The sequence below is a fragment of the Equus quagga genome, chromosome 18 (genome assembly GCF_021613505.1).
Source record: "Equus quagga isolate Etosha38 chromosome 18, UCLA_HA_Equagga_1.0, whole genome shotgun sequence".
NCBI lineage: Eukaryota > Metazoa > Chordata > Mammalia > Perissodactyla > Equidae > Equus > Equus quagga.
Genome location: NC_060284.1, coordinates 19,584,984 through 19,729,162, shown reverse-complemented (window position 1 = coordinate 19,729,162; position 144,179 = coordinate 19,584,984).

Below are 144,179 nucleotides of genomic sequence, written 5' to 3'. Positions count from 1 at the left end.
ATTGGTGGAACCTAGCATGGTGCCAGCTGACAAATGGGAAATGTAATTTTTGGATCCCAGCTCCAGTTTTACACAAGCAGAGTTATAAAAAGATAGGATTTGGAGCTTAGTAACTGACCAAGGAAGGGGCTGACAATGAGAAGAGCAGCCTTGGGGAAACCTGCCTTTGGAGGGTGAGGTGACAAAGTCGCCTTGCAGACCCCAGGTGAGGTCTGTGTATCGGGTGAATCACGTGACATGTATGACTGTGGGGGGACAACCACCTGTTTCTATCCCATCCCTTCCCGCATTGGAGTCCTGGTTCTGATAAGCAAGGGTGGAATTGGGAGCATCTGTCCCCTGACTGTGGTTCTTCACGGAGCTAGACGGTGATGGCCGAGGAAGAGTTCCGAGGATCATAGTCGGAAAACGGGCCATCAAGGCACGGCATCAGCCTCTGAGCCTGGCACAGCAGCCCGGCAGCATGTCAGCAGAGGGGACTGAGCAGTCTCCTAAAGGGGCCAGCATGGATGTGGATGTCAGGACTTCAGAGACGACCTCCGTGGGAGTGAGGAAGAGGCCGCCTGGAGGAGGACTGGAAGGCTCTTTGGGGTTAAATATGGTGGGAGGAGACAGAATAAGGGAGGGAGGTGGACCAAAATTTGATCTGGTCCTATTTCTTTCCCGTTTCCTGAAGGGGCCCCATCTGAAGCAGAAAGATAACTCCTCTTTCTCTTTTTCTTTCTTTCCTCCTTTCATTCGTTCTTTTGTTCTTTCTCTCTCTCTTTCCATTTTTTGGTGAAGAAAGTCAAACTAGGAAAAGAATACAGAAAACCTGAGGTAAGTGCTAGAATCTGAAAAGGCTCTGAGGGACCCTAGACCCTAGAATCCCACAGAAAATAAACAGCCTGGGTCACAGGAGCCCTTTTCCCGAGCTAATTGCTACTGCTTCGGCCTGCGGTACTCACAGAGGACCCAAGGGTTTTCGGGCATATTAGGCATACAACTTTAGAGTCAGTTTATTTAAAAAAAGAAAAAAAGAAAAAGAAAAAAGAATAAGAGAGAGAAGTACTGACTTTGCTCAACAGGATGAATCTTTCATTCTATAAAATGAACACCCCTGTTGCAGGCAAGGAAATAAACACTGAAATGAATGTTTTCCTTCATTTAGTCAACCAGCGTTTACAGAGTGACTACTACTTGCCAGGTACAGGGCAGGTTGCTTCTCTCTTCTCTACTGTGTGCATACCAGGCAGCTATTCTGCTGATATAAAGCCAACAATAGCAGCTACCATTTATTGAGAATATGCTATGTGCCAGTTACAATGCTAAGTGCTTTTCATAGATTGTCTCATTTAATCCTCAGAATAATTCATGAGGATAGGTATATTTCCCACCCTTTTAAATTTGAGTAAACTGAGTCTCAGAGAGTTTAGTCTACTTGCTCAAAGTCACAGAGAAATTAAATATCAGATCTAGAATTCAAAATAGCCAGTGTAATTCCAAAGTCCGTGTTCTTGTGTCAATTCTTTTTCTTCCTACCAAGGATTTCCTGGGCAGTGGGCCCCATGGATTCTCAAGGTAATAACTACTAAATCTGAACACCATACTTACACATGAACTAAGGATGGTAAAGAATAGTCCATACGAAAACTGCTAGATGTAGGCTGCAAACAAATACAAAAACGTTCTAAAGAACACATTTTCTGGGCATGGGGTAGGGTCAATAAAGGGAAGAAGAGCAGGAGGGAGGGACTACAAAAGGTTAGGAAGAAATGTTTAGCAGTGACAGATATGTCCCTTATCTTGATGTGGTGATGATTTCATGAGTGTATTCATATGTCAAAACTTAACAGTTGTATACTTTAAATATGTGCAGTTCATTGTCCCTCAATAAAACTTTTTTTAAAAAAGGATAATATATGTAATAGTCAGCTATTGCTGCCTAAGAAACCATCCCAAAACTCAGTGGCTTAAACAACAATCATTTGTTATAGCTCATTGTCACTTCCACCAACATGTCATTTGTCAATATAAATCCTATGACTGGACCCAAAGTCAGAGGTGGGGAAACACTCTTCCCCCAATGAGGCCGAGGCAGACTCAGGAAGGGGTAAAGAACTGGGCCAATCATTCAATCTACCACAAAATATAAGAAACTAATAGCCTCTGGGGCTTGAAGAGATGGGGATCTCATAATCCAGAGACAATAATCTGCTTTTCTTTTCTTTTTATTTAAATATTGGCACCTGAGCTAACATCTGTTGCCAATCTTTTTTTTTTTTCCTTCTTCTTCTCCCCAAAGCCTCCCAGTACACAGTTGTATAGTCTAGCTGCAGGTCCTTCTAGTTGTGCAATGTGGGATGCCGCCTCTGAATGGCCTGCTGAGTGGTACCATATCCTCACCCAGGATCTGAACCAGCAAAACCCCCTGGCCGCCAAAGTGGAGGGTGCAAACTTAACCACTAGGCAATGGGGCTGGCCCAATAATCTGCTTTTCCGCGTCAGTGTATGAAGACATCTCTGGCCTCAAAGAAACAAGACCCAGAAATATCAAAAGAATATGAGTCAGCTCATATTAGGTTTTCTGGAAAAGAGTTTTCTCAGAAAAGTGTCTGAGTCCCCTGAGAGTTGGGACATGATCCGGGAACAAATGTAGGGGCCGAACACAAGGCCATTTGGGGACAGAGCATCAAAGTGTGATGGTTTTGGAAATGTGAAGAGTGAAATGCATTACCAAAAGGAGTTAAACAACATGAAGGAACCAGCCTCCCTTGGTCAATTTATTCCAAGCAAAGAAAAAATCTCAGAACTAAATTTTGGATTGGAGCCTTTTAAAGTCAGTTTGCCTTGCTTGAACTGGAGCTAATTGGAATAGTTTGGACTGTCCTGTAAGTTCTCTTTGTCATCAGTGACTTAAAAATGCTGCTGCCGGGCAAAAGAAATCAATGATCTCTACCTCGCAGGCTGAGTAATTACATAGCCATGATTTGCATTAATGAAAAGACAAGTTGGTCCAGACCCAGATGTGCCAGTGACCACAACTCCCTGCGACGTCGAAGCAGAATGCTGAGGTTGGAGAAATTTCAGCATCAGTCCTGAGACAAAAATGACTGGTTAAAAAGTCTTTCCTAATCAACATCACTTAATAGCTCTTTAATGACTGACTCATCATTTTTCTCCAAGTAAAAGTAAATTTAAATTTCAAAATAAAGCAAATTTTACCTATATCTGTGGCACAGAGGCAGATGTTTGCCTGACATGTGCACACAAGCTGTTGACTGTGACCTTGCAGGAGAAAGCAGTTTTGAAAATTACCTTTTGTCTCCCAATCTGGGGAAAACAATGCTGCGGTGAAGATTTAATGAAAAGTCATAGCTTCTCACAGAAGCTTATTTCAGCAAAGTAAACTATTAATTAAAATAATAAATGTCAGCTCTTTCTGAGGCTGACAGTTAACACAAGGCAGCCTTGCTTACCTTCACATAGAGTATGCATGGGGCCCTGGAAGGGTCCCTAACTCACTCGACGTACGGTTCTCTCATGCCCTAACATAGTGATAACAGAGTGATAAATTAGCTCCCGGTCAGCAGTTTCGTTAGTCAAAGTACTTGGGGACCTGGGGAGAACCCACCTAGAGAGGGCCTCTTGGCAGCCTGGAGGAATACACACTCAACAGCTTGAGTGAAAGTTTCCTGGAATTCCTGGAAAACTTGAGTACCAAGAAAAACAGGTGGGGAAAATGTAAAACTAGGTGAGAGAAAGAGTAAGAGAGACAGTGTGCCAGAGCAGTGCATTACATTCTGCTTTTGGCCACAGTGGGGAAAAAATGAATAAGTAGAGGAAAGACTGTATCACCCCCAAGAGACCGGGAGAAAGGGAGGGTAGGGAAAAAAGAGAGGGTCAGATTTCAGAGATGCGGGAAGGGGCGGGGATTGGGAGGCAGGGAAGGAAGGGCAGTTGACAAACATCCTCCCCCATCTCTGAAGTCAACAATTTAAAAAAGGTTTTGGGGCAAATGAAATGGAAGTACAACATGTGGGGAAATTGATTCTAAGCTGTTTCCAAATACGATTCTGTAGGTGAGAATAGTAAATGTAAAAGCTACATCGACTCTATGGGGCATATTGGTGGTGGGGGGGGGTGGTCTGTTTTAGGGCTTTTTAATTCAACAGCTCAGTAATACATCTATGACAAAACTGAAGAGGGGAGAAGCCCTTTTAGTGAGGGCACCCTGTAAAGATGTGTATCAAAGGCTGAAGAAGGGAGAAGTGGAAACAGCAAGGTGACCTGGAGGAAATGACAGGGCAAAGCAGATTTGCGGGACGGTGGGGTTTGCAGGAGGAAATGCAGTTTTCTACCCAGATAGGTGCACTTAGGGAAATGCAAACTCTTTCAGGTACAAATAGTTCTGCTACCTCCCTCAGTGATACAGAAGGCAGAACAAAAGCGTGTATCCCATCATTCAGGGATGCCACACTTCTTTTTAAAAGAAAAGAAAGGAAAAAATAATACTCAACAGGAATTAGGAGCTGGCTGCATGAGTTAACAGTTATTTGTCTTCTCTTTTACAAAACCATGATGGTCCAATGAGAGTTTTTTTGGTTTTTTTCCATTTCTGGGACTGTTTTAATATGTTGTTACAGTCGGGGGCATCTGCATCTTAAAACTCGCTGATTATCATTTCTCCTGGAATCAAAACTTAGTGCATCATTAAGCATGATCCAGTTCACTGACCCCAAATGAACCAATAACAATCAGAGCCTGGAGCAACCCTTGTGCATCATTGCTGTTCTTCATTTTTCTCTTTCCTCAATGGCTTGGGGACTTCAGCTAGGGAATGGGTTGTAGACGAAAGGTATTTGGCATTCGTAAAAGCGAAGAACAAGTCTTTTGGTCATGGATGTGGGCTTCAATCAAGCTAAAAGCTGGCCCAAAATTAATGACTCAAATCAATATGCAAGGCAGAAAGGAGGGTGAGCCAATCTTATCTGACCCTTTATTAAAAATACAAAGCAAGCAGAATCTTTTCAAATGATCCAAGTGAGTCAGTAACCTTCAGCCCAGATATTTCTTGTTTGAGGCCAGAATCCTTAGGTACTGGGTAATGCTGTCTTTGTAAATATGATAGAGCTGGGCCTTCAGTGGAAGCAGCGAATCACTTGCTCCCTCGGAGCAGACCTTCTCCAGGAACCAATCACGTGCAGGGTGTGCAGGGCCACCTGCTAGCGGTGGGTCCCCCAAGCAATGAGATCAACTTTTGCATCCATTGTGAATCGGTGCGGGCTTTGTGCGTATATTCAAAAGGATCCTATCAACTCTTACCCCAACGTCAGAAACCCCTTCACTGCACAGCCCTCCTTTTCTCGCTTTCATATTGCTAAGACACTGTGGGAGTGTTAAGGCAAGTTGAGTCTGGACAGTGTTATTACAAACTCCCTGAGCACCAGAGAGAATCCGCATTCCCACGTGAATCTGCTGAAAGCAACCTAAATCAAGGGCAGCCAGTATTGGATGATTTCTGCTTTCTCCTTTTTTTTTTTTTCCTGCAAATGCTCCTGCAACACTAAGTCGTCCCATTTGATGGGCAATTTGCTGCTGTGCTGTGCCGCCATTAGCACTTGTCTCCAACTTGCTTCTTCTCCCTCAAGGGGCTTTTCCACCAGAGTTCAAATCTATGGCAAGGCACTGCCTGCAACTCTAAATTTAATGCTCCTGTAAGATATGCAAAAAGAAAAAAAAAGTTGGAATGCCATTGAAAAACTAGGACATGGCTATCTTTGAATTGAGTTTATTTAGGGAGGAAAATGGAATTCTGTCACTGCTGCAGTTTGTGAATGCTCTACCTCTGTGTAATCGCTGAGGAATTAATGTGATTTAATAGCCACAACAATAAATATAGCCTTGACAAGGTGATTATCCCATAAGACTAAAATCATGAGATAGCATAAATCAATACCAGCCCTAAGTATGTCTCCGAAAGGGGTATATATTTCTACATTCACTGCTAGATGTTGAACTAATTTTGGAATTAGAAGCTGTATGAAATGCAAAAGCTATTTTTCTAAGTGAAAAATTATAGAATATGTATGAAGATCACTCAGAATATATATTGCTCATAAAATGAGTAGAAGGAAAGGAACAAGTGAGAGTAGCGAAACTTTTAAAGCTGGTTCAAGTACAAATCTCTGCTCCTTAGGGCACTCTCCACTCCAAACTGACCCAGCTCACTAAGATCCCCTGACTGTCCTCTTTCTGCCCCATCTGGGGACATCAGCCCATCAGAAAGACTCTTCTTGCAGGGGCCAAGTCTGTGCTACTAAAGCAAGTCAATTGATCTGCCTGCTGGAGAGAGCTCTGCCTAATGCAAAGGCCTCTTGGAGTCTCTGTGGCTGGAGTTGAGTCATATAGAAACGGAAATGGAGGGTATTGATCAGGAGCAAGCTGGCTTAGCTCCTCTGGAGGTTTCCCCAGGGACACAGGCACCTCTTGATTTTGAAGGTCAATATTAGCGACTCTCTTAGCTGTCCTCTGTAGGGGAGGAAGACATTTCCTCTCCCCAAATGGGGGTTCGTCTGGCTGGAGAACGAATTAAATTCACATGAGACAGAATAGCAAGAGAAAATTTAACAAAGCTTTATGAGGAACCATGGCCCAGGGCCTTTCTTCCCGAAGGAAGAAAGGGCACCGAAGAAGTGGGGTGCACATAGTGGTTATATACCCCCAAACAGGGTGTTTCACATGTGATTGAAATGTCCCTCCCGCAATAGTCACAAGATCACCCTGTCGGCACAGCGCTTGATGGACACAGCAGGTCCTGGGTCTGCTATCTTGGTGGGCGTAGCAGGAGGCAAGTCTATTGTCTGGAGCTGGGCGGTCACAGGTGAGCGCAGCAATCAGTTCCTAGCCTAAGGAAAGGTGTGTAATCCTTAAGAAATGCCAACGTTGGGAGGGGGAGGGAAGTCAGTTTCAGGAGGTTACCAGAGTAGCACAATAAAATGCAGATTTAAGTCCTTGCCTTTGGTATTGATGAAGAGTTTCTAGAGAGGTCATCTCCTTTCTTCTTCCTGGTACAGAGAGGGAGGCACCTTTTACAGATAGAGATTTACCTTACAAATGTAAACGTGTCCTAACAAAGGGAGAGTTCCATTCCTCAGAGCCTCCTTCCCTGTCCCAGTTTATCAAAAGCAATCAGCCTCAAATAATCCTCATCCAAAGAGACATATCCTGGGGTGGCCAATTCCAGGTCCCCACACCTCTAATTAAGGTAACCCCATTTGAGCTGGCTTTTCTGGAAGCCTGGTTCTGGGCATTTCAAACCGCCCCCTGTTCCTCCAGGAAATCAGGTGGGAACGTATTTGGAGACGAACTGCTCCTCTGCCCTAACTGCAAATCCTATTTAGACACATGGAGACCCACCCAGCCTGTCTGCCACCCACGCCGCTGCCTCTGCCCGGCTGAGTAACGCTGGTGGGTACCAGACCCCTGCCAACCTCAGGAGCAGCTCTTGCTTGGTGAAGAGGGCCCTAAAAAAACTATTTAAAGCCTTCATATATGAAGTGGCTTCTTTCAGAGCTGAGTTTCCCACTGCCAGATAAGTGCCTCCTTAACGACATTTTTGTGAAGTAGCTACAGTGGCACTCGATAGCTGATTATGTTAATCCTTTAGGGATATTCAAGAAACTATCTGCAGATTCTTCCTATAGAGGAGTAATCAAGATTTGATTCAGGTATCAACCACCCGACAGGCCTTCTAACTTATATGTTCTCAGTGTGCCACATATTGTATTTCTACTTTTCAATATTGTACATTTTTCCTTTTTGCTACCCCCTCCCGCAGTGCACACAAAGATTCCCTTAGTCACAAAGGATTAAATAATTCACCTATGAAGAATCCATTTAAAGCATCAGTGCCTGTCTTGAAAATTGCTTCCCCTCCTTGCTTTTTTTTTTTTTTAAACAGAACAAAGAAAAGTGTTAATCTTTTGATAATTGACTCTATTTTTACTGGAATTTCTCTGGTGATTATTTAATACATCTCCAGTCAATTTCAAACAGTATCTGTTTTCAGCACACATCTCTAACCAGAGACAAGTTGTCCAAGCAGGAGGGCTGGGGAGGGCTGTTTTGGCGGAAACAAAACCCTAACACAATAATGAATGCAGCCCAAGCATACTGTTTGAAAATGAAATTGGCATTACTTATTTAGACAGAGAGACAAATGTACTTGTGGCTTCATTTACCACACAGAGCTCTTACAGAGAGTCTGTCTGCAGAGGGACAGAGAACTTCCTACTCTGATGGGCACATCAGTGGGGATTTTATTTGTGTCTTCCTGTAAATGCAGGAGAGCTCAGCTATTGATGGCTTTAATTCTACAGGCACCAGCGGTTTGTATTTAGCCTGAGAAATAACATTAAGCGAGCTTATCTGATGGGACCCAAAGGTTCAGCCGCGCTTCGGGTGGACCGGGGTGCAATGTGACCACATGCTCATTCTGGAAACTCTTCCCCTTCTCAACCCTCCCCACCCCCCACCTCTTGTCACAAATGCGGAGAATTCAACAGATGTACACTACTTCCTTCATTATGTAGGCTAACGCTGAGCTATCGATTCCGTCGGTGCTGTCGAGGTTGTGGAAATCTGTATTAACACATGGGTTAAACGGAAAAATATTGAATGCTTTTGTTTACTCTTCCTTCTGCTCCTGACCCGGGGAAACACGCGGCGACAGGAGAGGCCCCACCCGGGCTCTGTCTGGCTCCTTCCTGGGTTAATCACATTTCACACGTCCCCATTCCTGGCAGATGCAGCACCTGACCTCCCCTTTGTCCCTCTCTGGATGAAAGTGTGAGGCTCCGTAATTTCCCTCAGGCGCAAGAGCGGTTTGCTTTCCTGCTGGAGGTGAAACTGCCTCCCCGAGAAGGCACAGCTGGGGCTTTTATCTCCCCCTCAGCGGCTGAGCTCTTTCACTTTGCATGAAAATAAGGCTGAGGTTGGAGCTGGGGCTTTGGCTCTTCACGAAGTTGGGGGCAGGGGTGGGGGTGCAAAGAGCCGTGGGGGCTTGGTTCACAGTGTAGGAATTAGGCTGGGAGTCAAGTGGCTCCCTGGGAAGGAGACGGCAAGTACTCTCGACAGGGGCCGCTGTGCCGCCCAAGCCACTGCAGCAAATGAAACGTGCTTTGCAGGAGTGAAAGTGTTGGCACAGCTGTGAGAACTGCAGGAACTGCCTTAAGGGCAGGAGGTGGAAGGGACAGGTCTGTGACAGGAGCTTGCAGAGCACGGACGATCAGGAGCTCACTTACAAGGGCACTGCTCACCCTGGACAGCTCGGTGATTTATCGGAGAGGCGTTTCTCGCTCTTCTTCCTTCCCGCTGTTTTATACACTCCGGAGCTGGCTGACCCTTGCTCTCCACGAGTTGGCCCGCTGCGAAGTCAGTAGCTGTTCTCTGTGGGACTGAAGTCAGCAGATCCATTAGGTTGACTAATGGTGATGGAAGGATCTGTGGCCATTGGGTTAGGGTGACATTTATATTTGGACACCCTATTATTACTGGCAGGCCCCTGGGTTGCTTGGGAAATGTTCTGGGAGCTGGGGCTATGGAGTACCTCCCTGGGAGGGTGACAGGAGTGAGAGGCGAACTACGAGAGGGAAAGAGCCCAAGTGGCAGTGTCACATTGGAGACTGTGCCGAGTGGCAGACGCTTGCAGGCGCCTGGCAGCGGAAGGCCATGTCCTAAGGTGTTCTGCCGACATCCACCAGAGCAGCTGGCGCCTGGTGGAAGGCAGATGGTGTTGGATCCCCCAAGTGTTGCTGTCTAGCAAGATGCCATGTCCACTGATTAAAAATAATTAAACATTTCTTCCTCCAGTGAAGGAGAATGGCACACACGCCAGGCAGAGAGGTTGACAATGGCATTACGCAGCAAGACATGGCAGCAGCATGAGCGCCTGGGGTAGCAGGTGCGCCTGGCTTGGAGAAGGTGGAGTGGGAGTGAAGCGCCCGGTTTAGCAGTGACAGCAGGAAGAGTTTAGTGAGGATGCATATGCATGAGGGATGCACGAATGGGATCATATTGGATGACTTTCTACAGCTCAGCCATAGTTTATGGAGAACGTTTTCCAGTTTCTGAATGGAAATAACAAATTTTATGTTCATGAGCTAATCAATATGCACTGATCACCTGGTCATGTCTCTAGGCTAGGTGCTGTGGACAGAATATGTTAATAGATGGTAGTGTCCATGTCCTCATTGTCCTTACTTTAGTTGAATTTTCCCACTTTGTTTCTTCATAGGTATGTGTTTTCTTCTGCAATAAGAGAGTCCTGGAAAGTTTGGCAAAAGGATTGAACATACTGATATTCCTCAGTCATATTGTCTTGTTCAATGATTCTTTTGTATTGTCATGAATGAAATCATTTTCCAAATCTACCAGAATTGTAAACATTCCTGTCCTGCTGCCTTCCCCACATTTCACTCTCATCCCCATACAGGCCCCTTCCTTTTCACAGACAAATTCCTAAATGTTGTCAGGAAACTTCTGAAAAGGCAGATCAGTTACTGCGTATTGGTGAATTATTTCAAATTTTTAAAAGGCTAACTTGTTACCCCAAGTTTCTAAGACATAGCAAAGATTGCAATTTGGACTGAATAAATTTGATTTCAGGCCAATGAAATGTTCTAATTTCCTGTTAGCTCTAAAAGGAAAATTTTCCTTCCTCTTGCTTACTTGTATTTGAAATTATCAGTATTTATTTGATAAATATCTATTGTATGAGTACTATTTGTCACTCCTTTGGGAAAGTGAGGTTGCAAGAACAATGCAACACGTATATGAAAGAAAGAGTAAATTCTTGTAAATCCAATATCTCTCACCAAGAGGGAAGATGGAGGAGTGATCACAATATGCTAGTATTACTTATGGAAGTCAGGTATACGCTGGCTCTTGAAATCTGGGGTTGCACACATATTTGTAGTGTAGAATACGAGAGTTTCCCAAGAATGCAAGAAAGATTTCAGCAAAGGCATGAAGAGAGGAATGAGTGAACCAGAAGTTTGACTTGGCTAGTGGAGAGAGACCGTGTTTGTTAGAAGGAGCCCAGCAAAAGAGTACGTCCCTCAATGTTACCTAAATAAGGGTGACGATTACCCAATAAGGCATTTGTACAGTGCTCTCTAAAAACTGAATGAAAGACACTGGAATGCGGAAATCGCAGAATTCCCTTGTGGTGGACTCTGTATTTTGGCTCTTTCAGCACTCATTCTGAACAGTTGCCTCACTTGATTCTTAAATCACAGAGGCTTGGAAAGCTAAAACTTTCCATTCCCCACATCCTTTGTAGCTCAGGTTTTATAGGTGATATAACTACTGCTGAATAGATACCCTCTTGTGAGGCTTGGAAGTGGAGATGAGCTCCATGAGGCAGCGGGCTCCAGAGGTGAGACCTGATCACCAGGTAAGCCCAACGACAGAGGCATCTGCTCCTTTAGAAATGCTGGGGTAGGATTTCTAGTTAGTACCAAGTGGTCTAGGTGCCAATCAACTGGTTTGGCAGCAGTCGTGTCTCTCTAGAACAGTCCTCAGCAATTGAATGTTTTCCAAGCTGCTCAGTTCCTGATGGTAAACCATCCAAGCCGGGTTTTCTGGTTCTGCTTGAGCTTTTGTATGCTACCTAATTTCTTTTAATAAAACATTTCTTTTTTTTTTTTACCTTAAATTAGGTAGATCTTTTTGTCCACAAATAGGAACACTGATTATTTTATTTCTCTCATGACTGTTCCTTCTATACGGTTCCGGCTAAGAAATCTTAAGGTACACCCAAGCGTCAATGTGACAGCCCACCCCACCATGGACATAATTGATTAGATCTGGGGAGGGCACCTGACCCAAAGGGCAAATTGATTGGTTGACTAGTAGCCTAAGGGCTGGCCTCAAAAGACACATTTGCCAAATAGGGCCAATAATTACAAACTGGACCAACCAGATCCTCTTTATCAAGAATTTGAGCTATAAATATAGAAAAAGTTAGTTGACAGACAAGGAAAAAATATGAAAAACTTACAAAAAATGATGTAGCCGTGTGTAATAAGAAACTGAAAGCATGCATAGAATATAGTGCTCTTTGATTAATAGTAGTAGGGTTCATAAAAGAATGTTAATGGTTTTAAGTGTATGTCAAACATGGTGCCTACTACACCCAACTTCCCCTTCTAGATGACTCTACCTCATCCATGGCTCCCTGCTTCAGGAAGCAGGGCTAGTCTATTCTTTGTTCAGAGAGAGCCACAAAATTGGCCAGGGAGCCCATCTGCAGGCTAGCCAGTAATTCATGAAATCACCGGTTTGAAGGTCTCTGCCCAATAATCAATAGTAATATTAGCCAAACCAATCAGAACAGTTTATTTTGGGTTGGGTTGGCAAGTCAGGAATGAGAGGAGACTAGAAAGACATGAAGAAAATGCAGAGATTCATGAGAAAGAGAGAGAGAATGAGTGGAGCTTATTCCTGAGCAGCCTCCGTATGGCATAGCTTTTCCATCCCGGTCCACATACATCTCTAGGATGGACAGTCCCCTCCGTGCCCCTTTGTTGATGGTGCTAGGAGGGAGCCTGTTCTTCTCGCCCAAGGAGGTTTCCAAGCACGTGGCTGCAGCCAGAATGAGCCCCAAAGAGATGACCTGATTTGCATAGTGGCACTGGATCCTGAGTAACGGCCCAGTCCCCAAACATGCCTGGCTCAGCAAAGCCTGCTCCATTATGCTTTGTCTTCTGGTAACCTGCTTGTTCAGCTTTCTGTGGGGTTCTTTTGAGACCAGGCTACCCAACTGAGATTCTTGCCCTCTTATCACGAAAATCCCTGAGCTTCTGTTCCCACCTCCCCCACAGCACTTAAGATACCTTTAGTGAACGTTTGTGGCCTGCATCCTAATGAGCTCGGGTGACACAGTACATTCAAGTTTAAAAAAAAGATAGACCATCATTCTTCTGCCTCACTTTCTTGGAAATTTCAGAAGTGGAAAGAAGAACGAAAGGAAACATCCTTGCCTAGGATTTAGGAAAATCAGAAACGACTTGATTTTAGTTCTTTAGCATTTAAATACAGGTGAGTAACCCTTGGAAACAGAATGTTGCTCAACTGATATGTGGGCCACTATTTAAGTCACCCTTTAAATGTAGTATTTGATTACCACATCTATTGAATAAGAGCTCACAGCTAACATTATCATCAATAGAAGCTACATGAGCAGATCTCGACATGAGAGTGGTAATATACCCTTAAATTAAACTATTTTGGCCTCTTTGAAAGTCAAACCATTTTAGTGAGTGCTTTCTGAAGCCTCATTATTATTATGACTACTACTAATTTATATACATATAATGCATTCTGCCTTATTGTACTCTGAAAATTATATTTCAGAATCATTTTACCCACCTGGAGAGCAGCATAAGAGTTATTCCATAGCACTTAGCAACGTCTCGGGCCTGGCACTGAGTCCGGGAAATGGCTGTACGCCAGTTAGGACAGGGAGGTGGAACATTCTTTCAAAAAGGAGTTTGCCTTTGACAGGGGGGTTAGCTATTCAGGAGGATTGTATTTCTTTGTCCCCACCTGTAATTCATCCTGGCCTAGCTGGGTGCATAGAAACACCCATCAGTGATTTTCAACTTTGGCTGAACATTAGAATCTCCTGGGGGAATTTTAAAAAATATCTATGCTCAGGTCTCACTCACCAACTGGAACTATCTCTGCAAGTGTGGCCTGGGCTTCGTATTTGAGCACTTCACAGACGACTCCGATGGACAACTAAATTTGAGAACCGCTGACCTACAACGCTGATTTTCAAATCAATGTTGGTTTCCATCATAACCACTGGGGAAGATCCCAGCCATCCCTACTGAGTCGGGTGATTTGGATGCACAATAAAGTTTGCCAACCACAGATTTATGCAGGAAGAATTTGGTTCCTTATGCCCAAGTCTTCTCCTCCCCTATCACCACTAACATCCTGCTCTGGTGCTGGCAGTAGCTAACATTATCTGTCCTGGTTAAAATGCAATAATGATAATTGGAGTGATAACATATCAACGTAATCAGTCATCATAAGAATGTTTTTAGCAGACAGCAGGACCCTGAAGGAATGGACAAAGGATGGGTAAATTTTGCAGATGATAAGAGAATTCTAACACTCCTTGCTCCTGTCTTCGTCAGATTCATAATGCATCCAGTGATCACTGTCCACCACATCAAACGCTGAGTCATGGCTCTTTTTGCCTGGCAAAAATAGAAAAATATTTACTATTTATTAAGGGCCGTCTCCAATACTGGAACACTGCTGGTGTCATCTCATTCTACTATTACCATAAACTCACGAGGTGTGTATAATTACTTTTGGTACCCAGATGAGAATCTGAATTTCAGAGAAAGTAAGCATTTGTCTGAGGGCCTATAACTGGTGAATGGCTTATTGAAGATCAGACCTTAAGACCATAGACCAAGGCTGCTCTCTCAACTTCCATATTACCTTATGTCTGGCAGGTACTATAAACAGACAAGAAATCTGGGTTCACATCTTTGAAGAATTGCCTTGCAGAGGAACCAGACCTAGTCTGCGTTGCTACAGAGAGTAGAACATGGCTCAGTAGATAGAAGTTCAAGGGAGGCATTTTTAACCTTACTCTACTATAATTATTAATTAGAATCCTAATGATGCTATTTCTTGAACACTTTGTGTTCAGCACTGAACTTTGAGTGCTTAAATTAATACGAGTCATCTGATCATCACAACAACCCTGTGGTGAATCAGGTACTATATTAACACTATCTGTAGGTCAGGAAACTGAGTCTTAGAGAAATTAATGATCTTATCAAAGGTCATAGGACCCACACTGGTGGCTGTAGTGTTGGAATCAGATACAATGTGAAAGAGAAATAGGGCCCAATCTAAGCTCTTCAGATTGCTCAGAACGTGAGCTCAGACTTACCTCCAAAGCCCTCATTCCTGACCACTAAGCTAGAAATTTCTTTTTTGTTTTTAAAGATTGGCACCTGAGCTAACAACTGTTGCCAATCTTCCTTTTTTTTTCTGCTTTTTCTCCCTGAATCCTCCCAGTACATAGTTGTATATTTTAGTTGTGGGTCCTTCTAGTTGTGGCCTGATGAGCGGTGCCATATCTGCACCCAGGATCCGACCAGTGAAACCCCGGGCCGCCGAAGCAGAGCCCACTAATTTAACCACTTGACGATGGAGCTGGCCCCCTAAGCTAGAAATTTCTAAAAAGAGAATTCCAGATAATGGGCTGAACTACTTTATGAAATCGTGAGCTTCCTGTCAGTCACTGGAAATACTTGAGAGAAGATGAATGACCATTAGCCGTTCTGGCTTCACTTCCTTGCTGCCTTCCTCACGTCCTGACCTCCTACACATAGAAGATTAGACGGAGAGAGGCTATCTTCTCCAGGAATTCGGAATTCATATGGAGTGTGAGTTAATCTCTCTGAAATGTATGAATTTGGTTGCTTTGGGTGCTTTCTTCCAATTACCATATAGGCTGAGTGTTGCTGTAATAGATTCTCCCTTTTTAAATCTAGCTTAAAGGGATTTCTGTTTGAACCAGTCCATAGGAGTGTGGATATCATGAAATGCAAAACTTGAAACTAAATACAAACATAGTAGAGCTTTCTCATATGCTCATAATAGTGATCTGCCAGCTCACGATAGAATCAGTGTTATCTGCTTTTCTGGTAACAAGCCCCTAAATGTTGAGATCAATCATAGTAATTTAACCTTCCTGACCTTGGTGATCAGCCCAAGAAGTGGGTATGTCGCCTAGGCTGAGCAATCTTTTACCGAGAATTTTTAAATAGCGCTCTTGGCTAAGGTTGAGACACTGACAGATGATAATTCCAGGCTTGTTTCCCACCATATTCTCTACCACGTGGAGAAAGTCTGTCCACAGTAAGCTGCACAAATAGGGAAGCAGAGGTGAGAGATGGCTGGAGATGGATGGAGGGTGAGAGAGGAAGAGACAGGGAGAGGAGTAAGGAGCTGAGAACACTGACTCCATTGGGAGGGGTGACCGCCCAGATGGAAAGGTCCCAGCAGAAGTGGCCACTGTGTTCTGGTGGCTGCTGGTTCTTCTGGATTCCCTGCCCAGTTTTCGACCTGACACCTGTTCTCTGGTGTCTTCTCCCCAGGCTGCTGAGTCCTTTTCACACCATATTCCTGGGTTTTGATTTTAACATTTTCACAAATAAAGATTTTCTTTATGATTCAGGTTCCCCATTGTACTGGGCAAAGAAAGCTCTGTTGTTTCATTAGTAACTGAACATTGTGGCCTGATAGAGTTATCGTATTCATAGAGAGACCAGCAAGTGGAACATTCTAGAAAGGGTTTCCTCCATTTGTGTTCACACAGGGACAGAAAGTATCATCCTGTGAACTGAGAGGATCAGGCAGAGCAGGAAACTTCCTGATGGGATGTAAGGGGCGTAGAATCTTTACCTGTCCTCCTCTCCCATCTTGAAGCTTGTCGCTAATATCTTGCCACAGACGCTTCCAATCTGTTCACTCAGGGCTTCCCAAACTTTCTGAGAGAACACCTAAAAGTACAGGAGAATGAGTGACCCCCAATGGCTGCCTCAGGTCAGAATTTTCCCAAAATCCAGTGTTTCATTTCAAAAATTGTTAAGAATTTTCTCCTAACATATCTACATTTGCCTTATTATGAAAACAATGTTCTTTTCTGTTAGTTTTGAGTGAAATTAATGGATCGACGTCTATGTTATGTTTACTTTGTAATCCGTGTGCCCCTGACAGACCAAAGCTTAACCTAGAGACAGCACGGCTACTGTTTAAGATCCCAGGTCTTGCTGAATACCTGTTAAGATGCTAACTTTCTGGAGGAGATGCCATAGTAAACCCTTAACACCTTAGCCTAAATCTGCTTTTATTTTCTAAAGGAATTTTTGTATTTTTCAAGATATTTCATACATATCATTGAAAATATCAAATACTAAGAAAATTCCAAGCCCCTCTTGCCATGGGTTTTCCCAGGACAGTCCTGTTGATTCTACTGAATAAAGAGCTCTTGAAAATATTCCTCTTTAAGTAGGGTGGCTGCACATTCTGGACAGTCCTGATTTATGTCTTATCCCTAGAAAATTATTATTATCATTTCACTCCAGGTGTCTTGATTGGGATGTCAAACTTCATGGTCACTGTGCCTACCTAGCAGCTGCCACTCGTGAAGCTTTCTGTATTGGTTTTTTAGCAATAACCTCCAGGTCTTTAAATTTATGGTTATGCCCTTTTTTCTTGATTCAGTATCCTGTTTAGACTTTTCCCGTGTACTTCCTGCATCATGATTAAAGATTTAGCTCACACGTATTCCCATCTCTTTCCCTCACATCCTCTGAATAAATACATTGCTCTTTAGTTCCTCTGTTGATTACCTTTGTAACTCTATTTCTTGGCCATTAATTACAGATAATTTCTCTTGACTCTCTAGTTTATAAAATAAAGGTATTCACATCTCCATACCTTTCTTTACCTGTCCTCCCCCGTTCACCCAAATCCTGCACTTTACATTGTCAAAGTCGATAACATTTACATTCTGTCTTATAACCAAAATTAATCCCATGTTCAGTTTATAGGATGACTCTGAATGTTGAAGATCAATTGGTCGCAATTATGCTATTATACCCATGTATTTACTCACTTCCAAAGAATACAGCAGTGTGCTATGATTAATTCATTTAGCCCTAATAGCAACACTGAACTAGGGGGCTATTGTGATGTCCCCTTTACAGCAAAGAAAATTGAGGTACAGAAAGTGTCAATCACTTGCCCAGGGCCACACAGTTATTCATAGCAGTCAACTTTAAACGTAGCAGCTGGTTGCAGAGTCAGTGCTCCTTTTGTCACCGTTCTGGGCTGCTGCTCAATGGCTAAAATGTATTCACTCTTTGCTTTTCCTCTGAGTCCAGCATTGCTGATGAAAAGTTGATGCCAGCCTGATTGTTGTTCCTTTATCAATGTACTTCTCTCCTCCAATCTCCACTCCTACCCTATGAGTTGCTTTTGGGCTATTCTCTCTATGGTTAGTATTCTGAAATTTTAAAATAAGTTGTCTAAGTATGAGTCTCTTGTTTATTCACCCTGGTCATTATTCACTAAATCTTTTGAATTGAAAAATTCATATCCCTCTTCAACTCTGGGAAATTCTTTTTATGCTTTTCATTGAAAATTTCTTGTCCTTCACTTTCTCTTGCATCTCTTCCTAGAATTCTTATTAATCGCTTATTGAATATACCATGACTCTTAACATCTCTTATCTCTTATCATATTATCTCCTTTTTTTTCACTTTTTTTTTGAGGAAGATTAGACCTGAGCTAACTACTGCCAATCCTCCTCTTTTTGCTGAGGAAGACTGGCCCTGAGCTAACATCCACGTCCATCTTACTCTACTTTATACATGGGACGTTTACCACAGTATGGCTTTTGCCAAGCGGTGCCATGTCCACACCCAGGATCCGAACCGGCGAACCCTGGGCCGCCAAGAAGTGGGATGTGCGAACTTAACCGCCATGCCACTGGGCTGGCCCTGACTTATTTTAATTCCAGAAATCCTTATTGAGCACTTTACATTTTAGTGAGAGACACAGAAAATAGAGAAGTAAACAAATAATCTGATTTCTATATAAAGAGAATGAAGCACAGTGTTTGGGGCACTTGTATATTTGTTTTCTTAACAGTGAGATTTCCTATACCTTATTATTACTCTATGGAATGTTTCATTTTGATAATCATAGTTTATCCTTCTTGTATTTTTTCCAAAGATATATATTTTTATTTTCTAAGTATAATGCATTCTTGAATATGATGTCAAATCTCTGAGGATAAAAATTAAGGTGTTATAAAAACTCTTTTTAATTTCTCAGTTATCTCTGTTTACTCTGTTTTTCTTCCTATTTTCCTTATCTTGGTATTTTTTGTTCATATTTCTAGCTTTTCTCAAATGTCTTGGCTTTCCATTTATATTTAAGAATGAGGCTGCCTGGGAGCTCTGTATATGTGGTCAGAGATTATCAACCAACAGGCCATACTATAGAGTAACCATGTGTGCCAGATGCCCAAGAATTGTATCTGGGACCCTGGGACTCTCATCAGCCACCTTAAGTCTTTTTAGATTATTTGTTTAATTTATTTAGAGAATGTCCTTCCAGTTTCATTATGACTGGGATGGAATTGTGTGGCTTTGAATCGTTTTGTGTGCATAGGTGAGGAAGTGAGGTCAGAGGTGGTTCCATTCCAAATTAACCCCCTGTTGTATATTTCTCCTCTAACTCCTGCCCTCTCCTGGAATGGCCACCTCTGCATGGCAAGCCTCATAAGGATTCTGATGGGCAATTCGACTGCTTTTTTGCTGTACTCCTTGCTGCAGTTTCCTCCACTCTGTTCCAAAGTTTCCAGCTTTCAGAACGTTTGAAATATCTCTTATCTTCTTGGGGCCTCTCACTTTTGTTATTTTTTTCCTCGACAGTAAGCCTATTGAGATTTCAGGAGCAATATGATAAAACTGTTTCTGCTCAGCTTACCATTAAATTGTCACAAATATTTTTAGAAGATAGTATTCCAAGGGTGGGCTTTATGAGTAGAGGAACAGGAGGGAGTATCCTGGGAGAGGATCCCTGATGAAAAAAGGACAGAAAGTCGGACCTGAAGAAAGACTGTCCTTGGGAAGGGTGAGCGGGTTTTAAGGGGCTTCATGGTTCTCAAGGAGCCAACTGCTATGGACTGAATTGTGTCCCCTTCACGATCCATATGTTGCAGCCCTAACCCTCAGTGTGATTGCCTCTGGAGATAGGGTCTTTAGGAGGTAACTAAGGTTAAATGAGGTCATAAGAGGAGGACTTTAATCTGATAGGACTGGGGACTTTACAAGAAGCAGAGAGAAATAGAGGCTCTCTCTCTCACTCCACCAGGCAAAGATACAGCAAGAAGGGGGCCACCTGCAAGGCAGGAAGAGAGCCCTTACCAGAGACCAAGTAGGCTGGCACCTTGATCTGGGACTTGCCAGCCTTCAGAACCATAAGAAAATAAATCTCTGTTGTTTAAGACAGCCAGTCTATGCTATTTTGTTATGGCAGCCTGAGCTGACAAGTATAGTAATAATTAGCATGAAGTTCCAGGGAGAAGGCAAACAAGAAGCTGCTGACATGTTTGCTGAGCGTCAGAGTCCTCTTAATGAAAGCATTGAATGGGAGCCGGGAGACTTGCTGTACACCGTTCTGGCTCTGCTATTAGCCTGAGTGACTTTGGGCAATCACTGAACCCACTAGGCCACAATTTTCTCTTCTATGGAGTGGAGCTAATAATTCCCATCCCCTGAGTCTTGGTGTGAGTATTAAACCCATTATATTTTACCATAATCATTTATCTTACGTAGTTATTTATTCACAATTGGTTTCCTTGACTGATCTATAACCTTGACAGTTGCATCTGTGAACTAGAAAAGACAAACACGTGTTAACTGACGTGGCCAGGGTGGTGCTTGGCAGTCCGTAGGTGCTCACTAAATTCCGATGTATAGTGTATGTGTAACTAGGTGGTTATAAAAATCCATGGCTGCCTGGTTGGGCTATCACACTAGGGAGGCTCAAGGAGGTCTTGGAAGCAGCCATTCTTTGGAAAGCTTCGAGTTCCTGCTGTGGTTTTGCCCTTGCCAGTCTGAGACAGCACCCCTGGCCTCACCACTGCTAAGTGTCCTAAGTCAGCCTTCTGTGTTGCTAGGAACCCCTACCTCTATCTAATATTTAGCAGTTTTAAACAAAATGATCTGACTAATATTTATGTCTTCTTTTCCAGACTGAGATCTTCTCAAGAGCATAGACTTTATCTGAATTATTTTTATTCCCAGTGTTTAGCCCATTGCCTGTCAAACTGTAGGCACTCAACATACATTTGTTTCACTGGGAGTCTTATCTGGGAGACATCAGGACTCTGCCTTCCCTCAGCTTGCCCTTTAGAACTGTTTGAGGTCCTCCTGTTCTCATCCACCTTTCTGCATATGTCTAGGTCAATGCATCACATTTCTAGTTGCAGTGACTTAAATGAGATCAGACTGTGTGACTCTAGGGCCATGTTGCTGCCATTTTCAACTTTATATTTAATGTGAATTATGGCACACGGCGGGGTGTCTGATGAGACTGTTGAAGAAACTATATGTGTCATGTGTGGCAGCGTCCAGTCCCATTGCCGTACACCACGCTGAACACAACTTCTATGTGATTGACCTTTAATCTGAGTCTGGAGATGAAAGCCGTGTTGACACTATGCTTTGTCAGCCATTCTCCCAAAGGACATCCTGGCCTATTGATATAACTTTCTACTTTGAATGTAACATATAATCTGTCATTGTTCTCTCAAGGAAGTGAGAGCGGTAGCAATCTCCATTCTCTATTTCTAAGAGCGATACTGTATTTCTTTAGTGCTAAGCAGTACATAATGTTAGTTTCTTAGATAATTAGTCCATGGCACTTTACAGAGTTTGCAAGTTGGTTTAAAATTTACCAGTTTCTCTGTGGTGTCTATGGTTTCAGAGCATTGCAGATAAGCGTAACAAACTAAAGTCTTTCTCATTTGGATTCCTTTATTCATCAAACATTTATCAAGAACCTTCTCTGTCAGGTAAAGTATGAGCCTCTTTTTTTTGAACTAACCTTATCTTCAGTAACTGAGAGGTGTTCAGGATATGCATGACATTTCCACACAACTAAAATAGGTCTCAGAGTAGATAAGTAAATCGCCCAAGGGTGAAACACCGGTAAGTGGCAGAGCTGGGCTAGGTTGATTATTAAAATGGTTTTCTTTTTACTTGAGGCCTTTGCCCTCAAGGAGTTTGTGGTTGAGATGTTAAGACACGCATGCACACACTGCTTGGCAGTGTGTAACTATGTGCCTTGTAAAATAGATGCAACGTTTTCAGATACAAGGCTGAACACCACTGGCTGGAATAGTTGAAGAGCTTCATGGAGAAGTGGTTGATCTTGAAGAAGAGATAGTCGGGGTGAGGAAATAAAATTGGATAAATCTAGTGAGAAGAGAAAGTGCACAATCTTGAATATCAAGCTGAGAACTGTGGAGCTTTATTCTGTAATTAGCAGCAATATGTTAAAGGTATTGGAGTAGATAAGCGGCTTGTCACAATAAGTGGTTTCTCTGTGACAATTTGTAGAAAGGATTAGAGTGAGAAGATTCTGGAGATTTTGAGTTTTATTGTATGGGAGAGTAGTGGCAATACTGTGCTGACTAGTTCCTAACATTTTCTACCCTCCCTTTCTCCCCACTTGGGGCCATCTGGGGCCTGCTCTGACTGCTGAGCTCTGCTTGCCTCCAGTGCAAGGCCGTGTCTGGGTCTCCACCTTTTGAGTGTATCCATTCCTGGGCAGTGAACCCGAGCAAGCCTGTCTCTGCCTGAAATACGACTGTGCCACGGACTTTGTCTATAAATGCCAAGGCAGCATCAAGTCTCCGAGTCTGGATGAGCTGCTCTGAGCATCCAGGCTAATTTACTAGCTGATAGATTCTAAGTCTATCAGTACTGACAAATATGACAAGTACACAAGCTTGAAGACATTTTTGGTAGGTCTTGATTATAATGAATCCTAGCAGGATCTTTTTAAAACTTAATAGTGCAGATTTTCCCCAATATTACTTCAGTCAGCTTAATTTTCTTTTTTCTTCTTAAAGATAACAATCTAATATTCTTGAACACTGAGGGCATTTGTGTTGCACTCATTTGCTGAAGAACAATCTGAGCATGTATATGTAAGGAATCCCTCAGTTTTTCTTGTAAACCTCAGTCAGCAGAGATCATTTGTGTCACATGGAGATGTGGCGGAAGGGATACTCACGGAAACAATTACAATGTTACACTCCTGGGTGATGGGTGTTGAATTTGACTCATGTAGGGCCTGTTTAGGGGCTTTAGAAAAAAGAGTGATGTTTAGTTTACCTGGGGAAGCGTACTGTAACCTGTGGAGGTGATGGAGGACCACTGACAGGTGCTTCATGGAGCAACGGTGGTATCAGATTGGATTTTAAAAATCTCTCTGGGTTGTGTGGATGATGGAGGAGATAGGAGGAATGGGGATGTGGGCCTGGAGACAGCAGACCAGTTAAGGGCTATATCAGTCAGGGTTCTCCAGAGAAACAGAACCAACAGGATGTGTGTGTGTGTGTGGTGTGTGTGCGTGCAAGGTAGGCTGGCAGGATGGAGACCTAGGTAGGAGTTGATGTTGCATCTCAAGTTCAAAGACAGTCTGGAGGCAGAATTCCTTCTTCCTTGGTGGACCTCAGCCTTTTCTCTTAAGGCCTTCAACTGATTGGATCAGGTCCACCTGCATTACGGAGGTTAATCTGCTTAATCAAAGCGTACTGATACAAATGTTAATTTTATCTAAAAAATACCTTCACAGCAACATCCAGACTAGTGCTCAACCAAACAACTGGGTACCACAGCCAGGCCACATTGACATAAAAAATTAATCATCACAGGAGCCAGTGAAATTTTATCCTCCAGGGGGAAGAAGAAGAAGAATTATACCAGAATTTAATTGGGTAGATCCGTTGAGCAATTGGATGGAAATTGTGAGAGAGCACAGTCTGAACATCTGGACATGGATCCCTAAAACAGACATTTTCCTGACAATTTATCCAAAGAGTTGATCTAGCATCCCTTCCCTCTTCCTCCTTAGTTCACTTACTCTCTCTGTTTATCAGCAGCAATGTGCCGGCACTCTGCGAGGAGCTGGGGACACAAAGGTGGGTGGAACACATTGTTTACCTTAGAGGGTCTCACAGTCTACTCACAGCTCTGAATTGCAGCTTTGTGGATGAGACTAAGAGCGACTTCACACGTTTAGTCCATTCTTCACATCTCTCAGGCCTTTCCTGGAAATGAGGGCAAGTATGCTTGGCAAAACAACTAAGCCAATGAAGTTTCTCAACCACGTTTACACTGCTTCCAGTACCTTTCCATATTTCTGGTGAGGGTAGTGCCAGTTTTGCTCTACTCTTAGCAAATTGGTCACAAACTCCTTAGTCCTGCAGAGAAGCCTAGGGTGGAGTGTGTCCCAACTTTGCCTCTCCACTCTTGATGAACAAACAGCCTTGCTGTCCTGAACAAGGGTCATGATGCAGGATTCTATGCATTTCCTGTAAAAATAGAGTCTCCATAAACTCTTTTGTCTTGGTCCCTAAGAGGCTTGCAGAAGTTGCAATCAGAATGACAACAATAGGAGCTAGAAAAAAAGAAGCTTCTTTGGGGAAAGATAAACTTTCAAACACTTAGTATAACGTTATATGGGAATCCACATCTGGTTTTTCCACATTTATCATGCCAATAAAACATGCACCTGTTAGTTTTTCATCACAAGCCATATTTCTCATCTGTCTACTTTGACCTTGTCACAGACATTTCCCTTTTAGCACTCACATAGATTTTTGTACTGAGTGGAAGTTGGAAGTGATTGCAAAGGAAGCCTATTTCTTTTGACATCTTGGGTATGATCCGTTTATCTCCTTATGGGAATATAGGGAAGTATAGAGGGGGAGCACTAGAGGATAAGAAACATTTCTACAAATGTGCAGGACTCTGGTTTCATCTTGAGTCTGTCTTAGTGATTTTTTAAAAAATATTTTATTTTTCCTTTTTCTCCCCAAAGCCCCCTGATACATAGTTGTATATTTTTAGTTGTGGGTCCTTCTAGTTGTGGCGTGTGGGACACCACCTCCGCATGGCCTAATGAATGTTGACACGTCCATGCCCAGGATCCGAACCAGCGAAACCCTGGGCCGCCGAAGCGGAGTATGCGAACTCAACCACTCGGCCATGGGGCTGGCCCCCTGTCTTGTGGGAGGGACAGAGTAACAGGCAAACCATTTCCTAGACCCCTAGATACTAGACTCTTTTTATTCTGTCATTTATTTTTATTATGGAAAATTTCAAACATGTAGGAAGGTAGAGAGAAGAGTATAAAGCACCTCGTGTACCCATCATCTAGCCTCAACAATCATCGACAAATGGATAAACTTTTTCATCTGTACCCTTATTTCTCCTCAAAGCCCCTTTGGATTATTTTGAAGCAAATCTTAGATATATCATTTCATCTGAGAATACTTCAATATATATGTATCCCTAAAAGATAAGTACTCTTTTTACAACATAACTAAAATACCACTACGGCACCTAAAACACAATTCCTTAATATTATTAAATATCCAGTCAATGCTCAAATTTCCTTGATTGTATCATTTGTGCAAATTAGAATCCAAAGAAGGTCGGGTAACTGTATATAGTTGAGATTTCTTAAGTATCTTTGAATCTAACGCCTTACTTTTTTTAACTTTGCAGTTTACAGATTGAAGGATGAGGTCATTTGTCCTGCAGAGCTACTCATGGTCGTTACGTGCTGATGGAATCCCGTAATGTCACATAACATATTTCTCTGCCTCCCGCCCCCACCTATATTTCCTGTAAACCAGGGAGCTAGAGGCTTGATCGGATTTGGGTTAGATTTTTTGACAGGAATACTTCATAGGTGGTATGGGGAATGTTCTGCTGAATCATATCAAGAGGCACATACTGTCTTCCTGCCTCTCTTTGGGTGATGTTAAGATTGATCAGTGGGTTTAGGTGTTGTCAGGCTGGTCCATGATTATCAAATTCCCCATTTAGCAGCTGTTGATGACCATTGCCTGGATCTATTTTTTTTTCATTAGAGATTGCACCATGGTTATATTCTACGTCTATCATTCCTTCTTTGGTCAGTGGGAGAGTCTTTGGTTGATTTTTGACATGATCAGAATTTTTAATTTATTTGTTTGTTGCTGAAGAAGATTCACCCTGAGCTAACATCTGCGCCAGTCTTCCTCTATTTTGTATATGGGTCACTGCCACAGCATGGCTACTACAATGAGTGGTGTAGGTCTGCGCCCAGGCACTAAACCCAGGCAGCTGAAGCAGAGTGTGCTGAACTTTACCACTAGTCCACAGGGCCAGCCCCTGATCAGACTTCTCAACATAAAAATAAAGGGTTAAATATTTGTAAAAAATAGAAGCATATTCAACATTGTCACATTGAAAGGGAAATTCAACAGCATTGATAGTTTCTTAAAGCAATGGTTTGACTTGCCAAGACTTGAGGGAAAACTCTAATAGATGAATGTTTGACTCTGCAGATAAAACAAAGGACAAAAATGGGAAATGAGATGCTCACTGATAGGAATAAAACCTGAACAATAATGTGAAGGTAAAATGCCAAGGGAAGTGACCACTGAATTAAAAACATTAACAACTCAAAATGTCTAACTGGTTACTCAATTTCAAGATGTTAAGCCAAATTAGAAAGATGAATATAAAACTATCTTCATTGCTTTTCTTTTGATTCACCACAGTTTATGTCTGGATAACTCCAAAACAAAGGCAAGTATTATTTTGTTTAAAAAAATTGAGGGCAGAAAGTGCATATATTTAAGTGGTGGAATGTATGACATATATGGTTCACTTTTTGCATTTCCAAGTGATTTCAAAATTGTTCTTCATAGACATTTAATACTTTAGAGTACATTCCCAAGGTTCATTTTCCTGATCTTGTAAATTTTCCTTCGAATATGGCAACCTGTTTACAAGATCTGTCTGTATCAACTTTTGCTAAAATTGAGCCAAACCTTATCTGAATTCTCCTCTTCTCACTCACAATTTATCCGAAACGGGACAGCCCTTGGGTGGCTATTTACATGTCAGGCACTGCGGTCGCATCTGTAGTGTTGGGGAACTTGGCTTGTTCACTCTGATACTGCCTAAATTGGGAGGTGGGAAGAGAGAGTGAAAGGCAGAAAAGCTAATCAGTACCTTCAGTTCCACGCATGTGGCACATCCATTTAATTTCCCATATTTGAGTATTTGGGGGGATGCATATGGATAACTCTTTATAAATACCACTAGACTCCAGTCTTGCTAGATACTTCCACTCAGGCTAAGTTTTTAAATCATCGTAGAACCATATTTGGTAAATATCATTGTAGTCATTTTGGAGGCAAGGAAACTGAGACTCAGAGCACAACCTGTGCAAGTTCAAACAGCTAACAAGGAACAGAGCCAGAATTTGAACCCACACATCTGTGCAACCCACAGGCTGGCTTTTCCCCTACATCACCTGACTGCTAACCATGTCAAAAAAGGGGCCACAAGCAAACTCACTCAGTTTTCAGCAAACGTGCTCTATTAATCATTAAGTATAGATTTTGTACTGCCTGGATGTCACCATATACTTTTTTTCTTCAAAGAATACACTTGTCTGGGAGATAGGGTCTGACAAGAAGGTGCACGCTGCCTGGGTTGTCCCCTCATTGGAAATATTAGAGAATGCAGAATTGTATAAAATAGGGGTAACTTGGTATGGTGCTAGGTGAAGTGGAATTCTGCAAGCTCTGGCTCAAGCAGAAAGTCAATACACTAAGAGCTAGAAATCACCAAGGAGCAATGTGCTTGGAAACTCAATATAGTAATAAGTAACTCGGTACTGTGTTTGTGAAAGATCCCTTACTGTCCACCAAAAAATGTTAATGGATTGTCCCTTGGTGTCAGTTAGGCCTGCATTTTAAAATATACGCATAAAAGAAATCAATGAGAGGATTATTTCTTCCTTGAAGTTTGCTACACAGTCTTGATGATATTATCAAGGCAAAAACTCTATGGGACTATTTAAGAAACTGGGATGCTTTTGCTGTAAAATTGAAATTAAATAAGGTATACTCAGAATGCACAGTTTTGTGTGAGGCTTATAATCATGTATGTGTAATTAAAAATTAAATTCTAATAGACTTATTCTCTCTATACAGAATACTTTTTGTTATCAAGTCATCGTATTAGCGGTAATTATGAACACAGTCATGATAATGGACCTGCATTTCATAGCTTTGTAGAGACAGGCACCAGCCTAGCTTAATCAAGTCTTTTGATAACAGCATGTGTTTACTGAGTGCCTACTATATGCTGCGTTCTTGCTAGGCTGTGGGGAAACAGTGAAGAATAGGACAAATTGCCTCCTTGCCTTAGATCACATAGAAAGACAAACCAGCAATCAGTTATAATACTGCACAATAAGTTTTTGGCACTTTCAGAAGCCTATAACAGGGCCATCAAATGTATCCTGGGGCAGGGAAGCGAAGGGAGTTCTGAGAAGACTTGTAGGAGAAAGTGGCATTAAGCTGAGAGAAGGATAACTTGGAGTTAGACTGGAGGGTAGGGGTTAGGAGGGGTAGGGTGGGAGGAGGCATGTGTGTCCCAGGCAAGGTGAATGGTATCTGGGAAGGCCTAAAGGCTAGGGAAAGTACCAGGTGTTTGACAAACTCAAGGACAGTCGGGATGGTGGGAGAGAAGAAGGGGGAAATATAGATGGACTGCCCTAGAATGAGAAGTGAGGAGCTGAGGCTAGAGAAACCATGAAGAGCCTCGTAAGCCACGTTCAGATGACTGGACTTGACTCTGAGGGCAATTGAAGGGAAGTGAGGAGGAAAGTGAGATGGTCCAGTTTGTGTTTTAGAAGGGCCATCGGGCTCCTGGGGAGAGAATGGGTAGGAGCACGGAGAACCGCTATAGGCTTTGCAGCAACCCCACTGAGAGAGGATGCAGGCTTCACCTGGAGGACGGGCAATGGTAAAGAGGATGGGCAGAAAAGGACAGGTTTGTTAGTTGGCAGAACATGGTTGACAGGCTATACTGATGATTTGGATGAGGGCAGTGAGAGAGAGGATAGAATCCAGGAGGATGCCTGGTTTCTGGCTTGGGCAACTAACTGAGCCAGTGGCAGATAAAGATTACAGGATGAGGAACTGGTTTTCAGGGGAAGAGAATGAGTTCATTCCTGGATGTGTTGGGTTTGAAGTACCAGGAAATCAATCTTCATCATTTTCTAGTATTTTCCAAAGAATGAGCTGCATGGTCCCTATGAAATAATTGAGATAGACGAAGTCACTTTAGTGTCCATGTAGGTGCAGTGACATTTTAAAGTCATAAAAATTGACTTTCTGATGGTACTCTTGTGTTCTGACACCGGATACATAGGTGGGCCCTGGTATTCCTGGAGAATATATTTGGATGGTCCCTGTGGTAATCTATGTGACTAAGAATAAAAATAGACAAGCTGAAGTGACAGTGACAGATAAAGCATCAGTCTTCCAAGCCTTGCTCCGCCTGTCTCTCCTTTTCCAGGGAAGATGAAGGTTGTTGGGGAAAGACGTGGAGCCGCGTTCAGGTGAGTGTGACTCACTCTCCCACAGAGGAGGCTGCAGGAGCTCCCCGAAGACGGTGACTGTTGGTTTTATTTATTTTTTTCAATACCTTTATTAAGATTTAATTCACATGCCATACAATTCACACATTTAAAGTACACAATTCAATGGTTGTATATTCACAGATATGTGCAAAAAGTACTACAGTTGATTTTAGAACATTTCATTACCTCAAGAAGAAACCCCTTATTCTTTACCTATCACCTTCTTATCTCCACTCCCCTCCAGCTCGAAGCAACCCCTAATCTATTTTCTGTCTCTGGAGATTTCCCTATTCTGGAATTCTTATGAATGGAATCCTATGCTATGTAGTCTTTTGTGCCTGTCTGCTTTCACTGAACATAATGTTTCCAAGGTTCATCTATGTTATAGTGTGTATCACTACTTTATTTTCTTTTATGGCTGAATAATATTCTGTTGTATGGATATGCCACATTTTGCTTATCCATTTCTCTGTTGATAGACATTGGGTTGTTTCCACCCTTTGGCTATTATGAATAATGCTGCTAGAAACATCTGTGTATACAGTGATTGCTTTTCATTCATTTGTGTGCCTCCAGGCCTAGTGCAAGAAAGATGAACTTTTCTGCCACAGATACCAACTCAGAGAGGATCCCAGTAGGCAGCAATGGCCAGTGGCTCCGGGCAGCCTCTAGGATCCTAGGCACAATTGTGAAGGAGGAGCATTTGTTCTTGTTTCTCTGTTCTTTGATGTATGTGCCCTTTTCTTGCCACCTCCCTCTTTCTGTCAGGTGCCTAAACGTTGGAGGGAGTCCTGATCCCTTTCAAAGACTGCTCTTTAGGCTGCAAAATTTCTACTACTCCAGCCTGCTCTAATCCAAGCTGCCATTCTTTGTGTGACTGAATAGCTGATGAATTCACAGGAAGGTGTGAATGAGGCCTGAAACACAGACTCCTTTGCCTTTTCAAAGAGAAATGTTGGCACAAATGGATCTTATTGTAACAGGAAAGGTTTCTTTAAAATTTGAGTTTGGGAAGCTTCTAAGGTCTCTATATGGCTTCCAGAAATTCCCTTACCCTTTATCTCTCAAATTTCCTTCTTCCTGATGTTTTAGTAAGTCTGAGATTTAAACTACTTGGCATTACTTAGCGTGTGCGCCTAAGTAAATTTTACAGGAAAAGTAAATACTCGAAAGCTGCAGATCTTGAATCTGGGAATGCAACCAAAGTTTTTACTATTTCAAATAATTAATAAAATGAAAATGAGACAACCCAGGATCATGTGTCTGCCATCACGAAAGTTACGTCCCCTGGAAAATGTCCCATTTATAGACGCACCCATCGGCTAAAGTCTGATTAGCTTTGCTTGAATGTGAAGGCAGATTTAGCAGGATTCCTTAAAGTGTGATCTGTGGGCCAACTGTATCCAGAATCACTTTGGGCACCAATTCCAGAGACCCCATTCCAGCTCCTGGAGCAAAATTACTTGAGGGACGTGGCCCAGGGGTCTGTCTATTGAGCAAGCTCCCTCGATGGTTCTTATGCACATTCATGTATCGGGGCCATTCAAAAAATGACGGCTTCAATTACATGCATTCTAGATAAGTAGGGATAACCATAATGTTTTCGATCCAAACTTTAGGGAGTGAAAGGAGGTGCTATTAATAATTATGCTGTGAATACAAGTATAAACCAGGACTGTCTTGGCAAACCAGAACACATGGTCACCTTGCAAATAAATATCAACCTGCCCAAGTGAGAACTTATTCTTCCATCTTATTCTGCCATCTTACTCTGCCTTTCTAACTCCTCAGAGCCATATTCTCAAAGCCTGACTATCTCCCCGGTACATGCCTACGAGTGTCTTAGTTTTCTTGATTGCGTATCCCCATTGGGCAGTTGACTTCGCTATGGGGGTCATTCATGCTGTTCTTTGTTCCCTGGTTCTCCTCTCTCTCTGACACAGACAAGACTGAACTTTCTATCCACCTTGTAGTTGGGCATGGTCATGGGTCTGGTCTGGCCAGTGGAGGGTATATTGAGTCACCATAGGAGTCCCAGGAGAGCTCCCTGCAGGGTGCCAAAGAACTAGGGCCAAGAGGAGAATCTCTTCAATTCTACTAAAACGCTATGTTACAGCACCTTGTTTAGTCCAGCATACTGTCCAGCATAGTGCAGTATAGAGACCAGAAGGACTGAGATGTGATTCTGAATTTGTTATCACAGAGGTCAAATGTGGTATAGAGTGGTACACATGGGTGTCAGACTCACACCTCTTTGCCTCCAGGTGTCTCCCTCTTCCTCAGTCTATTTACAATTTACAAAGAGCTTTCAGATACCTTGTCAATTGATATTTATGTTAGTTCTTTGTGGCTGATATAAGAAATTACCATAAACTTGGTGGCTTAAAAATAACAGAAATGTGTTCTGTCACAGTTCTAGAGGCCAAAAGTCTGTGATCAGTATCACTGGGCTGAAGTCAAGGTGTCAGCAGGGCCATACTCCCTCTGAAGGATGTAGGGGAGAATCCATTCCTTGCTTCTTCCACCTTCTGGTGGCTACCGGGATTTCTTGGCTCATGGCTGCATCACTCTAACTTTTAAGGCCAGCATCTTCAAGTCTCTCTGTCCTCTGTCTTCATATCACCCACTCTCCTGTGATTGTGTCTAATCTCCCTATGCATTACTCTTATGAGGATACATGTGATTGCATTCAAGAACCACCTGGATAGCTCAGGATAACCATCTATCTCAAGATCCTTGATTTAATCATACCTGCAAAGACCCTTTCTCTAAATAAGGTAATATTTACAGGTTCCAGAAATCAGGACCTGATATATACGGTACCGTTATCAGCCCACCACAATATTCAGAAAATCTTTGGGCGGGGGGCGGGGAGCAGGCACACATCATCTCTTTCACTTCACTCTCAAGGAAGTTGAGGTTCAGAGCATTTAAGTGACTTGCACAAGGTCATGTGCATGGCCAGTGGCAGAAAAGGGACTAGAAAGAAATACTGTCTAGTTCCCTTTAAGCTGTATTGTTTCCTCAAGATGGCCCAGCGGACAGATGGCATGTGGTCCATCTCCTTGCCTCCCTGTGCACCATTGGATAGTGTGCTTCAAAAGCACAGCACAAAAAATGACTCTTGGCGCTGAGTCACTGATGGAAATCTTAGGCTGCATGGGACTTTCCAGGCAAGATTAGGAACCAGGAAAAAGCCTGGTTTAAAAATCTGGATCCAGCTGTGACATTAATGAGTTGTGTGAGCTTAGGCAAGTTTCTATGAGTTTCTCCTCCTCAGATTTCTCATGTTTAAGATCAGAAGATAATTTGTTGAAATATAGATATTATTTATTGCATGCCCATGAAGTGCTAATAATCTCTATGCTAGACTAAGAACCTGGCTTACATTGTTTCATTCACTCCTCATGAACAACCTGATGAGAGAGGTCTAATTATTGTGCCCATTTTACTGGGGAGACTTCAAAAGATTGAACAATTTGACCAAAGCCACGCTGTAAGCAAGTGGTGGACCCAAATGTGATCTGTCTGTTTGACTCCAAAGTCCTTCTCTGACCTTTGGCCCCTGATTCTCTCCACGCTCTCTATTTATACCACTGTGATACCATGGTGTTGGCATGGTACAGGGGTCTGGGCCATGTAATGGTCACATATCTACAATCCAAATTTCCCATGACATGACCCACTTGTCTCTGCTATTTTCTCAGGAGCGAGCTGGTGGCTGGCAGCCAGATGCAGGATGGATAGGCCTTGATTCAGGATATCATGTGAGAGAGAAGCGGTCTTGAGTAAAGCTAGGGAAAATTCCCTTGTGGGAATGTCACAGAAAGCAGAATTGTGTGGAACAGAGGCAAATGGTGATCTGCTTTTATCAGTTAAACAGCTTGTACTCAGTAAGCATTTGTGTCTGTTTTGGTCTATAAACCCTAGGTTCTTTGTCTGGGTGACTTTTGAGGCAGCTTTGTAGAATCAGTGTATCCCAGGGCTGGGAGAAGCCCTGGAGACAGGATGTCTCACCTTCCATTTGAAGAATCTGAGGCGTAATTAAGTGAAATTCATTTATTCAGCAAACGTTTAATGAAAGCCTATGTTTCAGATATAGTGCTAAACACCAGGATACAGAAATGAAACAACATGATCACTTCCAGGATCTCTGTGCCTGGTGGGCAAGGCACACTCATAAACATATAATTTCAATAAATATGGTAAACACTGCGATTGTGCTGAGACTGCTTTGGGAGCCTGAAGGAGTCAGCAGAGACTGACGTTTGGGCTAGAAGAAAGTGGGAAAAGACAAACCAGACAAGGGAATCAGGATCCTGGATGGGTCAAGCGCATGAAGAGAAGAATGGTGAGAAGTTCCTGGTGCCTGGACCTGAGGTGGTGCGAGAGGTCACAGAGGCTAGCATGAGACCTGCCCAAAGTCGGATAACTTCTGGCCTGTTGATACTGAAACGTTTCAGTCTGTACCTTCAAGTAGATTTTAATGCCATTTTCCTTTCACTGGGTCTGTTTTGTGCATCTTGGTGTTACTGGGCTAGACTTGGCATCCTTCACCCGGGACACTGGATAGCTTTTACATGCTGTAGAACTTCTTAAGGCTCCAGCAGGTCTGCTGACCACAAGGAATAGTTGATGATGTCTGTGAATCAGCTCAGGCTTTTGCACCTTATCTCGTTTCTGCATATACCCTGCAGCAAACTCATAGCCCCTGCCTAGCATGGAGGCCTCAAGTTACCCCGTGATCCTGAGAGTGCCTGGTACCTCTGTGTGTGCACAAAGTTGAAAATGCCTTCTGAATAAAGTCCTTCTTTTTCAATCACCAAAGAGAAATAACGGAAAATTCAGAGATTTAGGAATTTTTATCTTCTATGGAAAAGAGAAGAAAGATGTACTGCTCCCTCTCTTGATTTCAAGACTAATCCACTCCCCTTTTTTATCCACTTCCAGGTTTTTCCTTCAGAATTCATTAACCACAAGTTGGTTTCTCCAACCCCATGGTGCCTATGTATATTTGATGTACTTTTACTGGCTGGCTGAACAGTGTGATGAAAACGGAGGTGAAAATCTACTGTTACTAGTGGTCCCATGGCTTTCCCTTGTCCCTTAAAATTGTGAGATCCTGCCAAATTCTTTCCCATTAATTATAATAACAATAATAACAAAAGCTTCTTTTGGGGTCTCCTCTCTGCCTTTATGATGCAGTTCTTTCTCTCCTCTATTCCCCTCAGGATATTTTCTACTTAATGAGATGCACTGATACATATTCTTCCTTGCTGTTTCTTTTCTGGCTGGATGTGCTTTTCGTACCTACAAAGGCCCTGCAGTTTGGTCCTGAGTGCCAAAAAAGAATCCTTAGAGAAGAAGACAGAAAATACTGAGGCTGAAATTGGGAACTCTGGAGAAATATTACTTGCTTCCTCTAGCATTGACAGATGGCCTACTACGTGCTATGCTAGATTTGAGGGCATAAAGGTAAATCAATCTATGTCCACCAGGAAGTGAGCTGAATGCAGAGACTAAGGAATAAACCAACAGATACATAGACAGAAAGGATGGATATCCTTAAAGGCTTGCAAGAGTGCAGGAGAAGCGCCACCTCGCCTGGTCAGAGGATGGGAGAACAAAGGGAATACATTTCCAGAGATGTGCTGAGTTGATTCTTAAATAATATCATTGAACAAGTATTGGGTGGAAAATTGTGGAAGAAAGGTAGGAGAGAGAATAGAGGAGAGAGAGATGACACAAAGGGTGGTAGAAGGGAACATCATTTACAAAGAACTGGAGGTCAGAAATCACATGGCACACAAGAGCACGTGCAAGTAATGTGTTAAGCAGGGGACAGAGATTTTAACTAATATTACCGAGGGCCTACTAAATGCCCTGTCATATACCATTATCTCACAATATTGGTTGAATAAATGACTGGGGTAGATAGATTTGTATCTACGTAAGAGCACTCTAGGTCAAGGATGTTAAGTCATTTTCCAAGACCTTGCAGCCACCTAATAAGTGAAGGAGGTGGGATTTGATTTGATTCCTCTAGCTTTTGGTCTGGACACTTTGCAGCTGCCCCACGTGCATTTGCAGAAACCCTTGTTAGGCATCCTTTCTCAAAAAGAAGATCCAGTAGCACTATATGTATTAACAACCACATTCTCTAGGACTTTGAGGAAACTTCTGTAAGGTGTGTGGGTATAAGTAAGAAATCAAGGAAGAAAAGAATGTGGTTCTTTAAAGGAGGGTACTGGGTGAGTTAAAAAGAGAAACCAAGGATGAAGAAGGTTAAGCAACGAGGAAGAGAAGGAGGAAAGTAATTAGAGTTCAGTGAGCTAAAGATATAATTTAAACACTTTGCAGGAAGGAACCAAGGTGGGAATGGAAGAGATTAGATTGCAAGGTTTCGAAGGTCTGGCAAAAGCTTAAGGGTAAATCAAAGGACTGTTACCAATTCAATAGGATTTTATATTATTTTAGGAAATCGAGTAGCAGTCCATTAGCTGCAAAGCCCAAGATCAAGAAGAGAGTTAAAAGACAGGGCAATTTCTGGAAGCCTCATATGTCCAAGAGTTTTGGCCTAGCAGCATGTTGATGCTAGAAGGGTCTCAGATCATCTCCTAGGACCTTCTTGCTTTGCAGGTGAAGACACCGAGGCCAAAGAGATCGTGTTCATTCTATGTGTGATTGAGCCTACTGCCAAGCAGAGATTTGATTATAAGTTTCCAACTCTCAATTCAGAGTTATTTACAAGAATGTGAATTTCAGATCAGGGCCTGGGTTTCCAAAAGTGGTCAGAACACCAACCCTGTCTACCCACAGGCCAATCATAGAACATGGGGTGTAGAATCAGGGACTTGAATTGTAAAGAACAATGGGAAGGGAAAGAGAAGACTGACCTGGAAAAGCCAGCACTAGGAGGAAATGACATTATAATAGAAGTTTGGGACATGAAGAATGGTCAAGTGGTGGTGAGGAAGAGGATGAAGAAACACAGAGACAAGAAAAGGGGATGGAATATAGTTAGTGGGTGTATCAGAAAGACCCTTTGTTTTATGGAGAGTAAGTCCTCCTTAAATTTAACAATGAGCCATCAGAAATGGAAAAATATGTTTTGCAGATTGTCAGTCCCCAAATTTAAAATCACAGAGTATAGAAGGGTGGGTTTGGGACTAAAAGGCTAGGCCCTAAAACCAACACAGCCTCTCATTAACTCTGGGATCTCCATCTGCTTAGATCTCTGATCCTAGAAATGAATCCACCCTCCCTTGATGCCACAACCACTTCCGGTTCTGAGACTTTTCCCTGTTCTCTTTTATGGCAAAACTCCTCAAAATGGTTGTTTGGCTTCAGAGTCTCTGCTTGCTCACCTCCCATTTTCTCTTGAAACTTTTCCAGTCAGGCTCTCATCCCTAACACTCCATGGCAACCAACCTGCTTTCCATTCCTTCCTCCAACTGTGATTCCAAATTTTACCTATGGGATGGTTTGAGAGGGCCATCCTTCTAAAATCTCATTGCTCTCTAAAAGAAAAGCTGTAAAAGTTAGAAGTGTGACCTGACCAGAAAACCTCATGGAGGAAAAAAATGGGAAGACAAACCCAACCACTTCCTACTTTCCATCAAGTTTTTAGATTGGTAAAAAGTAAATGTAGGAGGCAGATAAAAAATTTTCAGAGCTATTCAGAATATTATCTTGAGGAGAATGTTAGCTCCAGCTCTGACTTTTCAAATGGCTCATTTTAGGGGCTGATTTGGGGCTCAGGGAAGTGAAGAAAAATCTGACCTCCATTTTGAAGGGAAAGTATTGATGATGAAGTTTATCCTAAGTGTCCTCACTTCTTTTGACAATACTCACTGTCTCCTCCTCACTCTCCAAATTATCAATGCAAGTTACGCTAGAGACAGATCTGAGTAGCTAATGTTGTTGGGGGTAAATCCCAGTTTTAATCTCTGGTCCAGAAAATCCCACCAGATCTGAGCAGCTTTGAATCTACATTTAATCCACAAATGACACTAATCTGAGCTCTATATTCATGGTGAAAACACACAGGCACCCTGAAACTAGAGCTGTGTATATTTTCTTTTAAGTAGAAACATTTGAATATGAGCTTTGAGAGGCTAGAGAAAATTTCTCTTCAGAGAAGCCTAACAAACATCTTATCTACTAGAGCAATCCTCAGCCACTGGCATCCCTTTAAATCCTTCTTTAAACCTCTGTAACTTCCTCTTCCTATATCCTTGATTTAATACTACAGCTCAGATATTTGTCCTAAGCCTTGGAAAGCATATCTTGATCTTCCTCATCTGTAACACGGGATAAGAAATGAAGTTTAATGTGACAATTAAGATAATATTGTGAACATGGAAGCAACCTAAGTATACATCAGTGGGTGAATGAAGGAAGAAAATGTGGTGTGTATATATATATATATATATATATATATATATATATATGTATATGTATGTATGTATACAATGGAGTATTATCAAGCCATAAAAAATAAGGAAATCTTGCCATGTGAAACAACATGAATGGGCCTTGAAGGCATTATCCTAAGTGAAATAAGTCAGACAGAGAAAGACAAATACCTTATGATATCACTTCTATGTGGAATCTAAAAGAACTCTGAAACCAAAAAGCAACAACAATAAAAAAACCAAATTCATAGAAACAGAGAATAGACTGGAAGTTGTCGGAAATTGGGGCTAGGGGGTGGGTCAAATGGGTAAAGGTAGTCAAAAGGTACAAACTTCTAGTTATAAAATAAATAAGTAATGGGATGTAATGTACACTATGGTGACTATAGTATATAATACTGTATTGCATATTTGAAAGTTGCTAAAAGAGTAGATCTTAAAAGTCCTCATCACAAGAAAAAAAAATTGTAAGTATGTGTGGTGATAGGTGTTAACCAGACTTACTGTGATGATCATTTTGCAGTATATACAAATATTGAATTATTAAGTTGTATACCTGAAACCAAGATAATGTTAAATGTCAATGACATCTCAATTTTTTAAAAAAGGGAATATTGTGAAAGAACCTCGCCTGTTGGAGGCACCTGGCAAATGTTTATTTATCTGAGCTGTAAAGACACCATAAATAAATTTCAGAAGTCTGTTTATTGCCTTTGCTCCCAAAGAATCTTCAAGAAGGCTATTGGGCTCTGCATGACAGACTCAGATGACAGTCTAAGGACAGCTTGGCCTGCACTGTATTTCCAGGGAGTTCCAGCCTCTTCAGGAAGAGATGCTCTTAGACTCAGGGCCTTGCCTGGCCCTTTCTGCTTCTATTCCAGCCATTAGGTAAGCCGCCAAAGGGCTTTTCACACTGCAAGGGACTTTCAGACTTCTAAACAAACTGGCTCATGATTGCTTAGGAAAATGAGGACATCTACCGAGGTTCTAATGTCCTCGTGGATGTAATTGACTGTGGTAAGATGCAAGGCTGAAGAGGAGACAATGGAACAGAATAAGAAAATGCATTTATTTCTTGATATGGCTATAGACACATAGACTTTTAAAAATAAGGCTAAATTCTGTCTTGTGAACCATAATCAGAGCAATGCCAACCAGTTGCTATTAAGAAATATATAGCAACCAGCTACTTTTAAGTACCCCAGATTAAAAATCACTTTACATAATACAAAAGAGTCATCTATTTCATGTGTTAACCATTCTGTGCCTCAAATGTTTCTATTATACTATACAGGGAAGTAATACTTCTAATCTTTCAACAGTTATAAGAGAAATAATTTAATTGATATTTTAATTACCACCATCCTCATTTGGGTAGATGGAAATGTAGCTTTTACAAGTTTCTTGACAAAAACAGTCTAGGATTGCCTGTAGCTATTTTGAAAGCCCTCTTGGGCAATTTTCTTTGGTTGCATTCCACAGATATTTTAATCTTGTCATTTTTGCTCAAGGACTAGCAGTGGCTCCCTATTGATCCCAAAATTTGATAGAAGTGTCTTCATCTCCTGCCAATTGCTCAGTCTATCTTTCCAATCTAATTTTCATTATAATTCAACATTAACACCCCGGTTTGTCAAGTTAACCAACTTCTCACTTCCCTAAAAGCTAATTACAAAATCTTTTTCGAAAGACCATCTAAGTCACTCTCTTATTTTCAGGTAAAGACAGGTTGAGATTGGCTGAGTCAGACAGCTAGTTACTAATGGAACTGGATTTAGGTCCAGGTCATCTTACCCTCCACTTAGTTATCTTTCTGCCAGACTGCCTGCTTCCTGACTCTCATTTCACCTTTGGCCACTGATCAAGTCGGCAGAGCCCAAAATGCCACCTGCTTTCCTTTTAAAATTGATATCTTTCCATCGTTCCAGAACACTGCTTCAAACCTCAGTTTCTCTAGAACCCTTGCCCTTTAACCCCAGGTGGGTCTTACCTGCCTTCATCTCATGTCAAAATCTCTCCCCAAATCCCACCAGCCCTTCCTCCCACATACACACATGAATGAATTCAAACTAACATGACTTTGGGTTCATTCCACTTGCAAATACTATTGTGAGCTTCTTGGTTCTCTATTCCTAAGCTCCTTGATAGAGTTTTCCCCATCATTTTCTCCCTCTTCCTATTCTGGTGCTAAACACAGTGGTTCTTTACAGACAGTAGTTGAATGTCTATTGACAGAACAGCAGAAAGGGGGAGGGAGGGACAAGTTGCCTCATCTTGTTTACATCCTATTGCTTTTAGAACACATAGGATGCTCTCTCTGTTGATGCACTGCCTGTTCAAAACTGCCCATACTAAGCCAAATATATTCTATGTCAATTCATCTTGGCCTTGGAGCTGTGACGTGGTTGAAAGGTATATTGCAAGTAAATTGTTACTAATAATAGTTATAGGACTGACATTTGGGAGTCATTTACATTTCTTTACTTTAAAAAGAGTAGAGAAAATTCAAAGTTGTTCCTATAATGTCACCCTTGCCACTTATATTCTTGAGTGGCTAGAAAGTAGAGGAGTCACAGCTTGAGATTAACCACTCTCTTTTAAGGTAACCCTGCAAAGCTCTGTTCTGCTATACCATACGTTAATTTCTAGTCCAGCTTATTTCCCATATTTCTCCACTCTTGAGGTGGTCTAGTGTGTCAAGAACAGTGAAGGCTCTGAGACTCTATTAAGTTAGCCTGCCGTAGTTTCACGGATGCCAGCAGAAGACATGAGACCCCCTCAGTTTGAGACAAAACACAATTTATGCTTACAGCAATAACAGAAGCTAAAATACTAGCATTTATACCAGTTCCCAAGTTCCATCTCCCATAGTGCAATGCGACAAAAGCTAAATGACAACTGTACAAGCACCCTTAGCTTCCCTGCCACCCCAAACACCTTGGACTATTAATGAAAAAGAAATTATCTTCTGGTTTGCTATGCTGTTGAAATGATGAGATATGTTAATTACAGATATAGATAGTTACGTATATTATTGCAACCTACCTTAACACCAACTGAGAGAAATTACCTAGTCAAAATCCATTCTCAATGCCCTGTGAGAATGGTTTTTTCCTAACATTTAATCTGACTGTGGGGTGTGGATATTTGCCTTTGTTGTGGTTATTCTGCAACATCCAAACCTTCCTACTTTAAGGGAAAATCTCCAGAGAGGTGAAATAAAGCACCCTGTTTCCCCCGATGGAAGCCAAAGTGGGTCAGATATTTTCTTTCCCCATTTGTGGCAGCTAGCACAGGCATGTGACCATGGCTTGACCAACTAGATCACTTTGAACCTTGAATCTTGAATGAGTGGTGCAAAGATGTGGGGGTCCTCAGAGGTTTTTCACAGCACGGTTGGTGTCAAGAATCCTCTGGTGTGGTAGTTAATGGGCAGTGGTGGTGAGTAGTATTGCACCGTCAGTGTCTTTCTAAATGAACTCATCTTCTGGAATGTTCTTGGCCATGTTTTGGATGCTTCTCTGCTTTCCCCCTTCTTGACTGTGGTAGTTTATATTGTTAAACTAAACTCCGTTTTTTAGAATCTCCTTCTCTGTGTGCAAGGAGTTAAGAGTAGGCAAAAGAGGACTTTGTGTAAGACTGTGGACTTGGAAGGCAGAAGGGAAACAACAAACATTACTCTCTGAAAGTCTTCACGGCCGGATGCAGTGACAGACAGAATTAAAGGTGTTGGCAGGTTCCGGGCTGTGCCTGCTCTCCTACCTTCTCTCTCCAGCTTTTCTTCCCAACTACTGACAGCAGCCCCAGCCCAGCACCCATCATTCACACCTCTCTGCATTTTGCTCATTCTGTTTCTCCTCTCAAAATGCACTCCTCTTGCACTTGTGTGCAGTGAACTTCAGTTTATCCCTCAAGCTTAGGCCCAGGCATTATCTCCTCTAAGAGCATTTGGCTTTGTGCCCCTCCTCTGTGCCTCCAGTGCCCTCTCCATATGTCCCTTATTCATTGTATTGAAACCTTCTGTTTGTCCTCCCTGGACTGTAAGCTTCTTGGAGACAGGGGCTATGTCACATTTGTTTTTATATCTGTAGTATCAGTACAGAGCCTAACACAGAATTGCCTTCAAAAATGTTTAAGTGAGCAGAACTGACTATTCAGAATGAATTTGGCTTGATAAACTACATCTTGGTATCCTTGGAAAATCCACCCAATGCTAAGACAACCACAAACAATAAGAACAAGCAAACGGAGGCAATTACAGTTGCAGTTTTTAAAGGAGAAAAAGGTAGATGGTCCCAGATTATAGACAACTGAGATCACAGGAAGCTTTTAGAATGATTGTCAAGGTATTAGATTTTATGGCCCTAAGAGATAAAGAAACAGTGATCACTAGTAACCAGCACAGGGTCTCCAAGAAAATATTCGTTGGTTCACAGTCATTTATGGAACATATTCTATGGGCCAGCCACTGTACTAGACACCATGCATACAAACATAGCTGATCCTAGCCCTGAAGAGATTTGAGGTCTCATAGGACAGCCATACCTGAACAGCCTCTGAATAAGGTTCTGTAAGAGCTGCCTTCATGACTTACAGAAAACTTTACCCTAGGGTTGCCAATGAATAGATCAGTGTTTACCTGAAGATATATTTAAAGAGACGTACATCAATATTTTCTCTTGTTGTTTCTTTACCTACCCTTTGGTCAGTGATATATATCACGATAATGGAAAGATTGGTTATTATATTGGTGGCTGAATCAAAGTTGGGAGCAATGGTAAAAATGGTAAATAAAACCTACAACTATCCTATGGTTTTAATAATAAACAAAATTCAATAAGATGAATACAAAGTTCTGTATCTGTTTCTCAAAGCCCTATGTTACTAGGTGGAGGCTACAGCAAGAGAGATTCCAAATTAACACAAGAAAGAACTTTCTAATAATCAGAGCCATTGTCCAGAAATAGAACAGACTATCCTGGGAGATAATGTGTTGTCTTCACTGGAGCTTTTAAGTAGAGGCTGGAAACCCCCATGGATGTAAGCTAAGGAGCGGACCTGCCAACCCAGGTGGTCCTTGACTCAAGGGTGGTGGATGAGGAGGCTTACAGTGGCGTGAAATGCTCAGTCTGGGGTCAGAAGCAGAGTTGGATTCCCAACAGGCAGGAGAAGCTCAGGTTCAGAGCACTGGCAAGGTAGTAGGGAGTCTAATGACAGGAGAAAGTATTTCTGACAGCATTTGATCGGAACTATTTCCAGAACAGATTTAAAATGCACCCTCGTGGGAAAATTTGGAACATCATAGGACCTCATTATACTTGGCTTAATGTTTTCATATTGAATGTCATATAGGGCTGGCACAGTTTACTAGACTCTCCGAAGGCCTTAATCTGACCTGATTTGGAGATGTGGGTCCCGACCCTAATTCTGTCTTTGATTCACTGTGTACTTTGGGCAGCAGTTTCCTTTTCTTTAAAAGGAGTTTGACTAGGTAGTCACTCCGATGCCATGACAGCCTGAGTTGCTTTGTATTTTCTTTTCTTTCTGGGTCACCTGGCTGAGGAGCAGGGCATGCCTTCTGAAACCCTTCATCTCTGTGGAGTGCCAGCAGCTTTTAGGCCTGGGCCGGATGCCTCCAGCCTGTGGTGGGAAGGAGCAGGCTCGCCTGGTTCTGCCAAACCTCTAGGCCACACTAGACGTTTTAGTTCACATTAAAAAATAAGCCTGGAGCTGTTTAACATTCCCAAGCTGGTTGTGTGTGTGTGCATGCATGTGTGTGTGTGTTTATGTGTTTGCACAACATGCAAAACTTAAAAGCAGAAAGTTTCAGCTAGCCCAGAACCTACCATTTCCATCCAGCTGTTGGCCTTGTGCCTCACAACACGCTTACAGCCCATATTAATAGCTCCTGTGAAATGTGCCCTGTTATTTTACGCAGGCAGCAAGATTCCCAACAGCTGTAGGAAATGTCTTTTGACCCAACAAGAGACAAATAAGATTCTTCATCTGGTTGGGGGCTGGGGGCCAGTGTGTATGAAACAGCACTGAGGTCTTTCTTCTTCAGAGAATCAGTATCACTTGGTTAATTATGAGAACAAATAAGATTCTACCAAGATTCGACATAAAATGCAAACATTTGTATTTGATGTTTTATCCCTCAGCCATCATGCTCCTTTCTCATGAAAGTCACAGACTTACTCAAGTCATGACTAAAATAAAAGGACAGCAGAATAATAATGCATCACTTTTCACCTTCTAAGATGTTGTCTTAGGGAAACAAGCAATATTTTAGGCAGAATTGCTGTTACCAAGTTTTCAGTTTAAAATGATTAATAGGAGGATGTGGGAGGCAGGAGAAAGAGGTGTCGTTTTTGTCTTTGCTATTGTCCTTCTGTTGTCTGTGTGATGTTAGAAAAGACACTTAATCAGTTGGGGCCTCTGTTTATCAGCTCACCCAAGACGGACTATAGGATTTATTCTGCCAATGAGCCTTGTCGTCTTTCAGTGGCCTCTATTCCAAATAGGAGCATTTACTACTTGCCTCTTTGAAAGATGTCTGATAGCTAACTAATAGCTTGCAGCTTTTTATCCATTTCCACATTTTCTATCTCGCCCACATTTTTGAGGATTGAGCTGAGTAAAAGTTTGCCCTTGCTGAAAGGTCTGAACTCAAACAAGGCACAGGATTTTCTGACTGGGACCAGAGATTGTCAAGCTAATTTGATAGGGTGCTATTTGAAAAATTGAAATACATCTGGACAGGTATTTTTAGATCTTCACTGAAGACTTTTCTCATCTTTCTTCAAGGGTCTTGATTCAATTAAAAAAACAAAAACAGAACTCCACTGGCTCCTACTCTGTCAAAACCAGGCTTACCACTACTCTAAAATGTTATGGAGTGACCAGTTGTTTCTTAGTTTTCAAGCTGTTCAACATCTAAGCACAAAAATTCATTGTTCTGCCCCGAATAACCTCTTTATATTTCGAAGACTCAAAGACTACATAATCAGCTTATATACTTTTACTCTTAACTTAATTGTGTATCATTTTTTGTCATTTTCAAAATAATCTCACAGCAAATGTAAAATGATATCATCAGGAGTTTGTTATTTGGAATGCCATGCTATATTTCAGTAATTATGCAAATTAATGAAGTAAGACAATCTTATTTAGAAGCAATTCGCATGATAAATGGAAAATAAAACACAAGAACATAGTTAAACTCAATTCTCATTTTTACAAGCTGTGTCTTATCATATTACTGGACTGAAACACAGTTAGGCTTTCATTGTGAAATGCTGTATTTGTAACAAGTAAGATCATTATTAAAATTAAGCATTAAAGGGTATATTCTTTGCTCCCTTTTTATGCAGCTTGAGAGTATAATGTGTTCCTCAAATTGCTACCATATTGTTTCAGAAATGCTTATCAACATGAAGTGTCATTCAATTTCACGGAATTTTCTGTTCCCATTCCCTCGATTGTAAACCAAACAAGAAAACAGATGTGTGATTGCAGCTCTTTTGAGTATTAACTTTCAAAAAGATGTGGCTTTCCCCCAAATTCCAAATTTTCTTTTTTGTAAATTACCCTCCTTTCTCCCGTTAGCTGCTTTCTGTGACTAAGAGAGGCAGTAGTCAAAACTTTCCCATGAAAATTCATCTTCAGAACTCCCAGTCTTCTCTTGCCTTTCGATGACTTTCTCCTCTCCCTTTTGCCTCCATCTTCAGGAGCTCGATGCTGTCCATTGTGCTCTCTCACTTATTCAAGTCAGTGCCTGGGAAAGAAGCTGACATTACTTATTCCCTAGGATGATTCCGTTTCCGTGATTTCAGGGGTATCGCATTTACTATGCAGAGAATTAGAAACTCTACATTGGAAAGAATCCTAGCAGCCTGATTATGTCATCTTGCTTTCGTCACTTCAAAGACAAAAAGTTCATTCTTGCCATCATTATTGATGAGTTCTATTTTTTTTTATGAATGCTCTTTCTTTTGGTGAGCTAAAATCTCCTCTCTATGTTTTAATCATTGACCTTAATTTGCTCTCTGGAGTAATATTGAACAAATCTAACTATCTTTCCCACTTGACAGCTTTTCAAATATCTGAAGAGAGTAACCATCTTTCCTTCACCTTCTTTTAGTCGGGTTAATCATTCCCAGTTCTCCCATTTGTTCCTCATTTGACATGGTTTCCAGATTCTGCCAAGCATTTTCCCTCTCTACTGCCCATCTTGATCACCAGCAGTGAACATATTCGAATATCCCAACACTCTAAAATATGGTATCCAAGACTGAACATGACACTCTGATGTTCTCTAACTGACATAGGGGCATCACGTGACCTGTAATTCGGTATCTACACTTCCCTTCATGAGGTCTCCTGGACACTCCAGCTTTCCTTCACTTAACATTGTTAGATCTACTATGCATCAGGCATGGCACTGGAGAGACAATAATGAACAAGGCCCAGGTCTTGCTCTTGAAGAACCTATGATAGAGATCCAGTTGTATAAACAAAAGCTACTATGGGGAGTTAACACACAGCGACAGGCCTACGTATAAGGGACAAGAGTGAGAGGTAACAGTGACTGCGGATTTGCAGAGGAAGTAGCACTGAGCAGGGATCTGATTATTGCCAAGCCAGGCCTTTCCTACTGATAGTAGATTTTCAAATTTAAGAGTGTATTTTCTCCGCTGCTTTTGAATGAGAGGCTTTGTTCATTGTTAAGGGAATTTCAAAGCTTCCTCTTTAGTGACTCTGAAATTGAACTCTGCCCTCTCTTTGGTAAGACCAGCACAGGCAGTGCACCTGGAATTCTAAAGGCAACAGGCACAGATCTGGTGGTAGGCACCACTTTGTTACTTAAAAGTTCTAGAGGGGCCAGCCTGGTGGCGCAGTGGTTAAGTTTGCATGTTCCGCTTCAGTGGCCCAGGGCTCACGTGTTTGGATCCTGGGTGTGGACGTATTCCCCGCTTGTCAAGCTATGCTGTGGTAGGCATCCCACATATAAAGTAGGGGAAAATGGGCACAGATGTTAGCTCAGGGCTAATCTTCCTCAGCAAAAAAGAGGTGGATTGGCAGCAGATGCTAGCTCAGGGCTAATCTTCCTCAAAAAAAAAAAAGTCCTAGAACTCGTTCTCGAGATGATCGTTTTGGTTGGAATAAGCATCCTGCCTTATTTATCCAAATGGTGATAGCCTTTCATTTTATTAGTCTTGTTTTTTCAAAAGGTGATAGCAAAGATTTAAACCCACAAATTCAACCATGTCCTTAAGAAAGGTACATGCCACTTTGAAAAAAATACACACATGGATTTATAGCAAAGATTTGGTCACTAAATTCTGGCCTGTTTTTTTTACCTAGTGAATTGGGTGACTGTTAACAATTTCTTTTCAGCCTTATCTAAGGCTGAAAGCAAAGATTAAACAGATAAACCCTAACCTTTCTTTATTTTGGGTCCTTCTTGGAAAACAGGAATCAGTTCCATACATATCTTATCATATTGATTTGCAGGTTCTTTGCTCTTCCCATTAAATTTCCAGCCTCTTATACAGTGGTCCATTTTGTTCTCAGCCTATATCATAGTTCCTTCTTGTTAATGGCTGAGTGCAGGTGCAGAGGGAGACAGATGCAATGAACAGGGAGTGGGTGACGAGAAGGTAGGGGGGTGGAGAGAGGATGTAAAATTTCCTTGAGGGTAAATATTGCATCTAAAACATTTCTGGGGATTGCAGTCCAGCATATTTCCTAGGAAGCAGGAGAAAACTTGCTCATTCTGCTTGACAAGGTATAGCCTATGTGAGGCACCGTGGGAGGAAACACTGGCTGCTGCTTTCCTCACATTGGTTTCCTTTCTCTTTTGCACGTACTACTGCTGATAAAGTGTGGATGACCATATGGATCAAACACAGGGGGATAAACAAAAACACTCAAGGAAGTGCTTTATTTATGTTGCCATTTACCTCTGTAATCATGGGCATAGATCTTTCCTTACATAGGCTTGAAATACAACTTCATCTTCTGTTGTTAATCTCCAAGAGATTGGAGTTTTATGGCTCCGAGCTTTAATTCTTTAGCTTCAGAGGTGACCTTGACAGTGCCAAGTTCTTTTTATGATAATGCCTTAAATTTGTGCAACACTTTATAGTTTAATCAAATCTCAATATGCATTATCCCACTTCAAGTTAAACAGAAAGATATTATCTCTATTTTATGGAGGGGAAACTGAGGCTTAGAGGGAATAAGAGTTGCTTCAAGGTCACAGGTAGTAAGCCATGAAGTTGGTAGTATATGCAAGTCTGCATTCTGGTTCCAGAACTTTCTCTACTGAACAACACTGCCTCTAGTTGTAGTGGAGGCTATAGCTTATCAGGTCCTCATGCCTGCCTTATTGTAAATGATTTTCACAATTGCCCTCTTAGGTGGGCTAGGCAGGCGTTGTAAGACATACTGTCTCCTTTGCTCAACCAATTAATAGGCTAAACTAGAAGAGAATCATGCCTAACTGAAAGCCGAAGAAACTTTTTAATATCCACGATAGTTTATTTTGCTCTCAATCTCCAAGGCTCTTTCACACCATCATTCATGTAGCATACCCACTAATCCTCAGGGAAGTTCTTCTTGCTGAGTATGGTTCAGAAACTGTGGCTATTCTCAGTTTTGATTAAAAGAAAGAGATGCTACTAAATAAGAATGGACACTCTGTGGCCTCTAGGTACGACTCTTGGTTGAATGTTGGCTGGGAAAGTGTAAAGTCATGTGTTAATCTTCTCTCTTTCTTCCCTTCATCTTGCATATCTACACTCTTCTACTTCTAATGACACTTTAACTCAGTTGCCACTGGCAGCTTGTGACTTGTCTACACTTTGAGACAATCACTGATCACCATCCATACTGGCTACCCTTGCAATTTTCCTACGGTGACTACCAGCTGCCCCCAAAAGATAAAGCTCTCTACAGATTACTTCACGGGCGTGTCACCTGTGCAGTTCTACAGAACACAATCCTTAGAAGGGCTCCATGCTTGATTGAATGCTCCACTGTCGCCAACTTGAAATTCTTATGATTTTCGCACAAGGGACCCTGCATTTTCATTTTGTCTTGGGCCCCATAAATTAAGTAGCTCGTCTTGGCTCGCCAACCAAACTCACTGCAACACACAAAGAGGTTCATATTCTCATTCCTTTCATTTATTTCAGAGGTGTAGACCTCTATCCAAGAGAACAGATTTGGTCTTTGACAATGTTATCTGAAGCTGAAACTTTCTCTAAAACACCAGGACTTCTGGCCATATTTTCTTTCTTATAAGAAAGCAAAATTATGCAACTATCTTTAAAAAAGCTCCCGCAGTACAACTCAGGTTCCTGTTTTACAAGAAAATGCTCTATTAAATAGATGTCCTCTTGACAGAGGATGAGATAGAGACAGAGAGAGAGAGAGAGAGAAAGTCACCTGCAGATAGTTGCAAGTGAGTTTCAGATTTTTGGGGTTGGGGGCTGAAGAGCTCAGAAAACTGGAAAGAAAAAGATATATTCTTATATGATGAGAGGAAATCTTCATCTATCAAGTCAGATAGTAAATGAAATTTTATGTGGCTCTGAATTTCAAACTCTATGGAGCGGGATCCTGAGAGTGGGGATTGTGAAGGGGTTAAAAAATGTGGAACTTTCTCTCCTTACTCCATCTCTTGCTCTGGTGCTGACTTCTCCATCATCCCTCCACACTGTTTTTGTCTTCCTATTTTCCAGTTCCTCCTCAATTTCTCTTTTTCACCCCTTTTTCTCTCCTCTTTTCTCTCCCATTGTGTGCATAATTTTATTTGGTTGATTGACTACAAAGGTATGTCCTTGCTTCTTAATTCAAAAAGCAATTGAAATTTTCATACATTTCCATCCTGTTTGCTTTTTTCAAGCACAAGCTGGGAAATAAAAAACTAAACTTGAATTAACATTGGAAAGAAATACTTTAAAAATTGATTAGTTGAAGAGTCTGTGATTTCCTTTGTTTCCTCTCTAGATAATTACCAAAAAGTTTAAATTATTAGTAGATATTTTTGTATAATCCTTAGTTTTTTTTCCTGTTTGTCAGTTGTCCCTGATCAGTTATCAAGTTCTCCAACCCAAATTTACTTAATCACTACATGGGCATATTTTTAAGACATTAGACTGTCTTGTCATTAAAGGAATTTGACTATAGAATTAGTTTCAAAACCTTAAACTTAGTGCATTGTTATCTAGGTTCCATATCCATCTTTTGACTTGGAATTAATTCTCCCCTATCTTTGTAAGGGCACAAAGAGAAGCAAGGGAGTGAAAAGATGAAAAGGCACGCTCCTTCCCTCAAGAAGTTTACAGAGTAGCGGAGGAGACATATACCAACAATTACAGTACAATATGAGAACTGATAGCCGGAAGTGGAGGCACAGTGCAAGAATAGGGCTTCCAAGGGTGTGAATATCATTGAAGGTTGAGGGTGATCAGAGAAGGCTCTCAACCAGCACAACTGGTAAACATGGGGGCATGACTTTCACCAATTGTCAAAATTATGAAAAATCAAAGAAATACAAGTGAATTCCGGTAGTAATGGCCTTTTCCTTTTGCTGATTTAGAGAGGTTTGATAAACACTGGTTGATAAGAAACTTTTGGGAGAAACGGAGGATGGGTGTAGCTGATTAACTCTCTCCTCGAGTCAGTGACAAATATTAGTAACTAATATGATTTAGAGTAAGTTCTCAAACCTCTCTATTCCAGTATTTCCTCATCTGTAAAATGGGGATAAGAACAGTACCTATCTCATATGGAGTTATGTGAAGATTAGGAGAATGTGCATGCTTAGCAGAGTAAAAATGTGCTAAATATTAACATTATTATTATCTTGACAGTGTCAAAGGAATGTCCACACTTAAAGGGATTTTCTTCATAAGCCATCAAGCCAGATACAGATTTTCCCCGCGAGCATCTTTTAAAGCTGAGTGTCAGGCAGGCAAATTAGAGGACAGTTTCTTAATCGGCATTGATTTTCACTTTCTCAACATAGCATTGCTCATTTGTATTGAGATATACCAATGAATGTTAAAAAAAATATGTCAACTGCTAGTCTTGATTACAGAGAGAGTCGTAGAATGAGGGCCTGTAATTGAAGAAGCGCTGGGCGTGGATGGGATGGTGCCCTGGCCATGAAATAGCCTTTCCACGATGTGCACGTGACTGACAAAGCACGAGCTTCAGAGCAAGGAGCTCTCTGCTGCTTTCTAACTATGTGGCCTTGGACTGGTCATTAAGCAGCTCTGAACCTCGGTACTGGTCTCTAAACAAGAAATGCGATTTACCAAAAAAGAAAAAAAGAAAGAAGACAGTCTGCTTTCTTCACAGGGTTTTGTGGAGCTTTAAATGGAAAGACGTATGTAAAAGTACTGTATAATTTGGCGTTCAAATTTTAGTTTTTATTTCTCTCTGATCAAGACTAAACCTGTGTGTGAATAGTAAAATTGTGTTTACCTTTTTTTGCGTTGTGTTTTCTCCTCCCTCTGCTTATTTCCTAGTAATGGATAATCTAGGTCAGTGTTGTGCTCCCCTGCAGCACGTTAGAATCACCTCAGGGGCGTTTAAGAAATACAGATGCGAGCCCTGCCCCTAGCATCCGGATTTACCTGTTCTGTGTTCAGCTCAATCCTTAGCAATTACAGCACAGGAGAGGGAAAGATATATTTGCAAACCATTTATGAAAGAAGCAGAGTTGGAAAATGGCTGAAATTTTGACTAAGCAGGAATTAACAGTCATATTCTACCTTCACTTTCTAAAGCACCTTTTCAGAAGCACAATGCATGAAGTTGAGCAGGTGGGTTGCAGACACTTCCACCATGATAGCATCGTTTTGGCTTCTCTAGTTCACTTTTCACAGCTGTACTGAGAAAGTGTTCATTTTTTCAATATACTTAATTTCCATAGATGAATTCAAGGAACCCTATTCTATCTTCTGGTTTTGCATGAAGTCTTTTCCAATTTCTGTTACCTATTATTAGGTAATAATCTCCCCCTCCACTGACAGAAACTCTTGCTTTCTGGGATGCCTTTTTGAACCTTTATTAATCCCGCTTAGGTAAAATTCTTTAGCAGACTCCACATTCTCCCTTCTTTGTACTCTGCCCTCTTCTCCCTACCTACTATTCAGAGAGTGGAGACCAGGACATTGGCTCTGGCCCAGAGATGGGCCAAGGTCAAGTACAGAGGTAATAAATGAGAATTTTGTAAGTCCTGGTTCTGACATTGGCTATTATTTCCTGTGACAAGAAATTCAGGGCCCTTTTCCCTGTAAGGGACAGTCTCCTCAGGGCATAGACTTTCAGAAAGTGAGTCACCAGCAATTTGTTTCTGGACTTGGATGTCCGGGAAATCGGGAGGCCTTCGTTGACCAACATGATATGTCATCTAGGATATAGGGCATTTTTTTTCAGCCCTTGGTTCCCTCTTCTGAGAGGATGGCTATGAGTTTCAGGAAGAGCTAGTTTGTGGCCAAAGGCAGGTCATTTTTGACTCAGGAGAAAGAAGAACTGAGGGGAGAAGGCACACTACATTTGGAAGTGAGAAGCATTTCTGGCTGTAAAAGTGATCCATGCTCATTGTGAGGCATTGGGAAATGAAAGAAGGCACATAGAAGTAAAATCAACCGAACACTTGCCAGTAGGAGAGATCATAGCTGTTGGCACTTTGCTGTATTTGATAATCTGTTTTTTCTACGTATGTAGAATATTTTACAAAATTAGGAAAAAAAACAAGTATGCAGTTTTATATCCTATTTTCTACTTAATGTCTTATTAGCATTTTCCACATCAGTAAGTATTGGCTAAAATTTCACTTTTAATGACTGTATAATATTTCACTATAGGTATGCTCCATAATTGATTAAATTAAGCTCTTATTTTTTAATATTTTGTGGTGTTTTTTATTTAGTATAAATGAAGTCTAAAATATATCTCTGTGCATAAACTTTGTATGGGTTTCTTATTGTTTTAAAAGATATTTTCTGTAAAATGAGATTCCTGCAAAGAAGGATTGAAACTTTGTGGACTCTTGGTGCATATTCCCAGATTGCATCGGAGTAACATTTTCTCTTACATACACTTAGCCAGTGGCATACAGAGCACATGTTTTAATTTGCCTTTGCTGAGCAAGGCACACCTTACTCCAAACCACATTTCCGGCTCATTCCTCTATAATGAATTATGGAAACCTGAGCAAGAACTACTGTATTTCCCAAATCAAAGACTCCATCAATTATTACGTCCACCATTACATTACGTACCAGTGAGAAAGAAAAAATGCTACCCGTTAAATTAGGATGCGTCATCAATTGTAAGAAACATCCCAATTTCAGAAATGCTAAAATGTGAAAAAATTTGCAACTCAGAATGAAGGAAATATGTATTTGATTTTGTTCTCTTTGAGAGTGCTTCTTCGGAACTTTCATAAGCAGGTCAGGATGAACATGACACCAAACGCTGAGGCGTGTCTGCTTTTATCTGATGCACTGATGCACCCCCTCTACCTTCTCTCCATCTCCTCCCCAGCCCTAGCCCTGCTCCAGGATTGCCCCCACCTTATCCATCAGTACAGTTCCTCTGAGGCCCCACATTAGTTTTCTCTTCTTCTCGTTATGCTTCAGAACCATCTCGCTGTGGGTAGTAGAGTCACCTAGCAGCGGCGGAGGGAGTAGGAGTCGAGTTTTCATGTTGATTTCCCTTGAAAATTTAACTCTCATAACATGCTTTTATTACCCAGTTGTTTGTATGATCACCCATGCTAATCAGTGTTTCCTTATTTAGGTTAACTCTTGTTTTTCCAAAAACATACTCCCAAATTGTGTAACCACCCTTCCCTATTTACATGAAGAGAGAAACGCACACACACATGTAATTTATAACTCCCTTCTTCCTCTCTCTATGACATTCATGGACATGTATACATACTTCTATGAAGTATATATACTTTATACTACACACTTTATGCTTCTTGGGAAAAGGGAGCACTCATAATATGTCCACATTGAGAAACATATCCATTCTTTACTAATATACATATTTCACAGAAAAAAATAATGTACATATTTATTTATACTTAGTGCCATGGATGGCCTATATCCTTTTTTGTTTTGTTTTGTAAGTGAGTCAATATACAATAGCCCTCATTTCCCCACCAGAGTTCTGAACCAGTTGAGATCAGCAAAAGAATGGGCAGATGGAGCTCCGAATATAACATTATTTCTAATAAAGGACGGCTTGGAGAACACGTGAAAGGTACAACAGATAGACTAATGCTGCATGCAGGGTTAAACTGACTCTGCCTTCAGCCACAGGCACCATTACAACCCTCCCTCTCCTCTAAGAGGAGCATGGAGTTAATCACTGCATGGTTACTGCATGGCCCAGAGTAGACACAGAGAACATGCGCTTTCCACAGGCGGACCAAACCCTGAATATAGCAAGGGGGAAGGGACGGAGCTGGCCATGCCTAGTTTCTCTACCTACCTCGCCGATCACCCAAGTCACACCACCGCTGTGAGGGGTGCTACAGGAGATCAGGAACATTTGAGAAAAAATCCTTCCTCATGGAAACCTGATGAGTGGAAAAGAGAGGGTCCTCCTCCATCACTGTATTTTATTTTACAAAGGAAAAAAACTGAGACCAAGAAAGTTTCACCCAGCATGCCAGAATCACACAGTTAGTAAAGTACTTCGGTGTTCTTTTGCATAGGAAAGGGAAGCAATGGGCTAATTCATGCTAAAAAGCCTATTCATTCATTCAGCAAGTATTTATTGAACACCCAGTACATGTCAGTCACTGTCTGGTGTCTGGAAATAGTGTGAACAATATAGAAAAATTACCTCGCTTATTGAAATGTACCTCCTAGAGGGGAAGACAGATAATAAACAACTAGCTAAGTGTGCAAAGACAAGTACAACAGAGTAAGGGTGACAGAGGCCACTCTTTACAGGGAGTACCCAGAGAAGGTCTCCATGAGGAAGTGAGGTTTGAAGACAGGAGGAACTAGCCATGGATTTTTAAAGGAAAAAGCATTCTGGGCTGAAAGAATGGGTAGTGTAAAGGCCCACGAAGTCCCAAAGTGCTTGGTTTTGAATGTGTGTTCTTGCTAATTCACAGAGAGCAGGAAGATCTGAGATGGTAACAAGCCAATGAGTAGATATTTTGGAGCCCACACCGAGAATGATGACTTTCCCCTATTCCTAACGCTAATCTCACCAGCAGTTATCGGTGATTAAAATCTTGGGCGAAACATCCCTGGAAGACCTTGCTACCTCCCATTTTAATTCTCAGCTGAGCAGTGTTATTCCAGGTTACTCGTCTGGAAGAATGCCTTGGAATGATCTTTATTGTCCTCTGGTTCTCCCATGCTAGTAATGTAGCATCCTCTCCAAGCAGGGAATGCCATAGGCATTAAGGGTGAGAGTGTCTAAATATCCTGAAGCCTGTTTTATTGCTTGTTTGCTGTCATCCCTTATTAGTGAAAGTGTCACAGAACTGACTTATATCCTGTTGGGCATTTGGAATGTTTCTAGTGAATGCTTGTATTACATTGATTTTGAATCACCAACGGTCTTAAGCGGGTAAACAGCACAGCTTTAGAAGAAATCCTCTGAGCTTTTGGATATTAAGATATTCTTAACTTCTGCTCTATTTTTGTTACAGCAGAGTTTCTGGTAAGTTCCAAGGGATTGTATAGTCTGGCTCATCATTAGGTTCGGGATCCATAAAACTTGTGTTCCAAGCTAGTTACTACCGTCACTACAGTGTGACACGATAAGGACCTATGCCGGTGTGAGATTTCAGGGAAACTGCACATTAAGACTCAATCCATTCAGTTCACCTGGAAGAAAAGTCATTGGGCAAGAAGTGGGAGGGTAGCAATGCCCAGGAACATTAACTCGCTCAGCAGGTGCTGAGCTAGCATCTGCCAGGGGGGCTACATAATTAGGGTAGGCGAGGAGTTTCCTAACTATAGCAGGGGAGGAGAGGAAATGGGGACTGGAACAGATCTGGAAGAGGCTAGCTGTGTGTGTGCAATAGCGTCTTTAAAAGCACAGGTGAGAGAAATGTCTCTCAGAAGTAAGGAGAGAGAGTTGAGGTGCCTAATCACATTGCTCCCTATTCTCCATCTCTCTGGAAAAAGCCGAATAGAAAAGATGGGGGGACAAAAGTGCACTGCGAACTAATCCCAAGGACGGGCATGGGTGCAGCTTGAGAGTGTCATGCCCACCCTTGAACTCTCCCCTCCCCCCAACCTTCTCTAACAGGGTACCTGGCACACAGTATGGGCTCAATTCTTGTTTGTTGAAAGAATTAATAAATGAGTGAATAAATGGATGAGATGTGGGTTGGGTACCTTGACTCAAAGCCCATTGCTCTTTTCAGGGCTTACCTGATAAATTGGAATTTACTTAAAAATGATTTGTATAAAGAAAGGTTATTCAAATGAACTCCATTACATTGTATTTGGAAAGATAACTTTGAATGTACTCACCTCATGCTTTTGAAAATTTTAGAAAGGACTGTGGCCAGGAGGCAGAAGAATAAATAAGAACCTGTCCCTAGGCTTTATGTAACATGGAAATATTTATATGAAGGCTTTCCTGGTAAGGTTTGTCATACCAGTCTGTTTACTATGGGCAAAATTTTACTTCTTACACTCACAATTTACTCCCACTGGATTCAGCAGGAACTTCAGAAGTGCCTCAAAGATCTATATGGGTCACACATGATCCTTGAGACAATGCAGGTCTTATCCTCAGATTCTCTCTGGCCAGCATGTTACTTAATACTACTCAATTATCTAGATATTTTTCCTTAGTCATTCATTTCTATTTGCTCAGCCTTTATATTCCTACCTATTCATCCACATACTCCATCTATCCTTCCACCTATCTCTCAAATTCTCCATTCAGGCAGTTATCCAGGCATGCCTCCATCCATCCATCTATCCATCCAGTCATCTATCCATTCACCCATCCAACCATCCATCCTTCCACCTACCCATCCACCCAGTTCCTACACTTGTTGGTATACTTATCCATTTCCACATCTACAAAATTAGCTCATCGAGGCCACGATTAGTTCCAACCTTCTAATTATGTTGATTAGAAATCCAAGCATCAGGGAGGGTGTGTGATTTGCCCAAACTCTCCCAACTGTTGAAGCAGAGTAGAAACTAAGATTAAGGTGTTCTTTCTCACATTCCAGGGTTCTTTCTGTTACATCATGTGACTTCTCCCTGTATTTGTGCTCTCATGGGGTATATACCTGGGACTAAAGCTGAAGTGAGTGTTTGCTTCCTGAACAGAATGTAGACTATGTGGATAGTCTGAAGCCATCTAGCTATTATTCAGGAAGACCCTGTAAGCCTTGGGAACCTAGAGACTGAAGAGTCCTCAAGAAGCCAAGAAGAAATTAGTGCTATGGGTCTTTTAATTTCTCAAAGAATATTTATGATGTGTCATTAGAGACCTTCAAGCCTCCACAAAATACTGCATTTACTGATGACACCCACTTCAGTAAGAGCCTAAGGGGGGACTCATTAGCAGACAATTAGTTCTTCAACTTGTTAAACATTAATTCCTCTTATGTCTCTGGTCTGCCCGGCGCAAGCACAAGAGGGGAAAAAATAGCAGACTATAGTTTGGACAAGTTTCCCAGTCCTTGCCAGCAGTCTACAGGCATACATTCTGCTTTGGTATCTCCTTCATTACCCTGGGAGTTCATGGAAGAGGAGAGTTTCTAAAGAGTGGGGCCAGTGCTTCCTCTAATGTTTTTTTAAGTTATGAATGGACAGTTTCTCATACAAGTAACATGGCTGTCTCATGCTCCCACCACAGAGGGCAAACCTGAGATGTCTTGGATGCTAGAGCTTTCAAGGCAGTAGACATTTAGCACATGAGGCTGTGGGTGCCCACTGACATGATGACCATATTGTGGGAGAAGAGAGGGTCCTATCATGAGGATTTGGCAAAGGAAATATGGGACAGAGAGAAGGAACAGTGAGCACAGATTCTAGATTCCCAGCATCTGGGAATCTTTGGGCAGAATAAGGAATGGAGAGCATGTAAGGAAAAGAGAGAAGAAAGCTAGTAGATCAGAGCTGCTGTGTTCTGGAATGGAAAGCTGCAGAGCCATGTCTGGGGGTACCAGCAAGCAACAACACAGCCCCTCTAAAGCATGGTCCAGAGTGGGGCTAACACAAGTCAGGCAAGGTGTCAGGGCTTGGGCAACATGTCACAGGTTTGGGGCAAGTCTTCAAAATCAGTAGTTCTCTGCCAACCACAACTTGACTAAAGAGAAAGTCAGGGAGAGGGTAGGTGGAGAAAGACCACAATTTGCAGGGCCTGCACATGCCCAGACCTGTCTCTGGATCTACAGCAGCAAGGTGATCTGCAGGGTGAAGATGCAGTGGACAGAAATGGCCCACGCACTAGTTGGTAAAGGTAGTGAAAACCAGGGCTTCTTCTTGCTGCCATCTTCCTTGATCATATGAAACAAGCCAACAGTTTGGGGACAGAAAGATAGGAACACCTAAAGAGAAGCAGAGCCAAGAAATGAAGAAAGGGGGACAGCCCTGGGGATATCAGTAGGAGCCTGTACTTAAAATCAGCTGTGCCCCTAGATGCCCCAGTCTGCGTAAGGGACTTCAGTTGACCTTCTAGCATTTGCAACAGAAAGTGTCCTGAAATTGCTAGCTCTGGTTCTCTGGGTTAGGGCTCACCTTAAGCTAAATTTCAAGAAATAATTGCTGCCATTCTCTGGACACCTCCGACCCATGAGTCTGGGTCATACTCACAACTCCTCATGGTAGAGCCCCTTCTTCTCATCTTACAAACAGGAATGCCCAGACTCAGAAAAATGGAGGCTCCTGCCCAAGGCCACAAACCTGGTAAAGTTGAAAACCCGATTTGACCAACTTTGACGTTCATATGTTTTCTTCTCTGCCATGCTGCCTTCAGCTGGTGAGGTTTATCCCCATGTTCTCTCCAATCCCACTTTAAGGGTCTTTTGGTTGTCCTCCACACCCCTAGGCTTCCGTTGCACTTTCCTGCCCACACCTCTGCCCTTTCTCTACATCCATCAACATATATGGGTCTCAGAAAAGACCCCCAGGACCTTGTCAGTGGCTAGGGATGGCTAATTTTCTGTGGATAACATGCTAATGAGCAAAGACACACGTGATATATATAGAAGCTGCTGCTCAGGGAATGTTGAGGATGTAACTCAGGAGGGGTGCATATTTTCTCTTTGCAGACATTTACTTAACCCAAAGGAGTGATGCTGTTGCAGGTCACGCCAACAGGATTTCCAGAGGTACCCTCTTTCCTTGCCTCTCCCTCTCAGCCTCTTCTTAGGAGGCTGTGCTGTGTCCCTCATGCCTGTCTGCCAGCCTGCCAGGTGGGTCTTCCCTGTTAGTGCCAGCCTGCTGCTTTATGTGGCACTGTGTGACTGATTTGATGACCTGCGACCTGACCGTCCATCTGGCCACTCCAGCGTTCGCCCGGCTGTTTATCTTTTTTTTGCTGTGACTGAATTTCCACTGCTTCTCTCAGCATCTGACTTGCAAACCACTCTGCTCCGTCTGTTAAACGGATGAAAAGAGAGAGTGACCTCCTGCCGCCCGTTCCGCCCTGCGCCCTCCCCGTCTTCAGTCGGAATGCACCTGTGCCTCCGAGGCTTCTGCTTGCTCCTGAACTTGCCGTTGCTGCCATGGCCGCCACCCCAGCTTGCCATGTGTGCGGTGCTCTGTGAAAGGAGAGATGGTTCATTTTGTACTTGGCAGGCGCTGAACTCCACTGGACAGTGAGACCCAGGAAATATGACACCATCTGCTTCCTGCCATGTTCTGGCTCCTGCGCTTGATGTCAGGGCCTCAGCTGTTACCTGAGTGTGCCGGGCCCTGTGAAGTGAGCCATTCAAGAAATGCCTTTGCTAACACTTTCCTCAATAGCACAATTCATTCTGGCCAGGCTGCGAGGCTGAGCGGTTTTTTTCTTTTCGACTTGCAAAGTAAAAATGCCTTCCTGCTTCCTAATTCTAAATTTTCCAAAGAAAAAATATATAGACATAAATATGTATATACATAGTATAAATGTTAGCTTATGCAGCCATCCTTTTCTACATGTGGACTTTTTCCTGCTGTAAAGGTGGCCTTCTTTACTTTCCAGCAGTCTCTGGCTGCCTTGAACTACAGCAAGTGCTGTGTGTTTTGGTCACCTCTGCATTCCACGTGGGATCAGTGTCCTTAACTACTGGTTAAGTGAGGATTAGGTACTCCAACGGGAGGATTAAGCAAACAACAGTGTCATAGAAAATAGGAAAGACCAGTGGGGCCTCCTCTGAGCTGGGAGTGCCTAATCCAGCTGGCAGCTATCAGGGCTGCAGGAGGGGACAGGAGCACTGCATCGCTCTTGTTATGACCCCTGCAAATCTCAAATTTCCCTGAACCCCTGACCTGCCACTTTCTAGTTCTGGAAGCTGCCAGGCAGGTGGCATGGGCAATGCACTGAAGGGTAAGTCCTTTCCTGACTCAGTGGTTGCAAACCCTTCGTGGACAGACAAATCAAGCCACCTGTGGGGAGTATTAAAAATGAAACACAACACAAAAAACAACCTTGCCAACCTGTTAAGGAATTTTCAGACTTGACGTATGCCATCTGCACCAGACACAACTGCTTCTGAAATCTGTGTTGTTTCTTTCCTCTTTCTTACGACATGGTTTTGTTTAGTCATTATATTTTGATGCCTAAAGAGTGATACTAAACAAAATCTGCATCTTAATTGAAAATATATGCTTTTTTCATTTACATGTCTTGGCCCTTTGAAGAACTGTGACACTGCAGAGGTTTGCTGATGCGGTCCCGGAGAAAGTCCCCTTTGGTCACCAGATTGTCTCCTAAATTAGTTGAGGACTTAAGTCCTAGCCATAAAGAAGATGAAACAATTTGTCACAGTGTTGGTGTATGATGTTAGAGCAAATGCTAGGTATGAATTGTAAGAGTGGCCTGGGTTTTAATGAAAGGCTGAGAATGGGTGGGCTGCTCATGCATACACGCTCCAGCCCATGACAGGCCAACCATTCCCATGACTTTAATAAGAGCCATGACTAGACTCAACCAGTCCCACTGGCCTTTGTCACATGCATGTACACACATCCACACAACACAGACACACACCATGGTCCATGCCATTGTTGTTGCACCTGTTGGAACCAATGGACAGAATCACAGTCCTCCCCCTGACCAGATGAGGTCAACCCAGGGCCCCTTCCCACCCACCCTCCTCTACCAACCTAAGCCCTTCCCTGTGGGGAGTGGTAAGAAGGATATCCTGTTCTTAAGGCCTAGAGGTGGCATTAAAAACTGCTTATGTTTTAGACTCAGTGGGTTGTATGGTTATGTGGGTTGTATCATCACATAAACTGTGGTTTGTTTAATTACTAATTTCTAGTGAGCCCATGTTTTGTTGTTTAAGACATTCTGGCCCTTTGACATTTATTGGAATAGTTACATGAAAAATATGGTATTCTTCACTCTTATTCTCCTGCTTTCTCAATTGGTGTAGAGCTATGGGGATGACCCGTTCAGTCCTTTAAAGGATCAAGAAGCCTGTACACTCCATTAAGGAAATCCTGGCTCTCACTTGGCTCTGGCCAGGGCTCAGCAACCTGAAGAAGAGGCCTTGCAGGCTGGACCCTGTGTGGCAATGGCCTCTTTGTTGGCACTGAATGATAACAACCTTGGGCAACTTAGAGGGTGCCATGTTCTCCTGAAAAAGCCTGCCACACACAGAGAATAAAGGATTAGAAGTCTCATAATGGAAATCCATTAAATGTTGCAGTGTTAGTAATAATTAAGTAGCATTTTACGATAGCACCAGCAGGCTAGTCAAGTGAATAATTCTTTTCAAGGTTTGCGTTCTCCCTCCATAGGTAAAGGATTTAGACGGATTTATGACATTGGCTGAAACAAATCAGTGGATGAGTGATTACAGGATTTGAGTGTGGTTAAGCCAAGATTAACGCCACTAATTCCTGAGAATGAAGGAGACGACTGTTACTCAAGTAAGTGAACTTGCAGTTCAAGATGTGCAGGCTTCTAGCCCGCAGTTCAAATTCTCTGGGTGCACATGCGCACACCCGCTATCCCAATCCCAACCCAACATTCCCATGTCACACTGTGAAGAAAGGTAGGTAAACAACAATAATGATAGAGGGCTTGAGATGTGGTGAATAACATACTCAGTGTGAGTAAACTGCTGCTTCCTGACATTCTCAGGTCACCAGGGGACCATTTAGGCTGAGGCCTTAACGAGGTCATTTACCTTTACCTACACCAGCACCATTACCTTAATTGCTACTCAGCCTTCATCAAAGTGTTTATGGGTAAACAGTTTTCACCAAGGGAGTGATTAACTACCCCCTGGATTACCATAGGATCAAGAATCATAAAAATAGTAGCAATTGTAGTCATAATAACCTATGTTGTAGAAGTATCTGCTATGAATGTCTTAAATTTTCGCTGCCACCACCACCCAGAGCAGCTTTAGGGTGAAGCATAGTGTAAGAAACAGAGCTCTGGTTATGAAAAAAAAAATGGATGGATAAGAGAGCCCCCCTCACTCATCAGGTCTGGGAAGCATAAAAGAGTGAAAGGTCTGCCATATCTTAACCCACCCATTGCCTACGTTGTCTCATACTGGTGCCGAGGAGCTAGCAGCGGACATGTGAGTTGTTCTCACAGAGGGAGACAATGTACTGAGTAAATATATTTTCATACATGCCTAAGGTCAAGGTAGAGCCAGCGTTTTGGAAATAGTGTCACTTCCATCCCCTTTGCCTTGTTCTATGGCTATATGACACTCAAATAACAAGTTGAAAGCAGATATTTCAATCCATGCCCAAGAAATTTAACTAAATTATACAGACTTTTAGGCCACGGAGACCTAGCTATCTCATCTGTGGACTGCTTCTTCAGTTCCTAGCCATATGTCCACCTAATAGTAGATTTGCTGCAGACTGAAAAATATCTAGACTGAATTCTCGGTCGAGTTGGCCTAGTAATGCCCCTCTTACATCAGTCCGTGTGTATCCTAAATTGATATTCTCCATCCGTAGTAACGTCCTTCTTGCTTCTGGGCTATTGTGATACGCCTCCTGTTTGTCCTTAGTTGTTTACATTGCCTACAAAATAAAATTCAATCTCAGAGATTTGTATTTCAGGCACTCTGCCTTCAGATCCGTACCTGCCACTCTAGCTTCTCTCACAGTTTCCCTACATATGTGGCACTCTGGATCAGCAACGTCCCACTCCTTATGCCTGCCCTGCCTGCAGGAAGCAAGACAATGTAGTTAGAGTATTTCTTGACTTGGGCAGTAAAGATATCATCTTTAAATGAAATAAATGATCTTGGATTTCCACACTGACTTGTTAGTTAAATACGTAAAAATTAAAAATCTAGACATGAACTTCTGCAGAGATCCTATAGACTGAGTATGATTCTTTTTTTGGTCAGTGGAGAACAGGATGGTTCCTCTTCCACAGGGGAACCTTTGAAATATTTGAGAAAAGCACTCATAGATTGTTCAAGTCTCTTCCTCATCAGGGTAATATTTCATGTTTCTTCCAGGATGTGGTTTTAAAAGTCCTCCCATTCAGTTTACTTCTCAGAAGAGATCCAGTTGGTTAATGTTTTTCTTAAAGTATAAACCGCACAGCAAGTATAAACTCTACAGCATGCAGACACATCATCCCCTCGATCTGGATACTATACTTCTAGAATTGTCACCTCAAATTGTTAATTTTTTTGCACTCACATCTTATAGATTGATTCAGGTTGAGCTGGGTGCCAACTAAAAAGCCTGTATCTTTTCAAACACACACATGATTATTATGAAGCCATCCTTCCTTTATTCTGCGTTTATGCAGCTGGTCTATTGAGAATAAGTGAAGGACTTATTTATCCCTGTTAAAATCCATCTTGTTAGTAAGCCCAGCATTCCAGCCTCTCGAAGTCTTTGATGACCCTGATTGAGTATTTCAATCTACTAACTAATCCTCTCAGATGAAGATTTGATCTAAGTACCATTTTTGTACTTGGAAAAATGTTGCAGTCACATCCCTACACTCTAACCAAAAGAGACATGCCTCAGGCTAGGTTGCGAGCTGAAAACTCAAGACCTACAAGAGTGAAGAGGTAGGCAATAGGGAGTGGTGGGGCCTGTGGTCAACCAGACTGTGTTAACAGTGTTTCAGTTCACATTAATGCAGAATATGGATAACAATAACCATGTGCTACCCAACAGCACCAAGTGAACCTTGACAAACAGTGGGTAGAAGCAACTGTGTTGCCAAGATGTCACACTGTGGTGCTGTTCAAAGTGTTTAAACTGTCTAGGACTAAATAGCCCCTGCTGCTTTTGACAAATCAAGGTGCAACAATGTGCAGCCTGTATTTCCTCTTAAGATAGTGCTCAAGGTACAAACTAACCAAAACAGGGCACAACAAAACCATCGAATGAATCTCCTCTCACGCAAGGACACATATCTTTCTCCTGCTCCTGTGAAATTCTGTCCAGCAGCAACAAGGAGATCACAAGAAAGAACCCCCTTGAGGCCACAGCCAAAACTCCTTCCCACACTGCTGGTGGCAAATGCAGCCCAGAGAAGGGGCAGAGGAATTTGCCTACATATCACGGACTGGCTGAATGTCCAGGCACAGGCACAGAGGGGGTGATTGCTCAGGAAAACAATAACTGACCTACACTGTTTTTTTTTTAAATTTCCCTCATCACACGCACACACATACATATATGCCTTTTGCAAGTATGGAAACTCAAAATATTTGAATGGATGAGGAAAACGCCAATCCAAAGCAACAGGGGATAAGCTCATTGCTGTTTCCCAGGTAATGAGGACGGCTATCTTTGTCCAGAACAGATGCTATGAGATCATGTCTCCGAGAGATGAACCGGGAATGAATTCACTTAAATTATGGTGCTCACAGAGAGGATTTTTAGCTTGAACATTTGTTCATATGATTTATGGCACCCTCCATCCGGTGGAGTCAATGCAAAAAAATGAAACTTAATTACAGCGTACAGACAGCAGTTTGCTTAAAAGAGAGCTAAAAGTTTGTGGGGATTTTTTTTTTTCTTTTTATGAGACAGGAAACTTATCCTAAAAGAATAATTTAAAAAAGTAAAAAGCTTTCTAAAACATTTGCAACTCATCAGAAGTGTGAGTCTGACCCTTAGTGTGGGGGGAGGGCCAAGTGACTCCACTTGGCCTCCATTCAAATCCCCCCCATCCTATCCAACTCCCACCTCCCTACCTCCTCCAGGACTAGCCTCTCCACAATTCCTTGGTATTTTAGCCTAGCCTTTCCCTTTAGGGAAGAGAGTAGTGTTATTGTCCTTTCTCCTTGGCAACTCAAGTCTGGAATTTTAAATTTATAATCTAAGTGCTGTTCCGGTGTTTGTGTGGCTCAGAGGGCGTTATTATCAAATCCAACTAAAAACATTCCTTCTGCTAATAAAAGAGTCAGCACCTTCCTATTAAACCAGGACCCACCCTTAAGTTAATTAACGGCTGTTAGCACCTTATTTGCTCTCAAGGGTCTCCTGGGTCCTGGGATTCTGAGACAAAGCAGTGTTAGTTGGTAGGTCAGTGGCTTTGTTCCATGCACATCCCTGACCCCAACTTATTCTACATCTGAAGTTGAGTCTCTTAAACTCTTTATGTCTTCAGATCTTCTCCTGAGATCCCATCCAGAGAGGCCCAGTTAATGGTACTTATTTGGCAAAGGTTTTTAAGATCTACAGATGAACCTGACTGATGAATAATACTAATGCTTATGATACTCGTCGAATGATAATTGGCCCTCTTTGGGCCATTTAGGATTCAAATGCCTCCACCCAAATCATTGCGTGAAAGGCAGCCAGCCTCTGAGGGTTAGATTTAGCTTTTGTGCTTAACTTTGCAAATTGGCACTACTTTCATCAAGAAAGAAAATATAACAGTGAAATGATACTACCTAATATTTGGCCAGCATTTTGTATTTCCAGCATGCTTTCAGATAATGCATTATGTAACTCACCAGCAAACAGCATTTTATCTTTTTCAGGCATGCAAAGACAGCAGGATTCCTGAATTCTCAAAAACTAATCATGAGCACCTCTGAGACCGACTGTTGGGTCTATTTTCAATAGATTTTGCAGTTAAAAAAGTGATCGATGATTCTGCTTCCTCTCCAAGAGTTAAGTCACTTTATCAGCTTCTGATTCTCGCATTCACCTAAAATAATGTGCTGGTCTGGGCACTCAAGCTCAGATTTGGGGGCGCCCAGACACCTCATCCTCTTTTCTTTATTACTCACCTGCCACTCCTTGCTCACGGTTGCTGCTGTGGTAGCTTTAACGGTGGGCATCAGCACCGAAGAGCAGCTCTACAAATGCAAATGTCTTCCGTGTGCAGGGGAAAGAAGGGCCTCTGTCAAAGGAGCCTCACCTACAGACAACTGATCTAATAAGCTCCATTTCCTGCATGCCACATGCCGGTATTTATCTTGTGTGTAGGCTCCCATGGAGGATCCTCATAAAGGATTGTTCTCTTATAAGCAAGAGTCATATATTTTTTCATCTAAATAATGAAGAGCCTTCGACTCCCTTTTTCTTTTATTTCCTACTGCCTAGATAAGATGTCCATAATCAGAATACTTCATCAATATGAAGGTTGCCGCCTATTTTTTTCCTAGAAAGGGGCCATCTTTTGTACTTTCTTTACTTAAAAAAAAAAGGTCTGTTGAATTTGACAAGCATATTCCCTCCCTCCCTCCTTCCTTCCTTCCTTCACCTTCTTTCTTTCTTAGATATAAATTGCCAGCTTTTTCTACGTCAAATTGTCTTTCTTTGGAGATTAAAATATATAATAATAAAATGTCATTCATATAATCGCTTGACAGGTAAACTGTGCTTTGTCTGACAGTGTTTTAGATTAACAGTAACCTAAATAGCATAGAGGACTCAGCGTTAGGGAAGTTTCTTTCTTTTTCTTTCTGCTTTTTTTAATCCTCCAATTGCAAGCCATTCATTTTTACATTTCCATGTTAAAGATAGACACTAAAAGTGCATTACCTTAATAATCAATAACTCAGTGGGAGGTCCTAATGGGGAGAATTCACTGGAAGCTGCATTCCAGTTGAAGTAGCAAAGGACCACCATAGGCCTGCGGGCTATAATTAGACAGCCATAAAACTAGGAGGTAAAGGGTAGCAGACGACATTAACAGTAAAATGCTAGCTTGCAAGTAAGACGTCTCGAAACTTTCATGTCTACTCGAGTGTCACTTATTCTTGAACAAGGAAAATGTTATGTTAAAGAACAAATTTACATTTAGGATCCCTAAAGCTTAAGGACTGGTGAAGGTTAGTGTGGCAATGAGAAAACAAATGCATACAAATCTGCATACTTCACAATTTTCACTCCGTGTGCCCCTTCCCTCTCCCTTTCTTTTCCAGCCACCCGTTTTTCATCCCCCTCCAGGGTTTGAGAAACATCAGAGAATTTAAACACAGGAAACCAATACAAAAACCCTCTCATGCAAAGAAACAGTGCCAATGCGGCTGACTTTACATTGTTTCTATTCATGGCTCACTAGTTTTACATTTTCTGATCAGTGCCTGCCACTGAGACCAGGAAACCAGTTTCTTCAAGAGCATCTGTGGACTGTGGGAAGGCCTTGCATTATTGATTTTCTGCTCGTAGATTTCAGTTGCTCTGTCAATCATGGGCCAGAAATATAAGATGGCAGTCAATAAGCAAAAGGACTGAGCTCCCATGAAGACAAGAAAATAATTCAGGAGATCTGACTGAAACAGAAAATGCCAAAATCCTCCAGAGAAAAGACATCAGATAAGACTTTCTGGAAAGGAAAGTCATAGTGCTCCCCAAAAGACACTTTATCTTTGTAAGGGAGTATATTCTTGCCAAGTGAGTTTGGAATTTGTTCATCAAATTAATTCATTAATGAAAACATTTATTAGGGTCTGTTAAGCAACGTTCTAGGCACTGATGACACAGTGAGGAATTCTGCACCTATTGAATAGAAATTTATAAACACGTAGTTGTAAGAAAACGTGCTGTAGTAGAGGTAAGTGCAAATGGCTTTGTGAGCATAGAAGAAGGAGATAAAACAGCCTGGGTGAGTCAGGGAAGATTCCAGGAGTGACAACTGAGTTGTATCTTAAAGAATTCTTAGGAGTTCTACACACTGTGGACACAAAATAATCAAGAACCATTCTAGAGATAAGGGGAATAAGGTGAGTTTACCCGAGCCGGAGAGAAGATTATAACCCGGGAAGGTCTTAGAAGATGTTCTGGAGAAGCATGGCTTTCAGGACAGTCTTCTATCTTTTTAGAACAAAGAACATACATTAAACACACCTGAATACATTTTCAAAGTTTCAAAGAGGTATTTAGTTGCAAATTAGCAGGTCCACATGACCTTGATGTTGGGAAAGGGACTAATGTGGACCTTACCAATAGGGCATTACCAATAGGGCGAGGAGGGCAAGTACGCATTCTTAAGACAGTGCGTTCTTCAATCGTTAAAGCAGGTGCGCAATGTCTATTTGATAAGCCATAGATCAGGCTTCTTTAGTTCAAGTCAAATCTGTTTTGAATCCTAATAATTACTCCACATACCTCAATATGTGAAAATCTCTTGTCAACACAAAGCGGGAGAGGAACACTCCAGGCTGCAGACCTAGCATGTGGCGACCACCCTACGCTTGCTCACTCTTATTCACACAAATTTAATGGACATATAAATTCTTGAAAGAGGCATTCTTTGAACTAGAGAAATGAACTGAACACTCTGTTATGTTGGTTTTCAACTGTTTAATGATTTTTCCCTCATCCTCTGTCAGATATAATCCCACAGTGTCTAATTTGTGCTTTGTGCAAAGAAGCTGCTCAATAAATATTTGTTAATGGATTGATCAGAGAGGGGAAGGCTGAGCATGACTGAAGGAAGTAGTAAAATATCTTTAAGGAGTTATTAAATGTCTTTAGAGCCTCTTGATGTGATCTACAAAATACTAAAACTATTAAATGGTAAAAATCAACAACTATGAATTCGGTAGTAAAGTATTCATTACAAATCCAATGTTTGGATAATGGAGTTTTCTTGTTGATACGATTTTCTGGTTAAAGAAAAGCTAACTTAAATCTTTTTTTCCCCACAAATCTTTTAAAGTTGTATTTGTTCAAGTTACTACCATACCTACTAGATAGTGCACTAAGGGTTTCCACTGCTTCCTGAATAATGTGCTCTGCTGCCCAGTCTCCCCTCCCACCCTTCTCTCTTACTCATTGTGCTCCACCCACAGTGCCTCTCCAAAAAACGGCTAACTGTCCTTCTGCTTCAGGACCTTCTCATATGTTATTCTTTTTTCCTAAAGCACATTTCCTCCCCTACAGGGTATTGGGGGCCTACAATCCCCTTGGAAGAGATGGGGCTCAGTCTCACTGAACTCAGCCAGTAGAACTAACCTCTAGGAAGCTGCCACTAACCTTTGCACCTGCCTGTAGCACTGAGCAAATGATTCGCAGGAGCTCACCCCCAATCTGCTGCAAACCTCTCTGCGTTCTGGCCACGAATCTTTGCAATTGCCACTGGAGAATACCACATTCTCCTCTTTGTCTTCTGCTTTCTGTTGATTGTCAGATTCGAAACTGGAACCACCAAGGAAGAGGATTCTGGGAAATGTAGTTCCAAGTTCTTTCTCTGATCCGCAGCAAGATTACACTAGAAGGGAGAATGGTTAGGTTGAGTTGACTACAGATAATCCAGCCCCTAGCCGACTTCTATACATCCTTCATTTTCAAAGACGGTTTCCTGGCCCCTAGACAAGGTTATGCTCCTCTGTCATAGTATTTTTCTTAATAATGCTTAGCACAATTGTAACATTATGGTATTATGTGTAATTATGGGTTAAATATTTTTTTAATCCACTAGAACCACTAGTTCCTTGTGTTTACCAAAATACCCTCTCACCTTCTGGAAACTATTAGGCTCTCAATAATATATGCTGAAGGAATGAACGAAGTGCCTCAATTTCTTTTCAATGATACATACTCTCTCAATTCCTGAAAGTCATCCTTTCTGAACATTGTACAGAGGTGAGGTTTTGATTTAGACATAACAAGTGGAAGAGATTGGGTTAACGCGACGATTGCAGTGTAAACTTGGAAATTGTTTTAAAAGTTAATAGCAGGGATGCAATTTGGCATTCTCTATCAGTTTTTAAAATATGTCTATCTTTTGACCTAGAAATTCTAAGGATGTATTCTAATGACATTTTAAGCTGTGAAGGAGATTGACGTATAAGGATTATTCATTGCAACTTCTGGAAAGAGTTGTTCTTACTCTGTGTTTATACTTCCACACCTCCCACTCACTTGTTAAACCACTTTTATATGGCTTCAGTCCCCATAAACCCACCGAAAATGTGTGTCCGAGGCCAGTAACAACCCTCTTCTCATCAATAAACCCAACGGACATTTATAGTTTACATCTTACTTGACCTCTCATGTGAGATGCACTTGACCCGTGGTTAGTTTGCTCCCTCTTTAAGCATACTCGCCTCTGACTTCCAGTGCCTGGTGCTACTTCTGCCTCTCTGACCACCTTTCTCAGTCTCTTTTGTGAGCCTGTCTTCCTCCGCTTTGTGGTTCTGCTCTAGGTTCTCATCCTTTCCTGCTCTCTCTGGGCAAATTCACCCTTTCCCATTATTTCAGTTACCTTTCATATGCAGAAAAACTCAAGTCCATCTCTAGAATGAAAGGATCTCAGCATGCGCAATTGGCTACTGGACATCTCAACTCAGCATATTGAACTCGACTTACCTAAAAGGTAATATGCCATCATTAGCAGCAAAAGTGCTTCATTCATTACTTATTCAGCCAAAAGTGTGTGTGTCTGTGTGTCTGTGTGTGTTTATGAAAATGGAGATGAAGGATATTTTTACTTACTTTCAGGTAGGCAAGATACCCAGCATCAGTGCATAAGCAGTCTATGATTATTCTAATCTAGTTCTATTTTCCTCACAGTAGTAAATTCATTCCAGAGTTGGGCAATAGAGTCACTTTCAAGGCCTAACGTTTTGGGTTTTAGACCTTCCTTTTTTCTGAATCTTTTTAGGTATTTTAGATAAGAATAAGGGAGATTGGTACCATTTATGATATGGAGATCATATCATACCATTTATGATATGATATGGGAGATATGGAACCAGAATCCATAAGTATCTTATTTAATGGTAGCGTAATTCCATTATACGGAAACATTGAGGCTCATTTAACCATTCTCCTGTTGCTCCTTTCTAATGAAGATGAGTTCGGAAGTGTGGATTGAGGGTCCAGGTTAGTTAGGCTGCAGTCAGTCTAGGCTACACTAGATGCTAACGATCATGAACCCGAAAACGTTGGAGTTTGATTTGAAAAACAAATTCTGAGTATGAGTATATTTGCCTGTATTTCTATATTTCTTTAAAAGAGATTTGCTTCCATATTCTGGAAAAGTCTGTCAGAAATAAAATAGAGCAGCATCTTTCAGAGATTGGGGGATTATGGTGTGCTCTCTGAAAGGAGGACTTTGTGTTTTATCTGATTATGGGAGTGTTGTGTTCGGCCTTGGCTGAAGATTAGGGAAGGACGGCTTTCAAGATGCTTTTGTCTTATTGACCTTTCATAAGTTAGGTCAAATAAGAATAAATCTCTGCAAGTTTGAGGAGAAAAGGAAAATAGTAACTTATTTTCCAGGGGAGTATGACTTTAGTTTGGTTCATTTAAATACTCAGTGCAGTTTTAGGATGATTTTTAGTATTTTCAAATAACTGTGCATCCTGTTCCATGGCTTGCCTTCACGCAGCCTGGGAAAACAGTAAGTATCTGCGTGAGGTTTAAAGTGACACTAAACTCTTATTTGCCCCCACTGCCTCTCTGAACCTCCACATTTTCTCCTTAGCAACCTTTTTCTGGCTTGTTGTAGTGCCTTAGTTAATTAGCATGTAAATAATAAAAGTTTATTCTCTCACTCAGGCTAGACATTTGTTATAAGATACATGGAAGTATAAAATAGGGACCATTCTTCGAGGAGACAATATGTTATTGAGAAGAGGAAATATGCGTATAAAATAAAGAGAAAACTTAAATAAATTGGAGAACTTGAGCTTAAGGAAAAACGTAAGAGCTGAGGAAATGGGAGGGGTCGGCAGAATAAATATTGTAATGATGGCCATGTGAAAAGAGTGATTCAACTTCCTCTGTTGAACACCAGAGGGTGGAACTGGAAAAGGGGTGGATGTTAGAGAAGGGCATCATGGAATTCCAAATCGTAATTGAGCTGAGAGCACAATGCCCTGTGTTGAGAGAGAGTGAGTTTCCTGTTATTAAAGTCATTCAAGGAGATGCTGGATAAATACTAATGGCTGCTGTTCTGGAAGGGATCTAAGAGTGAGATAGGAAGTTGAATAGGAGAATCTTCAAGATCCATTCTGATTCTGAGAGTCTATGTACCATTTTCAAACAGAAATGATAAAACTTTCTCACAATTAGATAGTATATTACATAGGTAGTATGGAATTGGAACATTGTTTTAATAGATATGGGTCAGGCATTTCTTCTCTAGGAGTAATATGCTGTGAACGTGTCAGCATATGCATTTTTCTGTGGTAATAGCTCCTGCTTTCATCAATTCTCAACTTCTATGATCCCAAAGACATTATGACCACAGAAATAGAGGGCCCTGGTAAAGTGACACACTCGTGGTGAGGCAGCTGTCGTCTGACAGAAAACAAGGTCTAAGGGACAAACGCCTAGGGCAGTTAAGTATCGATAGTGGGAAGAAGAACAGGAGGGAAGCTGTGAGACTGAATAGTGTTGGGGGTGGGGGGACGTGGCGGAGAACTGGAAGGGGTATAAGTTTTTTGCGTAGTCTCAGAACTGAAACCATCTTCTTCCTTCCTCAGAACAGCTCCCTTCCCATCACCACAAATTGTACCATTGTAATGTCGGGGTTCCCCAGAGAAAGAGAATAAAAAAGATATATATATATATCTCTCTCTCTTATGGATACACTTGGATATATATATCCAATATATGTATCTCCAATAAAGTTATGTACGGATATATATATCTTTATGCATGCTCACATATACACACACATATATGTGCATATATACATCTTTAAAATAAATCTCTTAATATATATATTTATCATAATATATAAGAAATAGAAACTCAGTCTGTCTCAACATAGAGCATTCTGCTCTCAGGTCAATTACCGTTTAGAATTCCATGATGTCCTTCTCTAACGTCCACCCCTTTTCCAGTTCCACCCTCTGGTGTTCAACAGAGCAAGCTGAATCACTCTTTTCACATGGCCATCATTACAATATTTATTCTGCCGACCCCTCCCATCTCCCCAGCCCTTAAGTATTTCCTTCTCCAGGCTTAATATAGACATTAAGAGATTTATTTTAAGAAATAGGCTCATATGATTTTGGGGGCTGGCAAGTTTAAAATGCGTAGGTCAGGCTGGCAGGCTGGAAACCAGGCAGGAAATGATGCTGCTGTCCTGAGGAAGAATTCTCCTCAGGAAAACCTCAGTTATCATTCTTAAGACCTTCAACTGATTAAATGAGGCCCACCCACATTGTCAAAGATAATCTTCTTAACTTGAAGTCAACTTAAAACGCATTGACAAAATACTGTCACACCAACACTGAGATTAGTGTTTGATTAGATATCTGGGTACTGCAGCCCAGATAAATGGAGACATCAAGTTAACCATCACAACCACTATGCTAACATCCTTCATCCCAGAAAACTTATGAAGATGTCATTCCTTTTTCTGATAGAATTTCATCATGCTTTTACCCCAGAAAGGAACATAAGGAAAGTCCGTTTTTAATGGAGGTAGAAGGAAGGTGAATGGAATACCAAGAAAGCACACAAAGCCTCCCTCACGATTGTGTCTAGGACTGCCTTCGGTAAACGAAGTAGGCAATTGCTAAATGATTTGTACCACTTTCCTAGTGGTAGCAATGGATTTGTTCTTATTCATTCTGCTTTGGTTTTTGAGATGGATGGCTTAGATTATGCATACATAATAATAATAATGAGTGATGTAATCCCACTCTAACCCACCAAGCTGTCTAGGAGAATGGCAGATATTAGCGAAACCCATTAATTTTGTGCCTTTAATATATCACATCAGTATCACAATACTACTTGCAGCAGTCACCTGTTGCTGCATGTCAAGCAATTGCAAAATCACGTATTTTCATTCATGTGTGTCTGCACTCGCCTGAGTTTGGCTGTAAGGTCGGGGTTCACTTCATGGCTGCTCTGTGTTCCCACATATTTCTGCTACTAGTGGACTGAGACATGTCTGTCTCAGAATCATAGCAGAAGAGCAAGGGAGGCTAGTGCACATATGGATGCTCTGAAAGCCCAGGCTTGGAGCTGACGTATTGTCACTTCTACCCACATTTTATTGGCAAAAAACATCTCATCAATGGAGTGGGGACATATATTCTGCCTCAAGTGGGAAAAACTGCAAGGTTACATGGCAGAGATCATGGATACAGGGAGAGGTGAAAAGTTGGGCCAATAATTAAATCAAATTTGTGATAATATATTAGTTTTCTATGGCTGCTTTAACACATTACCACAAACTTGGTGACTTAAGACAAGAGAAATGGATTCTCTCCCTTCTGGAGGCAGAAATCTGAAAGCAGTATCTCTGGGCTGAAATCAAGATGCTGCGGGGCTGTGCTCCCGCTGGAGGCCATAGGGGAGAATCCACTCCTTGCCTCTTCCAACTTCTGGTGGCTGCTGGCATTCCTCGAGCTGTGGCTGCATCACCCCAATCTCTGCATCCATGGTCACATTGCCCTCTTGTCTTCTATCTGTTGTTTTCTCTTTTGTCAATGTAAAATTTCCCTCTGCCTCTGTCTTTAAGGGAATGTGATTGCATTTAGGGCCCATCTAGATAATCCAGGAGATTCTCCCCATCTCAAGATCCTTATCTTAATCCTATCATTTACATATAAGGTAAGATTCAAGGTTCCAGGGATTAAGGCCTGACATCTTTGGGGGGCATTTTTCAGCCTACCACACACAGGGTTAGCATTCACAGAAGGCTTATCATGTATAAGGCACTAATCTAAGCCTTTACATATATTAACTAATTTAATTCAACCCTTGATGTTGTTTCAGTTATTGTCACCACATTTTAGATGAGGAAACTAAGGCAAAGAGAAGCTAAACAACAACTTGCCCAAGTAGGAGAGCCAGAATTTGAGCCCTCAGTCTGGATGCAGAGTCTCTTAATCACTACACTCTACTGCATCTCGGCTCTGCTTGTAAATCAAAAGAAACGTGGTCAGAAACCATCATCTCTAATGCTGGGACCTTTAATGCTGGGCTTTTAATATCATCAGGCAGATTGGCTTCTAATACTGAGAAATATGGAATGGGCTCCTGGGAATTTCAGGGAGCAGCAAACAAAAATATCTTGGATGCTGTCAGCAATTGTTCCAAAAACTGTGGGACTGAGATCAATGACCATATTCCTGGGTGATATTCGGTGGCCAAGTTCTCAGCAGAGCTTCTCAGGTTGGACCACTTCTGCTTTATAAGCTTTCTTCTCTTCAGAACTGCTAAGAAATCGACTAGTGCTTGATGGAGTTTGTGTTCTTGCTTCCCGCAGAAAGCTGCAGCTGAGGAGTCTCAATCTGCACAACTTAATAGGAAATAATATCTGAATGATGATGATGGTTGGGTTATTTTGAACCAGTCATTCAACAGAGTGATGTGTTTCTTTAAATACACTGGCATTTTTCATGACTTAAATGCTGAGCTTTTCCAGCTTAGCTTCATATCTACGCTCCAAAAGAGAGACATTAGCTACACATGTCATCACATTTACTCTTTTGACTTAAATCTTGACAAAATCTAATTAATTATATTATGAAGAACAGAACGTTGTAGATGGAGGGATGACTCCAACCACATATGGTGGGAGCCAAATGTCTCCAGAGATTTTTCCCCTTTTTTGTGCTTTATCAGGGCTTTCCTCCCTTCACTCATTAGCCCATGTGTTTTTTCATGGTCATTAATTGGCACATTGTTTAGTCCTTTGTCCCCAATCAATCAAAAATTCCTTGATATAGATATTAATTTCCAGTTGGCTTTGTTGGCTCTTTAGGTGTGCTAAAGATTTTTCTATTACACACTAAAAGCCACTATTATTATTTTCTCCAAGAGTAAATATGTTTAGATCCAAGAGCTTTATATAGATTCCAGGCTTTTCAAAACTACATTCTTAAGTCTGTCAAAATGACTGAACCGTGAAAACACATATTCAGGCTTCTGGAAATTGGGACAAAAATCAGTTTCCAATGTACAAATAGTCAACTCAAAGTAAGACCTTTTCCTTCAATTTTTCACTTTCTATCACTTTGTAAAGAACTACCATTGGATTATTCCTAAGAAAAAGTAGGAAGGAAAATTAAGCCTAATAATTAAATTTCTGCCATAGATGGAACTGCCAGAAATTAAACATGCTATGTGAATCAAGGAATCACAGGAAGTTTTATATCCATCTTTTCTCTGAGTATTATTGCAGGCACAGAGAAAATCTCTAAAATATTAGAAGGATGCATGTGTGCGTGGTGGCAGGGAACCTTGGGGGTTTCAGGAGAAACATGAACCCTCAAGTGGCTAGCGATACATCACCACTAAGCTTGCTCCCAATTTAGGAGTGAGCACTCGCTCTCTTTCCCTGGCTTGAAACGATCTTACCTCAGATAGTCACACAGCCCTGCCCTTAATTCATGCAGATCTCGCCTCAAATCCTTTCTCTCAGAGTTCTTTCTTGACCATCCTATCAGAAGTAGCAATCCCTGCTACTTTCTCCTCGTCTCTGTTCAATTTTCCTCCTTGACGTTTATCACCACCTCAGTTTATATTACATGTTCATTTGTTAATTGTTGGTTTGTGCATTTTCTGTTTCCCCCCACATCTAGAACAGTGCCTGGTACAGAGTGGGTGCCCAAGACATATTTACTGTTCCCGTTGAACCCCCGTCCGTCACTTCAGTTACAAACACACACTGCTTATTTGTTTGTTTTGAATTAAGTGCTTATGCACAGACATTTGGAATTAAGAAAAATTCAATTGAAATATTTCAAAAAATTTGAAAACAAAGAAGCAGGGAACACAGGATGTGAGAGGTCATTTTATGATAATAAAAATGAAGGTCAAAGAGGACAAATGAATAATTCAAGGTCACACAGCTGTCAAATCTGAGATTTTAACCTACTTGCAAGATAATAAGTTAGTCTTCCATAGTTTCACGGAAACTATGTTTCACAGTTTCATAATTTCATGCTGGCAGATACATGAGACTCCTGGGTCAGAAACAAAGGACTTTATTCTCACGGCACAGCAAACAGCATGAACATCATATTTGCATCAGTTTGCCTTGCTGTCTCCCCAGAACCAACAGCTTCATGGGAGTGATATGAAGGTTGCCAAGTGGATGCTATATGTCCATGCAGTGGGTTTGTGTCAAGCTGAGGAACCCTGAGTTTAAGGATTTGAATCTTTTATAATGACCAGAAAGCAGATCTGAACTCTGTTCCAGAAAAGTCACTATCTCTAACATTCAGTGTTGTACAAAATACTTGAAAAGATAAAAACAGGTCATACCACTGCTCACAAGACTTGAAGAAATGCTAGAGATTCGTGGGGAATTGTCTTCCAACATTGGCCAGTTATAAAAACAATTGAGTGCCATGTCCTAACTCTTAATTATTGCTTTAATAAATTACATAAAACCTGTTATCACTTAGCACAATGTCTGGCAGATAGTAAAGACTCAATAAAAGTTAACTCCTCATTCTCATTCCACATACTACCTTTTCATCTTTGGCTTGTATATAAGGTTTCTGCTTTATTTCTGATTATGTATGTCATGGATATTTGGGATAGGTTTAACTTGGTGAAGGAATGCGCTAGAAAAAAATATCAGCCATAATCTCCTCAATGCTGAACTCTATTCTGAACACATCAATGGAAGAAGCCCACCCCAACAAATCATTAAATAAATATAGGTACATCGTGAGTATTTCATACCCTGCAAAACATAATAAATATGCAGAATCTTAGAGGGGAGACCTTAAAGATCACCTCGCCCAAACTGCCTTTCTTCCTCGGCTTTGAAAATTGATGAAGAAACCAGCTGAGGGGGCTGAGTGGCTTGTCGACAGCCAAATTGAGTTAATAGCAGAGTGGGGAATGTGACAGTCTTGATGCAATACTATGCCTGTAACAATAACTTGAGTCTTATCTTCTCATACTGCTTTTTAAAAGGGCATTCACAGTATGAATGGTTTGAGTTAATTGCCTCTTGAAGTACTTACCCAGGAGAGTGAGGAACTGCCCGGACCTGAAGGTGATGAACTTGGGATGTATTGCAAGAGAAACCAGCGGCTGCATAAAGTTAAGAGTACAGATCAAATGTGGAAAATCTTAACAGCATCGACTAGTCAGTACTTTTCCATGAGTGGGAGATGGTACATCATAGCAGGTGTAAACTCTGGAGTCAGATCAGGGTGTGAATTTCTATTTTGTTTAGTTTTAAAAGTTATTTAACATCCCTTTGCCTCAGATCCTTCATATGTAGTTCAAAGATAGTCATTATATCTTTCTTACAGAGTTAAATGAAAATACATACATAGTATATAGCACAGTCCATATATAGCAAGAACTCAATAGTATTAGGATCATTCATACTATTATGTACCCTAGATTTAATAAATCATTTGAGCTAGATATTATCTCTTGGTCTTTCTAGATTCTTTCTCCAGCCTTCCTCCCCTTCTCTGTACACTTGGGGAATGAGCCATATGTGCACCTCAATGGACAGCCCTGGGTTAAGCCAGTGGGGAGCCCTGGCAGGGAATTGGAGAAAGGGAGGAGAGAACCGCTGTGAAGTTCACCAAGTGCCTTAACTTCTGTCAGGGGGCCCTCTCGACACTGCCCTTTATACTTCAACATTCTGGCAACTGCCCCCACTTCTTCGGCCATCACCCACTAATACTAGCCATGGGGTTCTGCATTGTCTCTTGTGGTCTCCTAATACCTTGCTCCCACTTTTAAAAAGGGTCTCTTTCTTCAACTCTTCTCAAATTATCCTAATTTGAATGTGCTTTGTTATTCTAGCTGATTCATCATTTTCCCATTTGATCTTTGTAACAACTCTGTCAGTTAAGTATTATTTCCATTTAACATATGAACCTACTGAGGCTTAGGCAAATTAAACTAATTTCCCAAAGTCAGTTGACTAGTAAATGACAATGTCAAGACCAGAATCTAGTTTTTCTGGCTCCAAGTCCATGGTCATTCTAACATGCCGTGTCTTTGCGCTTTCATTGCATTCACTAGATCATAGTTCTCAAGAGCAGGACCATGGTTTATTAATCTTAGCATCTAGCCGCATTTCTTTCCAAGTTTAAAGTTATTTACTTGGCACACATGGCATATGTTCAATGCATGTTTTCAAAATTTCTATCATATATAATTTAAATTTGAAAGTTATTTTTAAGGAGGCATATACCACTTAATCAGTATTACATTTCACATCACATAACTTGAACATATTGTTTTATTATATGATAATAACCTTACTATTCATTGACTGCCAAAAAATAGCACACAGCTGATGAGAGAATGCTGTTGGTGGGTGGTAGGGGAGAGAGGAGGATGACTTCATGAGTAAGCCTGGGGAGTTGTTCTGGTTGAATTCTTTCATTTTTTTCTGGGCCTCTCTCTGAAATGTAAAGAGCTCTGGGACTCTGGCTGCAGATGAAAGAGGTAGATTTTTGTTTAGAGAGAAGCTGAGGGAGGTGGGTGTGTTTTGCTGTGTTTTGAATTTAGTTCTTTTCCTGCATTATAGAATCTGATTTCCTACAGAAAAGTTTAGCATCTGTTTTGTGATTTGATGAATGGCTTTGAGCTGTTAATTTAATTGCTTCCTAGTAAGACACTAATGACCTTTTTTGTTCCACTAAATACTAGTGTGTTTAGTTATAAATTAACCATAACTAAACACTTGGAGCTCCAATACTTACAATTCATATCGCTCAGGTTTGTGTTGTAGCAACTACTTGAGTTAGTGTTACAGATGTCCTGTGGATTTGGCTTCCAAAATCTGTAGTAGGTGGGAAGGCCATTAACTTGCTCATAACAGGAAATTCAGAGAAAAAGCCCACTGCAATATGAGCAGACAAAGGAGAAGAAGAGACAAAAATACCCCAGCACGTTTCTAAGTCTGAGAAATCCCATTTGATGGTTTCAGCCTAAGAGCTGAGGCCTGGAGTTTGGACCCTTCTGTCCCGATTACCTGAGAATTATTTCTTCTCTGGGTGGCCACAGCATGGGAGGGGGTGGAGGAGTTAAGCTAAAACTCTGGATGCTCGTATTTGTCTACTGATCACCAGATTTCAAATGTTCCTCCAGGAGTGAGGACAACTTTATATATTTCATGGGAATAAATATTAATTCACCATTTCTCCAGCCCTTCTGGCGTGGCCACTGAGTGTTGATTTGATTGGTAATTGATATTAGGGCACTGCAGCTCCCACTGGACTTTAATCGGCTTCCTCCTGGAATATCGCCAAGTAAGACCTTTTCCTGAAGGGCCCCAACTACGCAGGGAGGCCACAGAAGGTCTGGGTCTGCCTTTGGCAACTGGAGGAATGCAATTGCTTGGGACGTCTGTGTCATCGGGAGATTTATTCCCTGCCTTCTTTGAAATAGCACTTTCTCACAAACTAGGAATTCTCCCAAAGCTCCAAGATAAATATTTTTGGAAACCTAATGATATTTGATTTTCTCAAAACTGAGACAAAGATAAGGTGCAGGTTCAGGATGGAAAAGGCAAGAATCTCCCTCTCCACTCCCAGCTGAGGCATATTTGGTTTCTGATCTGCCTACAAACAGGGCAGTTGAAAGAAATGCACAGTAAACTGGAGCTCCAGTGAAAGGGTACTGGGGCTCCTTCATCTCCAGGACCCGGGGAGGGCTGCTGCGTGGAATGTGGACCTCCCAGACTAGGACTTGATTTTATGTCAAGGCCGGAATGAGTGGCCAAGCAAGAATTCTTTAAACTTGAGGATTTGTATAGTAATGTTAAAGAGAATGAAGGAGTAAGTGTATAATATGTGAGCCAAATCTTGATATCTTTCTTTTTCTTAATCACCCCTACCTCCAAACTAAAAACATTTTATTCAGCATTTCAATTACCACATTATGCTTTAAGTGAATGATACCTTATCATTAAGATTAAATTTGAATCCTTTTAAAGGAAGCCTGAAGGGATTGATATTGTGAAACCTCAGGCTCCTTATCTTTTGAGCCCTTAGAAAAGAATATATAACCACATTTTTAAAAGAGTGATTTAAATTTTTAATTTTTTTGGAAAGATGTGTTTCTAAGCTGAGAATTTGCTCATAGCTCTTCATGTTGAACACAGCCATGCTGTTCATATTAAGGATGGATTTTGATGTCTCTCAAGGTGAAATTCTACGTTGAACATGCAAATCACCAGCATCAGACCCATCAGCAAATATTGTTAGCTTCACCTTCAGAATAAATCCAGAGTTAGACTTCTTCTCACCACCCTGCTGCCTCTATTCTGGTCTGAGCCACCATAACGTCTTACGAGCACTTCCTGGCTGGTCTCCCTGATTCCAACTCTGATTCCCTTCAGTCTCTTCTCACTCCAGATTGGTCTGATCAAAACGTAAGTTTACTCTTTTGCTCAAATGGCTTCCCATGACACTCAGAGTAAAAGCCAAAGTCTCAGGACAGCTTCCAAGCAATCTGTTTCCTACCTCTACCTTGTTCTCTCTCTTTCATCTCCTGCCAGTTTCTATCCAGCTACTCGGGGCTCCTTGCTGTTCATCAAATGTGTCAGGAAAGTCTTAGCCTTAGTTATTTTCTCTGTCAGAACCACTCTTCCTTTGTAAGGCTCTCTCTCATCTTTTTCTGTTTTTTACTCAAATATCACTCTCTTAATGAAATCTATTGTTACCACTCTATTCAAAATTGCAATCCTTCCTGTAACTGTCTCTATCTCCTTCGCCTGATTTAAATTTTTCATAAGATTGCCACCTAACATATTATTATTTTGTCACATACTTCTTTTCTTTATTGTCTGCCTCTCCCCTTGAGAAGATAAGTTCTATGAGTGTGTGCCCAGAACACAGCAGGGCTCATAGTAGGCATTTGAAAGTATTTTTGAATAAGTGACTAAGATACTATGTTCTTATTCTTTGGAACCCTGTTAAAGACTCTGACTCAGACCCCTCTTCTGATCACCAACTAATGATTCTGTGCTCAATTCAGATGTAGGAGCATTTTTCACACCAACTAGCAATTCTCTGACATCTGGTGGGTATCCTACAATTCAACTCAATTCTGACACTATCTACCCAGAGATAGCATCAGATTCCACAAGTTAAGGGCTCAGTCCCAAAAGACCACCCTCCCTTCAGATGCCAGTTGCAAGCCCAGGTTATCACCTGTGCTTCTGACCTACTGGCTATAGTTTGGAGGTTCCAATGACAGTTTCCTTGGGTTTGATTAATTTGCTAGAGTGGCACACAGAACTCAAAGAAAGATTTTACTTATTGGATTACTGATTTATTATAAAAGGATACAACTCAGGAACAGCCAGATGGAAGAGATGCCTAGGGCAAGGTATGGGCAAAGGGCACAGAGCTTCCATGCTTTCTTTGGAGTCACCACTCTCCCTGAATCACATGTTTCCCAACCCAGAAGCTCTCGAAACACCCTCCTGTATGAGTTTTTATGGAGGCTTCATTACATAGGCGTGATTGGTTAAATCATTGGCCACTGGTAATTGATTCAACCTCCAGCCCCTCTTCCCTCCCTAGAGTTTGAGGAGTGGGACTGAAAGTTCCAATCCTCTAATCATATGGTTAGCTCTCCTGGCAACTAGGCTCCATCCTTAGGTGCTATCCAAAAGTTACCTCTTAACGTAACAAAAGACACCTTTATCACCCTCATCACTTAGGAAACTTCAAGAGTTTTAAGAACTCTCTGCTAGAAATGGGGACAAAGTTCAAACATATATTTCTTATTATAAGTCACAATATCACACCTGTGAAGTGCTCCCAAGGTCTGAAGAGGGGTACAAAAATGCAGAGTACATTGGGTATGTAATAACAGCACAACAAAGCAATTCTCCTATAACAAGTACCCACCTATCCGACACATACTAAGATTAAACAGTGACAGAGGTTCTAACATTACTACTTTTTCCTGAATGTATGGATTCTTGAGCTTCTTGTTCTCATCTCAGGGCCTATCGCAGCAAACTGACATCTCAGGACAAACCACAAATCCAACTCTAGGTGCATTAAAGAATAATCCAGATATTTTACTGAAGATTTCTTAGAAACACTGAAGAATACTACATCTCACATTACAAAAAAACTTCCTAAAAAGTACAGCTTAAATATCTTCTTTCTCCATGATTCCGTTCTAGGGCTTTTCATACACATACTTGTCTCTCTTCCTCTACGGTTCCCAGCAACTCCCTAAGACAGTTCAGAACCCTAATCCACCTGGCCAAGATTCTGTAACATTATGTCATTGCAATAATTTGTTTATTTAGATATATACATGATAGTCCCCTGATTAAAACTTGCAATTATCTCTTTATTGTCCACAGTATATAGTACAAACTTCTTATAGCGGTCTTGATACCACTAAACTTGCCAAACTTGTCTTCAGCTGGAGTCCTCACAATCTAAGCTCCAGCCATGCTGAATTACATTCAGTTCTGCAAAGATGGCAGCCCCTTCCTTATGTCTGAGGCTTTGTGCAGATGGCTCCTTTCCTCTATAATACCTCATTTCTCATCCTTCTGATGCACCTGACTAGAAAATCACCTCACTCATGAATTTTTTTTCCCATCTCTCTCAGGTAGCATTGGCCATATTGACCTTCAAGGACTCAAATACTCAAAGACTTCTTTTCTTCAAATGCTTAAAGGCTCCTCTTGCCTGAGATGTCACACTTTCTGTTCCCTTTGCCTGGACGACACTTTGCTCAGTTAGCCACAGGGCTTACTCCCATATTTTCTTCAGATCTCTGCTAACTGTCATTGTACCAGTGAATCGTTCCCCAACGATTCTGTGAAAACAAGTTAAGCCCACCCCCATCCTCACTCTGGCACTACCCATTCTCGTACCGTGCTTTATTTTCCCTCCAAAAGCACTCATCTCCGTATGATACATACGTCCTTGTTTATTTGTTTATTTCCTCTCTCCCTCCACTAAAATGTAAGCTCTATAAGGGCAGATTTTAAAATTATATTCTTCACTATTGTTCTCCCATAATCCAGTATGATGCTTGGCACATATTAGATGCCCCATAAATATTTGTTGAATTAATTGATGAATAAATGTTTAACTATGTTTCTTGCTATTCAGTCTACAGACTCTATGAAGGAGGTTACTACGTGCATTTTACTCACAATTGTAGTAAATAATGTTTGTTTAATGAGTGAATGGAGGGATAAATAAATGTATTGTGTAATTAGCACAGAGTTTGTCACAACGTATGCATTCATATGCCTCTATGTGGAAAGACTCTTCTGAGCAGCGGGAACAGCAAATGCAAAGACCAAAGGTACATTCACACTAACATATTCTGGAAATAGCAGAGTCAGGGGGGATGGAATAGAGAGAATTAAGGGGAGAATGTTAAGAGCTGAGCTCTAATAGGGGTATATCACTTAGAACCTTGTAGGATATTTTAAAGACTTTGACTTTTTTTAGAAATAGGAAGACATTCAAGGATTTTGAGCACAGGAGTGACATGATCTGGCCTGCATTTTAAGAAAACCATTTTATCTGCTATATTAATCAAAGATTACCATACAAAAAAGAAGCAGGAAAATATGACTTTTTGTGTGTGTGTGTAAGGAAGATTGGCCCTGAACTAGCATCTGTCACCAGTCTTCCTCTTTTGCTGAGGAAGACTGGCCCTGAGCTAACATCTGTGCCCATCTTCCTCTATTTTGTATGTTGTTGGATATGGCCTCAGCATGGCCTGATGAGCGGTCGCATGTCTGCACCTAGGATTCGAACCTGTAAACCCTGGGCCGCCAAAGTAGAGCATGTGAACTTAACAACTACACCACCAGGCCAGCCCCAAACTATGACTCTTAATGAGGAGAAAACTCAATCAATCAAAATTCACCCCAAACTGACACAGGTGTTAGAATTGCAGACAAGGACATTAAAATAGCTATTGTAATTGCATTCTATAAGTTCAAAAGTTAAATAGAAACATGGAAGACATGAGATAGGCCTAATTCTAATGTCTAGAAAAAACAACTAAAATACCTGATCTCAAGATGAAAAACATGTTGTATGATATTAACAACAGACTATAACAATTTTCTCAACCTTTCTTATTAACACTGCTAAGGAGCCTTTTTGGATATTTTTTCCTAACCATCTCCATCTTCTGTGAAGTTTATAACCACACGTATACTGTATACTGTCTTGCTTCTCAAGAACCAAGTTTTGCCTTCTTGAAGTGATATTTCCTCCATTGAAAATGCATGGATTACATATGGCAGTTGGAAAGATGAATGAAATTAAAGATACAGCAAAAACTATCCAAAATGAAACACACAGAAAAAAATAATTTTTTAAAAATGAAGAACATCAGTGAGCTATGGAACAACTTCAAGTGACATAATATCCATGTAATTGAAGCCCTTGAAGGACATGGAGGAAAAGAGGAGAAAGAAAAACATGTTTGACAAAACAATGGCTGTTTTTTTTTTCATATTTAATGAAAACTGTAAACCCAAAGATCAAAGAAGCTTATTATATCCCAAGTAAGAGAAACATGAAGAAAACTACACAAAGGAAGATCATAATCAAATTGCTCAAAATAAAAGATAAAACAAGATCTTTATAGCAGCCAGAAAAAAAAAAACATATTAAGAACAGAGGAACAAAGATAAAGATGACAGCAGATTTCTCATTGGAACAATGCAGTGAGAAGGCAGTGGAGTGACATTCAAAAAATACTAAAAGAAAAAAATCTATGAATTTTAGTTAATATATCCATTGAAAATATCTTTTAAAAAAGATAGTAAAATAAACATTTTTTTCCAGATATACAAAAACTGAAAGGTCTTTTCAACAAATGGTATTGAGAAAACTGGATATCCATATACAAAACAATGAAGTTCAACGCTTACTGTATTAGTTTGCTAGGGCTGTCATAACAAAATATTACAAACTGGCTGGCTTAAATGGTATAAATGTATTTTCTTATAGTTCTGGGCTAGAAGTCCAAGATCAAGGTGTAAACAGCTTTGGTTTCTCCTGAGGCCTCTCTCATTGGCTTGCAGGTGAGCACCTTCTCACTGTGTCCTTACATGGCCTTTTCTCTGTATGTGCACATCCCTGGGGTCTCTTCCCTTTTTTAGGAGAACACTAACCCTGTTGTATTAGGGCCCCACACTTACGACCTCATTTAACCTTAATCACCTCCGTAAAGGTCCTATCTCTAAATACAGTCACACTGGGGATTAGAACTTCAAAACATAAATTTTGAGAGGACAAAATTCAGCTCATAGCACTTACTTTTAACCATATACAAAAGTTAACTCAAAATGGACTAAAGACCTAAATGTAAGGCCTAAAACTATAGACCTCCTAGAAGAAAACATAGAGGAAAATCTTCATAAGATTGGATTCAGCAATGATTTCTTGAATATGACGCCAAAAGTACACACCAAAGGCAAAAAAAAGACAAACGGGACTACATCAAACTTAAAAACTTATGTGCATCAAAGAAAACAATCAATAGAGTGAAAAGGCAACCTACTAAATGGGAGAAAATATTTGCAAATCACATAACTGATAAGGGATTAATATCTAGACTATATAAAGAACTCTTACAACTTAAGAACAAAACATCAAATAACTTGATTAAAAAATGGGCAAAGGACTCAAATAAACATTTCTCCAAAGAAGATATACAAATGGCTAGCAAGTATATGAGAAGATGCTTAACATCACCAATCATTAGAGAAGTGCAAATCAAAACCACAGTGATCTATAACCTCACACCCATTAGGATGGTCGCTATCAAAACAACAGAAGATAGCAAGTGTTGGTGAGGATGAAGAGAAATTGGAACCATTGTACCATAGCATAACATAAAATTGTGCAGCCTCCATGGAAAATAGAATGGCGATTCCTCAAAAAATTAAAAATAGAATGACTATAGGATGCAGCAATCCTATTTCTAGGTATATATCCACAAGAATTCAAATCAGAATCTCAAAGAGATATTACACACCCATGTTCGTTGCAGCTTTATCCACAATAGCCAAGAGGTAGAAACAACCAAATGTGCATCGATGGATAAATGGATTTAAAAAATATGGTATATACATACAATAGAATATTATTCAGCCTTAAAAGAGAAAGAAATACTGTCGTATGTTACAACATGGATAAAGTTTGAAGACATTATGCTAAATGAAATAAGCCAGTCACAAAAAAGACAAATACTGAGTGCTTTCACTTACATGAGGTATTTAGAGCAGTCAAACTCATGGAAATAGATAGCAGCATGGTGGTTGCTGGGGACTGGAGGGAGGGGAAATTGGAGAACTGTTGTTCAATGGGTATAAAGTTTCGATTTTGTAAGATGAGAAAGTTCTGGAGATCTGTTGCACGATAATGCGAATATACTTAATGCTGCTGAACTATACACTTAAGATGCTAAAAAACAAACAAATAAACAGTTGAGGGAATTTTCCTTTGCTGACAGACACACACTATAAGAAATGTTGAGGAACTCCTTCAAGCAGAAGGAAAATGCCACCAAATGGAAATATGGATAGACCCAAAGGAATAAAGAGCACTAGAAATGGTGACTACATGGGTAAATATATGACATTTTCTCATTATTTAAATTTCTTTAAAAGATAATTGATTGCTTTTTCCCTAAAGGAAATCAGTATTTTAGTTAAAAACAAGAGCTAAATTATAATTACTTTCAAATATATCATATGATATGCCATATGATTTTCATTTTATAAACAGTTTATACATTTCAAAGAAAATTTAAAAAATAGAAAAAGCAGAAGGAATGTCATCCATTATTTCATCACTGATCTAATAAGAATGTTGTATGGGGCTGGTCCAGTGGCATAGTGATTAAATTCACGTGCTCCACTTCCTCAGCCCCAGGTTTGCAGGTCCGGATCCTGGGCATGGACCTACACGCCACTCATCAAACCATACTCTGGCTGCATCCCACATCGAAGAACTAGAAGCACATACAACCAGGATCTACAACTATGTACTAGGGCTTGGGGAGAAAAAAAAAAATGAAGAAGATTGGCAACAGATGTTAGCTCAGGGCCAATCTTCCTCACCAAAAAGAAAAATACCAATAACAACAACAAAAAAGAATGTTGTTAACATGTTAACACTGATGGAAGAACGTTATGACTTTTTTCCTTTCAGTTGTTTTTCTACACAAAGTTTTCTGTGTTATAAGTGTAATTTTTACATTTAATTTTTTTATTTTTAGGGCTCATGCATATATTTCTTTTTAATGAATGAATGAACAAATGAATGAATTATATTTTGGTAAGAACACTAAGTGAGGTCTACTCTTTTAACAATTTTTTAAGTGCATGTTACAGTATTGTTAACTATAAGCACAATGCTGTACAGCAGATCTCTAGAACTTACTCATCTTGCCTAAGTGAAACTTTATACTTGTTGAACAGCAATTCTTCACAGTCAAAAAGAGAAGAAATTAAAAAATATTTGAACTAAATGAAAATGAAAGCACAACACATCAGAATTTGTCAGACACCACTAAAGGAGTAGTTGGAGAGAGAAGTTGGTAGAACTAAATACCTGCATTTGAAAATAGGAATGGTCTGAAATCAATGATCTCAGTTCCCACCTTAAGAACTAGAAAAAGGAAAAAACTAAAAACAAAAAACAAATTAAACCTGAAGTGTGCAGAAGAAAGAAAATAATGATCAGAGCAGAAACCACAGAAATAGAAAACAGAAAAAAAATTCACTGGAATCAAAGGTGGTTCTTAGAGAAAATCAATAAAATTGATAAACCTTTTTCCAGGTTAACCAGAAAGAAAAAGAGAAGTCTCAATTACAATATCACAAATGAGACAGGTGACATCACTACAGATTCTATAGATCATAAAAGTATAGTAAGAAACATAACCAATTTTATGCCAGTAAACACCACAGTTGAGAGGAAAGTGACAAAATTCTTGAAAGTCACTCTGAAAGCTCACTCTGGAAAAAAGACATAATCCAAATATCCCTATATCAATTTAAAACTTGAATTCATAGTTAAAAACTTCCCACAAAGAAAAGTTCACAGAGATATGGCCTCAGTAGTGAATTCTATAAGTCATTTAAGGAATAAATTATACCAATTCTACGCAAATTCTTTCAGAAAATTGAAGAGGAGAGATTACTTCTCAATTCATTCTATGAGGCCAGCATTATCCTGATACTAAAACAGACAAAGACATTACAAAAAGGAAATTACATTCCAATATCCCTCACGTACGTAGAAGCTAAAATTCTGAATAAGATTTCAGCAATTGAGTCTAACAGTGTATAAATGATAATACATCATGACAAAGTGCAATTTATCTGAGGTATGCAACATTCATCTAAAGACAGAAAGTCAATCCATGCAATTCACCATATTAACAAACTAAAAAAGAAAAACTATATAATTGTCTAAATAGATGCAGAGAAGCATTTAACAAAAATCCAACACCACTTCCTGATAAAACTCTCAACAAAGTAGGAAGAGAAGAGCACTTACATAAATCTATTAAAGAACATTTTCCAAAAACCTACAGGTTATATTATACTCAATTGTGAAAGACTGAATTATTCTCTTGAGATAAGAAACAGGAGAAGGATGTCTGCAATCACCACTTCTATTTAGCAGTTGTGCTGGGGGTTCTAGCCAGTGATTTAAAGTAAGCAAGAGAAATAGAAGGCAGCCACTGGAAAGAGAAGAAGCCAAAGTGACTTCAAAGACACCATAATCATCCACATAGAAAAATCTAACAAAATCTACAAAAAACTATTTGCACTGAGCACCAAGTTTAGCAAGGTTGCAAGATATGAGCTCAATAAAATTAATTTTGCTTCTATATAGTAGCAACAAACAACCAGAAATTAAAATTTTAAAAAGTACCATTTATAATAGCATCAAAATTATGAAACCGTTAGGGATAAATCTGACAAAAATATACAAAGCCCTCTATACCAAAAACTGAAAACTATTGCTGAGAAAAATTTCAAAAGATTTAAATAAATAGAGATATATGCCTTGTTTATGTGTTGGAACACTCAGTATTGTTATTAGTTGTCCAAAATTTGATCTATAAATTCAATGCAATTCAAATAAAAGTCCCAGCAGGCTATTTTGTAGAAATTGACAAGCTGAATTTAACATTCATATGGAAATGCCAAGTTGTGGCATTTTTGTTGTTGTTGTTACGTAAACTATTCTATTTAAATAAAAGCAGGGGCAGACCCTCCCCCCACCTCCCAGCACATGCCTCAAGCATGCCCATGTCCTCTCTCAATTTTTCCTCCACCCGTGGCCACCTCAAGCTCAGTGATTCTCACTGTAACCAGGGTGACACCCTCCATGTGAAGGCTGACTCCTCCCCAGGTCAGTGGCAGCAGCACACAGGCCTAGGCATGAGGTCTTCAGCCCAGAGCCCGGCTCTCCACCCTCCTGGGGTGAGACAGGGGAAGGACTTGTTCTCCCAAGGCACCCAGATCCAGTGTGGGTTCTATTTTTCTTTTTTTCAGTTTTAGTCTATCTTTAATCCCATCTACCCACTCCCCTCACCTTGGAATAATGCCCTCAACACACACCTGTATCCTCTCAGCACTGCCAGAAAGTGTTAATGTTTCAGGATAGAACACAAGCCAAGGGAAAGATGACTCAACCCAAACTCACATTCTCAACTTCATTAACCGTCCTAGCGAAGGTTCTTCTGTACGCTGGAGAAGAAAGGGCAACTCCCACCAGCAGTGTGGAAAGACAGTGTGGCTGGACTTAACTGTCAGCTAAAGTTATGTGAATGACCAGAGACAGGCAACCATATAACAAGGAAGCCGGTGGTCCCCTTCCAAGTCTCAGCGAGGATCTGGAGCAGGTTCTAGAACCCCAAGAGCCTAATCACACAATCCCCAGAAGCCAAGTTCTATGAGCCATCGATGAGATCCCAAAACAAGAACAAAGTTGGAAAAAAGAACAAAGTTGAAAGATTAACACAGTCTGATTTCAAGATTTATTATAAACCTAGAGAAATCAAGACAGTGTGCTATTAGCATACATTTAAAGAAACAGATCAGAATAGAGTCCGGAAAGAGACTTGCCTATATAGGGACAATTGATTTTTGACAAAGGTACAAGATCAATTCAGTGGAGAAATCTTTACAACAAATGCTGTGGGAACAATTGGATAGCCACATGTCACACACATGCACACACAAAAGAACTTTGATGCATACGTTGCATACCTTGTACTATATACAGATATTAACTCAAAATGAGTCACAGTCCTAAATCTAAAACTTAGGAGAAAATCTCTGTGATCTTAGGTTAGACAAAGAATTCTTAGATACAGCACCAATGGCGTGAATCCTAAAAGAACAGATTGATAAATCAGACTTCATCAATATTAAAAACTTCTTTTCTTTAAAACATATTATTAATAAAATGGAAAGGCAAGCCACATACTGGAAGAAAATATATGACTGCAAGTCATATATCTGATGAAAGACATATTCAGAATATATAAGGAAATCTCAAAACTCAACAACAAAAACATCAATTTAAAAATGGGCAAAAAGATTTGAATAGATACTCCACCAAAAAAAGATATATGAATGGCAAATAAGCACATGAAAAGGCTCTCAGCATCATTATTCATTAGGGAAATGCAAATTAAATCTACAATAAGATATAAGTACGCACTTATTAGAATGAGCAAAATTAAAAAGAATGATTATATCAAGTGTTGTGGAGAACGCAGAGCAACTGAAACACATACATTTCTGGTGGGAATGTAAAAAAGCACAACTTTGGGAAACAGTTTGGCAGCGTCCTAGAAATTTAATGTACACTTGCCTAGTAGCTCCTAGAAATTTGTAGCAGCTTTATTTGTTATAGCTAAAAACAGGAAATAAATCAAATGTCTGTTAATAGTGGAGGGACAGACAAATCTGTGTGTATCCATACAATGGAATTCTACTCAGAAAAAAACATGAACTAGCGATAAATGTAAAGGCATAGACAAATCTCAAATTAATTGTGCTGATTGAAAGGAACCAGAGAAGAAAGAGTACATGCTGTGTGACTGTGTTTATGTGAAACAAGAAAAGGCAATCTTCAGTGACAGAAAGCAGATCAGTGGTTGCCTGGCAAGGGGGGCGGGAGAAAGTGGTGAGAGTGAAGAAGGAGTGACTACAAAATGATTAAGGAAATCTTTGTAGATGATGGATCCGTTCACTATCTTGATTGTGATAATGGTTTCACGTGTGTATACATATGTAAAAACTTATCAAATTGTACACTTTAAATTTGCGCAGTTTATTATATGTCACACTTCAATAAAGAAAAATGAAAAAAAAAATCCAAAAACTGTGGCTTAAGCTATAAGAGGAGTTGGCATTAACTGGGAGGGAGACGGCTGGGGAAAGAGCAGCTCTGGAGGAAGATCAAGAGTTCAGCTTTAGCTAGGTTGTATTTGAGAAGTTTATTCAACGTCCAAGTGATATACTAAGTGGGCAGTAGAAAATACAAGTCTGGAGTTCAAGGGAGACATCAGGGCTGGAGATAAACGTGGGAGTCATTGACATACAAACAGTATTTAAAGCCTTGGTAGGCACTCAAAAGATATTTGAGATTGCCTTGGGAACCACGTTCCTGAATCATCCAACATTACTGATCATCTACTTCAATTTTCTAGATGCCATTGAGGAGACAGTGATACACAGGGCTGTGTTTGTAACAAATACTGTTAAATAAGCGATTTGTGCGTGTTACTTCCTTTTTTTTCCAGTGAGCATAATTTTTTTTTTAACGGGGCTTTGTCTGTTTTGAATGTCTGCTAAAGCTCCCTAGGACTGTGCTTGCTAAGGGAGCCGAAGGTCTATCAAAGAGCTTTCTTTAGTAAGCTGAGTTTGAAAGCTAGTACTTAAAAGTCCGTGCTAATGACTTGGTAATTGTTTTAATGGATTTTCAATGAAGTGTGAAGTTCTCTGCTGACTTCTCAACAAAGTGTAAAATATGGTAAAGTATGTGAGAGAGTTATTCTCACTCCTGTAAATTTGTCTCTATCTGTCTACAGAATCAAGAACCATTGCCAAGTACAGCTCTGGTTACTTTATCAATACAAATCTGCTTTGGGTGCCTTTCTCGGTTTTGTTTAGCAGGAGGGATGGGGGAAAGAAAGCAGGCTGCCTTCAGAAGCGCCTTCACCCCTTCTGAGTGAAGCAAAGTCTTGAGCACCCGAAAGATTTGAGAACAAGGGCTCTCAAGAAGCCAGCCTGGATTCCTGGGAGCTGTTCTGCTGAAGTCTTGCTCTCGCCTGGAAGGGAATAGATGCTTCTCTAGGCTTTCTCACTCCTCATTTCTAATACATTTTGTCTAGAGGACCAAAAGTTGCAAATGTGGCCTCGAGATCCCTGTGAAAGAACACTTCTGCGTAATTGACAGTAATGCTTTCATTTAGGTTTACTCTGTGTTAAGCTATTTTGGGGTGTGCATTCATAATAACCCAGAAAGGATTCAGGAAGTGAAACATTTCCTCACCATGCCGAAGGGGTAGAGAATGCATAGTTTTGTGTGTTATGAAATGTATTTTCTTCTGCCTTTGGTGGCATCTAATAGATTTGGAGGGCATGGAATGGTCAAGTGTTGTTTCTTGTTTGAGTCTCTAAGGCTTGGAGTCTATGCCCTCTATGTCGGCACTTTAGCAAAAATATTACTAAGAGTACAAGGAGGCCACTGACAACTCTACTCAAGGGTAGAATTCAGCCCAGGGCAAGGCGTTGTGCCTTAGGCCCTAGTCAATAAGTTTTAAGGTGATATTATGAATGAATCAGCCTCATAGATCTGCACTCCACTGAGGTTCCTTGTGTTGCATTGAATTAACAGAGTGTGACTGTCTTAGGTTGGATTCCTTGGAAACAGACCCTGAGCTGAAGATCTGTATACAAGAGGTTTATTGGGGAGCACTCTCAGGAACAGTCAGAAAGTGAGGAGAGTAGGAACGGGTGGAGGGAGAAGGAAAGGTGAGCTGCAGTTGCAGCAGAGGCCTTAACCCATCCCCTGTGGAGTCCTGGATCTGGAGCGGTCCTGCAGAGTTGTTCTAGACTGAGGCAAGATGGAGAGCACTTTGTACCTTCCTACCAACCAGGCACTGGATGCAGGCTGCTCTTGGGGAGAGAGTATAACCTTGGATAAGGGGACTCCCTTCGGCAGAGAGGGCAGTTCTGGATTGGGATGCAGAAGTTAGTCATCAATAGCCAGTGCACCTAGCAGTCGGGGGAATGAGCGCCTCGGTCCTGCAGGGGAGACCTGCGTCAGGCACCACAGCATCCCTTACATGATTAATAATGTAGGACAAGATCAGACTGCAGCTATACTAGTGACAGCAGTAGACTTTCATTTTGCTTTGAAATTATGTCAGCTATTTGTACTAATAGTAAAGAAAAATAACTTATTTAGAGCTTACTCTGCACTGTCCACTTCCAAATACAGTAAGTTTCTTTTCTTTTTTTTAATACTCACAGCAACCCTGTAAGTAGATATTATATTACCATTTTTATTGAAAGTATTTTTCAGGGAGATGAATTGCCCAGTGTCATACAGTTAGTATCTGATTCACATCACGTGTTCTTTTCTTCAAGTTACACTGTTGTCTGTCCAGCCAGACAAGAGACAACAATGCTTTGAACTTCCTGTGTTTCTCAAATTTATCTTGCTTTACCTTGCTTCCTTGCATCTGTATGACATTGATTACTTTACCTGGCATGTCTGGCCTTGCTTGTCTGCCCATTAAACATCGGTAGACACCTTTCAAGTCTTGTTTTAAAGATCATTTCCTCTGTGAAGTTTTCCTGGACTCTCTCACAAATAATGGTTCTCTGTGTCTATGATCTCAGAACACTGCACATGGCACCCAATAGGTGATTGACACACGCTCATGAAATGAAGGCATGGATTCCTATTTTTAGGCAAGTTGCTTTGTTTTGGGACTTGCCTGATGAATCTTCCAAGAAGCTGCTCAGTCTCAGAATCTCTCTGTTTTCTTACAGCTCCTAGTGAAGCCTGGGATGTGAACCCAAAGCATTTCTCTTGAAGGACCAAGTTGAGCACCACCACAGCAAATACTGGAAACTTCTATCAGATTTTCCACTTTAGGATGTTTTTGTTGTTGAATTTGTCTGAAACTCACACAGCGACAAATTTTATACACTGTTAATTATTTGATTCCACATTGATGATATGCTCAGTCTATATCTGGAGAGTATAAAGGACATCTTGATCCATTTTTCCACTTTTCACTTTCCTTTTCGGGATGCTGCTTACACACTGATGGGATTGCAGGATGAGGAGAAACAGCATAACAGCAATCCTCAGCACTGATAGTGCTGATGAAAAATCTGAGGTTGTAAGTGAGGATGTACACTGTTAAGTGACTTTTGTGGTCTACAAACTCGCTCTAGGTTCTAGAGCTCTGCTGGTGGGCCCCATGCCTCAGGTCCTCTTCCATGTCTTCTTTTGTGTTCACTCTTAGATGGAACTAACCTGGAAGTTAAACCTCCATGATGACCCCAGCATATGTAATCCTGTTCCCCAGTTGCTAAATTACTAAATCTCCCCAATGGAAAGCAGGAATAAATGCAAGCTTATAAATTCTTTGTAGCAACTTCGAACAAAAGTAGAAATAATGAACTCTCTTACCAAATAGGACTCCTAATGTTACCTTACTTCTTTTTGCTGGCAATTTTAGCTTGGAACAAAGTCAGTTCTGTCATCTTGGAGCAACTTTTGACCTTTCACGAGTGTTCTGGGCTGACGAACTTGTCGCTATCTGGAAGATTTCTTCCAATAGATCAAGTATGGATTTGAAGTAAAGGTGTGTACCGGAAAGTGGCTTTTTGCTCCAATTGGTCTGCATTTTAGACTGCTTCACTGGGACTCTGAGGAGTGGTGTAGTGTAGACATAGTCCCAGGGTGAGTGTCGCCTGCTCAGTTCCCCTCATGTTCAGCCTAACACAAGTCTCTGATGTCTGCCTTGTCTGTTTCACTAAACATTCTTCTAATGGCAAAGCTCCTTCTAAACTGTAAATTTAGATATCTATTCATGCTCTTTTCAATGCATTCTGGTACTGTTCACTCTAGTAAATGGGGGATTCCAAGCAAGTGGGTCTATTGGAATAATTAATGCAGATCTCACAAGTGACAATTTACAACTCAGGAGTGTCTTAAGTACAGGGAGGGAGAGGCTGGTCTCGAATGCCCTATTGCACATTTCTTACCCATGACCTTACAGAACAAACAGAACTAAATCATTGTTAATGCTGAACCTTAAATTTTTCTTCCAGTCTTTTCTCTCCCTGTTAGGTTCCCACACTCCTAAGAACACAGTCCCTTAAATATTAACCCAGATTTTTTATTTAATCAAAAAGCTTCTCTGGGGGCCGGCTCCGTGGCCGAGTGGTTAAGTTCGCGCGCTCCACTGCAGCGGCCCAGGGTTCGGATCCTGGGCGCGGACATGGTACTGCTCATCAGGCCACGTGGAGGCAGCATCCCACATCCCGTAACTAGAAGGACGTGCAACTAAGGTAGACAACTGTGAACGGGGGGCGGGTTGGGGAGATAAAAGCAGAAAAAAAAAAAAAATGATTGGCAACAGTTGTTAGCCCAGGTGCCAATCTTTGAAAAAAAAAAACAAAACCCATTTTCATGGATGAGTAATACTTTTGTGTCTCCTTGGAGACTCTCTACCATTAAGTCATTTCCCCAAGTCAGTTTTCCCTTTACCAGTCAATAATACAATAAATCAATATTCTGGAAGTTTGAGGAAGATGTTGAAGATATCTCTCAGAAACCCAAAGATTACGCTATTTTTCCAAAAGCTTTCAATTGTAGTTCTTTAATACTTAAACCATCAAATCCTCAATTTCTAAGTATTGTCACAGTTTTTCTCTCGGTTTATTTTATTTTAGATTCCAAATTGTTCTTATTTTCCAGTTTGTGTTAGCCATTAACCCCACTTTACCAGACCCCCAGAATTTGTTTATGCTTTACATCTTGTTCATGGCCTGCAAATGCTTGGTAAATGTACTCACATTCACTTTTTCAAGCAATGTTTATGTAGGGGCCCCCATCATGCTGAATACCTTGGAAATGCTGTGACTTTTAGAGGGTCTTATTCAGAGAAGCCTGCACTCACGAGGACCTGCTCTGCCTTCAATGCTCTGCCCTGGGCAGGGGGTTGAAAGCAGAGTGTGCCATAGAAATTACCTGTGCACTGATGAAAACAAGCATGGAAACAGGGGAGGGCTCAGATAATGGGGGTACAGGGTGGTTGGAAGGCGCAGAGAGGCGAGATCTAACGAAACCTACTGAGGGTCAGTGGGCTTTTTCTGGAGGATCTGATATCTGAGATAAAGCCTGAAGGGAAAAATGGAGTCATTCAAGTGAAGGAATGGAAAAGTATAGCAGGCAGAAAAAACAGCAGAAGCACGGGTTTGGTGGTTCCAAATATCGAGGTGAAGCTGGGATTATAATAATTCAATATCGATAGAGTGAAGAGGAGAAGGCAGAAACTGGGGTAGGATGTGAGGGGGCATTAGAGCTCTGGAGGTGGGCAGAAGTCAGCTCATAGAAAACTTACTATGCCATGGTAGGGTGTTTGGTTTTTATTCTATTGGAAGGAGGGAGCTGTTGAAAGAGTTTTGTGGAAGAGGAAATAGATTTGAATTTCAGGTCACTTTCTAAGGTGTGAAGAGAACACATTTGAGGAGAGTGAGTTCCAGGGAAGGGAAGCCAGTTTGGAAGTGTGTGCAGCTGTCCAAACGAGGTGTGAGGATGGCTGAGACTCCAGTAGAGGTAGCACAGTTGGAAAAAAAGGAACCAGTTCAAATAATCTTTAGGAAATGCTCTCATTTGTGAAAGGTGAGTGGATTGGCCATTCTGTCATCCATCCGTGAGTGGGTGTTGGTGCAGCCTCTGTGATGGTACTTGGAATGAGAACGGCATCGTCCTTTCCTGAAATGATGCCCAACACCTCTGTGCATTGTCAGTGCGTTACGCATCTGATTCCACAGGGGTAATGCTCATGAGGCACCATATTTCCTGCAGTGGGTCCAAGACATTACCCAGAAGTTTTCTTTTTTTCCTCTTGAATATCTGAAGCTTAATCCCAGTGAGGAGAGCTGTCATTTTCTTCCCAGACAGGAAGCTGAACTGTCTTTTCGAATACCCCGGGGCTTTCTGAACTCACAAACCTTTCATTATAAGTACTTGTCTAACTTACAGGGAAGTTACACAGAGTTCTCACCACGCACTGTGCTTAAGATGCAGTTCACGTGTCTACAGTTCTGCCCTTGGTGCATGGGCCCCTCAAAGTAAGCTGCCTCCGCAGAGGTCAAAGGAATTGTTCTTTGAATTTGGGAGGTGGGTCTCAGTAAAGGGGGAGTGTGTTGTCTATGCCCAAGACTGCTAGAAGACATGCATTATATTGCTAAGCTATAGAAACTTACATAGCTGCCAGAAGAAAAAGAAATTGCCAAACATTTAGAAATTAATAAATTTATTATTTAAAATATTTATTAAGAATCTCCTCTATGACCTGGTGCTATATTAGGTACAGGTTGATTTACTCTTCCTCTGGGATTAGATAGTTGGCAGGTCAGGGCTAGGAGATGGGTCACATGAGGCTGGTGAGTGAGAGTGGATAACTATCCAGGACAGCCATTAGCAGGGGTGGCAGGTGGGGAGATCTAAACCAGAGTCCTGGGGAAGTACCCAAAAGTCAGGAAGCAGCAGATCCACATGTGAACTCTAAGGGGGAAGAAAAAAGATGGAGAGGCGAGACACAGCTAAGAGATGAACCAGACAGGGATGGCTCCAAGTGGCTGCAGATTGAAATGAGAGCGAAGGGTGGAGAGACATTGCTGCAAACACAGATGGCAGTGAGAGGCTCACCGTATGGGACACTGGGGAGTTATGCATGGGTGCTTCCTTCTGGCTTAAAAAGCACAGGTTTTTGGCAGACATAATGGTAGAGATTCAAGGGAAGGGCTGTTAAAAAATTACTGTCTGCTTGAAGCTTGTTCCTTATTTTCACTTGGAAACAAGCAGTGCAAGAGGGCAGGCAGCATCCAATTGGGAGTAGTGCTGTGTGCTGTAGGAGCCCAGAGGAAGAGTTCGATATGGACCAAATTTGTTGGAATTTGATGAATGAAGTAGAAATTAAGTTGGACAGTTGTCTTGCTCAAAAACTTTATTTTTTAGTTTTTTTTTTAAGTTTTTTTTTTTCCTTTTTCTCCCCAAAGCCCCCCGGTACATAGTTGTATATTCTTCGTTGTGGGTCCTTCTAGTTGTGGCATGTGGGACGCCACCTCAGCATGGTTTGATGAGCGGTGCCATGTCTGCGCCCAGGATTTGAACCAACAAAACACTGGGCCACCTTCAGCCGAGAGCGCAAACTTAACCACTCAGCCACGGGGCCAGCCCCTCAAAAACTTTATTTTTAAAGCCAAACTCACCACTACCCTCCCTGACTCCGCTTTATCCATACTCCTTGTGTCAACATCTACCAGTGACATCATGCTTCAAACTTTTGCTCAGGAGCCAGCTCCTTCATGAAGGCCCACCTCAAGTTACTAAGTCAGCATCCATTGCCCCATTTAGAACTTGTTTCCACCTCCTCCTGGCTGGTAAGTCACTTGAGCAATTGCTTCTGCTAGATCATGAAGTTCGTGAAATAATTATTATTCACTGTTGACCTCCTTTCACATCCAGTCCAACAAACAATGGAGAACACTTCACTCATGCACTTATAGCTTTATCAACTATCTTCACACTAATCTTCCCAACCCATGATTTTGAAAACTTCGTCTTTCAGTATTCTTGCATCTCCCCCTTTGCTCCAGATAAGCCTGACCATCTCCCATCTCCAGCACACATTTTATTACTTTCAAACTTTCCTTGCTCCATTTTTCCTCATGCACTTCCTTTTCTACCTTCCTCCTTCGTCCTCTGCCATCACCTTCTTCTTTTCCATTTCTTGTTCTTTTTTCTTTTCCTTTAGGAACCATCTTCACGATCTTGCCTTCTTGACTCTCGACACATATTCACCATTTACACTCTTAGACTTTACTAGCCGATATATTTATTTTTTAACTGTTCTCAAACCATTCCTTCATCAAATCATTCATTGATCTATTTTTCTCATCAAAGAGTTATACGTGCCTACTATGTGCCAGAAACTGTGTCACACACGAAGACACAACAGGGAATGTGACTCATCGCTGTCTTCCAAATGTTCACAGTCTGGTGCGTTTTGGCTGCCTCCTTACTTGGGTTTAAAAAATATTAAATGTGTACATTCATGTTTACTTCACAGTTTGAATGCACCTTCAAATTTTATTTCTTGTGTAACTTGATCTTTCTCACAAATTTTAAATGTAATTTTAGTTGACCAAGAGTTAATTTCGTATAAAATACATTAATTTAAAATTATCCGACAACCCAGATGTTCTAACTGCAAGGCCAGGGCTCCATCTCTCCTGTGATACTGCAGGGCAGAGAACTTCTCCTCTGCTTCTTTTATAACTTTTCAACAGTGAAAAAAATGCCACTCCCCCACAGTAATCACTAAGTAAATCTTGGGTCATCTTCCTGAGGAATTTGCCATTGCCTAATGTTCTGACTAAAAAAATCGAGGAGATGAAAAGTGGTTAATCTATCCGATTTTATTTGCCCAAGGGCACTTGACCCATAGAAAAGTTGTGCCTGAGAAATGTCATGCAGTCAAACTGGTGCTTCATAGAACTTGGATCCTGTGAGAAAACAAAATTTCATTCTGGCTCCTCTACCTCTGCAAGGTGTGATGGCTGTGGGGTGGTGGTGGTGGTAAGGTGTGTGTGCGTGTGTGTGTTCATGTTCAAGTATTTCCATCTCTCTGATTTTTTTTAAGAGCTTGAAGCATTTAAAAAATATTTGTTTGAAAGCACCGCAAAGGCTGGTGGGAGGTGAAGTGTCATGGTGCAGGCAGCAGAAGTATGAGGTACGTTATGGTGATGGTTGCCTTAGCATTCTCTTTTCTTGGACCTGGTGGTTTCTGGTTGCTCTGGGTGGGATCTGCGGTTCTCAAGATCCGTGATCTCATGGAGCTAACATTGGTGGAGTTAAACACTGGAGTTCAACATGGACCAGATGTGTAAGATTATCCTCAAACAAGTTATACCTCAACAATGCCGTTGCCACGTAAAACTGCCTCTTGTTCCAACCTCTAGAGTTCAATACAATTTAATTCAGTCCCATTAAACTAACATTTACTCATCATTGGCAACATTCTAGGCACTCGGAGTTCCAGGAAGAATAATGCTCAGACCCTGACCTCCAGCACGCTCAAGTAGCGTTTTTTTCCTCCTGCTATGAAACTTTTTGTCCTATTTCTCCATGGCCCCTAAGGGATGTGGGGAAGACATCAATTATACCTTCTTTTTATAAAGAAAAATTGGTTGACATGTTTTTCTCTTTTGTCAACAGAATTCTTTCAGTCTTAAGCATGTCCTTTCTCTGGCACCCGGTACATTTGATCACGTTGTCGTGGTCCCAGCTCCCCACAGAGAACCAGGAGAGCACCACAAAAGCCATTTTATTTGTTTCAACTCAGCTGAGTTCTGTTAGCTTACATTCTGGTTGGACAAACATTGTAACAAACTAAAAAGCAAAAAAAGTAAACCTTTGAACAGCCTTCTCAGAAGAACAACACACTCTTGAAAGCTCGCTGATTTGCTCTGCCTCTTGATTCTCCGCCTGATGGAAACAAGTGCCTAATTGATGTGGCATTGACATTATTTCTCTCAGAATGTACAGAACGGCACCTTCCACGGCCTTGTAAGTCTTCTGAATGCTGGCCCCGCCTCAGGGGCGAATTCACACTGAGACGTTTGTTCCACAGCAAAATTTCTACTCAGATATCAAAGGAGCAGCCTCAGGTGCAGGGGAGTGCCCAGGTTTAGGAAAACGGATTTGTGGATGCCACAATGTAGGGAACGTAGATTCAGTAGCTCTCTTAGCTTATAATAGTAAGGAAAACTTTCCGTTCCATGCTAGAAATGAGAGCAAGGGGAAAAAAACAGCTTAAGGAACTAGAAAAGTGAGGAGACAAGCTATTTCCATCTAACGTCTCAGAAAACTTACATATTTTATATATATTCTGGTAACAATACAGATACGCAAAAGTGTTTTTTTCACCCCCCAGATATTGCAACTATAATGATCTGTTTCAAGATCTTTCCCGTCATGAAATGATGAACTGGGGAAGTGCGGGCCCGGAGCAAGGCACAGCACTATTGAGAGTCTAGGAAGTTTTTATTAAATGACTCATAAATACCAGGGAGAAAATTATAGTAGTTCCTATAAGCTCATTTTAATTAAAGTGAAACTTGTGTTTTTTCCTGATGTGGAACTGTATTCTGAATCCATCACTACAGGATCTGGATACATTCAAAACACTTAAGAACTAAGCCTGGATGGCAACAAATGTGCTTTGGGGATACCACAAATGGGGCCACTGATGGGCTGGGTTAATTTTCCTGCTTCACTGTGGAAGTGCTGTGACCTGGGGTGAGCTCTTAGAGCTCTCCCAGCATTACTTTTTCCATCTGCAAAATGGAAAGAGATGCTGGCAGTGTCTTATGGGCATTGCCTAAACAGCAGCAGTCTTAGAGGAGGGGCTTTAGGAGTAATGATGTAAGTTATGTCCTCCTCCACCCTTTCTTTCCCACCCTGGCCAGTCCTCTGTCTTCACAAACTCTCTGGAGGTGACTCTGGGGCTCCAGTTCCCCCTTGTGCTAGCCTTCATTAAGCACAGTGGGTCCTGCTTGGGTGGAATTGGCTCGTGACAAATATGGATAACAGAGGCATTTGAAAGAACACACTGAAAACATGTATCTATGATTCACGTCCTGTGGTCATCAGAAAAGTGTCCCCCCCGCAGCCCCCAACATACCTCCCAAGATGTCCACATCTTAATTCTTGGAACTTGTGAATATTGTTACCATACATGGCAAAAGGGACTTTGCAGACGTAATTAAGTTAAGGATCATGAGACAAGATATTATCCTGGGTTCTCCAGGTAGGCCCAATCTAACCACAAGCGTTCTTATAAGTGACAGAGGGAGGTAAGAGAGTGGGTGTCAAAGTCAGAGAGAGATTTGAAGATGCTACATTGCTTGTTTTGAACATGGAAGAAGGAGCAACAAGCCAAGGAATGCAAGTGGCCTCTACAAGCTGGAAAAGGCAAGGAATGGATTCTCCCCCAGAGCCTCCAGAAGGAGCCAGCCCTGCCATCACCTTGATTTTAGCCCAGTGAAACCCACTTCAGACTTCTGACCTCCCAAACTACACATTGTGTGATTTTAAGCCATTAACTTTGTGGCAATTTGTTACAGCACCAATAAGAAACCAACACACATCTCAAGACCATCATGTCATCATTTGTTAGTAGACACTGGAGTGAAAAGAACCCCATCAGCAAACTCCTTTAGAGGTAGTCTACGAATTGTGGGAGGAACAGAGCTGGTTAGAATGGACTGAACTTTACAGCCCTACTCAGGTGCCTAGTGTGTGACTATAATTTAGATTTATTTTATTAATCATAATATATTTCACCTCTCCTAGTCATCACCTCACTCTTTCCAGAGTGATCTGAAACTAGAAATCTGATCACATCTTTCCTGATTAAAATTTTCAATCCTTTTGCATTACCTTCAAGAGAAGTCGTGACTTCCTTAGCGTGGTCTACAAGACCCTGCATGATCTGTTCCTGATTGAGCCTCTAGCTTCATCACCATCGCGTCTCCCTCTGCTCCCCTACTTAGACCCTAAGCTCTATCCAGAGCAACATACGGGTTCGCCCAGTTCTTTGCATTCATTTGAATGCCTTTCTATTCAAATATTTCTTGAGCTAATATTTGTTGAGCACTTACTATTGTATCTGGCACTTATACATGCTTTACTGATGTTAACTCATTAAATTCCATGTAGCGGATACTAGCATTATCCCCATTTTGCAGATGAAGAAACTGAGGTATAGGGAAGTTAAGTAAATTGACCAAGGCCACATGCCAAATAAATAGAACAAAGACACTGACCTGGGAGCAGGAGTGAGGCACAGGGGAGGGTGAAGCAGGGAAGGAGGAAAAGCCAATATAAGGGTGTATATAACATTATCGGTCGGTCATATCGTTGGGCACCTGGAGTTTGATCCTGCTAGATCCTTTGGAGTTGCAGATAGAATATCTCTTGGACATGTCCACTGAGGACTGATAGGGGAAGCATTTCTCCACTGGTTTTCATTCCCCGTTGATTGATGCTTTCCCAATGGGGACGATAAGTGCTCTACGCTATCCGGTGGCACAAGTGTGCACCACAAGGAGACACCTGGGTGACACCTGTGTTCCATACAGCAACTTGAAAGTCCTTAGAATTAGAGAATCCCAGGCAGAAAGCTCAAGGCACCCAGCATGTACCTGAGGTGACACATAGCCACAGAAGTCTTCTCAAAGCCCAACCACAGCTACAGTGGGAATTGGAGACAAGACGAGAGACTTGAGGTATGACATAATAAGCTTCTGATACTGTGCGCTCGGTTTCCTGAAGGGGTTATTATTTCAGGGACTTGAGGTACATGGAGTGAAGCTCCTTCTCTAAATGTGCATAAGTTAACCTAAGCCCTTCCTATTCTTGTCAACAAGAGTCACATAGATCAGGTGGCTCTCAGACCCCATATTCCTTTCAAAAAATATTGTATAAAAATGGTCATATTATATAACATTTTTAATACTTTATTGTGTTATTTTTATTGTTATTATTATAGTTTATATATTTATCCATTTATTCCATTCATTCAGTCAGATATTCAACATTTACATGCTAATTACAAATCTTTAGCACACATTTTCTTGAGGAGAAAGAAATCACAAACTAAGTAACGGCAAATCTACACAAGTACCCCCTAGAAAGAATCTCCAAGTTCTGAGACTGGTAGCAAACACACTAGAAGTTTCTCTCAATGGCACCCAGAAGACTTAATCTTATTAATAGGACCCACTGAAAGAAGGAGGAGGGCAGGGGGAGGGCAAAACCTAACGGAATTTTTAGATCTGGTTGATTTGGTAGAATCCTGTGGGTTCACCCTCACTCATTCTCTGAATGTAGAAAGAGACGCATTCAGATGAGGTAAAGGGAAGCATCTTCTCACGACGCCTAACTATGTGCCAGAGGCAGCAAATCTGAGCAGAATTCTCACAGGCCAGGAAAATGCTGTGACTGTTGATGACAACTTCAGGCAACAGAGGAGGGTGCCATGGTAAGAGGGTCTCTGGACATGAGGTGCTCACTCTGCTGCCAGGGCTGGCATGGCTCTGTGAGCAAATTGTGTTTTCAGGCTGTCGGAATGAGGCATGTATGGACAACAGGGCACTAATGTCCTCATAAAGAAAAACAAAGTGAAGAATTATCCAGAGGTCTGACTTTACAGGAATTCTATGGTTCCCCAAACTCTTAAAAAAAAAGTTCATTTTCAGAATCTATTTGTTTCCCTGCTGGAGATCAGGGGAGCAAGATGTAAGGGCTGTTTGTCAACTCTCAGGCAGAGGAATCACTAATTCATTTCTTTCTGGGGTCAGGGAACCCGGTTTCCTTTTATTAAAAGAAAATTACTTCACAGAGAAAGCACTGTCATTATAAGGAGGAAAGAAATTAAGCAGCACTGAATTTGCAGGCTGCTCATTTGGTTGTGTTCTTTAATTGATTTTTGAGCTGGAGCTTACTCGCTAGCTTCCTGCCTAGAAGTTTAGAACCAGCTTCTTGTATGATGATTTTGTTGTTAGTGCCATCAAGTCAATTCCAACTACTATCGACCCTGTGGACAGCAGAGCGGAACCCTGCCGGGGCTTTTTGCACCATCCTCTCACCTTCTGAGGCTATAGCAGACAATGCTCCACTGCTATTCATAGGGTTTTCATGGCCAATTTTTTTGGAAGTGGGTGGTGTGGTCCTCCTAGTCTGTCTGAGTCTGGAAACCCCACTGAAAACCTTCCCACCATGGTGACCCTGCTGTATTTGAAATATCACTGGCATAGTTTTCAGCATCGCAGCAACATGTAGCCACCAGAGTTTGACAACCGACAGACAGGTGGTGTGGTTCCCTGACCAGGAAACAAACCTGGGCTGTGGTGGTGAGAGCACTGAATCTTACCCACTAGACCACCAGTGTATGATCACAGGAAGCCATTAAGTTATATTTTATTTGGAACAAAAATTCACAAACATGCAAACATACACATATGCACACCTCTATTCTCACTGGCCACCTTTGTCTTGAAGATTAAACCTAAACTCAATCCAGAAAATATGAATTGACTAGGTGGTATGTGTCAGATAACACACTGGGATCTTGGGAAAAAGAAAGACATGGTTCATGCCTTCATGAGCCAACCATCTCTTCAGTAAGAAAAGAACTCGGAAGAAGAAACCATTCATTTATTTAACCATTCACTCAGCAAATACATGTTGAGGGCCTGTTATGGACTGAATTGTGTCCTCCCTAAATCCATATGTTGAAATTCTTTCACCCAATGTGACTGAGCTTGGAGACCGAGCCTTTAGGAAGGTAATTAAGGTTAAATGAGGTCATAAGCCTGGGACCATAATCCCATAGGACAGATGCCTTTAGAAGAGGAAGAGACATGAGAGCTCTCTTTCTCTCCCTCTCTGAGCATGTGCAGAGAAAAGAGCATGTGAAGACAGCAAGAAGGTGGCCATGTACAAGCCAGGAAGAGAGATCTTTCCAGAAACTAACTCTGACAGCACCTTGATCTTGGACTGCCAGCCTCCAGAACTGTGAGAAAATAAACTTCTATTGTTTAAGCCATTCAGCCTGTGGTATTTTGTTATGGCAGCCTGAGAAGCCTAATACAGGACCCGTTACATGCCAGGCACTGGGTTAGGTGCTAAGGGTGCAGCAGTGAACACAACAGGCACAGTTCCTGTCCTCAAGGGATTTCTTTCTAGTGGAAGGTTAAGTGTAATGAATGTTGTGAGAGCAGAAATAGTTACCTGTGGAGAATTCAGAGAAGGAGTCTGACTTATTTTAGGAGCTAGGAACAGTCTGACAGAAGTGATGTTTCTTGATCTCAAGTGTGGAGGTTGGGATTAGGGAAGGCCAGTATAGGCGGTGGTGACAGTCTGTGTGAGGGTCTCATGGGAGGAGAGGCTGTGGCTAGTCTGGGATCCTGGAATGAGGCCAGCATGGCAGAGCCTAACAAGCGATGGAGAGAGATAAGCAGAGGTCAGATCGCACAGACTTCTGAAGCCACATTCAGAAATGTGTACTTGATACTAAGAGCTCAGAAAGGATTCTAAATAAGAGAAAGGAATTAAATTGGAGTATTATGGGGGAGCACTAAGGGTGGGTAAACAAGTCAGGAAGAATAAGGTCCTCAGAGCCTAATGATTATGACAGTCCGAAGCATTATTTTCCAAAGCTGGTTGGAGTATGTAGAAAAGGGGATTTTGTGGAGAAATAGTCATTTTTATATGCCTAGAAGGATCTATCCCTTAGGCGTGTTTTGTAATGGTACTTTCTGCAGCCTGCTAAGAAATAAAGTACCTCAATTATTTCAAAGAAAGATACTTCAGGTGTTTGTGGTTTTAAGGCCATCAAATGCCACATCGACCCTACCAAAATACACTATTCAAAATATTACGTGTTGAAAGACGTGTGTAACTGAATCATTCACTTAGAAATGTCTTTCTTTACTTGTCGGCTACAGAAATGGTTGGAACTGATAAATGGTCTGCTAGAGAGTTTGGTTTGTTGGGGGCACATCCATCCAGTAGGTATTAGCAACTCTCTCCCCTGACAGGGCTCAGGCCCACACCTCAGAGCAAGCTTCACCAGTGGTTGAAAGTGTTGATGGGAAGACAATCAATTATGGTGAAGCCTGGATGTTATTGTCAAGTAGTCACACACTCAGCACCAATGTCATTCTCCACTCCAGAGATGCTAAAGGGCGACTAGAAAGGCTGGGGTTTGGAACTGTGGCTATAGGAAGGGGCGCGTGTGGGAAAGACAAGGGAAAAAAAACATATCAGGCTGCCAGACACTTGGTAGAGTTTATGCAATTAGTTCCTCATTCCCCCCATGTAGCTAAGCCAACCCAAGCCAAGCACACAAAATATTCCTCTTAATGCCTTATAAGTTTCACAAGAGTGACTTTCTGGAACTGAATCAGACGTCTCTGATTTCCCTGACTTATTTTTCTTTTTATTGTGGACTCGATTCTCTTAGCTGCGACTTTGCCTTTCTTCATCCACCGCATAGCACATCAAAGAGTATTTTATACAATTTCTGTAAGACTTGAAAACCCCGAACTTGCAGAGTCATAGCGTTTCCCCCAATTGTTGACATTATGTTTTGCTTATTTCTTTTTCTCTCTCTGGAATGCCCAGCTGGGCTTGGGCTGAATTCTTCTCTCTGATCTGCAGCGAGGACTTTTCTGCACATGCGTTCCACCAGTGGGCCTTCCCTGGTTATCAGTGGGAACTCTGCTCAAAGAATAAATGCAGAGCATGTTCTAGAGGGCTACCAGAAAGGCAGGAGACAAGTTTGCCCTTTGACTGCAGAGAACAGTAAATTACTAAGGATCATTTTAGCTCCATCTGTAATATTTGGCACACTAACATAGGGGATGTCTAGAAAACCTGATATCTTAGAAACTGAACATACAAAAATGGAAGGCATCACTAAATAAAGAAATGATAGAAGAATCATTCCAAGGTGGATTTATCATTTATCAGTGTAATATTTAGAGAACCTTGCTGTCTCTCATTCTTTTCTCTCACTGACCTAGTTTTAATTACACCACGTGAAAAAGGTACTTGGTCTTTACAGCCATAAATTAAGTTGCTTCTTGCAACTGTTTCTAAATTTCGGGGGTAAAAGACTTGGCTGGTCTTTGATCGTGTATGCAAAAATGTCAAAAGACCACAAGAAAAATAGACGCAGTGGAAGCCTGTCAAATAAAGGTTCGATTTTAGAAAGTTTCATTTTTCATAAGTTCAAGGCTTCTTCAGTTACCAATTGATTAGATCTTTAAAATTAAATTAGGATTAATGTGAAACTCTTCCAACTCTTCCACTGGGTTTCAAGGTTTCATTTTGGTTTTCTACACCTATGTGTTTTAAAGGGTTGTTGAGCTTATTCAAGATGCTTTATCTCAATTCCTGAGCTGAAACTCCAGAACTCTGGGTTGTGGGTGCTTTGATCCTGGAAGGAACATTGTTTTGTTTGTGCGACACAAATGAAAGCATTTTGCTCTTTCCTTAATGGTGGATTACATTTTCTCTGCTCCTTACACTTTCAGGAGATTCCTGCCTCCCACACAACATTCCTTTATGCCTTTGTTTCAAACATGCATAAAACATTTTCTTTGAAGCAAGGTTCATACTTAGCCAAACCAAACTAGTGTATTACAAAAGAGTATTAAGGCTGGGCTTTCGAACCACTGAGAGAATGGAAATTATAATTAATTAAGTTTCTTTCCCAAGCTAAGAAGTTAGTAGGGCTAGCTAGTCTTAATCATAAGTGCTTCCTATTGACGTCCTACTGTATGCAAAGCACCCAAGTTGTAGCTTTACATACTTTACCTTCTTTGTCCTCACAATAACTCTAGAAGGTGGGAGGTGGGCGTTGTTTATCCATATTTTACAGTTAGGAAAACTGAGCCGTGGAGATGTTAAAGAGTTTGCTCAAGGGAAGTCTCTGTGGGACTTAGAGTTGGGATTCATACGCATGCTTGGCAGCCTGTGCTCTTGCAGCCTGTGTCTCTGCCACCCAAGAGACTGTAAGGGATCACCAAGCGACTGTAAGAGTCTGTGTTGGCTGGCAGTTGGGAGAGGGAGACAGAGAGCCGTGTTTGAGACCAGTGGGAGGCAGACTTGTGAGAAGTTTACATGGACAGATTCCAGGGTCAGGTTGATGTTGGAAGAGTCACCTAACCTCCGTGCCTCAGGTTTGTTTTCTTTTCCTTATCTATAAAATGGGGACAATAATAGTAACCACTCATAAGGCCATTGTGAAGCCTGAATTATCCATATAGACTATTTAGCACCTTGCCTGGCACAGAGAAAATTATTAGAAAATTTTCTGTGCCTCCTTCCTTCCTTCCTTCTTTCCAACATCAATTATTCATTGAGTATTTAGTAAATGCCTGTTATAGACTTCTAGATGTGGAGTTAGCAGATGCGAACACAAGGGAGCCCTGAAAACTCAAAGATCTTAAACTTTTAAGCTTGGTGGGGACAATAAATTATATAACAACAGGATACACACTATTGTAAAAATATGAGTGATAGACTAGCGGTTGAGTGGCATTTTCCCAGATGGAGAAGTAGATCAGAAGGAAAGCTGGAGTGGGAAGAACAGCACGTGCAAAAATATGTGGCAAGAGCCCCAGTGTGGTAAAGGGTGCGAAGAGTGTAGACAGGAGTGATGGAAGGTGAGGCCAAAAAGTAGAAAAGGAGGCAGTGAAAGGCCTCAATGCCTTGTGTGGGGGAGTTATTTCACTTGTGCACCAAAAGGTGTATTATTCTCACTATAAGCCACTGTTTTATGCCATTTTTTAGTGTCAACTCACTTAATCCTCGTAATAACCCTATGAGGTAGGTACTGTTATTACCCCATTTTACAGATGGAGAAAATGAGGTGTAGCTCAAGTCACCTAGTTCATAACTGACATAGGTGGGATTTGAACCCAGACAGTTTGGCCCTGGAGCTCTTGTTTAACCACCTTGCTTGGCTGCTTTGCAAATATGGATCTAATCCTGAGAAGGGGGGAATCTACTCACTGATCTTAGGCAGACTTGGTATGTGGTCTTTTTTTAACTTTAGAAAGACTGTGTAGGTGGAATCCTTCAGTGATTTGTAGGGGGAGAGACTAAAGGCAGACAGATTGATTAGGAGAGTATAATAATCCAAGAGGAAAATGAGGGGGGCCAGGCCCTTCATTGTGGGTGACAAATTTCAGGTCAGTTTGGAGGCATGATCGTGGGGTAGTAGGGAGGGGAGGAGGAGAGAGAAGGTAAAGGTCACTTTGGTTTCCAAATTGGGTATCTGAGTAGATGGTGGAATCATTAATGCCCAAGAATCAGCCATGTGGAAAAGTGAGGATTGAGTAAGAAAAAGCAAATTCTTCTAAATCCGGGAAATATAAAATGCATCATTAGATAAGAATAATGCTATGGTTTCCCAGTATGCCAGTTTGAACCCCCACCCAAATACCCACAGAGCTGATAGGAATGAATGAATGTATATTTAACACTAAAATGGTTAACAATGGTCAACAGAAATAGAGACATTTCTTGGGAAATATTTCTCTTTTATTATGAAAACAAAACCATTTGTAGCATTACAACAAGGAGTAAGGAGCTAGGAGCATTGTAGCAGGAGGAGAGGGTGGCAGAAAGGGTGAAAAGCAGTGCTAGGGTTGGCGAGGCTGAAGCAGGGCTGAGAGACTGTAAAACCAAGGCCTGCTTGCAGTGTGGTCCTCCTGACCTGCAGGTTATTACCTTGCAGGGCTGGCAAGGAGAAGAAGAAAAAGCACCAAATGAAACCACTAAACAAGTTACTTTTGTTGGTCTTACTCCCAGGTCTTCCCTCCTTCCTGAATCCCATCATTATCCCTCTCTCTCCAATGGGGCAAGTATATTTTCTCCAATTAAAACTAGTCATGTTGGGGCTGATCTCTTAATTGTTATGTTAGGGGATGAGAGAACCTCATAGGGGATGCTACTGAAACTTGAAGTGGAGAGAAATCAGGACTCTCACAGAATAGTGCCCAATGACAACTCAACAGCAGCTCTCGTCGTAGGAATAGCCCCCCAAAGCCCACAGCTTTTTGCCTTCTTACTCCATGTTCACAAAGCTGTCTTAGGCAATTGTTAAAAAGTCTTGAAACTTTGCAGACCATTTGGACTACAGATTGGAATATAGTCGCAAAGAAGCAGATTTACTGTGTCTGAATGCAAAACTAATCAACTTGGAATGACAGTTTCATATGGTTAAGCCCATTACAACTCTTTTGACTCCTTTCATCTCTTGCGAGTGTATGGGATGCTGGTAATGTTACCAGATGCATGGCTTTCTCTGAATCCCGACAGCAGAGGAAAAACAGCCACCCTCAACAGCCGTTGGCCCTCCTGTTTTCCACTTAGACAGCTATTGTTCTGCCAAGGCGAATGTGAAACAGGCTCCCACAATAGCAGCAATTTCCCAAATGCCCTGTTAATTTTCAGTAAACCAAAATAAAATGTGTTATTATTTATTAAGAATATGCACTACATACGGTTTCCAGATGATAAGTATTTCAGTAAAGTACCACATTGAGAACGATTTGGGTTGGCTTGCAAGCTGTAACCTTAGAGTAATGGGTATAGCCCAGGGTCAGAATTGTCACTTTTATTGAGTTAATTCAATGTTCATGGTTTACAGACTATAATATAGGACCAGAGAAAAGTTTTTCCATCCCCAGTATCAGCTGCATTATACATATAATTTTATGTAAAAGAGTAGCGTCCCGTATACCGTTATTTATTCATAATGACATTCACTGAACAACTGCATGGCACAGGATGATAGTGTAGTCTGGGGTATAGAATATGGAGTAGGGATTCCAAACCCTGGGTCTGAGACAACTCCTTAAATTATGTTAACTTTAGAAACACAAAGTAGAAAAATATAATTTCACAGTTGTTGGGCAGCATGTCATTATTTCACAAATATGTATGAAAATTTGAAAGATCCCAGGTTTGGGGAATGTTTTGGGATACTTTAGGAGTAGTTTAATATGTTAGGAATATTTTCTATAAAACTTCCCCCTGAGTCTCCACCTGGATTATGGGGAATCCTGATCCAACCTCTGGTTTCTAGAACCTTCCACACTCTGAGGAGAGGATGACTGCATCCAGCCAAGACTCTGGTGGTCACAGGGCACATTCTGGGTCTGACCCCTGCCAGACCTCCTGGGAGGGCTGCCTGCCTCAGCTTCATTTTCTCTCTCCTGTACTTCCATGTCCTCCTAGCTGGGTCTGTGATTTCCTGACCGAACACTGCCTGGGCTGGGGAGGCCTTAGCCTCAGGTCCTGCTCTCCTGCTGGCCTTGCTGCTAGATGTTTGCCCAGGCCAGACAGAGGTCTGGAGCCCTGTGAAGAGTCTGGGCTGTGTCACTACCTCCCGTCCTGAGGTCACAACCTCCTTGTTCTCATGACTGCAGGCCACTGAATTAGAATTCCAGTTTGGTTCTGGCTATTTGCCTTAAAGAAAAGGAATATATACTGCTTTTTAAAAATTACACGTGACATACATATTCATTTAGGGAAATCAGAAAACTCTCTCCAAAATTACAAACTCCCACTGCCCAGCATTAACCACCACTAACGTTTTCAATTTTATTCCTCAAGACTTTTTTCTCTGCACATATATACAAAAACTTACTTTTCTTCCAAAACTGAGATTTTTATATACAGATATATATATGGTATATATACACAAAGTTTTACGACCTGAATATGCATTTTTTTTCTTGCATGAGCATAGTTCAGTATAAAAAAAATACTCCACAACATTTTTAGTGGCTGTTTAGTATTCTAATTTGCTTTAAATCAATTTCGAAAATCCAGAATTTGAGAAGAATGTATTGTTACATATCCATTGTCTTTATTGCCTCCTCTGTTTTTTCCAGTGCCTCTGTCTGAAGCCTTATGATGGGTGTCTGTGACCCCAAAGGGGGGCCATCATTCTCACAATGTGATGAATAGAAGAACCATCCCTGCCACTTGTTTGAAGTTTCTTTTCCCAGGTCCTAACTTCAGGTGTTTTCATTCAGTGACTTTGGAGTGGAGTTCTGGACTTTTAAGAGACCCTGAAATGGTTTTGCTTCAGCATTCTTCACTCCAGGCTGGAAGCAATGCCTCTTGGCCACGGCACCCGGGAGCCCTCTGCCCAGAACACCTCTCCCCACGCAGGGGCATGGAAAGCTCCTGCTCCTCACTCAACTTAGTTCTCAATTCGCCATCATTGGCGAGCTTTCCTGGGCTGATCAGGCAGTTATGTCCTCCCTCCTTTGTGTGTGCTTGACACCCATATGCACCTCTCTTTATACTTGCCATCTCCCCGAAAACACTGTGAGCTTCCTGAGGGTCACAACCACATCTCTCTTACGTATGTGCCTGAGATCGGGCTGGCATCTGACACAGAGTGGCTGCTCCACGGAGGCTTGTCGCATCAAAGGAGGGAAGGAAGAAGGGAAGGAAGGAACAAAGGAAGGAACGAAGGAAGGAAGGAAGGAAGAAAGGAAGGAAGGAAGGAGGGAAGGAAGGAAGGAAGGAGGGAAGGAAGGAAGGAAGGAGGGAAGGAAGGAGGGAAGGAAGGAAGGAAGGACTAATTTATTGTGGGGCATCAGGGAATCCCCTTCCTATAGGGGATTCCATTTGAGCTAAGCCTTAAAAATAGGTGCCATTTGATGAGTGGTAGCCTCTTTATATTATATTATAGCCTCTTTAATCCTCCCAACAGCCCCTTATAACAGTGCATTTTACAGTTTCCAGAGTTACTCATGAGTCCGGGGAGATTATCTTGTTCAAGGCCACAAAGCTTGAAAAAGCAAAGGATGTGAACCAGTATGGTCTGTGGGACCAGACATGGAGGTAGGAAAAAGGACATCACAGGTGCGTGGTGCACAAGGAAAGACATGGAGGAAGAACGGCTTGTGTTCTGGGGTAAGGATACCACAGAGTAACTCAGTTTAACTTGACTGTTGGGTAGATATAGAGAAGAGCAGGATTTGAAGCTGGAAAGGTAGTTCAGAGCTGAACTATTGAGTTTATTCATTTCACCAGCCTTTGGGGAGTCATTACCTGGTTTTGAATAAGAAAGTGCATGCTCAGAGCTTGAGGCAGAGTGCACATCGGATTGGAAGGGGAAGGGATAGGATGTGGGGAGACCAGTTAGCAGCTTATTGCAAAAGCCCAAGTGGGCAGTATAAGGACCTGAGGTCAGGCAGGGGCGGTGAGAGGGAGTGAACTGAGACACGCGTTGACCTAGACCTCAAAGACTTTAGTGACTGACTATCTACAAGCAAGGTCAGAAGAATCAGCCCGAGTGAATTCTGGGTTTTTCACCTGTGAAATGTGCAGCGCCTTTAACAGGAGTGGCGTGAAGAATTGCTATGGGAGGAGCCGTTCTGTGTGGGAGGGGGCGGCGTGAGAACCTAGACTTTAGACATGGGGAATTTGAGATGTCAGGGGAATTGTTGCAGATAGAGATATACAGTAGGTAGTGGGGAAAAGCGGATCAGAGGAATTAAGACAGACTGGACAGTTGGGGTTGTGAGAAAAATGTAGAAGAATCAGCGAAGTTGTAGAAAATGCCAGCTTCCCCTGACCTCTAATACAGGAAGGTAGATTGGGGAGAATGAAGGGAAACTAGTGTCTCGCAGGAGCGCCAGGGGTCCTACAAGACGAGCAATGGAAGCAGGTCAAAGGAAAAGGCACAAGGTATACCGAAGTGACTTAATGGGACCTTGCTCTTGGGTGTGACCATGGAAGAAATTACAGCAACTATCTTGTTAATAGAGATTAATAGACAATTTTTTTCTGTATGATGATTTGTTTGCCTTTTAGTAAGGCTAGAAACTCCTGTGGACCCTAAATTCTCTATCCAAGGAAAATTTTCCAAAGGTGGAATTTCGGATACAAAACAAGCTGGTGGAAAGTGGTTGAAGACCAGGGGCCTTATTAGCATGTATAATAATAATTAACATTTATTGAGCTTGTGTTAAGTGAATTAATTCATTTAATTCTGACAAAATGACCCTATGAGGTAAAGTTTACTATTCATTCCATTTTAGAGTTGAGGAAACAGAGACACAGAGAGGTTAAATAACTTGCCTAGAGTCACACAGCTAATAAAGGCACACCTGGAATTTAGTCTAAACAGCCTGGCCTCACTAGCCCATGTTCTTCACTCCTATGCTGAGCCTCTTCTCATCCCAGTAGCACAGTCTTCCTTGCCTCTTCTAGAGTGGGCTCAAGCCCCGAGTTGGTATCCTTCAGACATGGTCTCCGACAGGAAGACAGTCTCTTGTCTACTGTTAGTTCTTTACTTTTCGGAGGTGCAGGTGGGTGGGACATTGGTGGGAAGAGGCTTGGGATTATCTACTCCCTAGCCTGGCATCTCTTCTTGCGTCACTGCCATGCCGTTCCCTTGGAGTCATTTACAGTCTAGGATGTGCTGGAGGAGATAGATATGCTCTCATTTTCTATGCTCTGGTGCAGTATGAAGGAGGGTCAGGGGTGGGAGGTGAGCCATCAAGTGCTCCTCTGACTTTCCTCCGGGATACCGTTGCGAGTCTGCCTGCATCCACGCCTACCCCTTCCTTCCATCTGCTTATCTGCTATGCCGCTTGGGGGAGTGAGGGGGTAGGATGGTGAGCATCAAAATGAATAACTGAACGTGTGGATTTTATTCTAGCCTCAATCCCACATAAGTGTCATGTGTATATGTGTGTGTGTGCACGCGTGTGTGTGTGACTGTGTGTTGGCTTTGCCTCTGTGTGGTAAAAAAACACAGAAAGAATGGATACGTGATTCATTGGTGATTTTCCTCTTGTGTAGCTCTCAGGAGTGATGCTAATTTTACATGAACCATGATAACCTCTTATCTGTATGTGGAATATATATATTTAAAGAACTGTTGTTCTCTTGAATTGTACCTCAGTGAAAGGAAGGAACCTGCAGCTTCAATGAATAATTGAATCGGATGTTTCAATGTACAACTAGAAGCCAACGTACACTTTTCTGACATCCTCTACTTCAAGAAAACAGCACTCTGACATATGACTAAAACATTTCAGAGTGGCGAAATCTACAGACACCACCTACAGGTAACTGACAGGCCATGTGATTGGTAGCTGAAAGGACAGGAAGTCTCCTGTGGTTGCTGGAGGAGGTGGTGGGGACACTTTCACCTCCCCCATCCCGCGTCTACTTTGTTGGAGCTCTGAGCACGCTCTCACCTGCCAGCCCCCAGAACACAGTTGCATTCCTGAGGCTCCACTTTAATGCTGACAGGTGGCTTCTGTCTTCTTCAGCGTGTGCTTGGTGCTCTTCTTGAAATTAGCTGGTGACCTCTCACCTATCCTCGGATCTAACGCCAGGCTGGCTGTGATCCTGCCCCAAAGCTTGTCTCCTGATTCATGTCACCAACAATCAGGGGCTTACCAACAGTGAGAAGGAGGCCTTCGCTTTTCTGTACTTGTAATCAAGCTGAAGGAGCTCACTTTCCTTGGGGTAACATCTGGCTAGAATTTATATGGTGGGCATGGAAATATTATTGTCTAGATATTATGATTTCTTTGCTTTGGCATTGCTGAAAATGGCATGCCGCCACCACCAGAAACTAACCATGTCATTTTCCTCATGTCAACAAGCTTCTTGCCAGTAATGATTTCCTGTCATTCCTTCCCTGTTTCTAAGGGACGGCTGCTCCACTGGCGGCATACTTCAGGAGAGAGATCAAATCAGCTGATGGCTCTTGAGGTAGGGGGCTCCTGTGCCAGAGGAAACAACTTCCTTAGGATTCATTGCTACACTGACAGCTATGGTCTGTACTCACTCCATCTGATGCCTTACCAACAACTCCTTCCATAATCTGCCACAACCACTCTGCTCCCCAACCACAACTGAAATGCAGTTTTGGCTCAGTTGCTTCTCATTCTTTCCCCTCTTTTCCTTACTGTTAACGGTGCCCTCCTCCCCAGTGCTCTCTCCTCCTTTGCTTTCTAGGTCATTGGACTTCTTTAGCCCTTTGACTTTTTTCTTTATTTTTTGCTTGTTTCTTCTCTGCTTTCTCTTGTTCCTTTGGCCTCCCATTGTGGATCATGCAGCTCTCCAAGTATTCTATCCTTGGGACTATTCCTCTCTACTCACTCTGAGAGTTCACCCATACTCAAGGCTTTAAATGTCAACTTAGTGATACATAAACCCTTAGCAGTGCCTTTAAAAAATATTAAACTTATATAAGCACATAGTTTAAAGAGTAAAATATTCCTACAAAGCTTGATAAAATTAGTTCCCTGAAGGAAATCCCGCATGCTCTGCCATTTCCTGCTTCTGGAAACCACATTCAATTCTTTTAACTGATTTTTTTTGGTGCTTATCTCTAAATCTCTAAAAATGATGCTTGCATTGCTATTTCTTTCTTTCTGTTTTTTAAGGGCTTATCCAGTGACTTCCAACATAGATGCTGAAGATTTAGCATCTTCCTTTCACATATACCATATCATACCTCTTCACTTTTCTCTTCTCCCTAGTCTTCCAAAATAGTCATTTGTAATTTGGGATAAATGAATAATCAGTGTTTATACTTGACCATAAAAATGCTACTTACAAAGGGGATATATAATATCCTATGATTGTTTTGAGAGACAACATGGAGTAATAGTTAAGGAAACAGCTTCTAGAACCCAACTGCCTGGATTCAAATCTCAGTGATGCTACTTACCATCAGGGTGAGCTTGCATATGCTCCTTAATATCTCTGTGTCTCAATTTCTTCAACTGGAGAGTGAAATAATCATAATACCTACCCACTGTATTGTTGTGATGAATAATGGTTAATAAATATAAAAAGAGTTAGATCAACGGATGTCAAATAAAAAGCACTAAGGAAGTGTTAGGACTTTTTGTTTTTATTAGTAATATCTTTCCCTGTGCAACTTTTAATTTTTCCTGGGATTAATAACAACAATAATAATCATCATAATAATTTCTATTTTTATTTGCATTGTTTTCCATGTACTTATGGCTAATTTATCCCTAATCTCTCTCTAGTACCTCTTCTCAATTATATTCAAATACATTTAGTGATGTATTAATCTAATTTTCACGAAGTCTTTCCCAGAATCTGTATCTGCTTTAGTCCATGCTGGGCAGCCTTCAGGCCACCACGGAGTTGTCATCTTTCTCTTTCTCTTCACCATCGTCTTGAGGAGTCCCTTTATTTCTTTCTTGTGATTGATCACCTGTTTCCTGGATCTTCTTTCCCCTATTACTGGGGTTTATCTCCTCCTTTTAGCAGACCATATCTTCCTAAGAAAAGACAAAAGTAAAATTTTTTTTTGAGATTCTGCTTGTCTGAAAATATCTCTATTCTGTCTACACACTTGTCGCTAGCTATAGTGTTCTAGGTTGGAACGAAATTCTCTCAGAATTTTCGAGACGTTGCTTCATTGTCTTTAGCTTCTGTGTGGCTGTTGAAAAGCTCTATGCTGTTGTAATTTTGATTCTTTGTATGCGTCTAGTTCTTTTTCTCTGGAATCTTTTAGAACCTTCTTATCATCCCAAGTGTTCTAGAATTTCATCATCATGTGCTTTCACGTAGATCTGTATCCATCTATCATGCTGAGCACTTGGCAGAACTTCAGTGTGGGAAATTCTCTGGAATTATTTCTCTGATGCTTTTTTCCCACTCTCTCTGTTTCTTACTGGAATTCCTATTATTTGGGTGTTGAATCTCCTCTAAGTTTTATACCTTTCCTCTCCTACTTTTAATCATTTTTCCCTTTTGCTCAACTCTCTGTAAGAATTAGTCAAATTTTATTCCAATCTATCTATTGAGTTTTTATTTCTATTATTCTATTTTTAATTTACAAAATTCTTTTGTTTTGGTTATTTTAAAAGTTTTTCTATCTTTGTATTGTCTGTTCTTTCCAAGATCTTAAAATTGCCATTTGGTTTGACATTTATCTCTTATTTTGGAGGTTTTCTTCAAAGGGCCACTGACCCTCAGATGCTGACTTTTGTTTGAGAGGGAGATGCTGAGAATCAGACAGGAAAGTCTATGCCTGCAGGTGGCGCTTTTCCAAGGTGCGAGTCAAGCGGGGCTATTAAATTAGACAAGTCCTAAGATCAGTATATGTAGGTCTTTATCCTGGGCTGACCAAATTCCACAGAGAAGGTTCAGATTTTCTACCTGTGGAGTATAGTCTCTCTTTCTAGATGGAGGAAGAAGACTTTGAACATTTAATTTGAAAATGTGTACTTAATCGCCTGGTTTTAGTCCTGCACCCAGCCCTCCCCTGTGCCTGGTGTCTTCTAGCCCAGAGAACCTTCATTTTACTGTTAGGTGAGGAAGGAACAACCACCCACTGGATGGGGGAGGATTTTGGAAGATTTGGCTGTTTCTTAAACGGATTTGCTTTTAGTTCTACGTCCTACATTCACAGGAACCTGGTGCCAAGAATTCCTGAGTCTTTTAGGACTTCTGTGGTGTAAATTAGGCTGCTTCTAGCCTTTCCTAGGCTTAGGATTCAGTTTTCTTGGGTCTTCTAGGTCAATTGCTACTGCTCCATCTGTTTTCTAGCTTCCAGCATTTTGTTGCATTTTTTAAAATTTGGATGTATGTCTTAAAAAAATATCCTCTAATTATCATTCTAGTGGGACTTCAGGAGGGTGCAGAGGGTAAGGTGTAGGGTACTATTAAGGAAGACAGATCTTAAACAAATAAACACATATAAATATATCACTACAAATTATAGCAAGACCTATAAAGAAAAATAATAAGATAATTTGAGAGAACAGCAAAGAGGGACCTAATTTGGACTGGTGCTTCACGACACGGCTCTCAGAGAAGGTAAGATTTTAGCCAAGTCCTGAAGACAAGTGGGAGTTAGGTCAAGAGGATAGGGAAAAGAATTCCATACAGATGAGCACTTTGAGGTGATAGAATAGTCCAGACTCTGGGATGAAAGTGACAGAAGCCTAAGTTTAAGCTAAAAAAGGAATTGAATAGTACATATAACTGGAAAGTCTAAGATGTGGAGATGGATGTGCTCGGCTGGATCCAGGGATTTATATGAGGCCTCAGGTGTCTGTCTCTCTCTCCATCTCTTAGTTCTGCTTATCTTTGCTTGGCCTCCTGCTCAGAGAAAGTTCCTCCATTTTGTGGCAAGGTGCTTACTAGCAATCTCGAGGCTACGTCATCCTTATGGCTCTTGTCCCACAGAAAAAGAGAGAGGCTTTCCCCACTTTTTTTTTTTTTTTTTTAACCAGCATCCATATATAACATCTCACATTCCTTGGAATAATCACAATAAAGGAGTTCTGTGTTTGGTTAGACATGGGTCCAACTCTACAGGCAGAAAATAATTTGATCCAAGAAAAATACTCAAAGAAATTTACTATCAGAAGAATTGTGAGAGATAAAATTGTAGAGATTTAAAGCAGAGTCCTGTGAGCGATGTTAAGCATTTGGAATTTATACTAAGTACAATGAGAAGGCATTGATGGATTTTCATCAGGGAATATCAGAAGCACTATTAATTACTGTTAATTCAACCCACACTTCCAAATCAAATTCCCTTTCCAGTATCCTTAGCTGTCAGCAGAACCACCATTTTCCTACTGCCTTAGCTTTGTATTTTAGAGTCATCTTTGAAGTTCTCAAATTTATCAACCACACAAAATTAGTCACTAAGCCCAGTTGGGTCTTCCTTCCTTAAGTCTCTTGGATTTATCCTCGCTCCTGCTTCATGCACGTTGTCATACTATTGCAGGCTCTTATCAACCTGGACTTGGTTTTTGTGACAGTTTCCTTACTAGCTTCTCTTCTGTTTTCTCCCTAAGTCATCACACATGGCACTGTCAGATTGTTCTTTCGAAAATACCACTATCTTCATGTCACTCCTCTCATGTCACTCCATGTCCAGGAGCCTGTGTTGCCTCCCTATCATTTAATGAATCAAGCCTGGATCCCTCAGCCCAGCATCCAGAGCCTTCCATCATCTGGCCCTGGTGTACCTCCCTAGCCTTATCTTCCAGTTATCCCTCCACCATGATAAGATTACATGGGCCCTGACTCCCCATCTCTTCACCTCCAGGAGTGGAGGAAAGATAGACTGTTATCAATCACTTCGCAGATAGAAGGAGACAGAAGCTTGGGGAGGAGAAAGGAAAATGTGAACAATTCTAATGAGTCACAGCTGCATTAAGTAAAGAAGGGCTGTGGCTATAAATGTGCGGCTACCCTAAACTTGCTTGTGTGTTCAAGCTCCCCTTGCTGAGCAGCAGGGGCAGACGACAGTGCCAAGGAGAAACCTCAGTGTGCGTTCTCAAGGTGAGGCTTCGGCTGGAAGGAGGACGTTTACTCAGGGAGGTCTTTCTAAGTTGTAATACCCACTCCCTCTGACAAAATGTGTGGGCCTAGCTCGCAGGTTTCTGGGAAGTTGCCCGGACTTTTCAGGGTCAATTGGTGCTGCAGAGAAATGATGGATTATCCAGAGAGGTGTGAATAGTGTCAGGAAACATGACCAACCGTGGTGGGATCTCATTATTTATGTTTGCTCAGGTAGCTTTTTGGTGGGGTTTTGGCGTGGTGCTTGGGATCTGTGGAAGTAAAGTGCTATTACCATGGTAGAGGGATCTGTCAACTTGCAAAAAACCCGCTAAAGTTCTGAGGGAAATTGGGGAAAAGAGTTGCATCTAAATCCTAAGAAGAAACAATAGACAGAAAGTGTAAAACATTAGCACAGAATCACTATTATCTCTACCTGGGATTGATTTGGTTAACTGCTTACTACTGTCACCAGTTACAAGGAGACATGGGTAGGCATAATTGGTCCAAATTTTATCATTTCAATAAGACTTGAACTGAAGTATGTTTTACAAAGCAAGGCGTTTATGCCAGATTTTGAGTGGAGGAATTTTATTCATCCACGAGAACATTTAAAAAGAACATGATTTAAAGGTACAATAATTATGTGGTAGAAAGAATGATCGTTCCCCAAAGATGTCCACACCCTAAATTTCTGGAACCTGTGAATCAGTTAGCTTATATGGCAAAAAAGAACTTCAGAGATGGGACTGAGGCTGCAGATCTTGAGAGGGGGAGATTAGCCTATATTATCCAGGTGGACCCAATCTAATCACATGAGTCTTTAAAATTGGAAAACCTCTTCCACTTGGGGTTGATCAGGGGGAGACACCATTATGGAAAAAGGGTCAGAGGGATGCAACATTCCTGGCTGTGAAGATGGAGGGGTCGGCCAAGGAGTATGGTCGGCCTCCACAAGCTGAAAAAAGCAAGAAACAGATTCTCCCCTAAGACTCCGGAAGGAACCCCAGCCCTGCCCACACCTGGATTTTAGCCTAGTGAGACCTGTGTTGGATTTCTGACCCGCAAAACCGTAAGATGGTAAATCTGTGTTGTTTGCAACCACTGTTTGTGGTGATTCGTGATGGTAGCCGTGGAAAAGTAATGCAAATTGTTAGTAAATATGTTTTGAGTGAACAACATTAGTCTAAGAAATTCATGTAAACGGGCTTCTTTTGTTCAGGCTGGTACTTAAAGATGCTTTTTAAAAGTGATTCATTTTTAAACTAACATTTATTGAGCACTTACTATGTAGGAGGTACTTTTCTTTGTTCTTGTATTCAATCCTCACGATAACTGAGATCATCACTATTAGTTGCTGATGTAATCTTTCCAAAGTCCCACACTCAGTAAATGGAGAAGCTGAGTTTTGAAGCTGGGAAGCTGTTGAACTCAGTGTTCGGTCACGATGACTGTGGTTCCCACACTTAGCTGCATAGTAAAATCACTTGGGGTTTTTTATAAATCCCGGTGTCCAGATCACACCCTATCTAATTAAATCCAAATGTTCAAGTTTGGAGTCAGGCACCGGTGTTTTTTAAAGATCTCCTGTGATTCCAACACTCAGTGAAGTTTGGTAACCCCTGCATCTGGTGTATTCTCTCTCAAACTACAAAATAAATTTAGTTACTTACTCTATCTAATGAAAGAATTAAAATTCAGTTTGTTTAAAATTACAATCTAGATTATCTCATGCTAAACTGATGGTTTTATGATCATTATTACAGCAACTGCCATTAGTTGGATAAAAGGGCAGGTGTTAGCTAATCCAAAGACTACAGTAGAATTGATTTTGCGTGTAGACACAGTTTGGATTGTCAAAGTAATGTAGGGCCAGCAGTGGGGGAACCTTTCCCAAAATCAGATCAGGAGGAAGGAGAAACAAAGATCTTCATCTGGTATCTAAAGCCGGAAGAGAATGGAAAGTTGCCAGATGCGATTGGTGATCAAAGTGCCTGTCTGGACATTTTGTCACCACTTTTGTTAAAAGTCTGTGCCTTTCTGTGTCTTCAGCATTTATCAGAAGCAGCTCTGCTCTCCCCTTAAGACTGACACTGTGCCTGAGAGCCTCTATGTCCTCGATTTTGCCAGTCCTTGGCTTCCTTGTGCCATACTGGACAGCTTCTCCAGGGTCACCAATCTCATCAGCAGGGTGGCAGCCCCCCTCTAGTTAGGAAACAGACTGTAAGTTGGGGCATGGATGAAATTTTGGCTGCGATCATCTGGCTGCCACCATGGCAGATGACTGTTCCTCCCTTTAAATGGCATTTTCCTCGGGTACAGTACCCGACTTCCCCTCGGCAGGACCGGCATGCTGTTTCTTAATCTGGTGCAGCACTTCTTAACTTTCTCGATTAGTTTTGCCAACAGAATTGGTGCAGCAGGTTTCAAGCAGAAACAGGCATTGATGGTGGTGTCCAAATCTTCCATTGAGGTTCTTCTCTCCCCTTTGCCAGCCTTTCCATGGGCGGAATGAACAGGCCTGTGTTGGACATAGCAGATGCACATCTCCATATGGGCCAGAGCTCTTGGTTCAGATCACACAGATGAGAGTCATAAATTAAAATGCACTTTTGTCTACTGGTAATAATTGCAGACCCCAGCACATTGTCTTTTTGTATACACTAAGCCATAAACTTGCTTTAGCCAGGATTACTTCAGGATTCCTAACTGAACACAAGGCAATCTTTTTGGCCTGAGTTCTCTCAATTGACTATACACTGCAATGTCACAAGAATGTTGCTAACACTCTTCTCCAAGGTGTGCTGTGTAGATGTGGGAGTAATATAGCTAAATCAAAAGAACGAAAGAAATACTTTATAAATTTTGCATAATTGGCATTACTGATTTTCTCTTGGATTTATTAATTTTAGTAAATATTACAAGTTACAATTTAATTTTATTTTTATTGATCCTTATTTACTTTCTAGGCTTTTAAATTGGTCAAGAAAGGAATTTGGAGTTGAGAGATTACTCCCAATGAGATCATAGCCTAAGTGAAGTGGAGACCTTGTTGTTTATCTAGTGGATTCACATAACACAAACAGGCAGGTGGACCAGTCAAGAAGTCATCTTGGAGCAATTGCATAAAAGTGTTTTCTCATCACAAAGCATTGTCCTAGAGCAAGGACTGCAGGCTTTTCTGAGAACTAAAGATGACCGAAAAGATTCTTGAAAAATCACTGAGAATTGAGGTATTTCATAAGTCATAAATTCTTTAATACCAAAAAAAAACTTAGACTAGGAAAAATCAGTATTATTTTCTCAGAATTCCCCTCTTCTACTTTTTTCTTGTGGTTAATTTCAAATTTCCATTTTTTCAAAGCTGATTTGTATTTTTTACAGTTGTTAAGTGCTATCCTATGCTTTGCATTTTTTCAAGGAGTTATATGATTTCACTCTTCCTTAGAGATAATTTCAACACCGCTTATAGACAGACACACACACACTCCTCCACACACACAAATTTATCAGCCAATATCAGTAAATGACAAGCCCTGAGGAAACTGTTGAAAATTAAACTTGAGTATAGTACAGTGATACCTGCAATATATTGGCTACTCATCCTTGTTTATAAATAGGACACAAAAGCTTAATTTTATCATAATTGAAGAGCAATTTTGAGAATGTCATGTAATTTAATGGTTTCACTGTCTGTTATTGCTATATGTAAATGGACTAAACAAGTGTTAAATGTTGAACACAATCTAATGCACTACAATTTCTTTGGAACACAATTTAAATTTCAAATTATGTTTAATGCTCTTGTACATATCACAGGTCTCTTTTTTAAAGCCTATCTCATAGAATTGATTTATTGGAGGAAAATGGCATTTGGGAAAACAGAAGTAGAAATAGAGTAGGTCATTTGGAAATCTGACCAAATGTGTTTAAAAAAGTGTGTCATTTACTTTTAAGTAGTTTTTTTCTTCCGTTATTTTGAACTTTACCAGTATCTTCCTGTCTTGTGTATTCAGATGATGTCTCAATAAGACTTTTTCCATTTGTATAGTGTTGCTTGGCTTCAAACGTTTCATTTTACTTTTGTACAATTAGGCTTACAGGGAGAAGATACAATGTATGTATATGTTAGGCCACTTCTTCCCATTGAAATGATTCACTAACTGACATCGTTTGATTCTGTCTTTGGTCCTGTCCACAGGACCAACAATATCTTTCTGTGTGAATTAATGTTCAGTGAAAGAAGACAGAAAATGCTGTTCTCTTTGGATCCCATCTGATTTCAGAATATTACAGTTAAGATATAGATGTGAAGTTCAGATAAGGAGGTTAAAAAGTAGGAAGTGGAGGCAGAAACTGATGAGATTTTAAGATGGAGCTGTTAGAAATAAGCCAGAGCGTCTATCTTGCATTTTCTTGGACCACCATCAACAATGATGGAGGATTACTCTAAAGCAAACACATCCGTGAAATTTATAAATCTCAGAAGGAGATGACTAAAAGTATATTATGCACACAACAGCAGACTTTGATCTCATGGAGTTTTTAAAAAGTTCAGTTTTGTGCTCACAGGAGGACTTCAAATCATATTAAGAAGATATGGTAGCAAACTTGCTTCTGGGTTAAAAAGAAGTCTACAAATCCACCATAATAAAGTTATTACAGAATTTACCACCACATAATTATGAATGCTCCAACAGGAAAAGTCTTGCTTATCCTGTAACTTACCTTCTCGGGGGAAGCTTTTTCTTACCTTCCAACAACTTCTCCAATTCCCAGGTATAGCTTATTTAAATGAAAAGGTCTCATTCATTTTTTTGTGAATTCATCCTTACTGTGTACCAGACTTTAAGGATTTATTGGTGGACCAAACAGTGATGGAACTTAAAGTCTTATGAAGAGGATAAATAGTAAATAAATAATTATATAATCATAATAAATTCCTAAACAGAGACTGGAATGCCAGAGTAAGAAGAAGGGACTTGTTTCTTTCTGTTGGTTCCTGTTCCTGTCAAGATGAAGCCAGCTTCTTGCGGTTGGCCGCAGCGATCAGTAGCCAAATGAGTGCAATTTGCAGTTTTTCCAATGCTCGTAGAACAAGCCTCATCTTTTCTTGGCACCAATATCTCTTCGCAGGACAGAGTCCCAGCCCTGTTTTCCCTCCTCTAAGCTTCTAAGTTTTAATAATTCCAGCCTCTTCCTTTTGTTTTCCAGTCTTAGGAGTGCTAGTTGCTTTTTGCAATTCCTACCTCTGTGATATCTTGGCGTTCCCATTTGCCTTTTCAATTCTCTAATACCCAATTAGCAATCTTTGCATTAAATGCTCTCTGTTAAAATAATTGGTATGAAATCTGATTGAAATCTCTCTGATACAGTTGTCAAAACTTGAACATTAATCACATGTACATTTTTTTTTTCCTGAAGACCTATATTGAGTATGTTGGTAACATATTTACATACTCAGGATATCTGGAATGGTATTCAATTTAAAAAATCAAACGAATAAGCCAGGCACTGTGTCAGGCTTTGGGAGATTATCAATACTAACTTTATAAGTTAATGGAGCAGGTGAAAATATAAAGAATTGATTATAAAATGACTCAAGAATTGAGGGTATGGAAGGTGTTTTTAAGACCATGCCACCCTGAGGGTAGAGAAAGCTGGAAAGATAATGGAAAACTCATTACTCTCTCACTTAGCTTTACCTAGAAACTATCTGTTAACCTAGGTTCTCTTCTGGCTTCAGAGGGGTCAAGTCCAAAGGCAAACATTGTCTTTTTTCCCCCTTTTTTTTAGGAAGATTAGCCTTGAGCCAGCATCTGCCACGAATCCTCCTCTTTTTTTGCTGAGGAAGACTGGCCCTGAGCTAACGTCCATGCTCATCTTCCTCTACTTTATTTGTGGGACGCCTGCCACAGCGTGGTTGGACAAGCAGTACATAGGTCCGCACCTGGGATCTGAACCAGCGAACCCTGGGCCGCCAAAATGGAATGTGCAAACTTAACTGCTGTGCCACAGGGCTGGCCCCCAACAAATACTAAGTCTTAACCAAAAAGCAGGAGTGGTATTGTAAATAAGAAATGAAACAGATAGTTAACCTGAAACATTTAAAGAGAATTAGGGCAGCAACTTAAATGATCATTGGAGATAAGTGGAAACTTTTATTAAGCCTTGGTGTTTGGCCATTTCAGAATGGTTGACAACCCCAACACTACCTGCCTACCTCAATGCCCCATTGTTGCTGCCGCACTGGACTCTTTAGCATTAGCAACTGGGTCTATACCCCAATGTTTCTCCCTTCCAATTTCAAGGATTTGAGTTCAGTGCTAGTTCCTAGCCCCTTACGGTCTGTCTTCTCTGGTCATAGCTAATTAGATAAGGGTGATTGTAAAAGCTCTCATGTGTTTATAGGAACATCCCAGTGTCACATTATGCTTAATACACAGTAAAATATCAGTTGGTGATAAGCACTATTAAGAAAAGTAAAGCAGGATAAGAGTGTGCTATTTTAAATAGAATTCTTATAAAGTTCTGATTGATGAGGTAACATTTGGGAACAGACTTAAATTAGACGCAGAAGAAAGCCATGCAAAGATCAAGAGGAAGAACATTCTAGGCAGATGGAACAGCAAAGGCAAAGGCCTAAGGTGGGTATAGGTTTGGCCTATTTGAGAAAGTACAAGGATGCCCAGGAGTTGAAGTGGTATGAGTGAGGGGTTAGTGATACCAGATGATACTAAAAATGTAGCCAGAGTTAGGCGACGCAGGACATCTCAAGTTGTAAAAACTGTGGATTTTTTTGTCAGTGTGGTGGAAAGCCATTGGAGAGTTTTGAGCAGGAAAGTAATGTGATCTGACATTTCTTAAAGGATAACTCTGACTTTTATGTGGAGAATGGACTATAGGTAACTTAAGACTGGGTAGTATGTCATTGTAGTGGCATTCGCTACAGGGATAATGATGGTTTCTAATAAGGTGGTTCATGAAGATGTTGAGAAGTTGTTAGACATGAGATGCATTTGATGTGCAAGTGACTTACTTTGCTGATGGTTTATATGTGAGGCTTTAAGAACAACTGAACAATTGTTTCAACAATATTCTAATTACTGAGATGAGGCAATCTGTTGGAGGAGAAGAGTATATATGTGTGTTGTCTAAGAGAACTATATGTTGTGTTTGCTTATGCTATATGCTTATTTGATGGTCAAGTAAAAATGTCACATAGACAGTTATATACTCAAGTTGACTGCTCAGTGGAGAGTTCAGGCTCGAGACATAAATGTAGACACTGTTAGGTGATACTGAAAATCATGTGATTAGATAAGATTATTTAGGAGATGAGAGTAGATAGAGAAGAGAAGAGGATAGGCTACTGACTTCTTGGGCACTCTAACATTTAGAAGTCATGAGGAAGGAGAAAGTTCTGAAATGGAGACTGGAAGGAGAGTCAAATGAGCCATGAGTCAAAAAAAATCATTGGATTGAGAGCATGGAGTCATTAGTGACCAATATAAGACAACAGAAGAATGAAGGTAAAGCCTGATTGGTGTTTAGTCCATAAAATAGGAGATTATGAAACAGCTATTATAGTTAAGTTTTTAAAGGATTTTCTTTAAAGGGGGTCAGAGAAATGGAAGAAGAGTTGGAGGGAATGTCTGATTAAGAGAGCACTTTTTAAAAAAATGACAGACAGGCATAATTTTATGCTGATGAAATGATTTGAAAGAGAGGGGATGTTGATGATGCAGGAGAAATAAGTAAAAACTATAGCAACAAAGTCCTTAGTAGCCAGGTGGGGATAAAATCCAGTATCAACACGTAGGGGTTTGCCTTTGAAGGAAGTATGGACAATTGATCCATTGTAACATAATGGAACGAAGAGTGTATGAGTTTGATGCAATCAGGTCAATAGATTTGGTGGCAGAAGAAGGAGATTTTCTTTTGGTTGCTTCTTGAACCAAGAAACAAGATCAACAGCTGAGAGGGGGTTAGTGTTTTGAGAATAAAAGACAAGGTGTGAAGTAGTTGTCTCAGACTGTAGGAAAGTTGATTGGTTAGTGTATTGCAGTTGGATTGTTAAGTAGTGCCGAAGCTTTGAGGTCTAGTCATATATTTATGGTGATATCAGTCTGCGTATTCAGATGCCTGGATGAAAGGAGAGAGTGTATGGAGAGTCCTTTAAACAGGAATATGGTTTTGCTAAGTGATTATAGCAGAATAAAAGACATGTAGGGGAGTCAAGGTATGTATAAGGGAATGGTTATAATGATGGTTCATGGAATGGAATGCAAGTTGTGTAAGGAAAGAAGTGAGGATATGACAGAATAATACAGTGAAAAGGTGATTTGATCAATGTTTTTAAGCTCCTGATGGGATCAAATAATTGTATAACCATACTATTGATATTTTTGAGGTGATATAGTTGTTGGTGGTGTGAACATAGAGTTGGGGGCCTAATACAGGAAGGAGATAAGGAAATTGGAGGTAAGGATATCAAGGAAGTGAATTTCCAGGAATTGAGTTTCCACTGAGTTAGTGGTTGTTGGAGAAAGATGACAAGAGATCCAGTGGAGAGAAGGACCATAAACCAGCTACTCAAATATTCACTGAAGGAGAAAGAGTGATCAGAAGAATGGTAGATAGAACACTGAGTCCCAAAGGATGGTAGATAACTGCAACATGGCAGGAGTAGAGTCCAATAGCAAGCGCTTCAAAGGAACAGGTCAGTTTTAGGAATGTGGAAGAGTAAAAGACTTGGAAAAGCAATGAAGAGCAAGAAGTATATATGCCACTTTCAGGTTTCATGGTAAGTGGGGTGGATGAAAAAAAATAGCCACCCCTTGAAAGAAGAGGTAGCAAGGTCCTCAAGAGGTTTCATATTTCAGTTAATGCATGAAGGTGAAGATGAAGACAACGTTCAGAGAAATGTTTATGGCAGATATCTATTTCTGTACAGCAGCCTATGGAAACCAAATAAAAATCTGGGTCCAGAATAAAGAACGGTTAATGGATTTAGCTAAGAACAGTTCAAAAGTCCTAATACTTAGCCTAACTTCCAATCAAATTATTCTCATAAATATCACCAAATTATATGGCAGAGAAGAATCTTTGACAGAGTGAACTGCTTTTAATCTATGTTTTTATTGTTGCTGCTGTTGTGTGTGTGTTTTGCAGGTAGTCTATTATATAGGATATTTATGTAGACTATTACATTTATATTAGGTAGACGATTACATAGTCTATTATGTAGGATAATTTTGTAGACAAGTTTAGTTATAAAGTTGTACTTTCCCTATGTAATAGAACAAAAGTCGATTCATGGGTGGGATTTTAAAGCTAACTGCACGAAATGCAGTGTTGGACAAATTTAGTTGGGTTTTGTTTCTGACTAACTGTTGTTAATTGCCCATCTCCTGTTTCCTAGTCATAGCTTTTCACTTGGGATTTACTACACCATCTCTCTTGTCTCTTTGCACCTTCTAGCCAGCATCAGTGTTGACCTTGGTGATAGACACATGCCTATGTTTTACAGATTATGGAATTAATCTTTGTTTATTTGTTGATTTATATTACAGACTTTCTGTGTTCCTCCTCCCTCCTCTTTTTTATCACGCTGAGCATGATTTCTAGCAAAATAGCTGACAATCGTGTCCACATTAAAGTATAAGCTTTATTTAAAGTAAAATGTTATCATTGATATAAGGGCTTAGACTTCCACCAGCCTTTCCTGGATGGATAATTGCTTGATCTGTTCTTATATCACATGACTGGCCATGTCATCTGATATTTATTATCTTATTCATGCTGTTATATAGCCATCTTGTCTCAATTGTAAGTTAGACATAGCACTAAGATGACAAAAACTCCCAAAGCAGCCAATCTCTTGTTATTGGGGTTGCTGATTAAGGGCAAGTAGTTTCAAATGAGACCTTATGGGAGTGCTGTGTAGCATTAGAAAAATCGATATTTCTCTCATCAAGAAAGATTTCCACAAAGAGTTTACTCATACTTCATGGGAAAGAGTTAACTATCCCATGCCTTAGAGGAGATATCATCCCATGGCAGATATTTTTGGAAAGTCAATCTTGAACAGGCCCCTTAGCCAGTGGCACACCAAGGGTGGATATGAGCTGCCCTGGGTGCAGGAACTACAAAGAACTTAAAAACAATAATAAAATTCACTAAAAGGACGTTGGTTTTCATTATAACCATGTGCTGGCCATTCTAGACCATGTTAGTAACACAATACTTCTCTCTCAAAAAAAATCTTGTTGGTCTAAGTTCTAAACAATTATAATGTTGAATTTTAATAATATATATGTAAACTTCAAATTAGCACATTTTTATTGCCTGTCCTTTAATAAACATTGTTTTCTATGTGGAGTTAATTTGAAGAACACCCATTTATACAGTTGGTTCCCCAACACATATAGACTCAGCTGTGCTTGTTTTGAGAAGTTTGTTGAGGATTCAAAATGATCAGGCGCTATTTTTGTCTTCAACTCCTATGGCGTTCCATCTTCTTGTGTTTTAAACAGATTTGAAGCAAGTGGAGATACAGTGTTTGTAAAAACGAAGAAACAGAACTTGAGTTACTTCAATTCTATCATCCTGTGTGGCCACTTGGAGTTTTAAATCTGTGTTTAAAATGTAAGACATGAACTACAAAGTTTTTGATTGGAAATGCAAATTGCAGTTCTTACATAAAATATTTTGCTACAATTGAATAATATCTTTAAAATTCAACTTAATTAAATTGTCAGTTGTTTTAAAAATAATGAACAAATAAAAGAATACAATATTACATCAGCGGTACAATTTAGTACTTACCTAAATTGTACTTTTTGCAGATGTTTCAGTTTTGCTAAAATCTACTTATTAGTTACTTGACAATTACCTACATAATTTATATATATAATTTTCAAGAAAAGAAACATTTTCTCCATCTGCAATTCTTTTCTGTCCATTATTATTTGTTTCATTTCTTGATTATTCCTAAAACTAATTCTGTCACAGAGAGGAGGGGGTGATACAAATGATCTGCTCTGGATGTCATATATGCTAGATTTGTCACTAAGCAGAACATTTCCATTAATAGAATGGAGATGCATGTTTTTGTCATTATGGGCTGTGCTCCTGTGGAAGAGTTAGAACAAGTTTGCTAAAGCACTTCAAATTTTTGGTGGAGATATATTCTGGAAGAGCAGAATACTTGTGTGTGGAAAATCAGAGCGTTGAGATTCACCGGCAAGATAGTCATTTTCATTTGCCGGGGGCTTATTGCAGCGAGTTCAGGTCTTCAGCACCCTCAGGGCTGAGGGCTAAAACACAGAGACGAGCTTCAGAATCATATGGATCTTTATTTGATTCTAAGCCCTATCTCTTCCAAGCTGTATAGTCTTGAGCAACTTAATTTCTTTGTCTCAGTTTCCTCTTCTGTCAACATGTAAATAAAATACATATATCTCAGAGGGTCATGAGAGTTAAATGTTACCTAAGTGGAAGCACTTGGCTGATGCTCAGTCCGTGCGATGTACCCAGTGAATGTGAATTTCATTTTCTTCCATTTCTTTTAAATGCTCGGTTCAGTTATTACCTCATTCTTTGCATAAGTTTTCATTAGATGGACACTTCCTTGCACTTTGCGCTGATTTTTAAGCACTAAGGAGGGCCATTGAACATTTGCTAATAAGTTGTGATATGTGACACTGGTTTCTTGATGCCTTTGATAAAGTTTCCACAAATTATTTATTGACTGACTTAGAGATAAAATAAATGAGAAGCATCAATTTTTACTTTATTAAACATGTATGTATCTTTCAATTATAAATGGGATCTTTCAGCCCCAAGATCAGAGGCCTGGGGAAGGCGTGGAGAGTGCAGAGCGCTGGGGTGGGTGGTGAGTGAGGATTAAACAAAAGTTGATCCATTGTAACAATTTTACATCGCGCTCTTCCCAGGGAAGATTTGTATTGGTGGCCCCGAAGCAGAGAGCTCTGTATCCCATTACCAGCCAATGAGTCATTCAGTCTCCCACAGATCCAAATAAAGTTTTACAGAATACCCTATGGCATGCCTTTCAAAATATATGAACGCCATAAAATATATCATTTATTTTACCATATGAACTGACTCTGTCCCCCTTTCACCATTTGGGATAGCAATCTCACCATGTGTTTTTGGCTCTTAGGTTATCATCAGATATATTGTAGTTCTCTGAGCTTTTCCATTCTTAGTCCCCATGGTATTTTCAGGAGTTTTATAACTTGGTTGTAAAAATTCACTCTAAACTGAAACTTGGCAAACAATATATTAATCTGGGAAGTTAATTTCTTTTATAAAGTCAGGAATCTGTTTAGCCTCTCTTTTGAGTTTTCAGAGACCTTGGAAAAATAAATCGAGCAATTAAAGTGTTTTTGTGTCTTAAAAAAAAAAGTAATTGCGTTTTTCCAAAATCCCCTTCAACCTATTTTTACAGGTGAATAGCTTATATTTTGGACTGAGTTCTGATATATTGTGAAACAGATTTTTTAAAAAATTTTTGGCACAGTGAAATAGAGTAATTAGAAAAGGAACTAGACTGAGCTTACCAGTTACATCACTGGAATAATAGTGTAGTTAGAGTGCAGAGCCCGTCTGAACTTACAAAAAGGACTAAGATGTTAATATTATTGGACGTTCATGAACTCACAAATAAATCTGTGAGAAGTATCACTTAAAATCTGCGATATGTCCTCAGTCTTGTAAGAATTACTAAATGGTGCTAAAATTTCTGTTTGGAGTTGATTCATTGGACTTTAGGAATGACTTGGCCATCAGGTAGTGCCAGCAAATGGGAATTAGACTTGCATATGCTTTCAGTGCCAGGAAACGTGGTCACCACCTCCTCCCTCTTATCAGGATGAAGCTCTGGGATGAACTGTCCAAACAAGTTGATTGACTACATGGGCTACACTAACTACCTTCTCACCACAGGGACAGCCCAGGGACAAAAGAAGCTCAATAAAGACAAAGGACAAAACAATGGAACATTTAAAATGAGGCTTTCCCAGCTTTAAAATACTTTCAGGTCCATTTTACTGAGGAAATGCAGAAGAGAATTAAATTATAGTTTCTAGAGTTGAACAGGCTGATGGTGACTAGCTGCGTGGCCTTGGGGAAGCTACTTAATCTTTGCAAGTTTCACTTTCTTATTCTTTAAAGTAGAAATAATAAGGGTTCATACTTCTTTGGGTTATAGGAAGGTTTAAAATAAGAAAATATATGTAATGCAATTAGAAGAACGATTAGGAAGAAGTAATTAATCAATATTAGCTTGTGTTATAGTTAATGCTGTTCAATTTTCCAGTTAACTTTATGGAGTAGATCTCATTATTATTGTCATTACCATTTTACAGATGAGAAATATTTAGATTTGAATGGGTTTTAACTTGTGCAAGATTACATAGCTAGTAAGTATGCTTAGCTAGGTCTCAAATCTAGGTTTTCTGACAACAAGTCTGGTTCCTTTTTTCCAGGTAGCCGTAGTGCATAGTTGAAGAAGACTATTTCTTATCAAGTTGGATATGTGGTTGTTTCATAAAGGACATCAGCATTTTTTTCATGTTGTAAAGTTAGTTAAAAATTTTAATGCACAGATATCAATGTGTTTACTGGGTAGAGTTTCAGGGACCCTGAAGTTTTTTTTATTAAAGTATATTAACCATGTACTAAAATAGTAGGTAATGTATTCAATGTATCTATTATAGCCTGTTATGTTAATAGCACCCAGAGTTCCCAGTGGACTAGAACGGTTTAGAATGAAATAGCCATAACAGTTTAATAGCTTATTGATTTCTATATCCGTGGAATTCACTTGGTACTACGGGGTCTTGTTCCTGCACACAATGATCATGAGAGCAGCGAGATACAGCTGGTTACATCTACATATTTGAGGAGAGCAATACTTGAGAAGGAATGAGAGTTAGGGGAGGTTTTTACTTTTTATATGAAGTTAATGTGGACTTATTTAGAGCAAAGGAAGAAGGGGGCTGGGATTCATCAGATTAGCGGTAGATGTGCGGGATGTAGCTGTGCATCCAGATCCCACTTCAAGATTGAGTGCTCATTCCCCTAGGTGTCAGTGCCTCTCCCTGCAATGGAGACTTCCTCTCCCTTCAAGGGCTCTTAGCTGAACAGGGCTGTTTGCCCAGGGTGTTTCCCCTTTCCTAGACATAGCCTCTGTCCAGTGATTGGTTAATGTAGGGTCTTAAAGGCCTGGCCCTTTTGCCCCAGTTTGAGATAACATTGACATGTTATTAAGCTTGAGCTCCTGTAGGACTGGCTGAGGCCCCAGATGCCAAAGCAACACAGTTCAACTTCTCCCTCTGCCCAGTCAGCCTTACTTCCCTCTCTTCTTTATAAGTCTTAGTCCATAGAGTGCTCCCAATAAACGTCATGCACGCAGAGCTCCATCTGAGAGTCTGTTTCCTGGGAATCCCAACATAAAGTTGTAGCTATGCACAAAAGAGCTAAGTAGGCTTATCAGAAACCCCAAGGAGAAGCAGCAGCTTTACAGTTACAGAGGGAGCAGGAGGCAGAGTCAGAAAAAAGGAAATGAGAATGTATGAATTTGAGTAGGGGCTAAGGAGTGTCATATAGAGAGACAGAAAAAACTAGATTCGATGAGATGAATCAGAGAGGCTGAGCCTGTATTACTGTAGCATTTTTCTTTTATGATGGTCATAGCTGGGTGAGATGCTGTGGGTTAAGTCTTTATGAGATAATCAATATGTTCCTTTTGTGGCAGCTTGGTGAACATAGAATTGGAGGTCAGGCAGCTATAGGGATGGACCTTAGGGATGGTCTCACAAGTGACTCTAGCAGTGATACCCAGATGGGCAATGAGACCCCTGCATGAGGTGTGGCACTCAGTGAAACTCTCCTTTGTAGCAGCAAGGGCCAGACGACACCCACCCAAGACTTGAGGGATTGAATCCATACAGTTAGATCTTCTCCTGAGGATATTTGATTCACGTATTATCTGCCAACACAATGTTGAGCCTCCCTTCCCCTCCTCTCTATTTTTTTCCTTTTTTAAATCAATTTTTAATATTCACATTTAGTAAAATTTAAATTTTTGGTTCTTAAAGATCCATTACCCAAAAAATCATCTTATATTGTCCCTTTGTCGCTCATCCCTCCTCCCACTCCCAAGTCCCTGGAAATCACACATCTGTTTTCTCAGCCAGTAGGTCACATAACTGGATTCATATAGTACGTAGACTCCGGAGTTCTGGCTTTTGTTCCTGCAACATAACATATTAAAGATCCATCCACAACATTGCATGTATTAGTAATGTGTTCCTTTTTATTGATAAGCAGTATTCCAATCTATGGATGTACCACAGCTTACTTATCCATTCGCCAGCTGAAAGGGGTAGTTTCCACTTTTTGGCAATTATGAATAAAGCCGTTATAATTTTTTAATATAAGTATTTGTATGAATTTAAATTTTCATTTCTCTTGGTGATGGGTCAGTGTACCAGAAACAGACATTTGGGTCAATCTTCATCCCACATAGGGGAGAGTTGAGGTGCAATGAGAAAGGGACCAGAAAGATCAAGGGAGGGTATCCCAGCTATTTGAATAAATGAGGTAAGAGATGAAAACACGAGCTGAGTCACCATAAGGCAGAGATTCAGGTGCAGGAATTGGAGCATAATCAGCTCCAGTGTCTGGCAAATTCAGCAATAATGACTGGATTCTGAGTCTGAGACTGCTGGACTAAAGTGATTTTAATTGAAATCTATATGCTGATAACTCCCAAATCTCTATGTTTAGCCTGAATTCCTTTTTAAAAAAAATCTCTAAACCTGTGTCTCCATTAGACATCTTCATGAGAATGTTCTACCGGAAATTCATATTAAACATGTACAAAACTCATTTTCTTCTCTGAACTTCACCATCCAGTTCCAACTCTTGGTTAATTACATTACCACTTCTTGGTTGTACTATTTGTCCCTGTCAATATCATACAGGAAATGAACATAATTACCCTTATGAAAAAGGGTCTTGAGGAGCCAGTCTGAATTCTAGTGTAGAAGGAGTTAGGAGTAGAAGGAGGTGTGGGAGTTTCTAGTTGGTCTCCTGTCCATTCCCAAGGTTTCCTGCTCCGGGTCCTGGTCCCATGACCATGACCCTCTGTCATCACATTCTCCACATTGGCACAGACTGTATGTCTGTGCCTCCTGGTATCTGAACTTGCCCCTCAAACCATTGGAACTGTGGTGGGTGAGGGACTTGAAACAGCTAGCTGTTCTGTGTCTTCAGCCCTCTCTTTCAATAAGTTCCATGAATTAGCTATAGTTTGGCATATTTGATCACAAAAACTAAGGGGAAAGTACTGGAAGAAAAATGTGTCGTAATTTATTGAACCTCAAACTACTCAAAAATCATTTGATCTCTTTGAACGTCATGATATTCAACTCAGTGGAATCAAAGATGATGTAAGTAGTGGATCACCTGGCAATTACTTCCTCAGCTTTCATACTGGATGAGAGTCACCATTCATCAGTGTTTCCCAACTGATTAAGTTGAAGGGCAGAGCTAATGGCAGGGAGACTCCTTAGCCTGTCACTCTGCCAGGAAGAATGTTGAGCATAAAAAAAATCAGAGTTCCCAGTGGGGTCAATTTGAGAAGTGGCTCAAGGTTACCTTTTCTGTATTCAGTTATTTGCTAATTACATATCAAACACTCTGTGTCTTTGGTGACTCTAGTCTTGTGATTTTGCATCTTTTCTCCTATATCTTTGTCTTCTCAAGTGCTCACTGTTCTCGTGTTTCTTTTTCCCCTACTGCTGTCAAATACTTCTCTCCGATTTTTTTCACCCATACTGACTTTTTAAGCAACCAGGACGTTACCTTTCTTTGGAACCCTTGCAATTAACCTTGTAATCCAAAATCTTAAGTTAAAGAATGAAGTGTGTATCAATCACTCTGAATTTAGGACATCTGGGCCTTCCCAGTCTCCCTAAAATCACATTACCTAATTGATCTATGCAGTAGACTGGCCGTAGACTCTCGTGTCCAAGAAAACAGGCAAACCATAAGTGGATTACTGTAGAATGGATGTTAGAAGATACCAGCAAAGAAATCTCACTGAGCAGGTGGCTATGTAGAGCAGAGGAGCAGGGTCTTCGGCATTTGACAGAGTAGACTTTGAGGCTCTGTTGTAAAACCAATTGTGAAGGTCAGTTAATCACCTTCAGCAAGCTATAAACCTTAATAATTTATTTGCACAATGAGAATAATAATATTATGGTTATTGTGAGGACTATGAGAGTTATTCTGAGGCCTATTAGAGTTATTGTGAGGGCTGTAAGACATACTCTACGCAAAGTAGTTATAGGAAAGTGGTACACCACAATTGCTCAATAAATGTGATGCTGATAAGAAAGAGAAAGAGGAGGACTTGGAGAAAGAGGAGAAGGATAGGGCCTTGCACTTGATTGTTCTTTGAGAGAGCTATATTTGTGTTACTAAAGAAAAACTGATTGCCATGTGCAGCTCCCTGTTTTGGCTGCTTAGCACAGCTAGATCCTATTGTTGATCTCCACCCAGACTGGCACATTCTAGTGTGGCAGCAGTGGCCATGTCCTGGCTCCAAGGTTCCATTCTTGTCCCTGATTCTACCTTGAAGCAAGGAACCCTTGTAATTCTTTTTATTTTTCTCCAACTTTTATGGAGACTTGGCTAGCAAGACCTGAAATAAAGACTGGATTCTATAACTTCTTCTTGAACATGATAGTTCTCCTACTCTTTCATTTGACAAATATTTATTGAAAATCCGTATATGAGAGGGATTAATGGCTGAGGACTCACTGGTTAGCATTAACATGTAAATTCTGTGCTAGTGGAGCTTAAAATCCAATGGAGGTTCACATGAAAAAATACTAAATATCATTAGTCGTCAGGAGAATGCAAATTAAAGGATAACGACCTACTATTACATACCTACTAGAATGGTTAAAATAATAATAATAGTACTAGTAAAAACACTGAAAATGTAAACTGCTGGAGCAACTGGAACACTCATACATTGATGGTGAGAATGAAAAATAGTACAGCCACTTGGGAAAACAGCATAGCAATTTCTTTTAAAGTTAAACATACATTGACATACAACCCATCAAGCCCAATTAGGTATTTACCCAAGAGAAATGAAAATTTAAATTCACGCAAATACTTATATAATTATAATGGCTTTATTCATAGTTGCCAAAAAGTGGAAACTACCCCTTTCACCTGGTGAATGGATAAGTAAGCTGTGGTACATCCATAGATTGGAATACTGCTTATCAATAAAAAGGAACATATTACTAATACATGCAATGTTGTGGATGGATCTTTAATATGTTATGTTGCATGAACAAAAGCCAGAACTCCAGAGCCTATGTACTATAGGAATCCAGTTATGTGACCTACTGGCTGAGAAAACAGATGTGTGATTTCCAGGGACTTGGGAGTGGAAGGAGGGATGAGCGACAAAGGGACAATATAAGATGATTTTTTGGGTAATGGATCTTTAAGAACCAAAAAGAGTAAATTTTACTAAATGTGAATATTAAAAATTGATTTAAAAAAGGAAAAAAAATAGAGAGGAGGGGAAGGGAGGCTCAACATTGTGTTGGCAGATAATACGTGAATCAAATATCCTGAGGAGAAGATCTGTCCGGATTCAATCCCTCATTTTTGGAGACAGAATTCCTACGTGGCCCTGCTTATTTCAATGAAATACTAATAAGGCAAACATAAATTTTTAATAATTATAACAGATCAAGTCAATATTTCACAATGACAGATCTAAATTTTTTTTAATAAAATAAATAGGTATAAATGCTTACCAAACAAGACTTTAAAAATGCATCATTTTAGGTTGCAAAAAACTAAAGCCTATATACAGAGTATGGACTTTAAAGTCTTGTTGATGCAGCAAATAATTTACTTATAAAAGCAAACAATTTGATTTCCAGTAGCCTGAGTTTTGTTCGCTTTGGAAATAGCAATCTAAATCCAGCCCTGGCCAAGAATCCATTCATTTATAACAATGTACCTTAACTCAACTGGTCAAAGATGGTATTGTTTTTCATTTTGAGGCCTGCAGCCCTGGAAAGAAATCAAAATAAATAGTGGTTACTCTAGAAAGGTATAAAAATAAAAGTAAAGAAATAATAATGAATTAGACCCACGATGTTGACATTCAATATAATTAATTGGCTTTGTAACTGTCACATCTGTATATGTTTTATTTATTTCGAGTGTTTCCAATATTCAAAAGAATCAAGCATGTCACATATATAATGGCAGTTAAAATTGATACATAATTTATCTTATTTATTTTTCTTATTTACCCCCTTTTTGAATAGGAATGCCTATAGTGCTCACCTTATTCCTGTCCCACAATTATATGACAGGTATATGAGGGGCAGAAAACTTGGGCTTTTTTTTAGTTTCTGGGATTTTTTTAGTTCAAACTCTACAGATAAGGGGAAATATACTGGAGGAGCTGTACTGAGGAAACAAAGCTATCAAGCCTCATCGGCCCCTGTATCTGATTTAGATGAAAAAATTCTGGATTTGACTTGATGTTATAATGGGATAAGACTTTTGAGAGCTTTGGGAGTGGCTAAGTATATTTTACTTGTTGGAAGGATGTGAAGGATTAAGGCCAGAAGGTGGACTATGGTAGCCAATCCTCAAGAAAGCCGCCGATAGTCCCTGCATCCTGGTATATGCTCTTGGGTAGTTCTTTCCCATATTGTACCAGTGTTGTCTGTGTGACCAGTAGAATATGACAGAAGTGATGGAGTGTCACTTCTGAGATTAGGTAATAAAAGACTATGACTTCTATCTTGGTCTTTGTCTCTTGGATCACACTTTGGGGGATATCATCTGCCATGGAGATGTCCCTGAGGACACTCAAGCAGTCTATGGAGATGTCCATATGGTGAGGAACTGAGCATCTGATCAATAACCAGCAAGCAACTGATACCTGCCAACATCCACATATGAGCTTGGAAATGGGTGCTCCTCCAGTCTAGCTGTTGGATGGCTGCAGTTATTACTGACAGCTTGATTGAATTCTCAGAAGACATTGTGAGCCAGAACCACCCAATCAAACCTCTCCTGGATTCCTTACCTACAGAAACTGTGAAGCACAACTTCATAAAGGGGTGCCAAAACATTGCTCCAAAGGAACACTTTAAAAATTGTTGCCCTGAAATGCCACAATACTGCACACAGCTATCTGGGAAGCCCCTGCTAGCCCTCAATTAGCATTTTTTCTGTATCATAGTCAGAAAACAACAAACAGGAGCACAGTTCACACTTTCTTTCAAAGATAATCAGCATATCGCCATGCGTCCTTATTATCTCAGTCACTGCTCTGTGTCTGTCCTCCCTGGTCACTCATCATTAGCAGAATCATCCCGTCTTGCTCTGATCCAACCACCTTGTTCTCTTTTCCTTCCCAAACCCTATTTCTCTGCCCTCTGAGACTCCTTTGTTCAGTTCTTCTCTAGCCTCAAACTTTTGTTGGAATTATCCTTCCTTTATCACTTTCCTCTAACTGAAGCCTGGCTCTCAAGGCAACTACTTTCCTGTAGCCTCCTCAGAGAAAGTCTGGTTTTCTCTCTCATGCTCATGTACATGTGAAACAGGAAGTGCAGCTGGTGTTCCTCTTAATCGCCATTACCATTTTCAGACTATTATGGCCCTTCTCTCTCTCTTTCACACAAACACACACACACACACGTGTGATTGTGCACACACACACGTTACTCCACTGAAGCACATGGCATGCAGTTATACCATCCGCTTCCCTGACTCATTACTTTCATCTACTGACCCCTGCTCATTTCATTTATCAAACGCCTTGGTTCCTGGCTCAAAATATTTTTCTCTTTTTTAGATTCTGTGATTATTCTTGGTGACTTGAGCATCCATATAGATAAGCTGCCTAATACCCTGTGTTCTTTGATCTGCTCACATGTGCTCTCATTTTAGCTACCCAGGGCCACCCCTGAAAGTGTTCCACTTTTGAAACGTTGATTCCAAACACCCACTCTGATAAAAATCTTTCTGTTCTCCATACCGGTTACTCGACTTCCCCCAAGACCACTATTCTTTGACAGCATTGAAACTTCTAATCCTTTGTTACCCATCATTCTCTTTCTATCCATCAGCCCTCTTCTTGCTCTAGTTCCCTTTGGTCTGCCCAGTTTCCATATTCTATCACTGTGCTTGCTCACTGAAAATACCCTCTGTACACTTGCCGTCCTCTGCCTCTGTCGTTCAGACAAGACTCCAATGCTGAATGAACTCTCTCATCACCTGTCTCAATGCCTATATTTGAGAAGGTTAATTTTGCTGGAAAAATGTCATGACTGAGTAGAATATTTTTAGTTTAAATTATAACTTTCCTTTCGACATTCAACAATTGTTTATTTAGCACCTATTTTATTTATTCCAGGTGATATTTTAGACAATGGAGAACCAAAATAAGCACCAAATATAAAATCCCTGCCCTTATGGAGCCTGCACGTGGGTGTCACTGTTCTCTTTTCTTCACTTCCAATTGACTCATTGCAGTTGGACTTATTACTCCTTCATAATTGCTGTGGTCCAGTGACTCC